General features: G+C 42.3%; 2 protein-coding genes across 7 annotated transcripts; one reads left to right on the top strand and one right to left on the bottom strand.

The window, feature by feature from the left end:
* Positions 1-19034: 19034 nt before the first annotated feature.
* Positions 19035-48076, bottom strand: LOC138968618 (armadillo repeat-containing protein 3-like). 2 transcript variants are annotated; one of them, XM_070341218.1, is made up of 23 exons: positions 47974-48076; positions 47380-47436; positions 46923-47040; positions 45716-45841; positions 45231-45302; positions 44048-44226; positions 42606-42732; positions 42023-42162; positions 40790-40928; positions 40124-40252; positions 39660-39812; positions 37693-37801; positions 36053-36229; positions 33343-33415; positions 32460-32596; positions 31837-31961; positions 31035-31173; positions 29545-29676; positions 25781-25885; positions 24208-24417; positions 23250-23412; positions 21054-21149; positions 19035-20533 (listed from the first exon to the last, which is right to left on the bottom strand). In XM_070341218.1, the coding sequence occupies exons 2-23, from the start codon at positions 47425-47427 to the stop codon at positions 20423-20425; spliced, it is 2808 nt and encodes a 935-aa protein (XP_070197319.1). In that variant the 5' UTR covers positions 47428-47436; positions 47974-48076; the 3' UTR covers positions 19035-20422. The 2 variants fall into 2 exon arrangements, with proteins under 2 accessions (XP_070197319.1, XP_070197320.1); XM_070341219.1 differs by lacking the exon at positions 29545-29676.
* Positions 48077-48894: 818 nt separating this feature from the next.
* Positions 48895-91086, top strand: LOC138968617 (mitochondria-eating protein-like). 5 transcript variants are annotated; one of them, XR_011456238.1, is made up of 13 exons: positions 48895-49045; positions 58503-58608; positions 59005-59239; positions 60372-60467; positions 61830-61859; positions 64405-64626; positions 68121-68279; positions 75117-75324; positions 83638-83796; positions 84651-84826; positions 85568-85694; positions 90162-90549; positions 90584-91086. XR_011456238.1 is itself a non-coding variant. In XM_070341214.1 (12 exons), the coding sequence occupies exons 1-12, from the start codon at positions 48959-48961 to the stop codon at positions 90339-90341; spliced, it is 1785 nt and encodes a 594-aa protein (XP_070197315.1). In that variant the 5' UTR covers positions 48895-48958; the 3' UTR covers positions 90342-91086. The 5 variants fall into 5 exon arrangements, 4 of the variants coding, with proteins under 4 accessions (XP_070197315.1, XP_070197316.1, XP_070197317.1 ...); XM_070341214.1 differs by having other exon boundaries at positions 90162-91086; XM_070341215.1 differs by lacking the exon at positions 61830-61859 and having other exon boundaries at positions 90162-91086.
* The last annotated feature ends 12548 nt before the right edge of the window (positions 91087-103634 follow it).

Raw genomic sequence — 103634 nt, 5'->3', positions numbered from 1 at the left:
TCATCTTCCTCATTGCTCTCATCTTCCTCGCTCTCTTCAGCTGGCCCTTGTGCAGGTAGGTGCATAGGTAGGTGCATCGGGAGAGCAGGTTGCGTGTGGCGGACAGGGCGACAGCGACCACCCACCAGCTCCCAGCCGTTTCCAAGTGGCGTGGGGTGGTTCTTCAGGAAGGGATGACGCACTAGATATGCCAAGTAGTTTGCACGGAGGCAGTGTTGGCGTAGGCTGTCTGCATCTGGAGGCAGACGGATGAATGCTTTGTTTTTCAGTGCCTTCCACTTTGCTGCACGGGCCTCAGCCATGGTGCTACTCTTGTTGTCGCCATAGATTGCATGTCGCGTGAATTGGAAGAGCTCCTCTAGCACCTCCTCCTCAGGGTCAAGGCTATCTCCGCACTGCAAGAGTTGCCGTCGGGCCACAGCGCTCTTTGCAACCCGGTCAAACACTGACGTCTTACCCTTGTCGTAGAAACCTGAGTTGGCATCACAGGCTGTCATACAGTGAAGCTGCACAATACGGTCTGCCATCTCGTCAGTCACCAGGCCACGGCAGAAGACCGTCTCCTGCTTCCTCTTCATGCAGAGGATTCCTGGCTGGCAGCTGCTGTGAGATGACTGCAGCCGCGACATAGGCATCCGTATCAGCGGCATCAATGACAACAGGGCCACTGTAACCTGATTCGCGCAGAACTGCATATGTGGAAAAGAGGACAGTGTCAGCCTCAGACTGCTCAAAGCTGTAGTTCTCCAATGGTTGCTGGGTTGACAAGTTGGTGCACTGGGGGCCAACAGAGTAGACAATCTCTGCATCAACACTCTGTGCAAAGTCTCTCAGGTAGTCACATATAAGCTTTTGAAGCCGCTCCTTGTTGCTGACACTACACAGCAGCGTTTTGAACGCGTGGGCAGAGGGGAAGGGGTCGCTCAATTTCATGTAGGTGTTGGGGACATGTGCTTGACCCTGTACCCGCAGGTCTCGCTCATCATCTTTGGTTGAGTATGTTGCGTTGTACGGGTCGTTCACACATATAATACGTTCAGCATGACCATGACGGGCAATGATGATGGATGACACCTTGTGGGCGTAGTCTGACCACGTGTATGGGGTACCATCTTGCGTCTGTCGATCCTCTGTTGATGGCGTTGCCATCCTCCAGATCATGCCCATGTCGATGAGAGCGATGTAGGGATCCTGCAGTTCTACAGGTTGCAGAGAGAGCCTATGGATGAGCTTGCTCTTTTGTGTCTTCCTGTATGTGCCGTTTGGGTTGAATAAGGCCACACACTCCTCGACAACACGATGTTCCAACAACTCAGAGAGGTCCACAAGTTGACTGACCTCAACCAGGTCGATTACTGCCTTGAGAGCGCTCCGTTCCATCTCAGCAGCTCTCGCCTTGAGTTCCTCCCCGGGCTTCTCCAAGTCGGGCATCTTGGCAAACGTCAAGCGTTTGCTCAGAGGGACGGGTGCATGGAGGGAGGTATTCTTACTGAACACCCTCTCTCGCAAGAAGCTGGTCAGCTTTTCCTCCCCTGCAGCATGGGCTGACTTGAAATCCGCAACCAGCTCATCAGAGGCAGGCATGGCTGACTGTAGCATGCGGAGGGTGGGTGAGGAAGGGTCAAACGGAAATGAGTCAAACTCATGCATGCATGCGACCAGGTCCTGCACACACTGCTCATCTTCTCGCATCCGTTTTGGGCCGCATTCCGTGTGCTTTCTGTTGGCTTTTTTTCGGTTGGCCATGACGTTATGAGCTGCACGAATCCTTGCCACATTGTTCACATTTCTCGAGTGCACCAGCAGCTGCTTCTCATTTTGGAGAATGGAGAGCCAGCCAGATTTCATTTTGCTGCCCTTGTTCATGGTGCATTCGATCCACATGTCCCAGGCCATGTTGGAGTAAGGGTTTCCTGTGATGGATTGAGCAAAGTCAGTACGAAGAAAGGCGACCTGATCAGCAGGGAGAGCTGTCAGCATCGCCCAGAAATCAGAAAGCCACCGCCCGTATCTGTTGTTGTTGTACGCCACCATCCATGGCAGCATGGCTCGCAGAGATGTGACGTAACCGTCCCAGTTGCATATATGGACCGCGTGTACATTCTGCATGAGCGCGTCCGTCATGGTCAGGAATTCCCTCCAGTAGTCCGCCATGTCACTGCCCTCCACATTTGTGAATAAGTTGGTGATGAGGCTCTCGAGGTCAGCATCCTCCTCCAGTGCCTCATGAGCAGCAGCGCGGGATTCTTTGGAGAGACTTGTATCTCTGAGGATCTTCAGGTTCTCCCTAGTCTCACCACCCAGGTCAGACGTGAGCCTCCCCTGCACTAGCTGACTCATAAGCGCCTCATACATAAGCGCAGCCTCAAGCAACACAGTCCCCTCTTGTAATGTTTGCCTTGCAGCGCACGATCAACGGAGCCCTCAGCAATAACTCCTCCCGCCACGAGTACGTCCTCTAGCTCACTCCCCTTGTAGCGTTTGTAGATAGCACTCATCATCACACACTGTGTATGGAAGGGACCAAGAAAGGGCACAATGTCACGGTATTTGTTTGGGTTCTCGGCCTTGAGCAGGGTGATGAGGACGAACACGGGATGGTCTCCCACTAAGAAGTGATTTGTGGTGCTCCCGTTCAAACGTTTAGTTTTCACACTACCGGATGTCGGCCATCTTGAATTTCTGGATGAAAATGATGTCGTAACGTCAAATTAATATCGGAATCGGAATCCTCATGGTCGACTTACCCGAAAAAGTGTCTTTGTACATAATTATAGGTGCTTTGGTTCAAAACTTGATTTTTCCAGATAGCGCTGGCGGCCATCTTGGATTTTGGCCTCTGGTGAAAAATGCCAGCATTTTTCGAAGGTGTAGGGGGGTCTAATTTTGTTCTAAAGGGTTCATAGAAGTCAAATCAATCGTCAAACCTTTGCAGCCAGAGAATGGTCACGGGAGTAAGGATCTGGACCTAACTAGCAGGAAGAACTTTCCTGTTCTTTCGGAAAGTCAGTGAGTGTGCAACTTGTCAGTATGTTCTGAACACATCAAAACATTTTCTTTAATTTAAGCTACATAATATCATGTGGATGCACTGATTGGGTGTAAATAATAACAGCAATTGGTACAGTCAATTCACTAAATGTGCAACAAAACCCTAATCATCAGACATTTTACAACAGCAAACTTCAACAGTCCTTTTACTTTCCTGAATGTCATTATTATTTATTAAAACATGCATCTAGAGCAACATACATATAAATCTTCTTTTATTAAAGTTCACCTGAAATTCAGGCTGCTTTCCCATGCAAAGTACAAATGCAAGTGTCCATAAACCAGGGTTTAATACATGTAGTATGTGAGTGAGTTCTGATGAAAAAGTGATTGTGTTGTAATATTGGTTATTACTGAGTGTTGATGTTACAATGATTACATTATAAAAACAACAACAACAGAACAATGTGAAGAGCAAACTTCTTCTGTGGGCATGCAAGTGAGTTAATCTTGTGTGTGTGTGAAACTATATTTGACTGAGTGTCACATTTAAATGACAACAGTTTTCTTGATAGCCTTTAAAAACAACAACAAATACATACATTTAAAAATCAAACAAATATAGGCACCTCAAAAAAAGTTGTATGTACACCTTCGTGGCTGGTGATGCATTCTTGCTCCCCTGCAAGTTTTCATTCTACAATGTACCTCAGGCTAGCTTCCTCTCTCTCTCAAATCTGCCCCTCCCACACAATACAACAGGTACAGTGGCCACTCTGACACCAGTCTCTGAAATAATCAAGAACAGTTAAAACTGCGATGAGCTGTTGTTCTTTTACTCGTGAATGCAATGCATGAACACTTAAACAATATCCCACTTATTCGCGAGTGCGTTGACAAGGCGAGAGTGAAAAAATAGCACAGACTCGAAAGCAGACGATAAGTTCAGCACAGAGAGCGGGCGTGTTTACCTTTGATCGCTGAGACAAACAGAGTCGCAATTTTCATCGTCACTGTCTTTTCACTACTGCTGGAAGTGGCCTCCGCTCCTCATCTTTCATGCTTGATTCGAGGAGAGAAACTGGTAGTTCGAACATGTACGGTTCAATTTCGTCTGCAGTCACGCTTGTTGCCATGTTGGTAAACAGCATCTTCACACTGTGTGACGTCACGGATAATTTATTCATAAGCCAGTCTCGCGAAGATCACGCGGCACAATGGCGGGTCGTTTTGGAGAAGAAATCCGTCGCTTCGGTCACAAAATTCGTCGGATTACGGCCTTACAAGATTCCGAAGTAAACCAAACATTGTTGAAGACGGTAAGAAAGTGGTTTTCTAACTAACTGCAAACATCGGGAAGTGTTCGGTCGCGCAGGAACACGATTCGAAGCGTTTTTGACGCTAAAACAGCATGGTCTGGACCTTTAAACGGGCAGTTCAAAAACTAAAAAAATAAAAACACGATTTTGCAGACTTTTACTCTTCTCCGAAATTTAGGGGACACAGCTCGCACGATTTACGACCAATAAAAAAAATAAAAAACACCATGTGCGCTTGTGTAAGTTAATACAAACTTCAATAAATAAAAAAATCATGTGTGATGGGGTGGAAGGAGGAGGAAGTAGTGATTTGAAGTAGTAGGTGGGTGAATGTAGTCACCTAGTGGTGGTAGACCCCGAAGTAAGGAGGACACCATGTGGGTGCCTCTTTAGTGTCTTGCACTGAACGAACCATTCTGATAATCATCGGTCCACGGCTATTGCCAGTTTAAGGAGACCCGAAGGGAAGTACAACTCATTTTTGACCTGAGTTCAGGATGTGAACGAACAACACTTGCATTCGTAATGGACTTTACACACGTGTAGAGAATGATAGACAGGAGTTCACTGGCACAGAACGACGAATCACTTGATGCAAAATTAAACTCTGGAAAAACCTTGACCGTGTTGGTTCACATTTCTCTTTAATTCCTGTTCCTTTCCTCGCCGACCCAGCCAATGGCTGGGTGGCCACACAACCATATCAATGCAGTCTACATTAAGTCATTATTCTGTCTCTGTGATATCAGATTGTAAAAACAAGTCCGTCTTCTCTCTAGTTCTGTTCTAGACCATTCTTACTCTGGACAGTTCTCAGTTCTCCCAAAAATAAGAAAAACGCTATGATGTACAAAGCAACGGGTGGGGTCAAAGCCCACCGATCAGAAGCTACCTAACAAAACTGACATCGCATCTCATTGGTCAAGCAAGTAAACAAATCACGATCTTACAAACACGGCTGAACGCGCAACCTGACAGAGGAAAGCGACATTCTAACACCCTCTTAAAGGCTGCCATTATACGTAGCGTTCATTAATTAATTCATATTGTTTACATGTGCCAATAATGTTATAAAACTGTACCTAAGAGGATATAATAACGATTGGCTGTAGCTTTCGAACACAGACAAAATTATTTCAGTATTGCAAAGTGGTGTTGATAGTGTCGAATGTAAACAGAACAGTCTCAAAGTGAAAGTGGATGTTTTCCGGAAATTGCGAAGTTAACAAGAATACAGAAAAGCGCGCTTTCCTGCTTAGCACAATACGCTACCGCGCTAATCTGGCGTGTCAATATCACTACGTTTTGCACGTGGAAGGTGAGCGATTTCCTTCACGCGGGGATTGACGACGCTGTACTGTCTAAAAATAGCCCAAGACCTGGAGAACTGTTGCTAAACATAGCAATAAAGAATTAATTATTTCTCGTAATTGGTAAGGACTTCAAACCTAAAACTTTGCAGGAAGCTTAATTTATACATCCCCGCAACGATGGGAAAAGCCCTGGAAGTAATTAAACTAATTAAATAGGACTATGTCAGCCTTTAACGAGGCTTTGGTCGGAGCGCCTCAGACATCACCACAAGAACATGCTACCGGAGGCTCGGTCATAAAGTTGTGTAACTGACCACCTCGCAAGGAGAGGCGGCACTTGAAAAAGCATCAAAGACAAGCCTGAAGGCGATGGACATAGACGGGTAAAAGCGCGTTTACGATCTACAGGTGGTTGGACATGCCACATGTGCATCTCTAATGTTAACTTAGAAGTTAGAACAGATAATGACATTACACAAAGCATAAAGCGATCGGCAAAACTTACACAAGAGAAAAATATTTAAAAAAAAACTGTAATGAATTAGTAGCTAGTTTTGCACTTGGCTACACATGGTAAGTTAGTGACGAGACGTGCAGTTCCTTAAACCTCAAGTGTCTCTTTGCTGATAAGATAATTATATTAAACCTTATTGAATTTGATTGATTTGGCCTACTTTTGCCATCATTAGATTGGTACGCCTCCACCAGTGAAGGTCTGAAAATTGTGTTGCACGTGTGGCTGTGCCTGTCGCGTGTTATCACAGGCTGATAATTCCGTGACGAGACACGCTTCCTCAAGTACATGCTCGACATAACTCAGAAATGATAACTGGGCCAATGACTTCTGGTCATGACACTACAAGGTCGTGTCGGTGCGCTCAGAAATGATAACTGGGCCAATGACTTCTGGTCATGACACTACAAGGTCGTGTCGGTGCACCCCTGTAGTTAAACGGAAGACCGTAACTTAATTGGTTATAGATTGGTAAATAGAGATCACACTTGACAGACAGACAACAGACAGACACTGAGAGATAGACAGACAGGCAGAGACAGACTGGCAGAAAGAGACAGACAGACAGAGACAGAAAGACAGACAGACAAAAAGAGATAGACAGACAGACAGACAGAGACAGACAGACAGGCAGACAAAAAGAGACAGACAGACAGACAGACAGACAGACAGACAGACAGACAGACAGACAGACAGACAGAGACATAAAGACCAACATGAAGATCAACAGACAAACTGACAGACAGAGAGGTAAAGAAAGAGGAAGAGACAGACACAGAAAAACTTGAGGGGGGGGGGGGTCACAGAAGGGGGGTTCCACCTAACTGTGTTATAGAAGAAAGTGTTCTCCCTTAGAGAAGCGTAAGAGATACATGGGGCGGGGATATAGCTCAGTTGGTAGCGCGCTGGATTTGTATTCAGTTGGCCGCTGTCAGCGCGAGTTCGATCCCAGGTTCGGCGGAAATTTATTTCACAGAGTCAACTTTATGTGCAGACTCTCTTCGGTGTCCGAACCACCCCCCGTGTATACTACATTGGGTGTGCACGTTAAAGATCCCACGATTGACAAAAGGGTCTTTCCTGGCAAAATTGCTTAGGCACAGTTAATAATTGTCTACCATACCCGTGTGACTTGGAATAAGGCCGTGAAAGGTAAATATGCGCCGACATGTCTGCAATCTACTGGCCGTATAAAATTTCATCTCACACGGCATCACTGCAGAGCGCCTAGAACTGTACCCACGGAATATGCGCGATATAAGCTTCATTGATTGATTGATTGATTGATTGATATACAAAAATGTAGCCGAATAAGAGCAACAAGACGTCGTGGCATATTTTCACAACCGTACCCGGAAGTTTCACATGAATTTCTTTTTCAAGACAGACTTGTGACGTGTGGGAAAAAAGGCACGTAAAACTTGCAAGACTGAACACAGATCCATACATACAGCACAGACACACAAACCCAGAAGCGCAGACACAGACACACACACACACACACACACACACACACACACACACACACACACATATATATTTTTTCACACACACACACACACAAACACACACACACACACACACAAACACACACAAACACACACACACACACAAACACACATACCCACACGGCGTACACGCACATTCACACACCGGCGTACACGCACACTAACACTACGCACACACACACAAACACACACATACCTCCCCCCTCCACACACACACACACACACACACACACACCAGGGCCGGACTACCGGGGGGTTATGGGGGTTGCGCAACCCCCCCCCCCCCCTAGCCTAAACATGTACCTTACTTATTTAATTTTTTTTTTATTATTGCTTATTTTATGCCGTTTCATGCAAGGAGCGACCATTTTCCTATCTCAGAATATGACCTACCCGTCAGCTTCAGGGGGCTTCGCCCCCTGACCCCCACAACGAGGGCGTGGGTGGGTTCTAGGGTTTCCGGACCCCCCCCCCCCCAGCCAAAAAATAAAAATATTGAATGAGGTATGCATTTCTTTATTTTACATTGAGTTTCAATTTTTGGGGTATTAATCAGTGACAAAATCTGCTGCCTGAAACTGGTAATGATCATCCTCAGAATGCACCAGATTGCACCATTTTGCATCCTTTTTTTCAAAATTTTCCGGGGGGGGCATGCCCCCGGACCCCCCTAGCAAGCTAGGCGCTTCGCGCCGTCGGCTCGGCGCTTCGCGCCTTCACACCCATATCTTCACAATATACTTTTGAAAAAAAACAGTCATAAAATGAACTGATCCGCTCCTGCCGCCAGGGGGGACATCCCCCTGGGCCACCACTGGCAACCCCCCCCCCCCCCCCCCTCCTCTTCGCCTAGTCCGGCCCTGCACACAGAGCCTTACTCACCTCGATCTAAACTATTTCCCTTGTAGTCGCAAAATTCCAAAATACCGCAAAGGAATTCGATGCCCAAGCCTCTATCACACAGAACAGAGTGACAAGAGGAAGAGGAGGAGACAAAAAAGAGGAGGAAAAGCAAGAGTGCTGGAGGATGTCGAGAACACAGGCACATAAAACTGGGTGAGTGAACAAAGAGGCGGAAGGGGGGGGGGGGGGGGAGGGGGTATGTGGAAAGGGAGCTCTCGCCCTGCCGTTTCATGGAAATAGGAAAACTCCCCTACCTCCCACCCCGACACACGTACACACACACACACACAATGACGCAGACACACACACACACACACACAAAGACGCAGACACACACACACAGACGCAGACACACACAAAGACGCACACACACACAAAGACGCACACACACACACACACACACACAGACACTGACATGCATAAACACACACACACACACGCATACACACACACATACACACACACCCTTACACACACACCCACACACATACACATATCTCTGTCTCCCCCTCCCCCCAAAAAAATCCAGACACACATCTCTTTCTCTCCACCTCCCCCCCCCCCCTTTCCACCATAGTGCCGTGTGCGTGTGGTCGAGAGAGAGAATACAGAGAGCGAAAAACAAGGACATTGTTGCCAGCGCTAGATTAGGGCAGCAAGGACACACAACGACGATTTCCCAGGCCCCAAGAGGATAACAGGATTTACGCAGAATGCGGGGGTCGCGAAGAAAGAACGGAAGGTTCGACTCGACCCTGAGATTTGCTCATGACATGGGTTTTTTGGGTGGTTTTTTAGTGTTTTTTTTAGATTGTGTGTCAAAGAAAACAAGGCTTGTCGCTTGTGGCGAGCGTGTAGTTAATTAACTGCGCAGTTACCGTCAAAGGCTTGCAAAGATGAATTGTTTTCTTTTGTGTGTCAGTTTTCATTAGCAAGCCAACGGACAGGGCTTATTGTATGTTTGTTTCAATCTGTTTTCTGTTTCTTTCATTTTCTTTCTATTTATTTTGTTGGGGTTTATTTTTACCGTGGCGGGACATTAGCTCAGTCACTAGCGGCGCTGGCTCCAAAACTAGTTGTCACTATCCAGGCATGAGACCAAAGGTAGGGCGGATGATGGCGAGAGAGGTGAAGGGACGGGGAATGTTTACAGTGCCGTACCGTGTGCCGGGCTGTCAGCAGTGCTCGCCAATGCTTAGCTCAGGCACCGTCGCGGCAGAGGCGCCTATAGTTCTATGCAGGAAAATGCAGCGCGCTATTCTGGCCATCTGGCCAACTGTCGTCCTCATCTCTAAGGCAGACTGATACCAAGAGGTGTAAGTTACACCCGCCTTCAGATTCAGGCATTTTCAAACGCTCGACTCAAGACTATATCGGCGTGGGTTCGATCCCAACGTTCAGCGACAGATTTATTTTCCCAGTCAACAAATTTGTGCAAACTCTCCTTGGTGTCCGAGCACCCCCGTGTGCACGCATGCGCATCGGATACATATCCCAAGCTCACACTCTCAGGGCCGTTTGGAAACATGAATATACACGCATGCAGGAAAAGAAAAAGAAATATTGGGTAGCGCCGAACTGTATGGCATTCGTACTGTATGGCATTTCGCTTTTTCCAGTGAGAAAGCAGCCCGACAGGACTATAAATCTTATCCTTATCCCTCCCACATCCCCCCCCCCCACACACACACACAGATACTCTGCTTGCTTGTTAAAGGCTGACATAGTCCTATCTAATTAGTTTAATTACTTCCAGGGCTTTTCCCATCGTTGCGGGGATGTATAAATTAAGCTTCCTGCAAAGTTTTAGGTTTGAAGTCCTCACCAATTACGAGAAATAATTAATTCTTTATTGCTTTGTTTAGCAACAGTTCTCCAGGACTTGGGCTATTTTTAGACCGTTTCGTTTCGTGAACCAAAGATGGCGTTTGAGACTGTTCTGTTTACATTAGACACTATCAACACCACTTTGCAATACTGAAATAATTTTTTCTGTGTTCGAAAGCTACAGCCAATCGTTATTATATCCCCTTAGGCACAGTTTTATAACATTATTGGCACATGTAAACAATATGAATTAATTAATGAACGCTACGAATTAAGTTAAGTCACTGATGCTGGTCGAAAAATTGAAACAAGCAGGCAATAAACACAAACACATACCCACCACCAGCATCAGTGACTTAACCACCACACACACTCACACACACACACACACACACACACACACCACCCTCCTACTATATATATACACAACCTCTACAATTCTTTTGCGTTTATGAGCTGAAACTCCCATGTACACTCGTGTTTTTTGCAGGAGTGGAATTTTACGTGTTTGACCGTTTTTATACTGCCATTTAGGCCGCTTTTGGGGGGGAGCATGCTGAGTATTTTCGTGTTTCTATAACACAGAAAGGGGGATAAGGCCCTAGCAGGTCTACACATAACTTGGGAGATTGGAAAAATCTTAACCCTTAACCCACCAGGCCGGGATTCGAACCCGCGACCTTCCGCATAGGAGGCTGGCGTCTTATCCATTAGGCCATTGCGCCCATCCCTCCACAAATCAATTTTAGGTACTACTTCCCCAGTAAAGGATGACCTGTGACAGTTCAAGACAGTAGTCTGGCTAATCGCTTTGTCGCTTTCTCAACCAGTGTCAAATTGAATCAAGCGGCAAAACTAATTTTCAGGCCAGACAGTCAGACTTGAAAATAGAGTTGAGCGAAAAGTACCAGTCTGCCCCTGGAGTCTATATACTGTGTCATGTTTGACCGAGTGGGCTTGGGCGGGCCGAAGGTCTATAGAACCCTAACATTGAACTGTCTGAGGATGAAAGTCGCATGTTCATTTCAATGCTTGTTATTCTCTCAGGTACCAGGATACTGATTCCGCATTACTCTCACTTACTCTATTAGCTATTTAGAACGCCTACTTCCCTTTGTTTATCAGACTATGATCTTGGACTATCTGTGTCAGTGACGTAACAAAACAAACACTGAAACAAAAATAATGAAAATCGTAATTATTGTCTTTGGCGTTTTATTCGCTGTGCGATGAGTGACGTACGTGATTTGCTTGCAGGCATATTTTACCCGTTCATGAATAGACGATCTTCGGAAATAACTCTGCTGGGTTTGTACGTGTTGTGAAAGAGTGAATACCCTTGCTTTTCCTCTGACAAATAAAATCACTCGTGCTCCTGTCCACTGACGCGTTTCCGACACACCCCTCGCTAGTGATTGGCCCCTCCAATGTGTGTCCGACACACTCCTCGCTAGTGATTGGCCCTTCCGATGTTTGTCCGAGTGAAAATCAAGGGTATTCATTCTTTTACAACCCACACAAACCCAACAGAGTTATTTTCTGAATTCGTCAAATGACAATAACAAGCCCAAAGCGTGCAAGTTAGGCAGTAAGGGAATTCAGCCTAACCTGTTTGCATCACTCTCCTTCCGTCCTTCAGTGAGGCGCAGCAAATCGCAGACGTGGTGACTGACGGGACAGGGGGAGGAGGGGTGGGGGTGGGGGTGGAGAAGGGGTTAATTGGGGCGTGATCGAAAAAATCAATAAATCGGTGGTGGCACTGTAGTGTTAGTGCGCAAGAGGTTCTCTCTCGCCGCTTTCAAAACGGAAAGGACTTGAAATCCATTAGTGCAGGAGAATAAGGTGTAATGTCCCGTCTCTTTCTGCTTTAAAAGGAAATCCTCGAGTGCCATTTGTTTTGTGTAAAGTGCAGCCATCATCGAATAAATAACGGCAACGTATTGCTATTGTCATCATCGTCGTCGTCGTCGTCGTCATCGTCATCTTCATCATCATCATCATCATCATCATCATCATCATCATCCTCATCATCATCCTCCTCAGCAGCAGTAGCAGTTGAGGGTTTCGAACATATTCCTCATCGTCAGGCTATTAAACACTTCATCACATCTACAAATCTGTAGGTGTGTTTTTGTTTGTTTGTTTGTTTGTTTGTTTGTTTATGATTTCATAAACAAAAGGAAGTAGGCGCTCTAAACGCATACGATATATGTAATAGTGTCTCCTGACACCTTAACACGCATTGAAATGAACAAGCGACTTTCATTCTCATTTCATTTGTTACTTTGTTTGTTTGTTTGGCTGTATGTTCAGATCTGTTGTTGTGTTTTGTTGTTATTTGATGTTTGCTACTTGTCATGCTTTTCTTTCGCTGCATGACTCTAAAACCAGCTGAAACAACTTTAGCTAGTACGTAGAGTTCTGAACAACAACACACTTTTTTCACATTATGCATCATCAGTCCACTCCAGACACTCTGAGAGCCACTTCAACGTCCTCTGTACGTTCCACTAGTCAACCCTTTATAGAGTGTCTGAGTCGTAGAATGTCTAACATCTCCAGCTTGAGGCTCTTCAAGACGTTTTGGGAAACACAGCACGTGTGGACATCAGATTTTGTGCTTTCCGTTTTACGTCTCCCAACAAAGTCAACTTGGCAGACCACTGTGTGAATGTATGGTAAATATTGTAAATTGTTTTCTCCGAATATCCACACACCCACATACACGCGCGCGTACACACACGCACGCACGCACGCACACACACACACACACACACACACACACATAGATATTTATTGACAAAACAACCTTGTACAGCGCTCTCAGCAGCAGGGCTAAACCCTGGATATAAGCGCTCTATGGTTAGCATGCATTATTTTTAGACAAGCTGTCCAGAGAAATCATAATTTACAAAGGAACTTATAACTTACATAACCTTATGATCTCCCGACAGGCTAAATTGAGCCAGATCAGATATTACTCCAGAGAAGTCTTAATTTACCCCCCAAAAAACGTATTACTTACATAAGCTTACGTTCTCCCGACAGGCTAAATTGAGCCAGACCAGATATTACTGCAGAGAAATCTTAATTTGGAAAGGGACGGCTAAATTTACATCAACTTAGCCTACTTACCAGTACAGATAAACGCTGCGCAATATAACACAATACCTTAGATATGGTTCAGTCCAAAAATAAATGGAAATAAATAAATTCAATAAAATGTAAAAAAAAAAATGAAAAAAAAATGGAAGAAGAGACTGCAGGTGAGAGGAAATAGAACACGATAACAATAAAAATGTACTCAGAAAACAGCAACATGAGCACATAAACACGAACTGGTTTCGACTTTCGTCTTCATCAGCAAAAACAAAAACAATAAGCAAACAAGTCGCGTAAGGCGAAATTACTACATTTAGTCAAGCTGTGGAACTCACAGAATGAAACTGAACGTAGTCCGCCGCTAGTGCAAAAGGCAGTGAAAGTGACGAGCCTGTTTGGCGCGGTAGCGGTTGCGCTGTGCTTCACAGCACGCTTTACTGTACCTCTCTTCGTTTTAACTTTCTGAGCGTGTTGTTAGTCCAAACATATCATATCTATATGTTTTTGGAATCAGGAACCGACAAGAAATAAGATGGAATAGTTTTTAAAACGATTTCGGAAATTTAATTTTGATCATAATTTTTATATTTTTAATTTTCAGAGCTTGTTTTTAATCCAAATATAACATATGTATATGTTTTTGGAATCAGAAAATGACGAAGAATAAGGTGAAATTGTTTTTGGATCGTTGTATAAAAAAAATAATTTTAATTACAAGTTTCCGATTTTTAATGACCAAACTCACTCATTAGTTTTTAAGCCACCAAGCTGAAATGCAATACCAAACCCGGCTTTTGTCGAAGATTGCTTTGCCAAAATTTCACTCAATTTAATTGAAAAATGAGGGTGTGACAGTGCCGCCTCAACTTTTACAAAAAGCCGGATATGATGTCATCAAAGGTATTTATCGAAAAAATGAAAACAACGTCCGAGGATATCATACCCAGGAACTCTCATGTCAAATGTCATTAAGATCGGCCCAGTAGTTTAGTCTGAATCGCTCTACACACACACACACACACACACACACACACACACACACACACACACACACACACACACACACATACACCACGACCCTCGTCTCGATTCCCCCCTCTATGTTAAAACATTTAGTCAAAACTTGACTAAATGTAAAAAGAAGAGTACACAGAGAAAGAAAATGAAGAGAAAGAGCACAGAAGCATACAGACAGAGTGTAACGTGACATAACCTAAAAACCTAGCTATTTTGTTCAATAAAACGTAGTTCAAGAAAGCGATACGATACTAAAGAATGTGCGCTGTCTATGTTGAGGAAGTCATTAGAAATAGAGATTTACCCGTTTACAATGCAGTACAACACAAAGGAATACAATACTATGCAATACATGTACAATACAATACAATACAATACAATACAATGCAATACAATGCAATGCAACGCACTGTAACAAGTAACATGAATAACATTATACATCTCACTTTTCTATTGTTGCAAGATTTGATGAGTTTTGTGAAAATGTACAGACAGTTATGTTCTTTGCTTGAGTCTTTAACAGCTACCGACTAAAACAGCTTTTCTTAGTGACTACGTCAAAGTGGGTCGAGGGATGGGGGTCCTTTTTACATTTAGTCAAGTTTTGACTAAATGTTTTAACGTAGAGGGGGGAATCGAGACGAGGGTCGTGGCGTACGTGTGTGTGTGTGTGTGTGTGTGTGTGTGTGTGTGTGTGTGTGTGTGAGTGTGTGTGTGTGTGTGTCTGTGCGTGTGCGTGTGTAGAGCGATTCAGACCAAACTACTGGACCAATCTTTATGAAATTTGACATGAGAGTTCCTGGGAATGATATCCCCAGACTTTTTTTTATTTTTTCGATAAATACTTTTGATGACGTCATATCCGGCTTTTTGTAAAAGTTGAGGCGGCACTGTCACACCCTCATTTTTCAATCAAATTGATTGAAATTTTTGTAAAGCAATCTTCGACAAAGGCCGGACTTTGGTATTGCATTTCAGGTTGGTGGCTTACAAATTAATTAATGACTTTGGTCATTAAAAATCTGAAAATTGTAATAATAATTTTTTTTATATAAACCGATCCAAATTTACGTTCATCTTATTCTACATCATTTCCTGATTCAAAAAACATATAAATATGTTATATTTGGATTAAAAACAAGCTCTGAAATTTAAAAATATAAAAATTATGATCAAAATTAAATTTCCGAAATCGATTTAAAAACAATTTCATCTTATTGGTTGAAATTTTGGTCAAGTAATCTTCGACGAAGCCCGGACTTTGGTACATGTATTGCATTTCAGCTTGGAGGCTTAAAAATTAATTAATGAGTTTGTTCATTAAAGTTGTCATTAAAATCGATTTTTCGCAAACAGATTTAACATTGATTGCATCGTATTCTTCATCATATTTTGAATCTAAAAATATATACATATGTCATGTTTACTCTTAAAATGTGATCACAATTAACGAAAATAGATTAATTAGTCTTACAATAAAAATTTAAGAAATCGATCCAAAAATGATTTCATCTTATTCTTTATCATTTCCTGACTCCAAAAACATATAGATATGATAGATTGTGTTCAAAACAAGCTCCGAAAGTTAACAAGAATACAGAAAAGCGCGCTTTCCTGCTTAGCACAATATACGCTACCGCGCTATTCTGGCGTGTTAATTTCACTGCGTTTTGCACGTGGAAGGTGAGCGATTTCCTTCTCGCGGGGATTGACGAAGCTGTACTGTCTTGGTGAAAAACTGCAGTGCGTTCAGTTTCATTCCGTGAGCCTTCGACAGCTTGACTAAAATGTAGTAATTTCGCCTTACGCGACTTCTTTTTGTGTCTGTGGGTCCAGTCTCGTTGGGGGTAATCATACTGTACTTTCAAGTCAAGATCTAAGGCTTCGAGCAACCAACCAAAACATAATTTGTATCGACCAAAGGGGTCGTGCCCGGGTTCGAGTCTTGCGCCGGACAACCATTTTGTGTACATGAATACGGGTGAAAGGGGTGGAAGGAGAGCGGGAGGTAGGAAGGGGGAATGGGGAGGTGTCTGGGCTGTGGGTTCGAGTTTTGCAACATTCATTTGGTGAACATGAATACGGGTGAAAAATGGGGGGGGGGGGGGGGGGGGAGGAGAAGCAGTGGGGAGGGGGAGGGGTCGTTGCTGATTCTTCTCTTCATCCATTTCAGCGTCTGACGGGAGGAAGACTGAAAGTTTATTTATTGGCGAGGCGCACGAACCAAAAGACATGTCCCCAGCTGTTCCACTTAAATCGATCACTTCAGTTTTATGTTGCACAGGCAAACCCGCTGACCCGCTCCAGAATACTGAGGCCCGCTGAAATCGCTCTACGTTTTTACATCAAGTCACATTTTGACTAAATGTTTTAACATAGAGGGGGAATCGAGACGAGGGTCGTGGTGTATGTGTGTCTGTGTGTGCGTGTGTCTGTGTGTGTGTGTGTAGAGCGATTCAGACTAAACTACAGGACCGATCTTTATGAAATTTGACATGAGAGTTCCTGGGTATGATATCCTCGGACATTTTTTTTTTCTCGATAAATACCTTTGATGACGTCATATACGGCTTTTTGTAAAAGTTGAGGCGGCACTGTCAACACCCTCATTTTTCAATCAAATTGATTGAAATTTTGGCAAAGCAATCTTCGACAAAGGCCGGACTTTGGTATTGCATTTCAGGTTGGTGGCTTAAAAAATAATTAATGAATTTGGTCATTAAAAATCGGAAACTTGTGATTAATATTTTTTGTTATTTAAACGATCCAAAAATAATTTCATCTTATTCTTCGTCATTTTCTGATTCCAAAAACATATACATATGTTATATTTGGATTACAAACAAGCTCTGAAAAGTAAAAATGTGAACATTATGATTAAAATTAATGTCCGAAATCGATTTAGAAACAATTTCATCTTATTCCTTGTCGGTCCCTGATTCCAAAAACATATAGATATGATATGTTTGGATTAAAAACAAACTCAGTACGCTAAAAAGAATAGAGATACAGAAAAGCGTGTTATCCTGCTCAGCGCGACCATTACCGCACTATTCTGGCTTGTCGATTTTACTGCCTTTGCCACGAGCGGTGGATTGACGAAACTACGAGTGTGCGGTCTTGGTGAAAAAATGCAGTGCGTTCAGTTTCATTTTGTGAGTTCGACAGCTTGACTAAATGTTGTTATTTCGCCTTACGCGACTTGTTAAACCTGTGGGAGGAAGGGGTGGGAATGACGTTGAGGGAAGGGGGGGGGGGGGGGGGGGGGTATGGATGCAAACGCGAAAATATATGTATATATAATATAACATTTCTCTTTGTGTCTGTGAACAAAAATTGTCATAGTCTTTGTTATTTCGTCTGTCTGTCTGATCAGTCGTCTCTGTCTGTCCCTTTGTCTCCTTGTTTTTGTCTCTTTCATCCTTTATCTGTACTGTTCTACGGTCTCTTTACGTGTCTTGTTCGTCTGCTTTGCCTGTATTCGTGCCCATCCCCCCCTCCCCTCTGTCTTTATCGCTGTCTCAGTCTACCTGTCTGTCTACTTTGCCTGTCTCTGTCTGTCTCTGTCTGTCTCTCTGTCTGTCTCTCGATCTGTCTCGCTCTCTCTCTCTCTTTCCACTTTTTCTCATTTCAACTAATGCCGGTCGCTTCTCATGTTACAGAAGACGGCAGACGCCGTATTGTATCAGTGAACAGAAATAAGCTAAATGTAGGAGGCGGATTTAGTGTCTGGCCGGCAATACTGAAAGCGACACCTAGGCCTACTTTTCCCAGTACCCCCAAGAATCAATCGATACTCGGTGGTACAATGCTTCAGACCCTATGATGCTCTACACAGTTTTCCACTTTTAAACAACTTCTTGTATGTATACAGTGGAACCCCCTTTTTAAGACCCCCCAATTTAAGACTTCCTCCTTTTTAAGACCTTGTTTTCTCAGACTTTCTGTTCATAACCTCTGTAAAATTATCCCTGCTTTTTAAGACTCGATTTTCTGAGATTTTTTTAGGTCTTATAAGGGGGGTTCCACTGTATTCGTATTACGTCCTACCTCTGGAGACATACACCTCCGCTAGAGTTCTTGGTACAGTATGCATGCATATATATATATGTGTACCGCATAAAAGCATTACGGAGAGATCGTACAGGCTGACTCAATCTCATAAAACACTTTGTCTTTGAAGCTTGTAACTTGTGTGATTGTTTCTGTATCGGCTATAGTGTGTGGTACGTAAATATAAAAAAAGTTGTCATTTTTGTGATTGCTTCTGTTGTGGTTATTTTGGGTTTATAAGCTTGTCTCCTGTATTGCATTATTGCACATTACATTATTTTGGGGGTTATTCTGTACTTAATGAAAAAAACAAAAAAACAGACCCAAACACAAATAACAAAACCCCGTTCTACGCAAGGGAGCTAACTTGCAAGATGAGACATTGTTGACTCAGAAGTCACAATTAAAGGAAGTAGCCTATGGTGAGGTCACAATGAGGGTATTCTCATTGTTTAATCGTTTGCAATATAAAACAAACTATGGAGAGTTTCTTTTCAGATTTATTTCCAACTTCATAAAGAAACAATACACAATCATAAACGTACATTATTTACACAAACATTCCAACAAATAGCAGAACAATATATCACAGACACCAGAAAATAGCTGCTTCTGCCTTCTCCTATTTATGGTCAGGTTCTGTTCTTGATAGTGATCGATCTGGTAAGACCAAATGGTGTTTTTTTTTCTTTTTCTCATGATGTCATAAACATATATTTTACAAACAACAATACTGTTTCTCTGAAGTATACTGAGTGGAGAAACTGAAAAAACAGCGACAACACTCTGCACTTGCTGTTGAGTCGAAAAGATTCCCTTTCAAAATTGGACCACAAGATTTGCTCATATGATAAAGTCCATAATAATGTATTTGAATAAAATAATTAACCTACAAACCGTAAACATGCAGATGACGAGAAAGCATTATGAATTGGGGGAAAAGGGCGACAGGCATCAAACATATCACACTTTAAAGGCACAGTGCAGCTCACAGCCTTCGTTTTGCGTTTTTGTTGCAGCTGAGTGCATTTACAGTTCAAAAATCCTCCTATGGTAGTAAAACAAACCCAAAACTACCCAACGACGACATCTGTGAAGCTCGACAGTTTCTTGTTCACGCGAGTGCATAAATTAACCTAGTTATTACGTGGTGTTCGGTCGGAGTTCGATTCAACTGAGTGATTCCGGCCTCCATTTTGTTTTACACAAACTCATGATGACGTCTGACATAGTTTGCTAGTGACGTGTCTTTTTGTGCATGATGTGGTGATCTACCTGATCTAAATTTAGATCCGAAAATAGGCCAAGACCAGCCGGGTCTGAGTACGAAATTAATTCGTAAAAAAATCGCAGTTCTTGACTCTTTGGGTGCAAGTCAATGAAACTTGGTAGTTCTTCTAACGGATATCCTGAGGTATGACTATAAAAGCCCCAGGGGCTCCGTGCACCTGGATTTGACAAGTTGAGTACCTTTAAAGCTTTGATGAAGACAAGCTATCAATGAGACTGATCATCTCACCAATGACAAAACAAAATCACTAATTTCAAAAACAAAACAAAAAATCTGTTCATGATAAGATGGTTTGAATAAGGGAGAAGAGAACATTGTATAACATTTTCTTCAGTGGACGTTTGTGATGCTCAAGAACAAGTTTAATGTAGTCTCCAGTGAGCTACTCAGTTAACCAACTGCATTTTTCAAAAGCAGACACATCCCCGTCAGTGAAGCTCTTCTGTCAAATTTCATGTCTCATCATTGTGATCACAATCACAGATAATCTCTTCCCAAAACATCAAGATTGAACAGGGTTTGGCAATTAATACTTCAGAGTAATTTTTCTCAATATCTTCCAGATTCTGATGAGCGCAGCAGGTTTAGATCTTCTGGTAAGCAACAGCTTCGTGTGAGTCGACAGGCAGCAGTCTGCCTGGCTCATGAATCAGGTCCACGATGAAGGGACTGGGTGGATATTTGGGAGCTCCGGCCTGAAAAGAGATGTATCACCAAAATTACATTTACGGTAATATAAATCTTTCAGCAATTTTAGTAAAAACTACAGTCATACCTGTCTGTAATGACTACTCAAGGGACCAACAACAAGTGGTTTTTATAGACAGGTGGTCGCTAAAGTGAATCATACTTCTGGGGCTGTACAAATAGATGAGAGATCATGGGAGAAATATGTGGACCAAACACACACACACACACACACACACACACACACACACACACACACACACACACACACACACACACACACACACTTATGCACACATGCACAAACATAAACACACTCAAACACCACACACACACACTGACACACAAACACACACACTGTGTCACATTCACATTGTGACACGTTCACACACACACACACACACACACACACGCACACACACACGCACGCACACACACCACACCACACCACACAACACAACACAACACCACACACACACACACACACACACACACACACACACAACACACAAAACCTGATGCACTGACCTCTTCATTCTCTTCAGCCACAAGGACCTCATTCCAGGCACGGTTGTACTGTCCCCTGGTCAGTGTGCAGCCAATGGACAGTCGGTCAGCCAGGGCCTGGACAAACACAATTACCACCAGTGTTAACCAATTTGCAAGGTTATTTTCAGTCTGGTAAGAACTCGCAGACAGCCCAGTTTTTCTGTCATGAATACTATGAGAGAAATTAGTCAGTCTCAGCTTTTAAGTTTTGAGTGCATCCAGATTATTTGGTTTGTTTTTTGTGTTTGTTTGTTGTTGTTTTTAGCTTTCTTTTATTTTGTGTGTTTGCTGTCTTTTCTTCTAGAGGATCATATGGATCTGGTTGTTGTTTATAAAATGTTAACTATTAGTATTAATGCCTGTATTGTATGATGACTTGAATTCGATGTTTTAATGTGTATTGGGTTTAAAAGTCCTAATGTAGTACATGTATAATAATACAGTATGCCAGCTGTTGTTAGTTGTTTAATTTGTTGCCCCACAGTCTATGTTACATCTTCGTTCTGTTTTACATTTTTACGCTTTTATGTGAGTTCTGTTTTATTGTCAGACTTATTATGTGTACCGTACTTTTCGGAGTATAAGGCGATACTTTTTTTTTTTTCACTTAAAATTGTGGGGTCGCCTTATACACGACGTCGCCTTATTCTCGGATAAAATAGGTTTCACGAGCACTGTGAACTTGAAATCAAATCGGAAGATGAGGACACAGCTGGAGCCTCGACTTTGACGGGTGGGGACCGCTCGGGTGCCATGTCAGCAGCGGCTTTCATGAACTTCTTTTGTTCAGACTCTGAGGGTTCAAATTTCTCTGGATTTTCTGGGAGTGAGAGTGACGACGACGACGACAACGAGTGACGATTGAGGTACCGCTGATCTTCTTCCCTGACAGTGTTTCGTGCCAATTTTGAGCGGTTGCCATGTTTGATCATTGATGTTGTTTTTGAGGTTTTTTCCTACGTACAATGTTTTTCCTCATTTATTTTTATTTTTATTTTTTTCTTTCATGCCGTCGCCTTATGCACGACACCATCGCCTTATCCATGACATCGCCTTATTCTAGGATTTTTTCAGTTTTATTTTTAAAAGTAGGGGGTGCGCCCTATATACACGGCAGCGCCTTATAGTCCGAAAAGTACGGTAACTATGTGTCTATTACTTATCTCACGTGTTTTTTTTCTCCATCTTTTTAAATAAACAATTTTTCTAGATTATCTTATATAACTATAAGTGGTCGTTGTCTTTGAATTGTTTTTAATGCTTGTATGTTATTTCTTACGAGAAAACTTTTTATCCGTAAAATGTTAAATTTTAATGTCTAATGTAAAACGCCATGAGACTGCCATTTGACGGTGAACAGCGCTATAAAAGAATGTTTTATTATTATCATTATTATTATTATGTTAAATCGAGGAGTAATATCCTCAGAACTATAAAATATATGCTTCTATATTTCCCCTAATCTGGTGAATTGTTTTTCCAATTGTTTATTCAGTTGCTCAATTGTCAACTCATAAAATCAGGATTCTGTTCTGCTTCAAAGACACTTTAACTTTCACTCTTTGCCTTACGACAACCCAATGAAAAATAACCTTTCTATTTTGTAGATTCCCTGCTGTCAAAACATAGCTTGCTGTGGAAAATCATTGCAAATAACAATATTTAACAACACGTTACTCATTCTTTTCAACAACAAAAGGCACAAATTGACAAACGATCAAGCTGCATGTCATCACAAGAGCATATGTTCCAACAGCAATAGAAGATTTGGGGAAATTACTCCGTCGAGTTGTGGGCCAATTGCTAGTAAGGGTGTCTTAACAAAAGGCACAAATTGACAACGATCAAGCTGCATGTCATCACAAGAGCATGTTCCAACAGCAATAGAAGATTTGGGGAAATTACTCCGTCGAGTTGTGGGCCAATTACTAGTAAGGGTGTCTTAAACACGTGCATGATTCCACATGCTTCCGACACAACCCTTTCTAGTGATTGGCCCAGTCTAATGTTTGCACAAGGTTTTGCAAGAAAAGGTCACTCTCCCTCAACCCATACAAACCCAACAGAGTTATTTTTGGAATTCGTCTATTAACATCAACTATACCAAATCAAATCACTCAAATCCCAATGTGGGTCTTTAAATTCAATGTTTACAATCATTTCAATCCAACTGACCTTGAAGAGCAGAGCGCGGTGAGTGTGGATGCCCATCTTGACCTTGCCAATGGGGACCACGTTTGTTTTGCCGTCAAACCTCACTTGGCTCAGCGGCAGCTCCCAACCAAAGTACGGCAGCTGACCCTTCTCGATGGCTCCGCCCATCTTTTCTGACACAAACCTGAAAGTCACAAGTGGAAAAACAGTGCTGACTAAACCATCTTTTCACACATGTGTATATTATGCAAATTTATGGTTGGGTCAGACCGGCACAGTTGGCCTAGTGGTAAGGCGTCCGCCCCGTGATCGGGAGGTTGTGGGTTCGAACCCCGGCCGGGTCATACCTAAGACTTTAAAATTGGCAATCTAGTGGCTGCTCCGCCTGGCGTCTGGCATTATGGGGTTAGTGCTAGGACTGGTTGGTCCGGTGTCAGAATAATGTGACTGGGTGAGACATGAAGCCTGTGCTGCGACTTCTGTCTTGTGTGTGGCGCAAGTTATATGTCAAAGCAGCACCGCCCTGATATGGCCCTTCGTGGTCGGCTGGGCGTTAAGCAAACAAACAACAAACAAACAAAATGGTTGGGTCAAACTACAGTCTGAACCTATAATTTTCCTTTAAACAACTGCATTACTCTGCCACATTTGTAGAGGTAGAGTATATGATATCCAACTGATTGATTGATGGGCTAGTTGACCGGTTGGTTTATTACTCTTCACTTTACAGAGATTAACATTTAAAAGTCTGTACAACTTTTCATCAGTGTCTTATACAGCGGAACCTTAGACCCTTTTCAGACACTTCAAAACTGTAAAAAAAATCAGGTCTTAAAAGGAAGGAGTATAAAAATGGCGATAAATTTACAAACTTTATGGTGACAAAATCTTTGAAAACAAGGTCTTACAATAGGGGAATTTGTGATACAGGGGGGGGGGGGGGGGGGGGGGGTTCTACTGTATATTAAAAGCAACTCACTGAGCCAGTGCCACAATCTGTTCCTTGGTGGACACCAGAGGCATGATCTTGTCCGTGACGTCTTCCAGGAATTTGACAAAGTTGGAGTCGAAGGGCGGCTCCAGGGGCTTCTGGACTTGTTCCGCAATGGCCTCCTGCTCTCTCTGCAGCTGTGCGGCCAGCTCCTCTTCCCTCTGTTTCTCCTCCTTCTCCCTCTGTGCCTTGGATTTACTGTGTGAACAAAACATTTTGGGGTTAATATTTTCAAGGATTTAAAATCTTTAAAAAAATTGGGGGGGGGGGGGGGGGGGGGGAGAATCACACATCATTGCGTGCACACTCTGCAGTTTAGCTTTATTTGAGGATGATTTGAAATCTGAAGGTGTTCGGTTTGTGTGTGTGTGTGTGTGTGTGTGTGTGTGTGTGTGTGTGTGTGTGTGTGTGTGTGTGTGTGTGTGTGTGTGTGTGTGTGTGTGTGTTTGTGTGTGTATATGGATCGAATCACACATCAGACTTTGTATTTTTTTTAATCTTTTTTTGATTTGAATTCTGAATTATTTTTTTGATTTTTTTTTGATTTGTCAATTGCACATCAGAATTATGTTAATGTAATGACAAAAAGGAAGTCTTGTGAGAAGAACCGGGAAATATAAACCTGATTGCTGTACGATATGATTTATAACAAAACAATTAGCTATCAATAACTTGACGGTTAATCGCAATTTAAAGAATTATTTATAAAATGCAAAGGGTAAACACTGTACTCATAAATTAAACAGAGAATTACCATTTAGCATATCTGAGATTTAATACAAAATCAAATTTAATGGAAAATTACAGTGGGAACACGTACATCAGTTGACTAAATCATAACCGTAAGTCACCTGCTTAACCGTACACCAAAACAAGAAAGGCTAGCGCACTGACTTTTGCACTCTAAGAATCATTAAATTACCACCCAAAGTCAAGGTAATTAACTAACATAATAACACAAACCCTAAGACAGCATTATCAATAATTATGAATATGAATATTTCAAAGGTCCATCCTTATAAATAATCCACTAGGAAACTCCAATAGCAAGAATTATATAGTTCAGGCATGGGTCAATTGAAAAAAGTAAAAACGGCTGAAAATTTGTAAGTAATATCAAAGTCGACGGCGGCGAAGCCTTACTAGGGGGGTCTAGGGGCATGCTCCCCCGGAAATTTTTTTCTCCAAAGAACCCAAATTGTGCAATTTGGTGTCATCTGAGCTCCAAATTTGCCATTAAATTCAGTTTTCAGAACCATTTTTGCTTCTCCCATTTATTTTTTCGGCGGACATTTTTGCTTTTTCGGCAGAACAAAAAAACATTTCGGCGGAAATTTGCCTTTTGGCGGACAATTCCCATGCCTGATAGTTAACAGCATCAACAACAACAACAACAACAACAAACAAAAAACAACAACAACAACAACAACAACAACAACAACAACAACAACAACAACAACAACAACAACAACAACAACAACAACCAAAAAACGCCTGTATACAAATTATGAGAATTAACAAAAGTATCAACATTTTTGCCACACCAGAAGAAATGTCCAACCTCTTTGAGTCTTGCTTGGTCGCTTTGGATGCCTTTCCTGAAACAATCTTGGATTCAGACTTGTAGTCTGATTCGTCAGTCTTTTCTATTGGCTCCCGGCTCACCCTGTAAAGATAAACAACAGAATATGAAACAAGAGGGGCCATAAGATATAATTTCAACCATCATTGGTAATTGCAGAGGCCATTAAATACGCTTGCACGCAGTAACTATATGGAATCTTCTTCTCCTTCTTCTTCTTCTTCTTCGCTCATTGGCTGAAAATCTGTACCTGTATGGCCGCTTTTACCCTGCGATTTAGGTAGCCATTGGCCATTTTTGGCAGATGTATGCTGGATGCTTGGCGTTTTCGTGTTTAAGTTATAACCCACAAAACTCTGACATGGATTACAGGAACTTTTCGGTGCCACTTGGTCTTGTGCTTGCGTGTGCACACAAAGGGGGATATTGGCATTGACAGGTCTGCACATACGTTGACCTGGGAGGTCAACCAAATCTCCACCCTTAACCCTCCAGGATTAGGATCCATGACCTTTGGCTTGGGAGGCCGGCATCTTATTGACCTGGCCATTGCGCCTGTCACTTATAATATGGAATAGTTGTTATTTGCATATATCCCATAATCAACAAGGATGTAAGCATGCAACAACAATGGTTATATTTTACAAGGGGATTTTATGAGCTACAAGATATAATGTCAGCCATCATCGGTAAGTGCAGTCCCATAATATTGAATATTATATTTGTATATTCTTCTTCTTCTTCTTCTTCAGCATTCCAGAATTTGTCTGGTTACGTGTGAGCTCGTTTGCCCATTTGGGTTCCCCACACTATTGAGAGCATAGTCAGCTCACTCCACTTTCGTTGAGTAGGCAAACATTGCTGGGTATTTTCGTGTTTCCATAACCCACCGAACTCCGACATGGGTTACAGGATCTTTTCCGTGCGCACTTGGTCTTGTGCTTGCGTGTACTCACGAAGGTCTGCACATAAGTTGACCTGGGAGATCGGAAAAATCTCCACTCTTAACCCACCAGGCAGCAGCGACCGGGATTTGAACTCACGACCTCCCGATTAGGAGGCCGATGTCTTACCACCACACCACTGCGCCCGTCATTTGTATATTCAATAAAAATCAAGGATGTAAGCCTGCAATAACAATGGTAATTAATACATGTATATTATACAAGAGATGCATACATTCATAAGATATATAGTTTCAGAATACAACATTGTATTCCCAAGCAACAGAAGCGATTAATAATGCTTGTATTTCAATTTATATAGATAACCACTTGAGTTACATTTTATTTCCCAATGGTACAGTACTATGTAATTCTTGGGGACCTTACCTATTCTTTTCTGTCCCATCTTCTAACTGTTATGCTTGATATCGATAATTACTGAGGGTGTCTTGTTTCTGTTGTTGTTAAATCCTCTAACCGTTACAACAGTTTTAAACTCCTATTTTTATTTTTTATTTTTTTTAACAGCAGAATTTGATTTTTCTGCAAACAAATTTTTATTTAAAAAGAAAAACGCACCCATTTCATGTGTATGCAACTTAATGACCACAATGTTATACCATTATTATAATTATACTTGGTTAAGATAATTCCAGTCTGCCAAGTACAACAATTAATGTCAGTTTACATTAACAAAAGAAACACATAATCATATCATCAGAAAAAAATACCCATAAAAAGCAAAGACCCCAGCCCCACCCTCACCTTGCCAAAAATTCTACATTACTTAAAAGGAAAAATAAATTAAAAACGAAGAAAAGAAAAAAAATGTCTCGATGTATGCATCGGTGCAGTATCAGTGCACACATTTATTAACTTCTAAAAATTCAAAATGATGAAAAAGTATGCTACATTAAACGAATTAAGGTCTAATTTCATTTTGATTACAAACAACAACAAAAGAAGAAAAAAAGTTAACTGACATTGCTAATCAAAAGAATGAAGGCATACTATTCAGACATGAACTTTGTGACATAACTACCACACAATGAACTACAGTAGTTAACCGGTGATCTGTGCCTCTCAAATTAGACGACACCGCTCTGTTAATACTGTGTACCCCACCTATGTTGACCAGCTGTGCTCAGAATTGTAGGACTGTGTATCAACACGCTGGAATGCAGGCATTAGATCGACGTTACAGGAAGCGATTGAAGCTAAACAGCCTGAGCAGAATGCAGATATGTGCCGAATGAGAGCAGATGCAATGTAGTGACTGTGTGTACGGATATATCTGTACCTGGTCAGTTAGAGCCATATGAGTGGGTACAGATATATCTGTACCTGGGAGACAATGAGTTAAGTGAACACGTTCTCTTGGCATCTTTTGGCTGTGACATGTGTTGAAACTGAACAGAAGCATACCTGTCATAAAAATAGATGATTGTTTTTTTAAAACTGTCTGGTTTGTATGGGTTGTGAACGAGTAAATACCCTTGCTTTTTCTCAAACAAATATTGAAATAAATTCACACGTGCTCCTGATTCAGACACACATCGCTAAGTGATTGCATGGCCCCTCCAATGTTTGTCCTATAAAAAGCAAGGGTACTATTCACTCTTTCACAATACATATAATCCCACAGAGTTATTTTCAAAATTTGTCTATTTAAGCCACACGTAACATTAGTGACGCTTAAATTGGTTAATTGGTCCAAAGCCAAAGGATGTCATTTCATAGCAGGTTCCACTGTATTAACTCATTGTCTCCCAGGTACGGATCTATATATCCGTACCCACTCATATGGCTCTATCTGACCAGGTATGGATATATCCGCTTAGACTGTCAGCTTCAGTTGCTTCCTGTAACGTCGATCTAACGTCTGCATTCCAGCGTGTTGATACACAGTTACCACACAGTTACTACAATTCTGAGTGACCAGTGCTGCAGCACAGCTGGTCTCGGCTAAAAAAAAACTTGGTCAACATAGATGGGGTAGAAAGTGTTAATACACTTAATGAGATGTGTCCGCTTCAGAAGCTTTTAGAGACATAAAATACAAACTTCAATAGACGAACGTTTGGAAATAACTATGTTTGGTTTGTTTATTTGTGAAAGAGTGATCAAGACTCTTGCTTTTATTGAGGCAAACTTTTCCATGTGACAAATTATCATAGGCCAGTTACTAGCGAGGGGTGTGTCAGAAACATGTGAACAAGGAGCACTTTAGGAGACACACCTGGCCTCGCTAGTGGCTGGCCTATAATGTGGGAAAGTTTGCCTCAATAAAAGCCAGAGTAGTCTTTGGCAACCCATACAAACCCAACAGTTTGCGTTTCATGAATTCATCCATAGGGATCAGCATCAGCAATTTAGGCAACTACAGTAACTTTCACAAAGAGAACTATAAATGTTTCTTCAAATAAGACCTACAGTAACATTTTTGAGAAAACTTAAGCATCAGAGGGGATTTAAAAAAAAACAACCATAAAGCACTACAACAACAATAACAACAAAAACATGTGGACAAGAAGTATCATGAAAACCTAATGCTTTTCCTGATTTTGTGTGGACAAAATCATATCCTTCTCCTAGAACTAAGTTGCATCTACATATTAATAGGCATAATCTGTCAATTAACATAATAAAGGCCTGCATCAGCTACTTTTCCCTGAAATAAATCTCTTTTTTTTTTATTAGAAAGCATTAGTTTCAATCTTCTCAAATTACGAAAACTTAACTCCTGTATCTACTGAAAAAGTAAAAACAAAAAGGAAAAAACATTTTTTTGCGGTTTACTCTCGCTTGAGCTTGTTCTTGAGACCCTTCCACTTAAACGATGACGTCGAAGAAGCCGGTGACGACAGAGGGGACTTGCTGGGGGTGGGGGGAGGTGAAGGTGGTTTAACTTCCTTGACCTCCACCTTAACCCTTTGCAGTGCGATGGATGAGAGTAAACACATTCCGTGCAGTCAGAAAATGTTAATGCAGACGATTCATTCACGAGAGATCAGAATAAGACTAGAATGTTCTGGAAGGAAGTTTAGGTCATGTGTCTATTTTAGTTTCAACAGGAATCCAAATTAACTTTCCAGAAAGGATAGGTTTTGTGACCACAAGCACACGCACGCACACACACATATAAGCACACACCGTACACACACGTGTGCAGACGCACACACACACACACACACACACACACACACACACACACACGGCCAGATGTACAACATTTGCAAAATAAACTGGTGGTGACGTGCTGACTTGTCAACTAGAGAGTCCGTAGCACTGTTCCAAACAGACCTAACATTACATTTTTAAATTATTTCATTTTTTGTATTTGTTACTACATGTACTCTAAAATGGAAGGTGCTTGGGCTTCTCTTTCCCCTTGACAGCTGTGGTAGGTACTACTTAGGTGTTTATGTCAACACCAAAAACTAACACTCTGACAAGGGAAACAACTGTCTGTAAACTGCCCTTTGCCTCCCCTGGAGAGCATTTTGCTGGTCGTTTTGGCTTATATGCAGGGCTCCCCACGAACGCCCGTCCTAGAGGTTCATGGGACCCCCACTTTTACTGTTTAGAGGGTACACGGACCCCCTTAGTGGAGTTTTAGAGGGTCCGATTTGCCCCATATAGTTCAGCCTCCTTTCCGATATCGTTCCCGCTCAAAATTGGCATAATTTGCGCTTGCACTTTGACTTAACTGACGACTACAGTCTTAAAAGACTACGTACGAGATGCACGACACCGGAAATGTAGTGCGTCCCAGGACCTGCTCTTTAAAGGTTTAGTGCTCCCGGGTCTCCCTCCTGAATTTCTAGTACGTGATTTCGGCTTTTAGTGCATATAGGACGCAGGGACACGCACTTTGGGGAGCCCTGATATGTTATGATTTTTTCTTATATCACATTGTATAGTATGTTATGTGCTGAGGTGGGGAAAAGTGAATCAGTGGTATGCAGTGCAATATGTGCAGTTTATAAAAAATCATGAAGTGTAAACATTAATTGCTGTGCAGTGTGCGTTCTGTTAAAAAAAAATCATTAATGATCTCTTCACAATTTCATCTTCTCTTGTTCAATGTGCTTTTGTCAAAAAATTCAGAGGTAATAAACTGTGCAATATGTGCAGTTTATAAACACCCATGAAGTGTAAACATTAATTGCTGTGCAAGTGTGCATTATTTCTGTGAGAAAAAAATCACCAATGCTGAAATTCTTCACATTTTCATCTTATCCTGTTCAATGAGCTTTTGTGAAAAATGTCAGGGGTAATACACTCACTCTTGCTTGGCAGTGATGAAGAAGACGGGTCTCTTGTCGTTGAGGGGTTCCTCGAGATAGTCTTCCAGTGTCCGGAACTTGGTTCCTGGCTTCAACTGCCCAGGGTCATAGAAACCATTCTCTATCAAGTTCATCTGAGCTGGAATAAAAATTTAAAAAAAAACAGGTCTTCAGTGTATTGTAAAGGTGTCCGTTTGTACAAAAAATTAATAAAAAAACCTCCAACCTTGAATGACACATAAAGATTATGACACAACAAAAAGGTCATCTCAATATTTAGCTGTAGAAAGAACCTCTTAGTTTTGAATGATTGAACATTTGATGAAAAAGGCATCTCAACCTCGTATTTCTACCTGCTCATTATAATGAACACCAAATGCATGCCCATTCCTTCTGTTTGAACAAACACATTCTATGCAGAAGATTGGATGGTTTTGCTTGTTTGTTTGGTTGTGGTTTTACGTATTGCTAGCAAACATTCAATGGTACATGCATGTATTAACAAACACACAAAAGCACAGATACACACATCCATTTGTACACAAAATAAATGGTGCTATATATAAAGCCTTGGGAGGGGTTTTGAAGCGCACATCCATTCAACAACAAATGAGCATACAACAGCAATCACACAATTAAACACGTCATGTCCACAAAAGTGCACACACACAAACACACACACCACAAACAAATACACACATAAAACACACACACACACACACACACACACACACACACACACACAAACACACACACACACCCACACACACAAACACACACACAGAGAACACTCGTAACATACACAGGTTTCCGGTGAGGGCATATTTGGCCGAGAGGTTGCTGTCCAACAGGCGCTCTAAGGCAGCGTCGATGAAAGGACTCTTGCGTGTGCTGGACAGCTGAATCTGCTGCAGAATCTCAAGACCACTGGAAAATCAAATGTGGAAAAATATATATAGGTACAGTGTTGATGTAATAGGAACTCTACCGGCCTGTAAGTGCAAATAACAGAAAAGAAATCCTCAACGAGTCGATCGGTTTAAAAAGTTTATTTTTGGAAAAAAGAAATAATTAATGGCCAATTGAGAGTGCCTGCAGTGCAACTTTTCAGTGTGGACAATGTTTTACGGCACAAATTCTGACCGCTGCACAGAGTGAGTATCACAAATGAATACCATACAGGACTCGCACACAAAAAAAGAGCTGTTTCATGCTTGTGATAATTTGTTTGCGTAGCAATTCTAAGCTTGGCCTAACAGCGTAGCAATCTTAATGTCTTAAAACGTAGCATGCTACACTGAAAGCGTAACTGTTGGCAGCTCTGTCATTCTACCATTTAAACAAAATCCCAGATGATTTGTGGAAAATCTACGCAATCTCTGCATGTGTTGAAAAGCATGTGCAAAAAACCCAACAAACTCTCACCCTAAGTTACAGATCTCAGTGGCTGTGGGCTCATCAACACCAGCCACTGTCACTGCCCAGGCGGCGTTCCGTCGGACCTCATCATTCCCAGAATGCAACAGCATCACCAGCGGTTCAAGACCATCATTTTCTCTCAACTGTCAACAGAGGAGGAAAATAAAATATCCAGGTGAAATTTTCACAGGAAATCGCTCAAACCTCTAAATTAAAATCACATCATTAAGCTGAGCTATTGTGTTTTTTGTGTGACAATAGGGTCCACCATTTTGACGTGACAAGTATAAATGCTGACGAGTCAAAGTCTTTATAATAAGTATTACAAACACACACTTTAATAAACATAAATGAAGATTTCTTGCACAGTTTGAACAACAGAACATTATCCTTTTCAAATTTGTCTTGACAAGGGGCGCAACTCTGTTGTTGACCCAGTCGCTGTAAGTTGTCAAGTTGTGATTTTCATGTGATGTAATAAAGGGTGTATGTTTGTTACACATCCAGATAATAAATGTGTACTGTGTGAAACTAACAATATGTACATGCAATCACTGCATGGAACCTCCAATTTCAGACCCTCCAATTTCAGACCCTCCAATTTCAGACCCTGTTTTCTCACATTTTCTGTTCATAACCTCTGTAAATTTACCCTTTAAAACCAGATTTTCTGTTCATAACCTCTGTAAATTTACCCTTTAAAACCAGATTTTCTGTTCATAACCTCTGTAAATTTACCCTTAAAAACCTGATTTTCTGTTCATAACCTCTGTAAATTTAAAACTTGATTTTCTCAGATTTTCAAAGGTCTTAAAAGGGGGGTTCCACTGTATAGACACAGTAAGCCAGAACAACTGTCAGCATGTTAAACAGAAGAAGACTGACTGACCTCTGCTCTGGAGTCTGCGTCACAGGCGAACGCTGAGACGGCCAGGGCTGCCTTGCTCTGTACGTTGGTGTTGCTGCAACACATCAGACTTCAGAAGATACGCATGCAGGTAAGAAAAACAAAAAAGGCTGTCATGCAAGCACAGACAGTAAATCACAGAAGGGGCAGGCAAACAGAAAGAGTCTCAGACAGACGTACGTGCATGCATGCACATATTCCCTAAAAAGAGAGAGACAGACAGACACGAACAATATATTCTTTATACACAAACAGGCAGACGGCTACTGCTCTGAAGAACTGCCCTCCCTGTCAACTAACAGAAACACACATGCACGTTCACGTCGATTTATGTAAAACACATAATTTGTGTTCACATCATCCCCTCCCCCCTCAACATGCAAGTCCTGTGCCCCCCTCCCCCCCCCATCCCCCCCCCCCCCCCAGACCTGTTTACCCTGAAATGAGGCAAGTGGAGCAAGGCCATATGCTGAATGTGGAGTTTTGGGGATTCAAAGTGGAGTTTACATAAATGTATAAAAACACAGAGTAAATATATTGCTGTGCAAATTGTAAGAAATAAAAAAAAAGTATTTTCTGACCTTTATTCACTGCTGTTCTTTCTTTCTTTCTTTATTTGGTGTTTTACGTCGTTTTCAACTACGAAGGTTATATCGCGACGGTTCACTGCAGTTAAGTGTTTGATGAGAAGATAACTTTTTCATCAGTTTTCTTCAGATCTAGCTTGAGTTGACAGGGACTTTTAATAGGCACTTTTCAGTAGCAAACTGTTTATGGGATGCTGACTGCACGAGGCGAGTGCAGTCGAACAGTCACCACCGAGCTGGCAGGAAAAGTCCGATTTGCACAAGGAGCACTGGACGAACAATTCTCCCTTTCTTGACGCTTGTAGACAAGGGTATTTGTCGTGATAGTTCTTTTTACATTTAGTCAAGTTTTGACTAAATGTTTTAACGTAGAGGGGGGAATCGAGACGAGGGTCGTGGTGTGTGTGTGTATGTGTGTCTGTCTGTGTGTGTGTGTAGAGCGATTCAGACTAAACTACTGGACCGATCTTTATGAAATTTGACATGAGAGTTCCTGGGTATGATATCAGTATTCGTTTTTTTCATTTTTTTGATAAATGTCTTTGATGACGTCATATCCGGCTTTTTGTGAAAGTTGAGGCGGCACTGTCACGCCCTCATTTTTCAACCAAATTGGTTGAAATTTTGGTCAAGTAATCTTCGACGAAGCCCGGACTTCGGTATTGCATTTCAGCTTGGTGGCTTAAAAATTAGTTAATGACTTTGGTCATTAAAAATCTGAAAATTGTAAAAAAAAAATTTGCTGATTCCAAAAACATATAAATATGTTATATTTGGATTAAAAACACGCTCTGAAAATTAAATATATAAAAATTAATATGAAAATTAAATTTTCGAAATCAATTTTAAAACACTTTCATCTTATTCCTTGTCGGTTCCTGATTCCAAAAACATATAGATATGACATGTTTGGATTAAAAACACGCTCAGAAAGTTAAAACAAAGAGAGGTACAGAAAAGCGTGCTATCCTTCTGAGCGCAACTGCTACCCCGCTCTTCTTGTCAATTTCACTGTCTTTGCCGTGAGCGGGTGACTGACAATGCTACGAGTATGCGGTCTTGCTGCGTTGCATTGCGTTCAGTTTCATTCTGTGAGTTCGACAGCTACTTGACTAAATGTTGTATTTTCGCCTTACGCGACTTGTTATATTTCTGTGAATGGACAGCAGAAGCACTTTTTTTTTCATTGCATGTTTTGCTGGTATTTCCTCAACGTCACTGTCGTCAGTCTCGAAAACGCGCTTTCCTGAAGACGCCATCTTTGAAAAAGAGAAAGATTTTGAAAACGAGGCTACGATAATGCGTTCAACGTACCAGCTGCCCGCTGGCAGTTGATTCGAAACTGACATGCCAGCCGCAGCGTGCGGGCAGAGATCTGATTGGAGCTATTGTTAGACCGCGCTGCAAAAAGTTGAGCCTTTGTTTGCGACCGACTCAAGTTAGGCTTATGCACTGAACGATCGGTACTTGGCTAAAAACGGAGTTGGGGAATTCGAAATGCGGAGTCTCACTTTGAGCTGCGGAGTCGCGGAGTAAAAAAAAAAAAATGCGGATAAAACTCCGCTCAATGCGGGGGGTAAACAGGTCTGCCCCCCCCCATACACACATACTATTTCTCTACCAACCTACATCTCAGACACTCTATGAGGGCGGTGACAACAGATATGCTTTGTGCCTCCGCTACACGTACTTTGTCTTGTGCTGTGTTGGGCAACACAAATGCTACAATTAATATTTGCCATATCACCTCCTCCTCCCCCCCCCCCCCACCCGTACACACACTTTATAGCTTTACTAATCTAGATCTGAGAGATTTTCAATGAGAGCAGCTGCAATATTGTCAGATTTGTTTTGTGCCGAGGGCTGCTCTGAGCAAATCGCTGTTAAACAGTCAACACACACTACATTAGCAACCACCTCATCCCCCCCACCCCCCTCCATACGCACACACTAACTGCTCTACCAACCTAGATCTCTGAGTGGTTCTATGAGGGCAAAGACGACAGATTTGTTTTGTGCCTCTGCTCTGAGCAACTCCTTGATATTTGTCACCTGCCTCTCCCCCCAATACACACACCCACACACACTCTAATTGCTCTACCAACCTAGATCCCAGTGGTTCTATGAGGCCAAAGACGACAGATTTGTTTTGTGCCTCCGCCCTGAGTGCCTCGTCTTGTGCCATGTTGGTTAACACACACGCTGCGTTGGCCACAACCTCTTCCCGCTTGTCACTCAGCGCTGAGATCAAAGGGCCAAGGCCGTTCAGGTTCACGATTTCTCTGGAGATAAGGAAAAAAGACAGTTTAGATATACATATCACACACACAAAATGGTGTTGCTGTTCCTGAAAGAGGGAGGAAAAGAACACGCAAATGTCGATAACAATTTAACTGTCCCTTTTTCCCTTTCTGTGTAAAGGTCCAAGCTAACTATAAACCTTTTGCATTCAGACGAGCTAAATGGAGCACAAAATTATACATCTCTACGCACACCATTCTATAGTATAGTATATTCCTGAAGCATTTCTCATTTGAAATGATTCCTATAATATGGACAATTAAGACCCTTTCATATCCCTCCTGCAAGGGTTGGCTCAGCTGGGTCTTCATGTACTGTTTTTGACTCAGTGTTTCAGACTAGCTGACTCTCTCATTTGAGACACTTCCGCAATTTTGGCAGACAATGTAAAACCGTTGTGGGAGTGATAGTCAAAATTTTACATTTTAAAAAGAACAAAATAACAAGAAAGATGTAAATCATTGGCGCACCAATATTGTTTTATAGTCACGGGCAGGAACCCTCCTTTTTAGACTTGAGTTTTTCATCATTTTTACATTTAATCAAGTTATGACTAAATGTTTTAACATAGAGGGGGGAATCGAGACGAGGGTCGTGGTGTATGTGTGTGTGTGTGTGTGTGTGTGTGTGTGTGTGTGTGTGTGTGTGCGTGCGTGTAGAGCGATTCAGACCAAACTACTGGACCGATCTTTATGAAATTTAACATGAGAGTTCCTGGGTATGATATCCCCATACGTTTTTTTCATTTTTTTGATAAATGTCTTTGATGATGTCATATCCGGCTTTTCGTAAAAGTTGAGGCGGCACTGTCACGCCCTCATTTTTTAACCAAATTGGTTGAAATTTTGGTCAAGTAATGTTCGACAAAGCCCGGACTTCGGTATTGCATTTCAGCTTGGTGGCTTAAAATTTAATTAATGACTTTGGTCATTAAAAATCTGAAAATTGTAAAAAAAAATTTTTTTTTATAAAACTATCCAAATTTACGTTCATCTTATTCTCCATCATTTGCTGATTCCAAAAACATATACATATGTTATATTTGGATTAAAAACAAGCTCTGAAAATTAAATATATAAAAATTATTATCAAATTTTTTTTTTCGAAATCAATTTAAAAACACTTTCATCTTATTCCTTGTCGGTTCCTGATTCCAAAAACATATAGATATGATATGTTTGGATTCAAAACACGCTCAGAAAGTTAAAACGAAGAGAGGTACAGAAAAGCGTGCTATTCTCAGCGCAACTACTACCCCGCTCTTCTCATCAATTTCACTGCCTTCGCCATGAGCGGTAGACTGACGATGCTACGGTCTTGCTGAAACATTGCATTGCGTTCAGTTTCATTCTGTGAGTTCGACAGCTACTTGACTAAATGTTGTATTTTCGCCTTACGCGACTTGTTTTTTTTTTTACAGAAGAACCTCCTTTTTAGAACTCACTGGCAGTTGGGAATGTTGGAAGACGTGAGGTTGGCGAGCGCGAGTGTGACTGCCTCCTTTACCTCAGTGTTGTCTGTAGCCAGTAGCTTCACCAGCGGTGGTAGACCCTCTGCGAATATCACAAAGTATGTTTAGAATTAGTCATAGAGGTTACTACAGTGTTCTAGATGAGCGAACGTGTAGCAAAGACCTGTACGCGTACGTGTACATGTTACGTCACCCATGACTCACCTTTTTACATTTAGTCAAGTTTTGACTAAATGTTTTAACATAGAGGGAGAATCGAGACGAGGGTCGTGGTGTGTCTGTGTGTGTGTGCGTGTGTGTGTGTAGAGCGATTCAGAGTAAACTACTGGACCGATCTTTATGAAATTTTACATGAGAGTTCCTGGGTATGATATCCCCGGACGCTTTTTTCTTTTTTTCGATAAATGTCTTTGATGACGTCATATCCGGCTTTTTGTAAAAGTTGAGGCGGCACTGTCACACCCTCATTTTTCAATCAAATTGATTGACATTTTGGCCAAGCAATCTTCGACAAAGGCCGGACTTCGGTATTGCATTTCAGCTTGGTGGCTTAAAAATTAATTAATGACTTTGGTCATTAAAAATCAGAAAATTGTAATTAATTTTTTTTTTTTATAAACGAAGAGAGGTAGAGAAAAGCGTGCTATGCAGCACAGCGAAACCACTTCCGCGCTAAACAGTCTCGTCAGTTTCACTGCGTTTTGCACGAGCGGCGGACTACGGTCATTGTGAAAAAATGCAGTGCGTTCAGTTTCATTCAGTGAGTTCCACAGCTTGACTAAATGTAGTATTTTCGCCTTACGCAACTTGTTTTCCTTTTCTTTTCAAAATGTTCCAAATCATACGTTGTTTTGCTCCCACCAAGACGTGTAGATCTTGGCAAACGTGTGACGTAAAAACTAGGTTTGATGACGTTACCCATACACATTCCCGTACACGTGCTGAAAAATTCCACATCTAGATCTGACAATTAGACGACTGATACTGTGTAGTTGCTTTTCATTTTATGCTCTTCTCTAGTGAATAAATCTATAGAATATATACTCATCTGATGTTCTACTGATGTGGCTGAGAGTGTGAACCTCTTCTAATTAGCCTCCGAATACCATTGATATCATCATGAAAATCAAACGTCATAGTTTGGTATTACATGGTGGCAGCAGTGAGATAGCAAGGAAAACAGTCATTTAGGATCGAGAGGCTGGGTGGTGGCACAGTTGATAGTACATGTACTACAGATGTATGCTTCTGTATGTGTGATGCAGGGAAGTTCAAGGATAGAAGGGCTGATATGTGTGTGTGTGTGTGTCTGTGTATGTATCCATATCAAATGGTGAATATGGGGCGGGGATGTAGCTCAGTCGGTAGCGCGCTGGATTTGTATCCAGTTGGCCGCTGTCAGCGTGAGTTCGTCCCCACGTTCGGCGAGAGATTTATTTCTCAGAGTCAACTTTGTGTGCAGACCCTCCTCGGTGTCCAAACACCCCCGTGTGTACACGCAAGCACAAGACCAAGTACGCACGAAAAAGATCCCGTAATCCATGTCAGAGTTCGGTGGGTTATAGAAACACGAAAATACCCAGCATGCTTCCTCCGAAAGCGGCGTATGGCTGCCTAAATGGCGGGATAAAAACGGTCATATACGTAAAATTCCACTTGTGCAAACCACGAGTGCACGTGGGAGTTTCAGCCCACGAACGCAGAAGAAGAAGAAGAAGAAATGGTGAATATTTACCAATGCTTCAATAATTGTCTGCTTAATGCGCACTTCTTTTGGTGCTTTTTCTGTTCAACTCTGGAGTCATAAACAAGATTGCACATTATCCACATTTGATAAATCAGCAGCAATAAGAGTATACAAACTGATCTTTCTAATCTCTCTGTCAAAATGTAAAGAACAGTCTATCTCATTCACATCTGACGGCGGCCATTATACATACCCCACTCGCGGACAGAATCCTGACAGCTGAGATTTTCACACATGACACCGATGGCTTGAGACGCGCATGCCTGTACATCAGGTGATTCATGGGTTAGCAAAATGATCAGCATCTTCTCAGCCTCCTGTTCGTGGAGCATTTTGCGATTCTCACCTGTGAGGAAAAGAGCCAAAACTCAAAAGTGGTTATTTCATGGGACATTTAATTCAGCGAACAAACCAAATCAAGTTTCAGTCAGCCCTGATTAAACAGTCCTTAAAATGTACAGATAAACAAGACCTACAATATACAAAATTAGTGGTGGTGTTCGTTGCTAGAAATAATATTTAAACTTGTCACTTGTACCTAATATTGCATGCTATGCAGAAAGCATATTAGCAGTTGGCAGCTCTGCAGATGTGAAAAATGTCAGCCCAAAAAGCCTTCCAAAAACACAAATCATGGAATAAACAATGATCACTTACTATTCCTTGCACACCTGGCGATGGCTTTGGCGGCACACATCTTGACGTCTGGCAGAGTGGGGATGATGGAGTCGCCCCCCTGTGCCGTCTCTTTATTCTCCTCGTCATCACCACCTTTCTTTCCCTTGGCTGAAATCATAATACGATTCGCGCGACGTTTATTAATATTTCTTCTTTTGCTAATGATTTTGATTAGGATCAACATAAATTAGAGACACATCTGTGATCAGAATGAAGATTATAGTGTTAAGACAACTCAATGCACTGCAGCGCTGAGCTGTATAGGAGCACAAATATTACCATCCTTATTTTGATTACGAAATTCCTCATGTCAACCAACTAACAACTGCATCCTAGTGGCAGAGCTTGCATATAAAAGCATAGAAGCAAACCCATTGTTACAGGAACATTATTTATACAATGAATGAGTAGAAAAGAATAAGGAACACTAACCACAGGAATGAATAACGATCGATGGCCAAATGACATTACACACAAACGCACATCATTGCAGACATATATGCCGGACAAACACACACACACACACACAACGCAAACACAAGCATGCGCGTGCATGCACACACACACACGCACACGCACACACTCACCCATGTGCACACACACATACAACCCCCCCCCCCAACACACATTTTACAAATGACTCACGGTCTTTTACCACAGCACTTTTCTTGCCAGCACGAGAGCCTCCTTTCTTGTCTCCCTTAGATTTGGCCTCCTCCTCGGGGGCAGGCTGATCTGTGATGAGCGCTACCAGCTTCTTCAGCCCTCCAGACTCTTTCATGTGCTGTTGGACAAAACACACAGCAACAAAAATATATCCAATTTTCGATGTTCACATTTTCATTGCTTTGTTTCAGCTCTTAAGTACTGTATCACACAAACAAGATCAACAAAAAATCAAAAACTGATGTCCAGTATGAATTATGAACACTTCTATAATGTATCAAAGGATGCACGTTTAGTGATTAAAAGCACCGCAATGATGTGCAGGGTAAACCTAAAGACAAAAAAGAAAGAACAAAATTGAGTTAAAATAAATTATCCACAAAAGAATTAATAAACAACAAACCAAACTTTGAAACTATGATCTCAATTACAACTTAACAAGGTTCCTTAATAATTTAACTTAATTATTGCAAACTGATCATGCTTTAAAAAACACACACACACACACACATGCACACACACAAAATAGATACAAGGTTGCACTAGAAGACGAACAAAGGTTGTGTTAAGCGACTGAAGTACGTCAGTACGCCAGTTGTTCACCTGTGGTTCAGCATTAAAGTGACCACAGCTAGAAGACATGTGTCTCACATTAAAAAAGAAAGAAAGAAAGGAAGAAAGAAAGAACTGAAGAAAACGAAAAAAATAAAAAAAGTTAAAAAAATATTTTGAAGCTCACAAAAAGACACGCTCCTGACAAACTTACAATCCACTCATTTTGAAACAGTTAGAAAGTGGAGTTTCTTCAGACGGGCGCAGTGCCGTGGTGGTAAGACGTCGGCCTCCTAATCGGGAGGTCTTGAATTCAAATCCCGGTCGCTGCCGCCTGGTGGGTTAAGAGTGGAGATTTTTTCGATCTCCCAGGTCAACTTATGTGCAGACCTGCTAGTGACTTAACCCCCTTCGTGTGTACACGCAAGCACAAGACTAAGTGCGCACGGAAAAGATCCTGTAATCCATGTCGGTGGGTTATAGAAACACGAAAATACCCAGCATGCCTCCCCCGAAATCGGCGTATGCTGCCTGAATGGCGGGGTAAAAACGGTCATACACGTAAAAATCCACTCGTGCTAAAAACATGAGTGAACGTGGGAGTCTTAGCCCATGAACGAAGGAGAAGAAGAAGAAGAAGGAGTTTCTTCATTTACGCACCTCAAGACTTTCAAAGTCCTCCAGCAGGCTAGCAATGACCATGATGACCATGACGTGATGGTCACTCCACTCGGGTTTGGCCAGAAAGTCCAGCAGCTTGGAAATGCCTTCCATCTCCCTCAAATGACTACGATTTTCCACTGAAACGGCAAAATACACTTTTATTTTTCTAGTTGCTTTGGCATCTTTTTTACAAGCATGTGCAGCTCTTCATTAAAATTAGAATGTTGAATTCTATCTATGTATCACTATCAAAATAAGTCCTGATCGGAAATTGTTTAGTTCTGTACATTATTGTTTTTGCTTCCGATGTTCATTTTTTTGGCTTGTTTTTGGTTTGTTTTGCTTCTTTTGTTTGTTTATTAGGTATAGTTAAAAGTACCTTTCTACTCATAAAACTGTCCCAAATAGTTTATGTTGTCATTTTTTTTTCAAAGTAAAGTTAACATCTCAGCTCATAAAGCAAACAGGAAAGCAATAAGGTATGTCCAAAAACAAATGCGTGAATGACAAGAACATACTTGTGAATTTTACCTTGAGAAGCAATCATTTCTTTTAATCTTTGTGGGTACAAGCAACTCACCATCCTGCATGAGACGATCGAGAGCGAGTAGAGCAAGCTTCTGAATGATGGCGTATTCCGATTTCAGCATCTCAAGGATTGGTGGAAAACCATCATACTCTCTCACTGAGCCTCTGGCTTGATAATCCTGCAAAAAACAATAATCAACAATTTACAAATAGTCCTGGTTTAATTCTTCTGGTTAGAAATAAACAACGCTTCACAGCAGCAAAAACTTGACATGCTACATTTTAAAAAAATTCCATCTGGATTAAGACTGATATCTTGCATCTAATATTGACAGTCATACAAACAAACACTTGTATAGACAGTGAGCAGGGTTCCTGCAGGGCAGAGCTGATACAATTCAAGGAGTTTTCAAGGACATTTCCAGGACCAAATAAATGCTTTTCAAGGACATGATTTTCCCTGGACGATGCTCTCCTTGCCTAGAATCTCACAACATTCTTCAAGTTCAGAGTACAAAATATCAGCTGTAGCATGGCCAAGAAACTTGGACGTCAGATAGCGTGTCTGAACCTGGCCATCATCCCAAAACCGGACGTGAACGTCAAGTTGGTTTTGTTGAAGCTGCTTATTCAAGCTTAAATCGAACAGAAGAACGTATCCTCCTGTGTGTACTGTATTTGACGGAAAAAAAGGGGGTTGCATTTTTTTTTTAAATAAGACAAGCTGCTGACGAAATGCATAGCCAACAATTTGGAAAAATCAAGTACTTTTCAATGACTATTAAACAAAACTCTATTTTCAAGCACTTTTCAAGGCCTGGAAAAGGTTTTCCAATTTTCAAGGAGTTTTCCAGGGTTCAAGGACTCTGTACGAACCCTGCAGTGAGTATAAAAAAAGTTTCATAACTGACCTATATAGCTATGACCTAATATATCTACACGGTGTGAATTAAGCCAAAGGGGAGAAGAAGAATATCGATTGAGATTTTCAAATTATTAGGCAACTGATTATATATTCCACAGCAAAGCCAGGATACGTCACAAAATGATTTATGAAACAAACTAGTCAAACCTGTTTGCAACAACCACACAAGGGACCAACCAAAAGTGGTCGTCATAAACAGGTGGTTGTTAAGGAAAGGTGATTTTTAAAGAAAATTTCTCATGGATGGTCCATGAGGACTGGTGGTCTTTTAACTGAGAGAGCAGGGCAGGTTCAACTGTATTTTAAGGCTTGCCTGCAAAAGAGTGATTACACACATTTGTTGTTACCCCTACCATGGCCAAACCGCACTAGAAGTACAGTGCAACCCCCTTTTTATGACCTTCAAAATCTAAGAGTCTTAAAAAGGAGGGAGTCTTAAAATGGAGGTACATTTGAGAAAGTTTGAGAAAACAGGGTCTCAAAAGGACATGGAGTTGTAAATTTTTTTTTTTTTTTTTAAAGGGGGGTTCCACTGTACTACCAGCAACATCAATGTGTTTAATACTAACCAGAGCCATCTGCGCCAGAGCCTCAATGCTGTTCTTCTGGACATCTGGGTCTACGGACGACAGGAGTTTGACCAGGGGTTCGATCCCTCCGTTGTCAAAAATGGTGACCTTGCTGGAGAACTCGGTGGCCATATAGGACACAGCCAGGGCAGCAAACTCATTCACCACCAGGTCTCCCACTGAAATTTTTCATTTTCATGTTCATTATTTTATCGTCCCATCATGCTGGGAAATTCGGGTCGCTTCCTCCCAGTGGAAATTAGCTAGCAGCAACAGAGTGGCGCTACCCATGTGTGTGCATGTTTAGATGTAATCAGCTACCTGCATTTATGGCAGAATGACCCGAGGTCTTTTACATGCCACAGTGGTGATATGGGGGTGGAACGTGAATACAGTCTCCGAGTCTGCACATAAAGTTGACCCGTGTCCGTCCCCTCCCGGATTAAAACCCGTGACCTGCAGATCACAAGTCCAGTGCTCTACCAACTGAGCTACTTGGCCCCAAATGCAAAGTATATAAGCACAGATGTACAGAATGAATGTAACAGACTGATGCCTTTACACAACAAAATCACACATGATACTGCCACAGCTATCCATACTCTGAAATTTGTTGTTCAGAAATACAGTGGAACCTCCCTTATAAGGCCTCTGAAAATCATGTCTTAGAAAGAAGGGAGTCTGTCAATGGAGGTAAACTGACACAGGTTATATGATCAATCAATCAATCAATCAATATGAGGCTTATATCGCGCGTATTCCGTGGGTACAGTTCTAAGCGCAGGGATCTTTTTTATTTTTTTATTTTTCTTTTTTTTTTTAGGCAAGAAATATGATCAAGAAATCTCAAAATTCAAGGTCTTAAAAAGGGGGTAGCTAGTCTTAAATTGGCAGGGTTTGAAAGGAGGGTCCCACTGTACAATGAAAAGTCAAGAGTAAATTTCTTTTTGGAAAAAGTCACTATTTTCCAAAAATGTGATATTCTTACTCAAAATGAATGATTTCAAATCACAATAATGGAGAAGATTTTTGTCCAGAGTAGATCGTCACAAAGAAGAACTTTATTTCTCAACTCTCCCATTAAATGGTGAGTTTAAAGGAGCATGAATCAGCATGGATAAAGATTCGAAATTAACGATATGCTTTGTCAACAGCAGGTAAAAAAGGCAAGAGAAGTTCGCACCCTCAGGCTGCAGAAGGTGGATCAGGGCAGGAATGGCTGTGTCTTTCTTCCTCAGGCACTTTCTCACCTCAGCTGAAAAAAAGCAAAAAAGCATGAGTTCGAATTGCTGAATCAATTTCCAAGCTTATTAAAAAAATAACCTAAGACGTAATTCAAAGGGAAAGTGTATGTGTGAGTGTGTGTGTGTTGTGTGTGTGAGAGTGTACACATTCACATATGTTTGCTTGTCCCACATGCCTTATACATTACAAATGCCATACAACACAAACACAGCAACTATTGCTTCACTGTTAACCTCGTCGTTCTTCTTGTTCTTCAGCGTTCGACGATTGTGTCACTGTTGACCTCATCCATATAAACACTTTAAAACTTCATTTTTTTTATAATTCAGCTTGTATTCTGTACCAAAGTTAACACAAACAGTTACTTAAAAAAATAAAAAAAAAAAACTGGTGAAAAATTACATAAAGAAGTCTGCCACTTACGATGTTGACACATAACGCCCAAAGCCATGGTGGCATGACGGCGCACTGTGTGATCTTCTCCCTGCATCAAACGCAGCAGAGGATCCATAGCGTTCAGATCCAGTAACAGCTTCTTGTTCTCCTCACCTACATTCAGGTTCAGAAAAATAGAAAATGGAATTAAATTAAATCATAATGCAACCGAATGTACGATCGAAGCACAACAATCACCTTTAAGCATTAAAGGCCTGGCAGTCAAACAGGGTTGAGAATTTTAGAGCTAATTTAATAGGCCTTGGGTGCGCAAAGGTTCTCAAGAGCTGCATACAAGGAGACAGCAGCAGCCAGACCCCATCACAAAAAGAACTTTACAATTGACAGGTGACAGTCTAGGCAGAGACGTACAAGAAAAGCTGTGTTGCTATCTTCTTCTTCTCTGTCATATGAGCGTTGATGCGTTGAGCTGTCGTTATGCGCCATACATGGCCCAGCTCATCCGGCTTCAGCGTGTTTTTATATCGGAGTGGTCCTTCTCCTAGACTGGTGGCTTTACAGGGCTGTCGAGTCCAGTCTACCCGCCTATTTGGCCATAGCTGGCTGGTTTGTTTATCTGAGGTGACCTTCCCCAGGGCTAGAACTTAAGATGCGGCTCTTGTTCGCATGATGCTCCCGTCATTGGAGACCTGGGGTATTTCTTGAGTGTAACAGTGCCATCTGTTACCCCGCCCCATCCTGTTGGAAGCACCGCCAGTTGGTCCGCGACTGCTTATTCGTCCTGGCAAGCCTGGCTTATTTCGCAGCTAACCTCCATATCTGAAGGCCATCTCACTATCCGCCACCTGTGAACGTGCCTGGTTGGGGGTGGTTGCCCCTACTGTCCCAGGGTGTTGCTATTTAATCACGTTCTTTGTCGGCAGACAACTCTGCAGAGTCTGTTGTGAAGGGTGACGCAGCTAAGTCTGCCTGTCACAAAAGCATTTTGTTGTTGTTGTAAACTGATGGAAGTTCTGTATACTTTTTGGCACTCGGTTACACACAGTAAAAGCCAACTGTCCTGAACGCTCATGGGAATATAGCTTTCATCAAAGCTCTCGTATTCAAGAATAAAACATTGGGTTTGCTCAAGAAATACTGAGTATACAAGACGAAAATTATATCAGCAGACTACAAGTTACCAAATTAAACCATGACAAACATAAAAGTAAAAGAATAGGTCAAAAGCACCTACATTTATCAACAAACTTGTAAATGGCCTCGCATGCTTTGGACTGCACATCTTCTTCTGGACTGTTGAGCATCAACACGACTGTAGCTGCCTGTCTGCTTTCCACCAGGAGAGCATCAAACTGAAACAGAAAACAGAAAATGCCACAGTAAAACTTGCTGCTGTTTGAATATATGGTAACACAGATTGAGCTAAGAAACCTGCTATCTAGATCGCGATGTTGCTGCATATGTACATCTCAACTGCAAATTGCACAATGAGGCTTACGAATAATTTTTAGCCATGAACTGTTTATTTAATTACATTTATACATTTATACATTCATTCAGCCTCTCAGCTCCCATATCCCCCTTTGCCACTCCGCCATACACACATACATAAAGAAACAAATGAGAATATGATCAAACTATAAAACAGAAAATGGGTCGCTCAAAAAAAAATATATATCTATATAACTCACCACATCATCTGGTGGAGGCTTTTCATCTTTCTTGACCTTCTTCCCCATCTTCTATACCTGCAACAAACAATTACATGATGAATCATTGAATGCCAGTATCATGAAGATTCAACGCATTAATTGACAGAAAGCGAGCAAACTCGATCTTCTGATCACCATGGTTTACAATCACGTAAAGTAAAAACCAACCAACAACAAATCAACCCATAAGTAACTCTGGGTGCAGCTGTGAAGGGAATACTGTCAGAATAACCTTACTGTAAAAAAATATTTTGAAAAATATTGTAAAACAAAATGGGTTTGCGTTTCCAGAACAAATATCATCAAAATGACCTTACACAAATTGCATGTATCAGACCAAACATCAGTGCCACGACCTGATAAATCCCGTAACTGATATCGGCTGTCTTTGGAAATTGAATGCCAGGAAACACAAACCGAACAGAAAGATCTCTTGTTGATTTAGCTGGCGTGTGCGAAAACAAAACCACAACTATGCCTACAAACTAAGGTAATGCGTTTCGAAACGATCTGTAATGCATCTATCTACTTCAAGATAATAAATTAGTACCAGTAGAATTTTAGATTAATTACCTGATAAGACACAAATGCAAATCAAAACCCAGATTCTGATATCGCAGGAAGTCGCAATGTGCTGTTTGGACGCTGTTGCTAAATGACGTCACCAGTTCTTGAGCACAAGGACCTGCGACAACTCAGAGAAAAATTAGCTACCCCATGAAAAACTGCTTATCTACCAATGAAATGATGTCCTCGTAGGTCAATAATTAATATATATGATATTATATAAGCTTAGCAATGTTTAGTTCGTCCTGTTCTGCTGTCGCTTTTGGAGTTTGATGCTTCAGGAAAGGACAGTTGCAAGATCTAAAAAGCCCATCTATATGAGAAAAAAAATCTGTCTGATGAAGGATGCTTGATTTTTGTTTATTTTGAAATATTTTTCCTTGTGATACAATGTTAAATAGTTATTCGGATATCTAAAGCGAAATCTCAATACCTATTTACATGCCTAAAACTGACAAGACATGTTTGACCTTTAAATTTGTTTGATGTGTGTGTGCACGGTGTGTGTGTGTTTGTGTGTGTGTGTGTGTTTTTAAATTTCATTTTAAAAAGTTATTTTTAAATTCGTTTGTTCGTTCTTTTATTTGTGTGTTTGTTTCATTGCCTATTGCTTGTTTCCTTGTTTATTTCTGTAACCTGAATGTGTTCGACTAAAACGGAATACTTTTTCTGAAAACTGAAACTGACATGTCACATGAAACTGAGATTAGAGCCGTCAGGATTTCTTTTCCAGTCTGCTCTTAGGAATGCAGCATTGCTGTAGTTTTTCATATTTATTTTCTGATTTATTTATTCATGTATCCATGTATTTGATTCAAACAAAAATGGTACAATAGGTAAAAACACTGTAGTAGTTTTGTCTTGGAGTTGAAAAGGAAATTGACCCGAGAAGTCACAAAACATTTGGAACCCGTGCCCTCTGGGGTTCACGCATGCGCAAGCGAGTGTCATCGATTGGACGACGACGGACGGAGCTGGAGTGGCGTCGAAAATGGCTGAATCGCTGAGAAGACTGGTTAACATCGGGACGTTTTCGGTGCTCCAAGACAAACTGGAGAAATGGATCAGCGATTATTACGTGAGTTTTAAAGTTCCTTGGTTTTGCTCAGCTTTTTTCACTCACCCACATTCACTCTGCCTTTCGATTGCAGTCTCTAAACTGAATGACCGAATTCGATTTCATCGTTTCTAAGGGTCTCTTGCCTTTTATATATATACTGTTACAAAAAGACCGCTTTTATGCAACAATGCCTACCTTTTTCAGCAGATTAGATTCGCTGCCTTTAATATTCACTGAATAGCGTGGTTTATGCATATTTTGATCTGTCAGCAAAGGGTATTTTAAATCATAACAAGAACCACATTACGATAGCCGCGTAAAAAGCGACTGGTTCAGACATGGTTTTCACTCAACTTTATTAGTATAGTGTTTCGCCTGAAGGGGTGAAAGTGTGACAATTGATTACCTACTGTAGGGCAATGACCAGTCGGTGTGAAATTCACACGAATTGTTTTTTCTTCAAGAAAGAATAGCTGGAATTAAAAGTTGACACTTGTTTTCCTTTTTTTGAAACAGCTATATAGTTCATCCCAGGACTTTGTTGACATTAAACTTGTGATGAGTTTTAAGAATGTAATTGTTTTTTAATTGAATTTAGCTTTTCTTTTTCTTATCACTTTTCCCCTTCAAGTTCAAACCTACTTTCTTGACTGAGGAGAAACGTGTCATTACGTCCAGCTGTTGCAAAGATGATTGTAGCAATTAATCTAATTTTTAAAGTATTGCTGTTCATTACTAAATTATAGTCACAATTAATTAAGATCTTCTTTCGACTTCATGTTTGCACAAAATTGTTTATGTATTCGAGTTTGTTTGATTCATGTGTGAAAAATTATAAATAATGAATAATGATAAATAACTTAATAAGTACTTGTTCATTTGACATTTATGTTTCACTGTTTGTAGAAAAGTTTGAACTCAGGCAGGCAGTCCTGTTATTCTCCAATATACTTCCTCCAGCTCATACATTTCTTTGTCAGTTTGTGGCACTGAAACTGTGAAAGTGATCGTGTTTTATTTTTTAACATAAACACATTTTTGTCAAGTAAACTCTCGTCATGTTATAGCACAATTAATGCCTGTAATTTCTCAAAGTCTTTCAGTTCGTTGTCCCTTGTGAAAGTCTTAGTGATACCTTGGTCTGTCAAAGAAGACAAAAGCCTCCACTGTAAATTGTCACCTCGTAGAATATGTTAATCAACTTAATGCCATGATCTACTTAATGCCATGATCTTACTCCAGAGAGCACATGCATGAATTATTCATGATTCTATAAAGAGTGAAATGAAACTAGTAGGCTTAGCTGTCGCATGAATTCCACAGTCAGATATTATTGTCCTGCTAACATAATCACACATTCAGCATACATCTTTTTATGTTGCTTTTTTCATGCGAAGTTGATAAACATGTCTAGCTGTTCGTTTCTGTGCCAGAGGGGAGAGGTCAGGCACATATTGTTGGTAGCAATGAATGGCCTATTCTTTGCCATTTCTGCGTAGCACGCATTTCATTGTCCGTCGAATGAAATAATCCTTTTTTCTCCTCAGAGTTGTGGGGTGTCAGGTTTATAAATCTGTGCTTGTGTATGGTAGGGTTTTGCCCCTCCATACCTACATACGTCATTGAAGGGGTACGATATCTTATCACAATGAGTCATTTCCAGGACCTTTAATTGCACAGACAAAAGAGTGGAAAAGTGAAGACACGCTCTGACTTGTTTGATTCTTCTTTTGAATGGTTTGGCATTTAGCACTCACCTGAGCTTTTATCTTGAAAGTTTCTTCAGTTTATCAGCCATGAAGATATAAAGCTTCACGTTCATAAATCAAGCTTCGGTTGGTTTTAAATTCCAAAGTGTTTACTGACCAATATCAATTATCATCCTTATAAATTATATGAATGTTCAAATTTGAAAGTCTTGTTTAAAATTCATGGAGAACACGATGAAACGATAGCATGTTACATTATTAATCAGTGTTTAAAAATTGTGCCCCCAATCGCCCCCCCCCCCCCCAAAAAAAAAAGAAAGAAAGTTATTTTTCTCAAGTTCAAAAACATCTGTGCCAGGTTAAATGTCCACTCAGCAACAAGTATTGACTAGATTTCTTAAGTTCTTAAAGTTCTTTGCACCAAGTTATGCCTGAAATGGCATCACATTGGCACCATTCCATGGACTTAAACAGCTTGGGATAGGTTTAGAGGTAAACTTCATTTGATCACACTGTCAACAGGGGGAGTGTAAATTGTATTTTGATAAGGACCATTGACTAGTGTGGAAACTGGAATAGTTTGCCTGAGGCGCTGCTTTGCGTAGTGTTGATAAGAATTTCAGTTTGCTGTACATGTATAAGCTATTCTGTAGAGTTTGGCCTGCATAACCTATCTTAATATACTGCACACTGTTGGTGCCTCTCGTAATGCTAATAAATTATGAACAAGCTGGGGTCTTGCATCATTGCACGCCTGCCTACATTAAAAGTTTAATTGAGGAAAAGCATGTCTTATAATCCTGCAGTACTTTTTTTCTCTGTCTAGCTCTGTCTTTTTTCTGTGTGTGTACTCTGCTGCTCTTTTCCTTTACACGTCGACATGAAGCGCGTCTGCAGTTTGAAACGGTGACGCACCCTTTTCCCCCTTTTCAATTTTCTTCTCCTCCTTCTCTGTATAATTTTCCCCTGCCAAGGACAACTTTTTGAGTAGAGTCAGTGGACAAAAACTTTTTTGTTCTGTTTGATTGTAAAGGTGATTGCTAATTCTGTTTAATATACACACAGCAAAAACTCTTTCCAAGAAAGGGGATCTACTTAAATCTGCTCACCAGAGCGCAATTTTCCCCTGCCCAGGAACAACTTTGTTGTTGTGTGAATACAATGTAGACTATCAATAAGGAGAAGCAGGGGGAGGGGGGTGAGGAAGGAGATCAGGGGTGGGTTTGCGTGCAGACCGAATTGTTACAAGTTGTAATTAGCTCTGTGATCACAAAAGAACAGGGCAGTCACTCCCGAGAATAACCTAATTCCAGATAATAGCTGATGTGTATAATATTTCATGTAGGTCGTGGTGTAATCCAAGCATACACTATTGGCTTGGTTGAGTAAACACCCCCTGGGGCATTTTGAACTTGGCAAGAGGTTTTGCATGCTTCATTGGCTCTTAATCTTGGTGTTAGCAGCTTGTATTAATAAATGACGTGGAACAATTGTTTTCTTCTGAAGGGTTTGCTTTTATCATAATGTTTCAAAATATTGACATGGATTAACACTGTAAAGGAAATTATGACACCCCGCTGGTCAGTGCAAGTGATAAGATACTTTATTGCAGTTTAGGTGAGCTTTCAAAGTGTATTTCTTGTGAAAATAACTTATACAGTGAAGTCCGGATGTAGTGATAGCCCTCGGGACCAATTTTTGTATCACTACATCCGGACTATCATTACACCAGGACGTCCGGTTATAGTGATATTTTTGTAGGTTTTATCACTACATCCGGACGTCCGGTTATAGTTCTATTTTTGTAGGTTTTATTACTACATCCGGCCAATCGCTTGTAGTTGTAGTGATATCTTCAAAGCTTTTATTGCTACATGCGGCGGCACATTATTTTGGTAAACTCAATAGCCTCAAGGCAGTAACAAGGTGATTTTGGAACCACTATTGATTTCGTTTTGTGACGTTTCTTCTGTCGTCTTTGTCAGGCTTGCAAATGTCCTGTGTTATTAACCTACCCCCGTCCTGGCAGTTCAACAGCCGGTGTGTGTGTGTGTGTGTGCGTGCATGTGTGCGTGCGTGTGTGTGTGTGTTTTAGAGAGAGAGAGAGAGAGAGAGAGAAGAGGGCCACTTAGAAATAAGGGTTAAATGAAAAATTGTCAGATCAATTTTCCGCTTCAGGGTAAGGACAGTGTGTGGCTGGCTTTTGCTCGCCATTTTGGTAAAGGGAGATTACTCTCGAACATTATCACTTCAGCCGGACTTTAGCTTCCCCGGGACTTGAAAATAGTATCACTACAAGCGGACTATCACTATATCCGGACTGAAAAATATCACTACAACCGGACTAAGTTAACAAAGAACATGAACAACTGGGACCGGGACCCAGAAATTCTATTACTACAGCCGGACTATCACTATATGGGTCTATCACTACAGCCGGACTTCACTGTAATAATTAATTTGTCTTTTTACATTTAGTCAAGTTTTGACTAAATGTTTTAACGTAGAGGGGGGAATCGAGACGAGGGTTGTGGTGTATGTGTGTGTGTGTGTGTGTCTGTCTGTGTGTGTGTGTAGAGCGATTCAGACCAAACTACTGGACCGATCTTTATGAAATTTGACATGAGAGTTCCTGGGAATGATATCCCCGGACGTTTTTTTCATTTTTTCGATAAATACGTCATATCCGGCTTTTTGTAAAAGTTGAGGCGGCACTGTTAGTATGCAAGCCAGATAGGCCTACCGTGCATCCCCCCCAGGGGTTGGCAAGACTGGTCTAGAAATGATCCCTAGAGTATCCTGAACACGAAACAAAAACTTTAACAGCAAAAAGTTGGGATGCTTAGGAGTTACAGCCCTTGACGTAAGGGTACCCTCTTGTGCGCTTACTGCGGCCGTTCGAAGTTTACTGTGAATCAGCTGCTGTAAATGAACAAGAAATCATGTTCTTTTGATCCCAATTTTTTTAATTTAGTTGTCAGTGAACCTGGTAGAACCTTGAGTAATCTCTGTTATTGGTCAACAGTTTGGCATCAGTAGTGCCTGTGTCACGATACGAGATTTAACCCCCGAAATGAGTTTACCCTCCGAAGTTCCACTTTGTACAAAAGTAGCAGATATTCTGTATAATTTCGACTGTTAAACAGTATAAATCGGCTCTAAACGACATTGTGGTAGCTGTAAAGACATCGCAGTACAATAGTGCGTCTCCATTGATTAAAAATTAACAAAATATTACTGCCCAGGTCGGCCATTGCTTGCAACATGTGCCGCCATTGCTCGTCTTCGCTAAAATTCCAATTTCAAGGGCTTTGTGGACTATTGTAACCTGTGTTGTATCCACAGGTACGACAATGTCGTTCATAGACAATTTATACCGTATAACAGTCGAAATTATTCAGAATATCTGCTACTTTTGTACAAAGTGGAACTTCTGAGGGCAAACTAGTTACGGGGGCCGGGCCGGTGTCTCGTGACACCTGCCTTATGCATTTTTCGCGGTTCACATAGGATTTCATTTCTTGTACACTAAAATTGGAGATCAAGTTGTCTTGTTTGATGTGTTTTTCATAAAGTAATATGTGTCGGTTAGCATCAGATCATGTATAGAGGGTTGGTCACAGTTTACTTTGCTACAGTCAATATCCTTCATCTACCCTCAAAATCCAGATTTAGACAAAATCTGCAACAAGAGGAGCCTCCACGCACGACACTGTCGCACAGCTGCTGGATGACAAAGGCACGAGTGACTTCTTCAGAGACTATAAACAGTATAGAGAAGATGTCAGGCAAGGAAAACACGGGAAAACTCCCCAGTTCTGGATGTCCTATATGGACCACATCTGGCATGTACTGTCTCTCTTGTATGCTGTGAAAGCGAATGACTTTGAGTTGTATGCCCAGTGCTTATTGGCGATGCCTGATCTTTTCTTCAGCTTTGGGGGACAAAACTATGCAAGGTACCTCACCTTCTTTGGACTCTTCATCGCCAACATTGAGCTCTCACACCCAGGTTCCACCGAGCTGCTTAAGCAAGGGGCATTCAGCGTGGCAAGGTCTTTCGTTCCTGGCAACAGATGTGCCGTTGACAAAACTATGGAGGAGACGTTTATGCGCAATGCGAAGAGCAAAGGAGGAGCAGCCGCAGCTGGTGCAGGTCTCACTGGAATTGCTTCAAACTATCCAGCCTACCAAAAGTGGGTGAGGACAACCCACCAAAGAACAAAGTACATGCAAGTGACTATGGGCATGGCTGGAATGACAAAGGATAGTGAACTGGACACTCAACACCGTGACCTTCGTACAACAGAAGTCACCAGGAGTGAAAAGAGTGTGGCACGAACACTTGCTGCAGTAGAAAGCTTCACCAACCCGTTTGAGGTTCATGACAAAGAGAAACTGATCATGCTGTCATCAGGTGCCACAGTACCTGCTGAAATCGAGAAGGATGTCCTACGTGCAGAAGCAGCAGGCAGAAGCGAGAAGGAGAAGTTCATCACTGAGAGACTAGAAACCGGAGAACATTTCTTCGAGCCAGTGAAACGTCTCAAGCTGAAAGTCATGGCAGACACGTCAAAAAGAGTCACACTCAAGTCAACTCAAAACAAATTGACTGAATATAAGCACCAAGGAAATGTGGCCTTCCAACTTCTCGTGAAGTCTCAGGAAGGCGATCTGAACATGGATCTGAAAGAGCTCATTTTTCATTTTCATTTTTCATTTTCATTACTTTATTGTCCCATCGCTGGGAAATTCAGGTCGCTTCCTCCCAGTGGAAAGCTAGCAGCAACGGAGTCGCGCTACCCAGGTGTCTGCGTGTTTAGGTGTATTCAGCCACCTGCACTTATGGCAGAATGACCAAGGTCTTTTACGTGCCATTGTGATGACACGGGGGTGGGACATGGCTTCCGTCTCTGGGTCTGCACATAAAGTTGACCCGTGTCCGTCCCGGCCCGAATTCGAACCTGCGACCTTTCGATCACAAGTCCAGTGCTCTACCAACTGACCTATCAGCTGACTCCAGTCCCTTACAGCCTTGGGACAGCAGACAGTTATTTGGCTAAGACTGACAAGAGCGCTGCTTTTCACTATCTGACGAAGACTGTGGAAGACGCTGTTCAAGGGCAAAGGCAAAGTGAAGGCTGTGAAGGTTCTGCAGCAGAAGCCAGCATTTGTGAAGACGCTCGCTCAGCTTGGCAACACGTGGGACATGCAGGATGAAATAATTGATGACTTGGAGTCCTTCACATGCTGTATCTATGGCAGGTCACGATTCAGCAAGGTTAATGAGCTGAGGCATCACTTGCTGAAAGAGAAGTGTGGCGAAGAGGTGGTAAATGCCAGTCAGAATGTCGACTTGGCTACTTTGCCACCTTCTCGACGCAGTCTGAAGCAACATATTCGCCGCTGCAACTATCAAGTGGCCATCTGGAAGCGAGGTGACCAGTCTGTGCCAGACATTCCTAACCCCACAGAAGGTCATGGCTGGGTGATGAACAATGGCATTTTAGAGCCACTCTGGACAGAAGAGGAAGAAGAGCTGACCTTACCCCAGACTGTCATTGACGATCTCCTCAATGATGTCCCTGACTCAGATGCGGAAGAAGAGGAAGACGACACAGAGTGCTTCTTGCAGAATGGCCTGGATGACTCCAGCTCAGAAGACTCTGATTAAAATTAAAAACACTGAACAATACTTCGTGTGATTGCTTGTTCATTTACAGCAGCTGTTTCACAGTAAAATTTGAACGGCCGCAGTAAGTGCACGAGGGGGCACCCTTACATCAAGGGCTGTAACTCCTATGCATCCCAACTTTTTGCTGTTTTTTTGTTTCGTGTTCAGAACACTCTAAGGAACATATTTAGGCAAGTCCCGTCAACCCCTGGAGGGGTGCATGGTAGATTTCTTGTTCATTTACAGCAGTTGATTCACAGTAAACTTCGAACGGCCGCAGTAAGCGCACAAGAGGGTACCCTTACGTCAAGGGCTGTAACTCCTAAGCATCCCAACTTTTTGCTGTTAAAGTTTTTGTTTCGTGTTCAGGATACTCTAGGGATCATTTCTAGACCAGTCTTGCCAACCCCTGGGGGGGGTGCACGGTAGGTATACTTGGCTTGTGGACTATGTCACACCCTCATTTTTGACTCACATGCGAAGCAAAAGTGAGTCTATGTACTCACCCGAGTCGTCCGTCCGTCCGTCCGTCCGGAAAACTTTAACGTTGGATATTTCTTGGACACTATTCAGTCTATCAGTACCAAATTTGGCAAGATGGTGTATGATGACAAGGCCCCAAAAAACATACATAGCATCTTGACCTTGCTTCAAGGTCAAGGTCGCAGGGGCCATAAATGTTGCCTAAAAAACAGCTATTTTTCACATTTTTCCCATTTTCTCTGAAGTTTTTGAGATTCAATACCTCACCTATATATGATATATAGGGCAAAGTAAGCCCCATCTTTTGATACCAGTTTGGTTTACCTTGCTTCAAGGTCAAGGTCACAGGAGCTCTTCAAAGTTGGATTGTATACATATTTTGAAGTGACCTTGACCCTGAACTATGGAAGATAACTGTTTCAAACTTAAAAATTATGTGGGGCACATGTTATGCTTTCATCATGAGACACATTTGGTCACATATGATCAAGGTCAAGGTCACTTTGACCCTTATGAAATGTGACCAAAATAAGGTAGTGAACCACTAAAAGTGACCATATCTCATGGTAGAAAGAGCCAATAAGCACCATTGTACTTCCTATGTCTTGAATTAACAGCTTTGTGTTGCATGACCTTGGATGACCTTGACCTTGGGTCAAGGTCACATGTATTTTGGTAGGAAAAATGTGTAAAGCAGTTCTTAGTGTATGATGTCATTGCTAGGTTTAGTTACCCTAAAGGTCGAGGTCAAGCATGTGAGTCGTATGGGCTTTGCCCTTCTTGTTCAATCAAATTGATGAACTTTTGGCCAAGCAATCTTCGACGAAGGCCGGACTTCGGTATTGCATTTCAGCTTGGTGGCTTAAAAATTAACTAATGACTTTGGTCATTAAAAATCTGAAAATTGTAAAATAAAAAAAACGATCCAAATTTACGTTTATCTTATTCTTCATCATTTTCTGATTCCAAAAACATATAAATATGTTATATTCGGATTAAAAACAAGCTCTGAAAATTAAAAATATAAAAATTATTATTAAAATAAAATTTCCGAAATCGATTTAAAAACAATTTCATCTTATTCCTTGTGGGTTCCTGATTCCAAAAACATATAGATGTGATATGTTTGGATTACAAACACGCTCAGAAAGTTAAAAAGAATAGAGATAAAGAAAAAGCGTGCTGCAATCCTCAGTCTCAGCGCAACTATACTACCCCGCTCTTCTTGTCAATTTCACTGCCTGTGCATCGAGCGGTGGACTGACGATGCTACGAGTATACGCTCTTGCTGTAAAAATGCAGTGAGTTCAGTTTCATTCTGTTAGTTCGACAGCTTGACTAAATGTTGTAATTTTGCCTTACGCGACTTGTTCTGGTTTACTGTGGTCCTTTCTAATTGCTTTCATGCAGCTCCCACTTTCGATGCAGTTGGACTGGGCGTAATTGGTAGGATCAAGAGTGTTTTAATGTGGACGCATGCTTATATTGTGATTTAAATAATCATGCATTGATATGACTTTGTCTTTTGATAAATTGTGCATATAATTGTAACTTAAGATTCAATTAGAAGACTTTGAATTAAAGTGTTTTACTTAATTGTTTGTTTCAGGTAAATTCTTGTGACCAGAACTCGGCAAGATGTTGCGAGATCATTGAACTGAACGCCAAAGTGCAGGGGCAGCTGTTCAAACTACTAAGCCTGTGTGCCCAGGAAGGTATAAAGTTCATTCACCCAGTCGGCCTTTCTGGTTAATTCTCGATAAAATGCAATCATCTATATTTTCGCTGTTCCTCCACTGTTTCGAAACCACATGTCTTTGATAATGAAACTGAAACAGCTATGAAAAGCGATTTAGTTTCATTTTCTGCATTTTTATGATGAATGACCTTGTTTCGTTATTAATCTCAATGACACTAGCTTGTTTTTTTCCCTTTTTTCTCAATTAGTTTATCGTATTTTTAAGAAGTGTATGCATGCTCGCCTGCAGCTGCCCACACCAGGATAATTACTGATGGCTTTTAATAACTTATATTGGCAAATTTAATTATTTTTATTTTTTCTTCTATGCTGAAAGGCAATCTCTTGTAAAACATGCGCTTACCATTTCCAGGTGGTCTGTATGGTGGCACAAACATCATCAAGTCCCGGCTGTTGCCATGGCTGGGTCAGAACTTCTTTACCTCAGGCGGGGCGGTCACTGCGGACACCTCGCTCTCCGTGCTGGCTGAGGCTGCGGCCAAGGACCGTGAGCTGGCCGACCTTCAGGACATGTATGAGAAGTCCATGAACGAACTGGAGGCGGACCTGAAGGACTTCCAGGTGGAGAACCAGGACCTCAAGGATGAGTATGTGGTTTAATGAAATCTTAATTGGTATTGTATTATTTTAAGTGCCTTCTTCCCTGACATTTTCCTGGAATGTAGCTCGACATCTTTCCTTGAGCAGTTTCCTGAGAGGCATTAAGGCCCAAAACAATGATATGTGTGTTTCTGATGATAAGGCCAAAAATATCAGGGTTTGTAGGTCGGTAACTTTGTTTGTTTGGTCTTGTTTATTGAGGTTTGCTTTTTATTTACACAAGCCGGCACATTTAGCTCTTTATTGACTGGAACTCGTGCGAGCTGTGTCTGTGTTTCTTGGCCTTATTGGTAGTGTATTTCATTAAGCGCCATCTTCCCCATTGTTTCCTGGAATGTGGCTCGACCGGTTTCCTTATGCAATTTCCTGAAAGACAGTCAATATATACCATACACATACTATCCACTGGCAAGAAGAGAGTGTGTGAAGCTCAGATACGATTCTTTGGTCTTTAGCTGCTTAAAACAATTACAAAATTAATCAGCCAAATTAATTGCATTCTTTGTTTTGACTGATGCTATTGAAATGCCATTGCTATTTGGTAATACAGTGTTACCTGCGATGTGAGGCCCCTCTGATGAGTGGACACCTGCCATGGAAGGACACCTTCTGTAGTTCCTTTGTCTATAATTTTGACCGAAATATACCTGTCATTGACAGGCCACCTGCTTTGTAGAAACACTTTTAACTGGTCTCAGGGACGTCCTTTTATTGCAGGTACCTGTGTATTTAAGACTTTTAAAGAAGGGCAGTGATGGAGTGTGTTCTGTTGTTGTACACTACATTGGGGTGTGCACGTTAAAGATCCCACGATTGACAAAAGGGTCTTTCCTGGCAAAATTGGTTAAGCATAGATAAAAGATGTCCACCAAAATACACGTGTGACTTGGAATAATAGGCCGTGAAAAGTAGGATATGCGCCGAAATGGCTGCGATCTGCTGGTCGATGTGAATGCGTGATGTAAATTGTGTAAAAAAAAATCCATCTCACATGGCATAAATAGATCCCTGCGCCTTGAGTCCGAGTCTGGAGATACGCGCGCGATATAAGACGTCATATAACGTAATGTGTAGAGGAAAACTAATCTGCAATGATTTGTTACCTTTCTTTCTTTCTAGACTGCAGGAGACAAAGATCGAGCTTGACCGCAGCATGCGTTCGTCCACCAGTGACAAGATGTTCACAGAACTGGAGGTTAAGGACCTCAAACGCAAGTGAGTCAGGGTTTGAACCTTTTGTTTTCGTCAAGCAATTAATTGTTATCATGCAAACACTAGAGACTATATTTTTGGCTTGTCTGAATGTGGCTCCAGGCAGCTATCTCTGGGAGAAAGAATGGAAAGCCGAGCTTTACTGTTGATGTTATTTTCAACGTCATTTGTGTTTGTTTTGTGTTTCTGGGCTGTCCTATTTATAATTTGTTCTCAGGGATAGCTTTTCTCTTACTTTTTGTACAGTGGAATCCTCCTTTTAAATCTGTGAAAATCAGTCTTAACCCCTTCACTGCCACAGTATAACAGCATTTTGGTATTGCTGTGTGCCAGGGCAAAATTTCGCTTTCTTCGGTAGGTTCACTAATCTGTTCACTGCTCGATCATTTATTGAGATATCTCTTAGATCTTTGGCATGTGTTTAGCTTATACCCTTGGCTATTATAGGATGACATGATCATTGGACTTTGTTTGTGATTGTTATAGTAAAAATTGATATAATGACCATTTTTGTCAAAAATTACAGTTTCCGGACTTACACACACACACATTGCAGCACGTAAAACCACACAAAACACTGCTAAAACTGGTGTCAAACATCAGGTACTCACATTACAGCCCATAAAAGTATTCTTCTGTGTGGTAATCCATAAATCACTTCTTGTAGAGCTTCCAGAACACTGTATCACTTGAAAACAGGTCTACGAGTTGAGGTCCGACTTTCGGCCGCCATTGTGAATGGCGGCTGAATGCTATAGTCGGTTCTACATTTGTAACACAGTTTTCAACACGTGGTAGTAACTTATCCGAACGGTCTATGGGAAAGAACTGTGTTTAGAACCCCTACAAGTACTTGGACAGTGGTTACCTCCCATTTAGTTTTCAGAAATGTCCTGAAATGTTGTTGACACAAATCCCACGTACGAGATACGGTTATGGGCGTACGACAAACCGAAAATGACCACGTATTACATACGGGGTGGGCAGTGAAGGGGTTAAAAGAAAGAGAGAGACTGAAAATTGATGTTAAATTACATGGGCATCACCATGGGAAGAAAATCCTGAGAGCGGCTCTTGAAAAGATGGAGGTCGATCTGCAGTTGTGGGGGGGGGGGGGGGGGGATTTGGGCTTAGAGGGCGATTCCACTGTATTAGCCTGTATCCTCTCATCCCTGTGTAACAGTACCTGTTTTATGTACAATATGGTAATTGTAATTCATGTCATAATTTTCTTGCTGTTCATTTTTTCAATTTTTTTTTTATCTCTTTCTTGTGTACAGTAGGTACATGCACTATCCAGTGCAGCATAATAAATCAAAATTACGGAAAATGTTTGTCATGGTAACCTCAATGTTTCTTTTTCAGACATGTGGATTTTAAGGAAAAACGTCCTGGGTAATGCAGATGGTAGAAATATAGTGCTTTTCAGTTTTAAATGCTTACGTTGTTCTCAACGACAGCATCAGATTTTTCAGTATGATTTAATGCTTTTGTTTTACACCAGAAAGTACGAATGGGAATGTGATGACGCATTTAAGAGAATGGATTCATTGGTTTTTTACCCATCAGATGTGATGTTTTTTCAAGTTTGGAGAACAGATTTATGTGAATTAAAGATTAAACTACAGTGGAGTCCGGGTACAACGAATCTCAAGGGAGATCAATTTTAGTTCGTTATATCAGTAATTCGCTGTAGAGTTTTCAACTCTAAATGGCCTCAAGACAAGTTTTCCCACTCACCTTCAAATGATCGTCCCATCGATCTTTCCTTGGAGAGTACAATCTCTGCATGTTTTCAACAGCTTCATAATATAATCCATAGAGAGGCATAGTTCAAATGTTCACTTTACTGTAATTTTAGAAGTAAAATTTAAAAAGTCGTGTAAAAGCATGTACCGTATTTTCCGGGTAATAAGGGGCGACTTTTTTCCTGGAGTGTATCAAAATAGGATAAAAATCAAAGAGACCGCCTGAGTACCAGTCAAACAACTGGCCATGTTTCCTCTCTAGACATCAAAGAAACTGACCGCCCATAGGTTAAACTCGGTCACTGACCCGGTGCAGGGAGTGCTACCCTGGCCATATTTCCTCTCAAGGCATCAAAAAGACCGCCGCCCCCCCCCCCCCCCCCCCCCCCCAAGTAAAAAACTGGGTCATTGACCCCGGGAAGAAGGTCCTGTCTGTTGACAAGGCCACCCAGCTGTCACAAAGGACCTGCCTTTGATCTCAGCACACACCAGTGTTTCTTCTCAGGCATGAAAGGAGACTGACTCTCTCCTAGATCATAGATCTTCTTCTTCTCTTCTTCTTCGTTCGTGGGCTGAAACTCCCACGTACACTCGTGTTTTTGCACGAGTGGAATTTTACGTGTATGACCGTTTTTACCCCGCCATTTAGGCAGCCATACGCCGCTTTCGGAGGAAGCATGCTGGGTATTTTCGTGTTTCTATAACCCACCGAACTCTGACATGGAATACAGGATCTTTTACGTGCGCACTTGGTCTTGTGCTTGCGTGTACACACGAAGGGGGATAAGCCACTAGCAGGTCTGCACATAAGTTGACCTGGGAGATCGGAAAAATCTCCACACTTAACCCACCAGGCGGCCGCGGCCGGGATTCGAACCCTCGACCTTCCGATTAGGAGGCCGACGTCTTACCACCACGCCACAGCGCCCGTCGGATCATAGATAAAACTCGGTCATTGACCCCGGTCCAGGAAGTGTTTCCTCTCTCAGATATGACAGGGGAACCACCTCTCATAGCTAAAACTGGGTCATTGACCCCTGGGAAGAAGGTCAGTGTCTATGATAAACAAGGCATCACAATGGACCTGCCTTTGATCTGGCCGCACACATATTTCCACTCTGTATTCTTCCTTTGATCTGCGGCTTATTTTCATTCTTCGACGGTTTGTTACCGGTATACTTTTACTTGTGTTTGTGTATTTTTGTCTTTGGAGACAATTATTGACATCAGTTCGTTGTAGCCTTGTGACTTTTAGAGACAAAATGGCTCTGGGGCGATGAAAACGTGTTTGTTAAAAGAGGGGTTCGTTATGCAAATGAGTTCAAAAGGTTCGATGTAGCCGGAAAGTAACAAGTAAGAAATAGAAGGCTGTCTGCCGGGAAATCAATGGCAGTTCGTTAAAAGCGGGATTTCTTTATAACCGGGTTCGTTATAGCTGGACTCCACTGTATCACTTCTTGCATTCTGTTTGCAGCGTTTGCAAGTCCAACATCATAGATGTTGCACAGTATCAAGTACAACGTTTCTCTATTTCAGACAGTGAACAATAGTATCTGGGATTTAAGTGAAATCTTTCACATGGCTGCAGGATTTTATGGCAGGGAATTAAGCTCACAGTAACTGACAGCCCTGTCAGAATAACTATCACCTTTAATAGTTGACTCTGAAACAGAAAGAAGTACAGTGGTACCTCAAGTGTTGTCCCATTCGATGAGATGACACCAGTCCCATTGAAAGACATTTTGTGTTTTCCTTTGTCTGATATTGTGATGATAAAGCAAGAATGTTGCAAGGATTCATTTTCTGTGAAAAAATTGCTTCAACGGCTGTGCAAAAGCACATACATTTTTCCGAGTTTTAGGCAGTCCTTCATGCCCTGCACCGTTCTCCTACTGTGAAAACGTTTTGGCATTTCTGCCTAAATGGTGACAAAAGTTGTCAGTTTGAATTAAGTTGGAATGTTCATGAAGCATTTTTATTGCTGATGCCCAGTGAAGCCCCTGGCACAGTATTCCTCTCATGAAAAGTTACCAGGAATGTAGGGCCTCTTGATTGGGTTGAGGATGTTCTAATTGGGATGACACAGGTACCACTGTACTTGCTGTGAGCTCACATCTTTCTTCTGCTTCTAAAATCTATTTCTAATTGGGTTGAGTGTTTACTTACTCCACCGTTGTCGTAATTTCTCTCAGACTAGCAGAGTTCGAGGAGGAGAACAAAGCTCTGCATTCCAAAGCAGGCTTGTTAAACGATTACCAGTCAGAGGTCAGACGCTTGAGGGACGACATAGGCCTCTTGACCACTCGGCGAGACCGTCTGGTCACTTCCCCACCGCCACTCAAGCTCTCCCCCAGGCTCTCCCCTCGGTTCTCTCATCTGTCCAGCAAACTGCTTGACTATGATAACACTGATTGGTAAGGTGGCCTCGCCGTCGCGGTAACCAACCTTTACTCAGTGGCTAAAATCTCACACTTTAGTTTCTTTGCCGTCGTACGTAAGCTTGTTTGCAGTTTTCTGATCCATGCAGTGTCCTTCTTGCTTGCTCTTGGTGATCTACTTAGGCATGACTTTTGTTCTTTGTCAACTGTATTTCTTATCTAATGTGTTGACCAGGGATGTTGCGTTGCGAAGATTAAATTTCTTTGGTAAATTTGACGATAAAGCCATGAAAGTTTCGTAATTTTTCAGAAATTGAAGACAGTCCTTGACGTCAGTTCTTTCCCACACATGCAGAAAATAGTTTGACAGATTTGTTAAAATCACTGGAAAGTTCTGGGCGATTTGAAAAAAGTTGGGGCATTTTGTCAACTGCGGACACCAACAGCATCTCTGGTCGACTGAAGATTCGTGTGTGGTTATACTTTTTTCAGCTGCTGTTCATGTCTTGGCTGAGTCTTTCAGAAGGCCGCTGCAAACTTATACTGAGTCTTAACTAAAAGACATGCTTGCAATCTTTCTCACATTTTCTTCACCCTCTGGCAGGTAGAGAAGATGAAAACTAGATAAAATTATGCAGACTTCATGTTCTTCGAAAGATAAATTTAATGTATGCGCCTGTTCTAACCAATTCTGAAGTCCTTTAAAGCAGTGTCAGAGCTATAAATGCTGTTGAAAAGGCTGTTTCTTTAAAATATAGAATTTAGTTTAGATAGGTAATATTGCAAGGTGTTAGAATACTAATTAGACATTTTTTCTGTATGTAGTCTGTAAATTCACCTGTCAGTGGAAGAAACAGATCTAATGTCTTTCTTTTTTTTAATCTTTTATTCATTTTGTTTGTTTGTTATAAAACCTAGAGATGGATTAAGTAGTACACTGTATTATAACAAATGGAATATTTAAATGCATTTTTTAGGAACAGATTTTTTATTGTAGAGACAGTAGTCTGCTAAAAGATGAAGTTGATTTTGTTCTCTTTTTACATCAGTCAAGTTTTGACTAAATGTTTTAACATAGAGGGGGGAATCGAGACGAGGGTCGTGGTGTGTGTGTGTGTGTGTGTGTGTAGAGCGATTCAGAGTAAACTACTGGACCGATCTTTATGAAATTTTTCATGAGAGTTCCTGGGTATGATATCCCCAGACTTTTTTTCATTTTTTCGATAAATGTCTTTGATGACGTCATATCCGGCATTTTGTAAAAGTTGAGGCGGCACTGTCACACCCTCATTTTTCAATCAAATTGATTGAAATTTTGGCCAAGCAATCTTTGACGAAGGCCGGACTTTGGTATTGCATTTCAGCTTGGAGGCTTAAAAATTAATTAATGACTTTGGTCATTACATATCTGAAAATTGTAATTAAAAATATTTTTTATAAAACGATCCAAAATTACGTTTATCGTATTCTTCATCATTTTCTGATTCCAAAAACATATAAATATGTTATATTCGGATTAAAAACAAGCTCTGAAAATTAAAAATATAAAAATTATGATCAAAATTAAATTTCCGAAATCGATTTAAAAACAATTTCATCTTATTCCATGTCTGTTCTTGATTCTAAAAACATGTAGATATGATATGTTTGGATTAAAAACACGTTCAGAGAGTTAAAAAGAATAGAGATTTAGAAAAGCGTGCTATCCTCCTCAGCGCAACCGCTACCGCGCTTTTCTGGATTGTTAATTTCACTGCCTTTGCCACGAGCGGTGGACAGACGATGCTACGAGTGTACGGTCTTGCAGAAAAAATGCAATGCGTTCAGTTTCATTCTGTGAGTTCGACTGAGCTTGACTAAATGTTGTATTTTCGCCTTACGCGACTTGTTTAATTCTTCCTATGTCATTTAGGAAAAAACGAACATTTTGAAACTAGTGACATATTAGGCCTGATGTTAAATGGTCTAATTGTTGCCGTAAATATGTGGTCAGTTCAGATAACCATTCCTGTACATTTTTGACTCACATGCGAAGCAAAAGTGAGTCTATGTACTCACCCGAGTCGTCCGTCCGTCCGTCCGTCCGTCCGTCCGTCCGTCCGGAAAACTTTAACGTTGGATATTTCTTGGACACTATTCAGTCTATCAGTACCAAATTTGGCAAGATGGTGTATGAAGACAAGGCCCCAAAAAACATACATAGCATCTTGACCTTGCTTCAAGGTCAAGGTCGCAGGGGCCATAAATGTTGTCTAAAAAACAGCTATTTTTCACATTTTTCCCATTTTCTCTGAAGTTTTTGAGATTCAATACCTCACCTATATATGATATATAGGGCAAAGTAAGCCCCATCTTTTGATACCAGATTGGTTTACCTTGCTTCAAGGTCAAGGTCACAGGAGCTCTTCAAAGTTGGATTGTATACATATTTTGAAGTGACCTTGACCCTGAACTATGGAAGATAACTGTTTCAAACTTACAAAATTATGTGGGGCACATGTTATGCTTTCATCATGAGACACATTTGGTCACATATGATCAAGGTCAAGGTCACTTTGACCCTTATGAAATGTGACCAAAATAAGGTAGTGAACCACTAAAAGTGACCATATCTCATGGTAGAAAGAGCCAATAAGCACCATTGTACTTCCTATGTCTTGAATTAACAGCTTTGTGTTGCATGACCTTGGATGACCTTGACCTTGGGTCAAGGTCACATGTATTTTGGTAGGAAAAATGTGTAAAGCAGTTCTTAGTGTATGATGTCATTGCTATGTAAAGGTCAAGGTCAAGCATGTGAGTCGTATGGGCTTTGCCCTTCTTGTTGTTGTTGTTGTTGGGAATTGTTCTTTCATTGATATTAAGGAGATTTAAATGATCCTGAGAAAGATTGCATCTTGTTCAATGCATTGTTGTTTTTACTGACCGTGTTATGTTTATTTGTCAGATTGTTTTATCTTACCAACAGTAATCAGTGTATTTGGAGTGTCAGTTGTCTCACCAACTTTTGTATCATTTGTGTTGATCGACATATTCAGATATTGGAGAGTCATTTGTGCACAAGTTTCACATTATTGTCCTTACATTGTCTTTTTCCAGACACACTTTTCGATCTATTTTTGCATCTGATTTTCTTTTGAGGATTTACCAATTAGAAGTTTGTGGACAAAATTTGAAATTTTAGAGAATAATGGCATAGATTTTCAAGAGATTATTATGAATTAAATGAGAAATTAATCCAGTAAAAGATCATATGTGATGCTAAAGTAACAAGAGCTAATTCATGTTCTTTTAGTGAATGTCACAAATGACTGTCATATCTTTTGACATTAATAACACAATGTCTTAATGGTTGTTAAATGTAAACCTATAATATCAACATTCTTTTCTCCAAAGCTTTATTGGACAATGCAGCAATGCTTCATTCGGCTATACCTGCCTGCAGATATTTGTAAAACCTCTCGGTGAAATGCTCATTGTCTTGCACAAGCTATGAATGTCTCTCTTGTCTTCTCCCCTGCGGACGCCAGGCTGGCAGACGCCCATGACGAGATTTCCCGCATGCGCATTAGGTGTGGTCTGGTGGACGATTACGAACGCAAGATTCAGACCCTCAAGGACGAGCTTTACTTCAGCACTGTGGGAAAACCCCGCCCTGTGTCTCTGCCCGACCCGATGCCTGACTATAGGTATGTGGCTGTTGCCCCCTTTCCCCACACCCCCTTTCCCTGAAGTCATCTTCCTTCCACCACCCACCATCCTCCTCCTCCTCCCCCCACGCATGATGAATGGTTTGGTTGCTTCTCAGTCGCCCTTCCTGCTTTGCTACTTCCACACCCTGCTATGCAATCCCAAGCAATCTGGTTTTCTTTGTAAATGTCTTTCTTGTAGTGCTTTTTCCTCAACTTATGCCGGAATATTTAGAACTGAAAGTGCATTCTAGATTAAATAGTTCAAAGTGTTGCAAAAGTCAATGAATGTAATCAGCTCCAATTTGCTTGCATGAATTTAAAAGCTGTTGCCCCAACCTACTAAGTTTTGTTTTTTGTGTTTTTAAATGCATCCGAGGTTTAATGCTTATAATATATGTGCCCATCATTTGATTTTGCATGTATCTTCTTCTTCTTCTTCTGCGTTCGATGGATTTTGCATGTATATAAATCACATTAATTCCCCACCAGTACTTTTCTTGCTTTAAGTTTATATCATGTCAAACAGCTTGCTTGTGGTGTGGGTAATTCCCATGATTTTTGGTCCCTCGTGGTCAAACCCTCTGCCATAGCAAATCCATGTCGTTGCTTTTTCACAGTGAATAATTGTAGTATCCCTTTGGTTTTTTTTGTAAGCTCTCTGTCTCTCAGTGTTACATGTTTATCCACTCCATATATATTAATGTATCAATATTTTTTTTAAGAAGAAAGAAGTATATAAATTGTACTAGATGGCAGAATAGTTTTCTTATTGAGTTAGCCTTCAGTATTAACACCGTAGAGTACAAACACGAGCCACAGTGTAATAGGATAAAGTTTAAGGTTAGAATATTGTTCAGCCTTGATGACACTTTTTTTAGACTTAATATGGTCCTAGCTAGTGGAACTTTATGGTCCTAGCTAGTGGAACAGCTGAGTGCTAGTAAAACTGAGTAGAAATTGCACATTTCTGTTTAAGCCTAATGTTCAGCTGGTAATTAAAGTACATCGGACTGTTTGATGTATGAGGAAGGAAAAGAATGTTTGCGTGATCCTTATGATTAATTTTAATGATTTGTGGCTTTGCCTGGAGTGTTTACTAATAAAACCCTGACCCTGGCTTGTCTGCAAACACACTGTGTCAATTATTCTGCTTTCTTATGTGGTGAGTGAATTGATATTAAGGCCCCCCCAAAAAAAATTGTATGTTTCTGGTCACCCGACCCTACCTAGTTTTTTTCCCGCCGACCCTAGACTTTTTTTTAATTGCATTTGTAAAAAAAAAAAAAGCGTCAAAACGAAAGTAACAGACGGCAGATGACACAAGGGGGATAACCCCGCATCCCTTTTGTCTCATTTGTTTTGTAATGTGTTGTCTTTCTCTTTGTATAGTAAGTCCAGTCTCTTTGCGTCACTGTATTATAGTTATTTTCTACCCTGACCAACAACAACAACAACAACAAAATAAAAAATCCCTACCTACCTACCCTATTTTTTGTAGCCATGTTACCAGAAACATACAACTTTTTTTTTTTTGGCCTAAGCTTACTGTGAAATTTATTGTCTTGTCTTGTGTTGTTATAATGACACTTATGTATATATAGTGCTGAGCTGGATTGAATTTCTACTAGTAATTGCATAAGTATTTGAAGGTCTTCTCTATAATACAAGAATTAAATTGTCATATCTTATCCCAATTCACATATAGCAATTTACTTCAGTTTAGTGCTAGAACGCTGAAACTACGCTCCACCCTGGTAGTAACCCTAAAAATAGAACGGCCTTGACGGTCACATGTCCATTTCTGGCCAATGGTTACCTCCTAACATGCATTGCGCATGCGTGCTCTCGCCGCCATGTTATTCATTCACTCGAAGCGCCCTTTTATTTTTAGGGGATCTAAAGCGGGGTAGGTGGGAGGGACTTTACTATGTTTGTTTGTTTGTTCGTTCATGGGCTGAAACTCCCATGGCTTTTACGTGTATGACCGTTTTTACCCGGCCATTTAGGCAGCCATACGCCGCTTTTTCGTACGCTTAGGGAAGACGGCTGCGCTACAGTAGAACAGAGCTGTACCTTACACTGAGTCCTCTTCTTGTCTCTGAGGGAATAAGCACATGATATTTTCAAGTTATCCTCTCTTTCGGAAACTTTGCAAAGATCTAGCTCTCTCGGGCTCCATCTCCTCTGCTCTTGTCAACTTCGAGTTTCGTCGTGACGCGGGGGAGACGGATGTCATGACGCTGCTAGCCACTTTGGCTAAAGTCTGCTGAGCAGCTGAGCCTCCCAGCGCTTCTCTTTGCACAGTCCGTGCACGCGCGCAGGTTCTTCTTTCTCTCTTGGTCTAGGATTGAAGATAAAGTCACCTTTGAGTCACTTTAGTCTTCTCCTTTCACAGAGGGTTGCTTGCTTGGTCAGCCATCGCTTGGCTCAAGGTACAAGTAAGAGGCGGATCTACTCCGGCACTCTTTGCTTTTTGTGTTCACCAGGGGAGTGTTCGCACGTCTACGCTACGTTGCATTCCTCCCCATCTTCTGGCAAAAAAACGGGAACTGCTTCAGCGCCACATTCTGCCTCAGATTAGGCAAGATAATGAAGCCAAGCAAGCACACATATAGGGTCAGACCCTCTGGCTTAGGCAGCTTTGCGGTATGTACGCCCATCTATGGTGAAGCTGCATACCTCTTCTTTTCCTCCTTCTCGGATGAAGCTGCTAAGGCCACTAATTTTTCGCCTAAGCGGCGAAAAACAAGTCAAGCTATTAAAGCAAACTCAGCTTTTACGGTTTACGGAATCGCTCGCTTTCTCATAAGAGTCATAAGCTTTGGTTTTCCGACAGCTCGCCAGAACATGTCCAACTTACTAGTGCATATTCTGGCTCAAAAATCTTTAGGGTCACTGAGTCACTGTCCGTAACCTCTCAGACGGAACATTACGGTAGTGGCTTCTGTCAGCGACTTTCGCTGGGCAACACAAAGGACTCGCAGAAATTCCTTAGTTTCAGCGTTTCATTTTAAGAGGTTACGGAAAGAACTAAGGACACCATCATGTGGTGAAACTTAGGTTTGGCACAGAAGCTTTTAGCATTGGGTTTGTTTTTTTCTCATACGCAAAAGACAGTGAACTTATAGTAACACATTCCTTGTGGTTCAGTGATTCAACTTCGGCATTACGCCTCTCAGGGCCTTCTCCCGTGAGTTAACAAGCTACACTCTTTTTGTAGCCTTCACTGCGGCGGCCCCTGGATTTTTCTTAACTTTGCAATGTGCTAGGAGTTTTCTCCTACATCGCAGAATAGTACGCATTTGTTCGCCCTGTTAAATTCTCAAGCCTTCTCGGCTAAGCCATCAAAGTGATGTCACACTTGTCACAGTATGGTATGGGCTTCCGGCTTTACCGCGCCTACCCCTCTTTTCCTCTGAAGGCTGAATCACGGCACTCCAGTTCAGGGATTGATCAGCTTTGGATACTTTCTCAGGTCTCTCTGCACGCTTTCTAGCGGCAATATAGGCGGTGCCGATTTTCGCACAAAGGGCAGAGGGAGGGTACAACTTACCTTTTCCCTCAGCGCTTACCCAACTTCAGGTTTCTAGCACTTGAATTACTTATAGTTAACGAAACCTTGGTATAATAGAGACCTTCTCTATCCCTAGGCCAGTTCTCTTACCTTGAGGATATTTTATCAAGGCTTCAGAACTAACTCCATGTAATGCCTCTAGCGTTACGGTCATCGGGAAACTGAAAACTCAAAAGACGCTCACGCACCCCTCCCTCGGGATGGGGAGCGATAGGAGCATGGTTTGAGAGCGGATCAGCAATATGGTTACTGATACCCTCACGTGTCTTTCTCAATGGCGGGCTGGGTTAACATAGAACTAGCACGCAATCAGGCTTCAATACAGTGGAACCCCTCTCTAGTGACCTTGAAAATGTTGACAAAAATCGGTCCTTATGGAGGGGGGTCCTTACAGAGGGAGGGGGCGGGGTCAGGGGGCCACAAAGAAAGTCACCTCAGATTTTCTTAAAAAAAGAAAACAGAGAAGTTTGAGTTGCTGACGACCGTTTCCTCAAGCAAACTGCTTCGATTTCATGTTTGACATTGTCGATGGTGTCCACCAGTTTTGGTGCATGTACTACCCTCACATCCCAGTACCCTGGCCAAGTTTCCTCTCAAGACATCAAAGAGATCGGGCCATAGGTTAAACTCCCCATAGGTTAAACTCGGTCACTGACCCGGGTGCAGGAAGTGTTTCCTCTCTCAGATATGAAAGGGGAACCACCTCTCGTAGCTAAAACTGGGTCAATGACCCCTGGGAAGAAGGTCAGTGTCTTTTAACAAGGCCACCCAGCTATCACAATGGACCTGCCTTTGATCTCGATGATTGGTTTGTGATGTTTACTCAGCCCACCCAACCATCACACCTCTCAGCGGTTTAGTGCCTTTGCTTACGCGAGACGGTTATAACTGGTTATAACCGGTTTGTCAGTGATGCGTTACGCTGACTGAGAGTCTTGGCTTTGTCTGACAAAGTCGTTGCACAAGCTGTTAGGTCGGTCCTTAGACGTTAGAGCGGGGTGGTCGCTACACTGGTGACAACTATATAAGGAAACACATCGGTTAAAAAAAAAGGGGTCGTTGTGGCGGGGTAGTCCTTAGAGAGGGGGATCTTAGAGAGGGGTTCCACTGTACTCCCGACGTTTCACTCCTGATTTTGCAACAGGGAAAGTATACCCTCATCTTTGCAGCCTCGGCATAGTCTTTCTCGTTTTTCAGCAAAAGGCCGCAACACGGTCTTGTTCCGACCACCGAGGTTAAGCGGCATCGGTCTTGGTTACTACCGGGATGGGTGACCGTTTTGAATACGGGCCTGTCAGGCATTCTTTCTAACTTTCAAGCTGCGGCCTTACGGCTGCAGCTATCGTACTGTCGTTTACTCACACTCAAATTCAGCAGTACTTCGCTCCCGCGAGGGTTACATGTCCCGGTTAACAGAAGTTCGCCCTCTTTATTTCAAGCCAGCGTGTAGGGACATGGGTATTTCGTTCTCACTGATACCACTCCCTTGGCCATTGAGGACAACAGTTGTCTTCTCTGGTGCTTGATTTCCTCTCAGAACTTCAGCCTTTTCTTTGAAAAGACCAGTGACATTCCGTCACACTCTCGCAAACGGGTCCTTCCTCCTCACTCATTAGCCTTTTGAGATAAAGCCGAAAGGGAAAGTTTAGGGGGGGGGGGGGGGAGTGTTTTTGTATCTTGGACAGTTCTCCTTTGGGCTCTGTCCAGACTGTGCGAGATAGAACATGGGCCTACTTCTAGGCCTTACGTGAATTAGGCTATGCTTCTCCCTAATCTTGTCAGTGTGACTTGCTTAGCTCGCATTATAAGATGACAGGTCTCTTTTCACAGAGAGACCATATGCTAGATAGGGTTCAATACCAAAGATCACAGCGAGACAAGTCCGAGTCTTTTGGTATCGGAGTTTCTACGCTCCACAGATTTTGAACCGCTACATTCTGCTAGCCTTCATAAACATTACGTGCGAAACGTTCTCCCTTTTACTCCTAGCTACAGCGCGCAGAGGTAGCAAGATTCACACACTCTTTGGCTTGCAGGGAGATGTATAGGTTTCAATAGAGGCTCTTTATCTCACTCTGTTTCCGGCCAGACTTCTTAGTCAGGCATCAGAAGCTAGGACAACCATCTCCGATGGTCTTATAGTTTTTCCTCTTTATAGGATTCTTGCCATAGGCAACCCATTATTATGAATCTGACCAGTTATATCACTATGCTCCTTCCTGTCTCATACAAGGGGTTTAAGATCATAAGCAAAACTACTCTTATCGTCTTTGAACACAAGGGTAGATAGGGACATATCTACGTTGGTGCTAAATCGGTAGGATATTCTGAAGTCCTTGACTCCGCCTACTGGAGATCGTAGAAGCTCTCTATCAACCTTTACCTGTGCGACTTTTCCAGCGCGCGACAGGACGGTTCCAATGCGCTACCAGCAATGGTAGCAGCAGGGCAAATTATTGCCTTTCTCATAGATTGAGCATCCCACCTCCTTCATTAGCAATCTGCTGAGTTGGGATAAGATATGTAATTTAATCGAAAATTTTAGTAATAAATTTTCATTTGATTAATATACTTACCCAACTCACATAGTTAATTCCCTCCCGCCTTCCCGGCTAGTGGGGTTGTTCTAAAAAAAGAGGGAAGTTTTTTCTACGCCTTCGTGCGAATGAGTTCAATATGGCGGCAAGGTCAGGAAGTCACGTGACTTTGTCCTGTTTATGGGTCAAGGTGGCTTTTTTTTAGAGTTGCCTCCCTTGTTACCAAGGTGATGCGATGCAGCGTTCTAGCACTAGACTGAAGTAAAATGCTATATGTAAGTTGGGTAAGTATATTAATCAAATGAAAATTCATTACTAAAATTTTCGATTCCTTTAGCTTCAGTGATAGAAATTCGATAGGAATTGCCAAGGCTAATGCTGCTTTGATTGATTTACATTATATAATTACACATGCTTGGAGCAGATCATTTTTATAATTGACAAACATTATTAAGCCAAGAACCTATTTTCTTCTCTCTTTGGTTTATGCCTTTTTTCTCTTGCAAATATAATTGATACAATAAAGGAAATTGTTTTAAAATAAACCTGTAAGGGTTTTTAATGGCCTGTAAAAGACTTGTATTCTTTGATGGTGAACTAAATCGCTCAGTGGGAAAAGACGATGTTTGACTGACTTTTTCTCCAAAGGTGATTGTTGTGCTTCGTGCACTGGGTTAAATTCACACACCAGTGTTTAACAAGTTAATTGTTTTCCCTACACAGCGAAACCTACGTCAGCTCCTACCGCTACAAGCCTGGCATGACATCCCCTCTGTCCATCGACGATACAGTTCAGCGCATTCGCCAGCAGAACCTCATTGCACGCTTCAATGACATGTTCGCTCAGGACCGCCTGGATGCTATGGACACCCTGCGACGCTACTCAGACGATCATGAGAACAACCAGCGCATCATCTTTGCTGCTATTTCTGTAAGCACAATTGTTCCTGGTTTGCCTTTAAGTTGTGGAAGGGGCCAGTTAAAAATGGCCATGGCGGAGGGAAACATTTGGACACTAGCAGCTGCAACCAGCACACTGTTAAGTTCACTTCACTTGTAAATGTTATGCCCAAATGCTTCCACGGTATACTTGGAGATGTAATGAAACAGCGGCTGGGAAGGATTGATGCTAGACATAGGTCAGCCTGCATGCAACTTAAGAGGCAGAAATCAAGCCCTGGGAATAGCTGCACAGATGACGAAAAGGAAGGGGATGAAGAATAACCCCTGCATGTGATCATGTGCTTTTGTAATAGCCCACTTTTTATTATTTTATTTTAATTACATTTGTGTTTGTGTGTCTGTCTGTGTGTGTGGTGTTTGTGTGTCTGTCTGTGTGTGTCTGTGTGTGTGTGTAGAGCGATTCATAGTAAACTACTGGACCGATCTTTATGAAATTTTACATGAGAGTTCCTGGGTATGATATCCTCAGACGTTTATTTTAAATTTTTTCGATAAATGTCTTTGATGACGTCATATCCGGCTTTTTGTAAAAGTTGAGGCGGCACTGTCACACCCTCATTTTTCAATCAAATTGATTGAAATTTTTGTAAAGCAATCTTCGACGAAGGCCGGACTTTGGTATTGCATTTCAGCTTGGTGGCTTAAAAATTAATTAATGATTTTGGTCATTCAAAATCTAAAAATTGTAATACATTTTTTTTATATAAAACGATCCAAATTTACGTTCATCTTATTCTACATCATTTCCTGATTCCAAAAACATATAAATATGTTATATTTGGATTAAAAACAAGCTCTGAAAATTAAAAATATAAAATTTAATCACATATTCTTACTCCAATTCTTATGAATGCATTGACTTTAGTCCCACATGCTAGATGTCGAAAAACCTCTCAAATTACCTGCCCTTAGTAGGGTGGTAACCAAGCTAAAAGCGACGCCATAGCCGTTGCTATGGCCTGACCTTGCTCGGTTACCCATAACACCCTGCGCACCACGTGAGCGCCAGCATCCGTAATAATCATTCTCGACTTTCGACAACACACGGTGGACGTGTCCGAATTTCGCTCTCACTTTTGGCCTTCACATGCCTGCTCGTCCGTGAGACTAGCCGGTTCTTGGGGGTCTACCTGTCCGTCTACCTTTTGGGTGAGATCTTTCCTTTTTACGTTTGGAATGTAAATGTTGATAGCTTTGTTTTGAACACGCACGCAGATAATTTTGTTCTGGGTGACTGTTTTTCGCCGGTCTTAAAATGGCCGACAACAAAGCTAAACTGAGTGCGAGACTGGAAGGCGACAAGGCTCTTAGCCCAGTTAAGAAAGCTAAAGCTAAGGGTAAAGCCAAGAACGTTGATTTGCCTATTATGCGGGTAGAAGATCCGTCAAATAGCACTTCGTTTGATGTTCCTATCCCTCCGAGGACGGGTTCCGTTCGTTCACAGCTCGCGTCCCCTGATGGGGGTGAGGAGCCGGGGCCTTCAGCCCTGGGCTCGTTAAAATCCGAATTGTTTGATTTTATTTCTCAACAGTTTGCGTCTCGCTCTGGGGTCCCTCCTCTACCTCCGGCGGTAGGGGATCCTTCCTCCCTGGCTCGGCTGGGGTCGTCGTCGTCATCGACTCCGGCGACTCCTGCGGATGGGGGGGGTGGCCGGGCGGCCATTTCTTCTGCGCACTTGCTTGGTGCACCTGACCAGTTCGGGCCTTCCCTCTCTGCCTCTGGTAGTGCTGCGGTTGCGCTCGAACACTCTCTCCGTAAGGAGAGGGGGTCTGCTTCCTCTCTTTCTCTTCCCGCTCAGCTTGCTTTTAGCAACACTGCAGTGGGAAGTCAGCTCTCTCCCCTTGTGGGAGAGGGAGAGAGGGGGCATGGTAAGTCACAGCCTGGGCTTGGTCCCACCTTGTCCCACTGGGGGCAGGGGGCTGTGTCAGCTTCTCACTCTTTCCCACCCACTGGGCGGGACTGGGTGGGGGCTGGTGTAGCGGCTCACCCTTTCTCGCCCGCCGGGCATGATCGGGTGTCCGCTGTTGGACTGGCGTCTCAGTCAGTGCCGCTATTGTCCACTGCTAGCAGCCGCCCCTCTCCCCAGCAGGGGTGGTGGGGTGGTGGGGCAACGGGACTACAGCAGGTTGACGGGTGGGGGCGGCCTTTCACGGTCTCGCCTCTCACTCAGTCTTACCCCTCGCAGGGTTCGCTTGCTGCAGCTACGAGCCAACTCCCACCGCATGCAGCGGGCGGGGTAGCTCAAACTGGCCAGACTGGTTTTGACTGTTGGGGCCAAGCGCCCGGTCAGCGGTCTACCGACAATGGGCCTGGCGCGGCTTTGTTGGGTGGCCCCCTCCCCCCGCCTTCTTGGCGGGCCTCTGTGCCTACTGTCTACCCTTCTACCCCAGTGGGGCAGGGGGGGATGGTGGGTGGCAAGCGGGATCGGGTCACGCTTTTGTTGCTCCTGTCTCCCCTCCTGTGTACAGTGATACTGTAGAGGCTGGGGATTCGGATTCTTCTGTGGAAGATGAGGAGTGTGTAGTCTTGCCTTTTGGGTTTAGGCAAGCCATGAGAAGAGCGGCTTGTGTGGCAGCTCGTTACTTTCCGGAGGGGGTGGTGGATTCAGGACAGGATGTCTCTTTTCCACCATCCGCTGCGAATGATTTTCGGCCTTCGCAGGAGAGTTCACAATCGTTTCGTTTTGTGGAATCGCCTGCCGTGGCTTATCACATGTCGCAACTTTTGGCTCGACCGGCCCCTCAGGGCAGCGGTCTGTCGCCAACTCCTTTCCCTTTGTTGCATGCTCATGATACAGCGCCTGCTTCAGCCGATCCATGGCTAGCGTCAAACGCGCAGGCCACTGCTTTTTCGCCGTTAGTGCAGAAAAAGCTGGACTGGAATGTGAAGTCAAGGAACTTTGTTCAGACTTTTGCTTTGCCGAGGGCAACTTTGCCAATTCCGTCGGAGTTGCTTGCCTTGTTGCCAAAGCAACCTTCTGCTAAGGAAGGGGTCTCGTTCTCGGACGCTTCTCTCTCTTCTCTGGAGGAGATAGGGCGTCTTGATCTTGAATTGGCTTCTATGGCAGAGTCTTTGCTCCGAGCTCTTACTCGAGCTGTTGCTGGCTCTTTGGAGCCTTTTAGACTCAGGGAAGACGCCTCAGCCAGTGACATCTCCATACTGCTTGCTGCTTTGGGGATGGTGAATTCTGAGAGGATGAGCATTTCAGCGAGGCTGTATGCTCATGCTGTCTTTTCACGGCGTGATTTGCTGCTTTCTCAAGCAGGCTTTTCCCAGCAGTCCACTGTTGACTCGCTGCGTTCCTCGCCTTTTGTTGAGGGCTCTCTCCTGGGTAGAGTAGCCCTGGATGCAAGGCAGCGGGAAGTTCAGGAGGCTAAAGACAGACATCTCGTTGGGATTTCGTTTAAAATCCCAAAGAAATCTCAGTCTTCTTCTAAGCCTTTCTGGAACAAGAAGCAGCACAGCTCCTCTCGTCCTAAGGAACAGGGAGATAAGGCCGCACCAGCTAAGGGTGCTCCTTATCCTAAGAAACCCTCGTTCGGGAAGGGGAGGGGTGGGGCTCGAAAGCCCTCCCCCCAATGAGGCTCTCCCGATCACATCACCCCTGTTCCCCCCACTCTTGTGGTGGCGGGGGGCCCCACCAGGGCTATTTCCATGTGGCAGGTGTTAGTGCACAGCCAATGGATTTTACGGGTGGTGCGATCGGGATTCCGGCTGTTGTGGGAGGGGGAAAAGGCTCCCTTGACCAGGGTTCCTCCTCCCTTTCGTTTTCCGGCCAGCCAAGAGGCCAGAGTGGCCATAGAAACAGAGATCAGGTCTCTTTTGGCCAAGAAGGCTATAGAAGAGATTGTGGATCACTCCTCGCCGGGGTTTTACGGACGCCTGTTTGTAGTGCCCAAGGCGTCGGGCCGCTGGAGGCCTGTTCTCGATCTTTCGTTCTTGAACAAGTTTCTTCGGAAGATCAAGTTTCGTATGGAAACACCAGCTTCGGTCAGGGAGGCCCTACGCCGGGGAGATTGGGTGACTTCGGTGGATTTGACGGACGCCTACTTTCATATCCTTATGCATCAAGTGGACAGAAAGTGGCTTCGTTTCCGCTGGGGTCATCGGATCTTTCAATTCAGGGCTCTGCCCTTCGGGCTGTCCCTGGCCCCGTGGGTTTTCACTATGGTGATCAGGCAGTTGGCCGCGCTGATCAGGCAAAGAGGTATTCGTCTACGGACGTACCTCGACGACTGGTTGATTCTGAATCAGAGTCAATCAGTGTGCCACTTGAACACTCAGGTGGTGTTGAACCGGGCTCTGAGCCTGGGGTTCTCTGTGAACCAAGCGAAGTCGGAATTGACTCCCTCGCAGAGGTTTGTTTACCTCGGTATGGCGTTCGACACTGTCACTTGGACGGTCCGGCCTACGCAGGAGAGAATTCAGAAGCTTCATGCTCTCATTTTGGCCGTGGCTGGCAGCCAGCAGGCTTCGGTGAGGGTCCTTACCTCGATTCTGGGCCAAATGGAATCTATGGCAACTCTGGTTCCCTTAGGGAGGGTGTACAAGAGGCCTTTCCAGGCTGCGCTCAGCTCTCTCTGGGAGCCGGCTTCGCAGGATTGGGACAAAATCGTCCCCACGCAGGGATGGTTCAGTCACGCGACTGCTCGGTGGTTGGACCTAGACTGGATCTCTCAGGGGGTTCCCATCTCTCTGCCCCCTCCGGACATAGACCTATTTACGGATGCGTCAATGGCCGGGTGGGGGGCTCACATCGGGGGCCAGGCGGCCTCCGGTCTTTGGACTCAGTCCCAGCGTCTTTGGCATATCAATCGCCTGGAGTTGGAGGCGGTTGCCCTCGGTTTGCTTGCATTTCTCCCTCTGGTGGGCGGCAGACATATCCGGTTGCACACGGACAATACCACTGTCGCTGCTTACATCAACAAGCAGGGAGGAGCTCGGTCGTTTTCCCTGTCAGACAGGGCGTGCGAGGTTCTGGTGTGGTGCCACTCGCATCGGGTCATGATCTCAGCAGAGTTTCTTCCGGGCAAGCTCAACGCACTGGCGGATGCGCTCAGCAGGTCCTCTCAGGTGTTGCACACCGAATGGACGATCACTCATGGGGCGCTCCAACGCCTGTGGGCACAGGTGGAGAAGCCCATGATCGATCTATTTGCAACGAGGTTTTCAAAGAGACTTCCCATTTTCGTGTCTCCCTTTCCGGACACGGAAGCTTGGGCAAGCAATGCGTTGGAGATCTCGTGGAGCGGCCTTCAGGCCTACGCATGTCCTCCCTTTCCTCTGCTCAGCAGAGTGGTGAGGAAAGCCGAGCTGGATCGTCCGGAGCTCCTGCTGCTGGTAGCCCCCTGGTGGCCTTCCCAGCAGTGGTTTCCAGATCTGCTGTTGTTGGCAAAAGGAGTTCCGATCCCTCTAAATCTAGTGCGGGGAGAGCTCGTTCAGCCAAGAACAGGCATCCCGCACAGAGACCCGCAGGCCCTGCGCCTACACGTTTGGAGACTGTGAGGTCGGAACTGCGGAAATCTGGCGCTTCAGACTTGACGCTGGATTTGGTTTTTAAGGCGCATAGGTCCTCGACTGCGTCTGTGTATGCTTGCCATTGGGCTGCCTGGGCCAAGTGGTGTAGGGAGGCGGGGGTCAATGCTGTGGCCCCGCGCTCTTTACAGGTGGCAAATCATCTCTCTTTTTTGTCTGCGCAGGGCAGTTCGGCCTCTGCTTTGAGAGTCCGACGTTCTAGCTGCTATATCTGCTACTCTGAGACAGATAGGCAGATTGATTAACGTTAACGGAGTGATTGCTAGTGTGATCAAAGGGGCCGCTCTCCAGGAAGCGCAGAGACGGACCTCTGTCCCGGCATGGGACTTATTTTTGGTTTTAGAATATTTGCGGTCTGCGGCGTTTGAGCCTTTGCAGGCTGCTAGCCTGACTGATTTAACACGCAAGACGGTTTTTCTGCTTCTTCTGGCTACCGCTCGGCGAGGCAGTGAGATACATGCCTTGTCGGGTTTGTCGGAAGACATCGCGTTTGAGCGCGATGGTTCAATGTCACTTCATTTCCGGCCTGGTTTTCTCGCGAAAAATCAAAAGCCAGGCCAATCCCCGCCCGTGGTCCGAGTCCCCCCGCTTGGGACTATTCTGGCTTCGCACGATCCTGACTTAGCTAACTGTCCAGTTAGGGCCTTGAAGTCTTACTTGGCTCGCACTCAGTTGGTTAGGGCCAAAAGCCAAAAACTTTTGTTCATTTCATTGAACACAAAATATGACAGGGACATATCGAAATTGACCCTTACAAGATGGGTGGCGACCCTCATTAGACGAGCATATGAGTGGTGGCTCTCTCAGGAGAGGGGGGGGCGTTCAGTCCTTCCTCTGACATCAGCTCGAGTACATGAGGCCAGAGCCTGGGCGTCCTCTGTGGCCGTCTTACGTTCAGGGCGATTAAGCGATGTCTTGCAGACAGCTTACTGGAAGTCAGACGATGTTTTCATCAGCTTCTACCTTCGTGACATCTCTTGCACGCGACTGGATGGCTCCAGTGCATTGCCGGCTTTGGTCGCTGCAGGGCAGGTGCTTGCAAGGACATAAGTAAGTTCCCTCCGCCTTTAGGAGGAATCTGCATTCATAAGAATTGGAGTAAGAATATGTGATTAAATCGAAAATTTTTGAGTCACTTGAGAAAAAGTGACTCTATGTAATCGGTCAGTGTTAGTCTGTCCGGCCGGCCGTCCGTAGACACCACCTTAACGTTGGACTTTTCTCGGAAACTATCAAAGCGATCGGGCTCATATTTTGTTTAGTCGTGACCTCCAATGACCTCTACACTTTAACGATGGTTTCGTTGACCTTTGACCTTTTTCAAGGTCACAGGTCAGCGTCAAAGGAAAAATTAGACATTTTATATCTTTGACAAAGTTCATCGGATGTGATTGAAACTTTGTAGGATTATTCTTTACATCAAAGTATTTACATCTGTAGCCTTTTACGAACGTTATCAGAAAAACAAGGGAGATAACTAGCCTTTTCTGTTCGGCAACACACAACTTAACCCTTACACTGGTGCAATTCTTTAACACATGTTACATAGCCACTGGTGAATTAACAATAACAGAGAGAAAAATAACAAAAAACGGTCATATAGGTTTTCGCAGCCATGGGAGGTAATCGGAACCGACCAAACAGACTGAGCCAGTAGCGCGACATATGTTGTGACAACCAGGTGACATGACAACCAGGTGACAGTATACGTAAAGTAGCGCGACATATGTCGCGACAACCAGCCTAAGGGTTAACGTTGGGCTTTTCTCGGAAACTATAAAAGTGACCGGGCTCAAATTTTATGTGAACGTGACTCATTGTGTTGTGAATAGCAATTTCTTCCTGTCCATCTGATGCCTCATATAATATTCAGAACTGCGAAAGTGACTCGATCGAGCGTTTGCTCTTCTTGTTAATTAAATTTTGATTTAATATAATATACTTACCCAATTCTTATAGTTAATACCCTCCCATCCGTCCCCGCTGGATTATGTCCTTGGGGGTTTGTTTGACTAATAGTCTCGAATGATTATTACGGATGCTGGCGCTCACGTGGTGCGCAGGGTGTTATGGGTAACCGAGCAAGGTCAGGCCATAGCAACGGCTATGGCGTCGCTTTTAGCTTGGTTACCACCCTACTAAGGGCAGGTAATTTGAGAGGTTTTTCGACATCTAGCATGTGGGACTAAAGTCAATGCATTCATAAGAATTGGGTAAGTATATTATATTAAATCAAAATTTAATTAAAAATTTTCGAATTATGATCAAAATTAAATTTCCGAAATCGATTTAAAAACAATTTCATCTTATCCTTGTCAGTTCCTGATTCCAAAAACATATAGATATGATATGTTTGGATTAAAAACACGCTCAGAAAGTTAAAACGAAGAGAGGCACAGAAAAGCGTGCTATGCAGCACAGCGAAATCACTACCGCGCTAAACAGGCTTGTCAGTTTCACTCCGTTTTGCACAAGCGGCGGACTACGGTCATTGTGAAAAAATGCAGTGCGTTCAGTTTCATTCTGTGAGTTCCACAGCTTGACTAAATGTAGTAATTTCGCCTTACGCGACTTTTTGGTTTTTTTGGTACAATAGGAATATTTTTTATTTAGATGCTTTCTGTGTTTTCTGTTTGTTTGTTTGTTATTTTTTTGAGGTAAGATTGATCATGCTTTTTGTCCTGGTCTTGTTCACATGTTAAACTGGGTGACCGTAATATGGTGGTCTGCCTCTTAATCCTTGCAGGAGGCATTCAGTGCAGCCAGGACATCCTTCCGACAGTTCAAGATGAAGACCAGAGCCAACTTGGCCAAGACGCACTACGGACCAGAGACGCTGGAGGAGGCTGTGCAAGACTACATCAACCGCAACACTGATTTGGTTGACACCCCAGGCCTTACTGCTGTGAGTGAAAACAGGTTTAGTGTGTCTTGTTGGGGGTGGGGGCTGAGGGTGGCAGTATGGATGTGGGCATACGTGCCTGTCTGTGGGTGTTCTTACTTTGTTTGATATTATGTTTAGGGTTGTTGTCATATGTTGTTTGATTGTTTTAAGAGCAAATGCCAGCACACTTTTCCATCCATTGTTTAATAGTGTGGACAGTAAATTGTCTTAAAGTCTTTATGGCTTAATGCATGTAATTGAAGTACATGGATTAAAGAGTGTTTTGTTACTGTAACTTTCACTGGAGGACGCTTTGGACTGCACAGTCCGGATGATGTGGGTTGTGTGCAACTGTTACTTTCTAATGAAGGATTCTACTAAAAAGTTTGGGTTGCCATCTGAATAAGAATGAACTTTTTACCTCTCCTTTGCAAAGTATGGGTTGTACATGAACCACGCTGTCCACATTGGAATACATTCTGTAAAATTTCATATGGGTAAGGTCATCATCGAGACTGTGTAGTTCAAATGACATCATCGTTAAATAGTTTGTGTGCGTGTGTGTGGGTTTTTTTACAAAGATAATCCTTTGAACAGAGGTCTATGGGAAGGTACCACAGCATTAGAGGATTACATGAAATCTCAATCAAAAACTCACAATAATTTCAAAGATACAGGCACTTTTGTGAGGCTCCACGACCCAGGATTATCATGGTGAAGGTTGTAATTATGTGGTTCAAACTTGGTGCATTTGTAGATTTCAGTTTTGGCCAGGGTTATTGTCCAATATCTGCAGTTCACATCTCATATTCTACTTTTCTACTTTATTATTCTACTAATTATTCCACTTTATGTTTTCTGCTTTTTGTTGACAGGATGTGATCAGAGCTCTCAACCGTAACCCCAAGATCTTCCTGCCATCGGACGCAACCTTTGCCATCATCCAGCCGTTCATCCGTGAAGCCGTCAAGCTGGCGTGGCAGATGAGCGCCCTCGCCCACCCCCTGGACACCGCTGTGGCCACAGATGCTGAGCTCTTTGATGAAAACAAGTGAGACTTTGTTGGAAAAAAAGTCTTAATTAAGGATAAGGATTTCATGTAGTCCTGTGGAATTCGGGCTGCTTTCTCAATGGGGAATGTGAGCTGCCATACAGTACGACGCTACCCAATTTGTTTTTTTCCTGTATGCATGTATATTCAAGTTTCTGGGTGTAAACAATCCACCACTATCTATACCTTAACTGAATGTATGTGAACACTGTTTTAGCATCCATCCTTCACCATTCAAATTAAATGCCTACTGAGCTATATTAGTCTTATTCTTTTATGTGTTTCGTAATTGTTTGTAATTCTTTTCACTTTATAAACAATTATTTTGAGGTATTCATTTTGACACAAATGAATCTTTCCAATAACTCTCCTTTCTTGTTTTTTGATTCGCCTCCGGCTGTAGCATGTTTTGAGTACAGTGGAACAATTTTTAAAGACCTTCACAAATCTGAGAAAATCAGGTCTTAAAATGGAGGGTCAGTCTTAAAACGGGGGTTGATATACAGATGTTAAGAACAGAAATTCTGAGAAAACAGGGTCTTAAAAAGGAGGAAGTCTTAATTGGGGGGGGGGGGGGGGGGACTTAAAAGAGGGGTTCCACTGTATAAAACTTAAAAGATTAGTTCGAGGTAGTCCCTTTGAGACAAATTAATCTTTCCAGTAACTCTCCTTTCTTGCTTTTCAATCCATCTCTAGCTGTAGCATGACTTGAGTACACATGAAGGCTCGTTTGATCAACAGGTACCGCCGCAGCTACGATTCCGAGTACACAGCTCCCCTGGTGAACCACCACATCTGGCCAGCACTCATGCAGGGAACGCGAGTCGTCGTCAAGGGGGAGTCAGTCACCCGTCGCGGAGCTTCTCTGGTCAGTGGCAGTATTTTGTCAGGGTATTTTTTGTCCACGATGGATGGTTGAATGAGAATTGGAACCTATAATGTGCTGTGTGATCACGTGGCTTTCAGTGTGTTTCTGTGTGTTGCAAAGTCAGAAAATTCTTAACATTGAAAGAGATTCTAAAATCTAGAACCGGGAGCTCAGTTGGCAGAGCACTGGACTTGTGATACGAGGGTCACGGGTCAACTCTGTGTGCAGACTCAGAGACGGTATCCATGTTCCACCCCGTGGCGCGTAAAAGACCTGTCATTCTGCCATAAGTGCAGGTGGCTGATTACACCTTAACCCCTTCACTGCCCACCCCGTATGTAATACGTGGTCATTTTCTGTTTATCGTACGCCCATAACCGTATCTCATACGTGGGATTTGTGTCAACAACATTTCAGGACATTTCTGAAAACTAAATGGGAGGTAACCACTGTCCAAGTACTTGTAGGGGTTCTAAACACAGTTCTTTCCCATAGACCGTTCGGATAAGTTACTACCACTGTGGCAGTGAAGGGGTTAAACACATACACACCTGGGTAGCACGACTCTGTAGTTGTTAGCTTTCCACTGAGAGGAAGCGACCCGAATTTCCTAGCAATAGGACAATGAAGTAATGAAAATGAAATTCTAAAAGTAACTGCATGATCTTTTTTTTGAATGACAGTTGAATGGCTAATGATTATTGTTTGTTTAAGATCATGAGTTACAGAAGATTTGGTCATTAAAATAGAAGCAAGCATGGAGATGACAGTATCCACCAAGGGTGAACATTTTTTTTATGCAGAATATCTCTTTGCTGAGAAAGCAAATTACTTAGTTCATATTCATGATTGAAACAAAATCTGGTATGAGCAATCCTAAAAATCTTCAGAAAATGGTTTCCAGGGTATAAACAAAATTGCCAGATTGAGGTGAGGTAAGGTCGTCTTGATGATAAGTGTGCTCACTACATTCTTTTGGTTTGAGTGGTCCTTTGAAAAAAAACAACTAATGTATCTAAATCTTAACACCACTGTGTGATTTTTGAATGGCATTCTTCACAGTGTGATTCCATCCTTAAAGGCCCTGTCACATTCGTGTTATGCAGGGTGTCACACTTGCCTTACGCTTATGCAGACCTGTGCACATCTACGGTTTCTCCGTAATTTCTCCGATTTTTATATGCAGAATACGGTGCTACGGATGTTTAATTAAAATTCCGAAATTCCGATGTTTTACTAAAAAAAAAATGTGTTTGTACTTTTTTCTGTTTTAAGATGTTTTGACCAATTAGTTGGCCGTTGCGCTGAAAAGACGTTTTCCGATTTACCGGAAGCGCACGTGTTCTCAGCATTGAGTCTTTGTTCTTAGACTTAGTTCAAGTTTGTCCAGCGTCTGCGTGGCAACTTGTGATTGAAGTGAAACATGGAAAAGAAAAAAAGAGTGCGAGATTCAGATAGTGACCAGCTCTGTCACCAAAGAAGAAGAAAACGGCACAACAGTGCTGGAAGTCCAGTTATTCTCAAGACAACCTGGAGATCGTTGCACTGTAACTTACAGCTTACTACTGAAACATTTTAAAAACTACTGAAATTTGGTTTGTTTACTACTGATGAGCGTTTTGAGTGTGCACAGGTCTGCTTATGCAATCACCTCTGCGCATGAGCTTATGTCAAAATCATAAGCTTTGGACCAGTTTTATTTCTATATGTAGATTTCATAACACGGAGCAAGTTGACCAATCAGGAGAGGCCAGGGGCAAGTTTCACAACACAGAAACACAGACGGTCGACTGCCGCGGTTGAACCAGTGAAATACAGAAATCCAACACAATCGGGTTTCATGAAGGAGATGCCAGTCAATTGATTGTTCGTCTTTGCACGGAGAGTTGCCCGATTGCAGTGTTGCTCTCCTCTAGCACCATTGTCCGACAACCGCGTTAATCCGACAGAAAATGTGATTATCCGTAGAAGAATACTCTCATTATGTTTGGATTCTGAAGCATATGTGGTGATCGTTTTTGGCTCACGTAAGTGTAGCCTATGCGATGCTAACTTTTGTCTGTCTGTGCGTGCGTGCATGTGTGCGTGCGTGCATGCGTATGTATGTATGTATGTCTGTGGTAGAAACTTTTGAACATTTGAAGACGTCACATTATGACGTAAGAGGGTTAGACGTCACGCGAAGGAATTACTGAAAGTCTCGGTCATTGTTATTTTGAGCGGGCCGAGACTAGTTTTTTCTTCGAAATCGGCCATTCAGATCTAGATCTAGTGTCTCGCTTTCTTGCACAGTGTCACCTATGCCGCTTACTGTGTGTGTGTGTGTGTGTATGTGTGACGAAGTGATTGAGTTTGTGTTACTGTTTGTCGATTTCTTACGTGAGCCTTGAAGGCTTCGCCTCTTGTTTTAAATGTATCCATGGGACGCAGTAATCCAGGAATAAAGTCAGGGTTATGTCTTGAAGACGTCACATTATGGCGTAAGAGGGTTCGACGTCACGCGAAGGAATTACAAGAAGTCTCGGTCATTGTTATTTAGAGCGGGCCGAGACTAGCTTCTTCTTCGAAATCGGCAATTTTCACGTGCGAGTGAGTAAGCGGTAGTGGTAATGTTGAACCGCGTTATGAAACGTAACGCAAGTGTGACCGCGATTTCATAAGCACATCTCATAAGGTGATGCATGAGCCATGAAACGTAACGTAAGTGTAACACTCACTTATTGAGTTTCTTTGGGTTTATCAGTTTCTTTTGGGTTTATATTCTGGTTCTGTTGAAGGATCTATCACAGTTTTAGGCAGCTAGGCTGTTTTCATCGATCTTTTTGTAAGTAAACCAAAGCAATGGAATATAATACAAAAACTATTTTGTTAGTTTTATGTGTGAGTGGTTTTTTTCTTCTTCCCCAGTTGTCACAGTGTAAAAAAATCCGACACATTTTCAACATATGTATGGAGTTTTGGAGCCTGGTTGTCACGTACCTCACAATATGTTTTGCATGCATCAGTTAATGCTCTGTTGTTAATGTATAAACATTAACATCATAATCATATGTACTAAAGGAGCAGTTGACCATAGCTGTAAGCATTAGTTTCTGTGGGTTGTGATTTGATGTTGTGTTTTGTGTTTGATGTTGTGTGTTGTGTTGTGGGTTGTGTTTGTATATTATGTTGTATGTCATGTTGTTGAATTATTGGATTGGATTGGATTGGATTGGATAAGATTTACAGTCCAGTGAGGTTACCCTCATGGAAATTCGGGCTGCTTTCTCCCCGGGGAAAGCGAGCTGCCATACATACGGCGCTACCCATATTTTTTTTTTTCCTGCATGCGTGTATTCATGTTTCCTGAGACTTAATGCCGTGTGAGATGGAATTTTTTTTACTTTATTCCAAGTCCCACGGGTATTTGATGGACATTTTTATCTATGCCTATACAATATAGGCACAACTTAGTTATTCAAGATCTGTACTTTATGTTCTGTTTATGACTCTTGTGTGGATTTTTCCTGTACTACCAAATTACAGCATATTATCTTGCATGTTCCATTAAGATTTTGTGTTTTCCTTTATTTTGGGCATGAACATTATACTTCAGTTTTCCTGCTCGTTTGATTCAATCCCGTCGATGTATAAACTGCATGTGTAGGGCAGAGTTTCAGGTTAATTGGATCGTAGGCTATTTCTTTAGTCTTCTTCTTTTACCCCGTTTAGCTTAGTCTGTGTGACTATTCTGTTAGTTATTAACCCCTCTGTTCATTCTTGGAATCTGTCATATGCAGTAGAACCCCCCTTTTAAGAACTCAAACAATCGGAGAAACATAGGTCTTAAAAAGGAGGGAGTCTTAAAATGGAGGTTGATATACAGGTTTAGAACAGAAAATTTCAAAAAGCAAGGTCTTAATAAGAAGTAAGACTAAAATCGGGGGGTCTTGAAAGGGAGATTCCACTGTACTGCCTTTCTATACAAGATTGCGGGTTGCGATTCCATTGAATGAATTCTAATTAATTCTTTTTTCATGTGATTACACTTGCATTTCAATACCAAGATTTTTAGCAAAATTGAAAAGTAACTTGACATAAGCAGCTGGTTTTAGTCTTACCCACTAGCTCAGTCCAGAGTGTGCATGCATCTAGCAAAAATGACAACTGTATTTGAACTGAAAGCAGAACAAGGGTAACTGCGCGTGAGAGTGAAAAATAAAAATAGCTTCCCTTGCTTATCTCGTCTGTTTGTTTTGGTTTGTGAGTCGTAATAATTATGTGAATCGTTTATCTGCAGATCTTCTTTCTGTTCTGTCGTCTGTCTTCTTCATTTTTCTGTGTTTTGTACCTCAGGAAGACCCTTGTGGTCGAAACGTCGGGCTTTGTTCTTCATATATTGTCTTCGTCAAACATGAGAGTACAGTATTGTTTAGTCTTTTTATATTTTAATCCATTTAATTATTTGTTTTGTTTTATAATCTACAGTCGACACCAAGGAGAGGCCGCAGCCCTACCCGTTCCTTGAGCCCAGGTCTGCGTTCCTTGAGCCCAGGTCTGCGTACCTTCAGCCCCGTCCGCTCTCGTTCCATCAGTCCATCCCGTTACGCCCGCGCCCGTTCTGCCAGCCCCTTCCGCCGCTCTCTGAGTCCTCTGAGAGCCATCTAATTACCACAAGATGCACCAAGGCAGCACCCACGCAGTCATCGGGCAAAGCTCTCTGGACCTCAGACTTTGTGAAACATTAGAGTGTGCGCTTGAAAGTTAGGTTGATCAGCCAGTTTAAGAACGGCTGTCGGATGGATGGAAAATTATTCTTTATATACAGGCCTTGAAACCATTGAGGGGCAATGTGTGATGATGCGCTAAAACTAAGGCTGTTTATACAGGTTTGAATTTTGGTTCGTCAGTGAGTTGTTTTGTTTATGAGCTGGCAGATAGGGTTTGAAGAGTGTGGTAGACAGTTTTGCTCCATATGTTGCATGCTGTGAGTTTCTTACATCAGCTCATTTTAAAGTCAGTGATACTACCACTATTCATGAACACTTCTGTTTGTGTGAGAACTCGAGATCAGAGTCACCTGAACATAACAATTACATCATTGGAGAACAACGAGAACAGTAATACTCCATAACAACATCAATTTCTTCACATCTTTTCGTTAATTCGAAGTATGTTTCCGTTACAAAGGACTTGCCATGTGATACACTCTTCCCTTTTTGACCTGTAGTAGGCTGTATTTTGTGTGTGTTTCAAGTAACATGTATCCTCTTTTCTCTCTCTCCTTTTTTAGCAAATTGTCAAGCAGATATTTTTTCCCAGATATTTATTTGTTTCTGTCTTCATGTAGAAAATAATCATTGTATTGAAGTCAGTTTGGACAACATTTTAAAAAGAGATGCATGTACTTTTTTTTTTTTAATTATTATTATGGGGTTGAAGTTGAAATACGAATACGAATACGAATACTTTATTATCTCATACAGAGAAATTTCATTTCATGTGACAGGTATGAGTGTACTGGCATTTTTCATAACTTTTTGTTTACCATAACAAGATAAACTATAAAAGTAGCTGCATAATATTACGGGAAAACTGTCTCATGGAAAGCTTACTCCTGCATAATGAGTTTAGAGGGAAAGGCTCTTTGATAATTCGAATGACTTGAGTTTTGGTAGTAAGAAATATTAAGAGAGTTGCCGAACCATCAGTGCCTTTAGCATTCAGAATTCTGAAAGATGCCATCATAACATATAATTAATACTGTAAAAAAAAAGTGCATATTGTATGTTGAAATATTGGTCACTCCTTGTTGCAAATTGACGCTTGAGTTTTATTTGTATTTTTAATCTTATATCTGTGATATTGTTTTCCGTTGTTTTTTTTCTGACTTTGTTATTGCGTGGCAGGCTTGGTTTTTAATCCTGATCTCCCCACCTTCACCTTATCTTTTTTAGACTTGAATTTCAAGAAGAAGAAAACACAATTTCAATGTCAGTATCCGTCCAAAGGAATTTTACAGTTTTTGTCAGCCAGCCAATATGATTGTCAGTGATTATTGTCTTTGAGCGTCTTGTTCTAGACATCAATGCACCAGCCAGTAGTTTAATCTATTTTTCTCTTCTAAGCGCTTTGAGCCCAATTGAAATAACACTTTAAGAACTGGGTGTGTTTTTTCTGGGGAAAATCTTTGAAATTAGAAATAAAGTGAAAAAGTGAAAAACTGTTCACAAGAAAATGAAGTTCTCTGTTGAATTATTCAGGTAATCATGCACAAATTAGTACTTGCATCTTTTTTGTGTGTGTTGTGTTTACTTTAAGATGTTTACCAGACTAAAATCAAAAGAAATTCTGGGGCTGTTTATGTGAGGCCTTTGGAAAGAGCCGCTTTTGGCAAGATATTTCATTCCTGCTGTCTGTGATACATTTTAAGCCAGTTCACAAAGTTATAACAGTTCCTTTCTAGACATTTTAATGATCATGAAACTCAAATCAAGGTATTGTTTGCAAAATAGTCACTTTTTACTTGCAGATTATTTGGTGTGAGTATTTTACTGCCATAAGCATTTGGCTAGAATGTGATACATTCCTATTTATTGTTTTGTAGATAGATCATTCTGTGATTTCATTTATTTTCAGTCAGATAATCCATTCCAATAACACATATCAAATAAATGAAGATAATGTTTACAATGTGTGGAATTGTTTGTGTAAGTGCGAGCATGTGTGTGTGTGTGTGTGTAAGTGCGAACATGTGTGCGCATGTGTTTTACCAGTCTGTGGCTGTGCTCTACAGAGGTACCTGCTAAGAAGGGACACCCTTGAGACAAACATGCACTCTATTTCTCTCTCTTTCTTTCATTTTTTCTTCCCCCCCTCTCTTTCTCCTTTCACTATCCCCAAAACACAGACAAAACTAATACAATTTGCCAAAATACGGTACTTGTAATGTATAAAGTATCATTAAAAAAAACACAGCAGCATGTTGTACAATATTTCAAATGCTTCAGACAATTCAATACAGTTCTAATTTACTAAATATCACAGCAGCAAAGTCCGATGAATTCATCTGATTCTTTTCTTGCAGGAAAACGAGAGTGGCAAAAAGGGAGGTTATACGCTTATCAAGATAGCATGCAGCGTTCTAGTGTTAACAGGCCAGCTGCTTTAAAAAATATTGTTCTTATCTGCAGACATTTTGCAGATCGCCACAGATAATGTTCAGACCTTTACAAGAAAGAAAATATTTTGACTGCATGTTAGTTTTGATGGGGAATCAAGTGTAAAAAGTTGAAATACTGTTGTTTTAAATTACTAAAGTTTTGACCTTAAAATTCTCCTTTCGTTTCCGAGCTTCGAATACAGTGCAACTCACTTTTCATTCTTTATACTGGAAAACAATATAATACTTTATTCTGGAAAAGAGTGAATACTGGTCAGATTCTCACAAGAATCGGAACTGATTCTGCAATGGCTTTTCTTTAATTTGATGTGATCGATACTCCTAGCTGGTCAGCTGTTATACACGGCCGAAATATTTGTTCACGTGCCCACGCTTGATATTGCATGATTGATTAAGAAACAAGTTCACTAATCGGGTGGGATCCACGTTCTTCGTACTGCTGCAAAGAAGCAGCCTTTCTTTATTACTCTCTCTTCAATTTGGTCGATCTCCGTCGATAACTGATGATATCCTTCTTCGCTTCATCGAAATCGAAGATGGAAACCACAGGTCCCTTCGTGGATCTAGCCGGTGGACACACTGGACGGGATTGGGACAGGGGTGGCAAAGGTTGCCTGGCTAGGGCCAAGACTTTGGACGGTGTCCAGACATTCCTCATGGTGCCCAGCGGTCGTATCTTCCTTCCTGGTGACCTGGTCCTCCACGGCAGGGGGATCTTCGACCCCGTGGGAGGGTCTGGAGATGGGCATTTCGGGAGGTAGAAAGGTATGTTCGCCAGTGAAGATGAGTTGTTTCTGCTTACCTGTGTTTTAAAGCCGCGGTACCATTCCTCTGCGCTCTCCTGCTCCTCATTCTCCTGAGGCCTCATGTCGAAACAAATACTCTTGGGCAGCGTGAGACCTCTACTGAACGTCTCAGAACCGCCGGATGGAAGTACAGAAGAGGGAGAGGAGGAGGAATGTTGGGCCCGTTTGCCACAGCCAGAAACGGAGTTGGTGTTTTCGTTCTTGCCGGTTTCTTCTTCAACGATTTCATCAGGGGAGATAGTGGGCAGTATTCGGAGCTTGAGGGTAGGCATTCCCGGGGTTGTGACAGCAGACAGATCTTGGGTTGTTCCAGCAGGTAGATCTGGGGTTTTGACAGGCCGCTCTGTGGTATTGGCGTGCGCGTCTTTGGCCTCTGTCGGCACCGAGTGAGGATAGATATAGTTTCTGTCTGGCAAGAGTGAAGAAGGCTTGATGGAGTCCCCCTCCGTGACCTCGCCGTTTGCCCCTGTCTTCACGGTGGATTTGACAGTGGCAGTGGTGTCAGACTGGGCGCTCGGGTAGCAAACGGGTACGTCCACCCGGCGGCCTGGAACCCGGAGATCAGGGTGACTCCTGGCAGAGTTTTTGGCAGGAAGCAGTCTCCTATTCTCGCCTTCACCTATAGGTTGGATGCCGCCCGGTCTGAAGGGTTGACGGGGTGTGGTTGAGCCTCCCCTTGGGGAAGAGCGTTTGTGGCTCCTGTTCTGCGTGTTCGGGCTGTTGTTGTGTTCGGTGAGACTGTTGCTTATGAACGCGGTTAATCTCTCCATCGACGTCTCAGTCTGCTCTGAGGCTAAGCTGTGCGCACTGGACTCACTAGAAGCGGAGTCGATGAGAGACTGGAGACTGCAGTTACGCTTGGACTGCAAGCGAGGTGACTTCACGATGGTTTTCTTTGGCTTTTCAACGTATGTGCTGCAGTTCCAAGCTGGAAGACTCGGCGGAGGCGTTCCGGTTTTCTTGCGGAGTAGTGGTGACGGGGGCGGAATGGTCGTTACCACTTTGGCGTCTCGTTGTGAATAGAAGGTGATCATCTGGTTAACGTACCTTTTGGTAGAGTTGTTTTCATTGCCTTCCTCACTGACTTCTTGCTGCCCTTTGTTTTCTTCACACGGCGTGGGTGGCTTGGTAATGTTTTCACCGGCTCCAGGCGAAAAGTTGCCGTCTTCAAACGGCGAATGCTTGAGGTCTGTGTCCGTGCCAGGTACATTCTCGTTATTGTTGGTGCTTTGAGAGAGATCGCCGTTGCCCGTGTCATGATGGTGTTCGGTTGGCTTTTCCATAGTTTTTGCAGCAACAGGCTTTGGTATTCTGGAGCCGTGAGGTTTACATGGAGTGGCTTTCAGACTTGGAAAGGATGCTGGAAGTTTCACAGTATCGATAACATTTACTCCGTGAGTGATCGGACTGGTCTTTGAGTTCTGGGCAGCGTCTGCATCAGAGTGACTTTTCCTAGGCGGAGAACGTTTGGGCGGAGCGTGTTCTTCTGCGCTTTCAGGCGTAGTATCAGATTCACTGAGCTCGTTGTCTTCCAGCAGAGGAGCTGTCTGTTCAGGATCATCTCCGAGTACAGGGAGGTGAACCGTTTCTCTGACTTTGGTCGCTCGATAGAACTGCGGCGACGTGGCTGACAGACGTATTTTGTGTGCACTTTGCATCGTACACGTGTTGGCGTTACCATCCACCAGCTCCTCGTTATCTACCGTTGACGACCTGGAAAGAAAAGCATCCACGTCAGAGAAGTCCTCTGCGACCTCGACGTGAGTGGGAGACTGCATGGCTACCTCTGTTAAAATATCAGGGGCGACCTCGTCCACAATGTTTGGACATTCTGTATCATTATCTGCATCGACTGCTGTAGACAGATCATCCTCGTTGTCAACAGAAAAAGACTCACATTCAACAGCCGTATGTAAGCGCGGCATTTTTCTGGAGATGTCGCTGTCGGCTGCTTGGGATTTCATGGCAATGTCGGGATTGCTTTTTGAAGGCTTCACGGGGACTTCTTTGTCAACCTGAGAAGACTTGGTAGAGGCGTCGTCGTCAACAGATGACGAAAGCGTGTTGAACTCGACATTAATACGTGGACATCTTCGGGAAAGACCTTCAGCAGCTCTGGAAAAGTGTGTCACACCACTTTCATCAACAGCTGAAGACGTGTTCGGACTTGCATCATCAACGTCTGAAGACGTGATGCTTTTTCCGGAGTACACTGCTCGGAATTTCAGGATCATGTCTGCATCTCCTGTTAAAGAGTTTGTAGGAACTTCAGGTCTACCGTCCAAAACTGAGGAATCAAATGAACTGTCTACACATGAAGAGTCCAAAAATATCTCATCAGATGCACTATCAACAGCTGATGCAAAATCAGCAGCAGGTTTCTCATCATCTTCTGAGGGTCCTCTGACACGACTAGAGTCGACTGTCCGAGATCTGGAGGCAACACAACCATCGACAGTTGAGGATACGGTGGCCCGAGGTGGCCCTTGAGAACGAGTGGCATACTCTGAGTGTACGCTTTGGCGCTCTTCGAGTTTGTTGCTAGCCAGACCTGGTCCGTCGACCCGCGAACCAGGTAGTCGGAGTCTGTTGGTGGTGAACTCCGAACCATCCACCAGTGAATCTGTTACGAAGTTGCCTTCTCTTGCAGAGCTTGAGGGATCCACGCCAGTGTCTGCACGATTGGGCGAAAACCTGCGTTTGCAGATAATTCTGTCTGACAGTTTGGTGTTTTTTCGTCTCTCGAATGTGGTGGCAACGATCTGATCAACTGCAGAGTGTATGTTGGACTGATGGAAGTGTAGGTCTGTACTGCCTCCCTCCGGGCGCCTCTTGTGGTGGCCTATCCTTCCACCAGACCACAATTGCGTGTCATCAAGTGAATTCTCTTCTTCGTTGAACTCACTGGGGGAAAGGTCTTTTCTCTGTGCGGCTTCTTTCTCCTTCTCTCTCTGTTCTCTGCGCACCATTTTCTCCTCGGGCGAGACGTTTTCTGACAGGCAGCAAATACAGCCATCTTCGTTCATGCAGATACAGTCATCGCCCAGGTCGTAGATTTCGGACAGGATGGCCTCCGCTTCTCGAGGCTCCCAATCTTTGGACCTTGGGTCAGTCGAAGAAGAGGGGGCATCAGCGGAATCGGAGAAGATTTCACTGTTGACTCGCACAATAGTCACCATGCTGCCATCGGTGGCGTCAACGCTGTGGCTCCCTGATGTCTCATTGCTGCACGACGCGTGAACACCATCCACACTGTGAGAACCTTCATAGTCGAAGATCAGGGCACCGTCCACATCATTGCCCGTGTCATACTCGCAGTCGATTGTTCTGGTTGTTAGAAACACCCCATCCTTCTCGCCGCCTGGTAGGTCTTTATCCTTTTCTTCTTTGTCGGCCTTAGGTTCTTTTTCCTCTTTTTTCTTGGCTGCCGGCGAGGGAAGACGGTCGACTTTAGACGCGACGGGGGTGTCCGTTTTTTTCCCTTTGGGATGCCAGCCTGCAGAGTCCACTGCATCTTCTCCTGCTTCTTTGTCCGCCTGCTTTTCAACTTTCAAGTCCACATCTCCGGCCTCTTTGCTGGACAACGATATGCCGCGAATCGGGGGAAGTTTGGGAGCGATTTGTTTTCGCAAGAAGTAAAACTTGGGCAACCAGTCGTACTTTTGGGCATGTTTATGCGACGGGGTTACGGTGTGATGAATAAGAGGAGGGGCGACAATGCTTGCATTGACTTGCCTCTTCGACGTCCAGTTTGCCTTGTTCTTCAGCGGCGCTGGGTCGACTCCCGAGTCGCCAGTGACTGCTGCTGTTGTGCAGCCCATGTCATTCTTGTCTCTGATCTCCAGTTGGAGATCGTGGGACAAGCCGCTTTGTGTCGGGTTTTCTTTGGCATCTCGATTCATTCCGCCCCGTGCATTTTACGTTGGATCCCAATGGCCGCAGAACGTGACGTAGGTCGTGGCAATTTCGTAGGAAGACTTCTCACTGACGTCAAAGACAGCAGTCATTACGTCATGAGAGCGACGTTCTAAAAATGTTTCAGAACAAAACTCTGTCTCGGGCATCAAGACGTTTGTGGCGAGATCTTATGGGAGTTGGGTTTGTACCTGAATGCGTGTGCCTGCATGAACGAGTGTAGTGTGTGTGCATGTGTGTTTTCGTGTACGTGTGTGTGCGCCGCTGATTCTTTTTTCTCTCTCATCAGGTTCATAACAGTATTTTGAATTCACTTGAATGAAGTTGTCTGTTTTTTGTTGTTGCTTGTTTGTTTTCATGCGATGTGCACACATTAAATGCTGAACTAAAGTACACATGAGCAGCGACACATATTATATAACATTAACAACAACGAGATGAAAGAGTACTTACCCCTCTTTATTGGCGTATTTGTGGAACATTCCAATGCACGCCTCCTTCCTTTAAAAAAAATCCCTCGCACTGACAGCAATTCAAAGTCAAAACAATGTTTGCATTCAGTAGGAGAGGTGCAGAATATCTGGAATGCGATCAGCATAATTATGAGCCTACGCATCCTGCTTAAGGGATCTGCCTAGTTATGGTCAGACTAATTAGAAGTTGTTAATACTTTTGTGGGAGAAAGAACATTCTTTCTACATTACATATCTGCAGAGAACTTTTCTAGTCCCATGCACTTTTAATTTTTTGTGATTTTTTGAAATAACCTTGTCTTCTGATTTTGTGAAAATGGGTACATAAAGATAACGGTTAATATTGGACAGTACGCATGTAGTAGCCACTTGCTAGATACTTGTGGGGGGGGGGGGGGGGAGTGAATGCTATACCTCTTAGAACATAGCAAGAAATTACATTTCAATGCACTTTGGTATGTTTTATACCGTCTTTTTTAATTAATTTTACTTCGCGCAATTACATTTTTCTTCATATTGAGAAGAAAAAAAAAGCCTCTGAATAATTCCGATTTCCTTACAAATTGATATGTTGTAGCTCACTCATTTCTCGAGCTAAAGTGAAAATTTGAATATCAAGTCCCATGCCAAAAAATGAAACTGCAGGCAGTTTCCCAACCCTACCCCCTAACTTTCGCGGTCGCCATTTTACATTCCCCACTTTCCTAGACATCAACACATTTCAGAGATGAAAAGAAGCAAAGCTATCATATTGCACATACTGATAGCCAACAGTATCAAAAATATGTTTACCAACATTCCATGACCTTGACCTTCACACAAGGTCATGGCGAGTTCCGAAACGTTATAACGAATTCAGTATTTTGTAAAAGCACAAACAGAAAAAGATTTAAAATCTGTACTAAAAGGGTTGTAAATTCTGTTTAAGATCCGGAAAATTGAAGATATGCGTTGTTTGAATGGAATTTAGCAAGATTGTCACAGTACAAAGACGTTTGTGATGTTGTATAAAGTCTTTTTATAGGCATTTGTTGTTGCGCTATTGCAGTTTTTCATTTAAAGAAGTAAAAACAATGCCTCGGAGATATTGAAAATGCCTTATAATGTGATATGTTGTAGCCCACTTGAAGAGCTGTGGTGAAAATGTGAACATCAAGTCCCATGCCAAAAAATAAAACTGTAGGCAGTTTCCCAACCCTACCCCCTAACTTTCGCGGTCACCATTTTACATTCCACACATTCATAGACATCAATATATTTCAGAGATGAAAGCAAGCAGAGCTTTCATATTTCGCATACTTATACCCTACGATGTCAACAAAATGTTTACCAGCATTCCATGACCTTAACCTTTACACAAGGTCAAAGGTGAGTTCCGAGACTTTGTAACCACTTCAGTATTTTGCAAAAACACAAACAGAAAAGGATACAAATCATATACTAAAAGGGTTGTACATTCTGTTTAAAATTCGGAAAATCGAAGATATGCATCCTTTGAATGGAATGCATCAAAAAATGTACAGTACAAAGAAGTGTGCAATGTTTTATAGAGGTTTTTTTTATATGAATTTTATTCCTTGTCCGTTCCTGATTCCAAAAACATATAGATATGATATGTTTGGGTTAAAAACACGTTCAGAGAGTTAAAAAGAATAGAGATATAGAAAAGCGTGCTATTCTCCTCAGCGCAACCGCTACCGCGCTTTTCTGGATTGTTAATTTCACTGCCTTTGCGACGAGCGGTGGACAGACAATGCTACGAGTGTACGGTTTTGCGGAAAAAATGCAATGCGTTTAGTTTCATTCTGTGAGTTCGACTGACCTTGACTAAATGTTGTATTTTCGCCTTACGCGACTTGATGAGATTGATATGTATTATGCACTTGAAATAATGAATGACTTTTCTAGCTTTTCAGGCTTAATTAACAGGATACATAAGAGAAAGTCTGAGGCGATGTGGTTGGGTAGTAGGAAACATTGTGATGAAACATTTTATAATTTTGTTTGGAAGAAAAAGTTGAAGATTTTGGGTGTATATTTTTGTAATGATAAGAGTGCTTCTTTGGTAGAAGATAACTGGACTGGAAGAATAAGGAATATTAAGCGATTGATTTGTGCATGGGAGGAGCAAAATTTGAGCATTGTAGGGAAAATATGTATTGTGAACACGTTTTTAATTTCACAATTTGTGTATATTATGCAAGCGTTTATATTACCTGACTGTGTTTTGAATGAAGTCAATACCTTATTGTTTAGATTTTTGTGGCGAAAAAGAGATTGTAATCGGAAGGCCTTTGAAAAGGTGAAAAGAAGCATTTTATGTTTTGAAATTGAAAAAGGTGGTTTAAAAATGATCGATATTAGGCAAATGCAAATTTCTTTTGTATTACAATGGGTTTCACAACTGACTACATCAAATGAAAATGATAATTGGAGTTTCACTCCAAAGATGATGTATTTGCGTTTTGGAAAGCATTTTGAATGTTTCTTATTGAATGTAAACAGTGCAAGATTTAAAGGGTTAGACCTAGTGAAATCACACTTTTGGAAAGCAGTATTAAAATATTGGCTGGATAATATTAACCACTACGATCGTGGGACAGTCGGGCCGACTTTATTATGGAATAATGCATGCATAACGTATAGTGGCAAAGTTTTATTTTTTGAAAGTTGGATACAACGAGGTGTATTGGTATTAACTGACATTGTACGTTCGGGAGACATATTATCATATCAAGATATATGTGATTTGATTGGATATTCGCCAAACCGAATTCTTGAATATAATGTTGTAAAAGCTGCTATGTCATTATTTATGAGGAAAAATGTTGTAAATATGACTGATGACGTTTGTATTACCTTACCACTGTTTAACGGCAAAAATGTGTTAAGTGCCAGAGAATATAGGAAAGAGATTATCCCCGAGTACGCAGTAGGAGGGTCCAGCAGACTTTAATTGTGTGTCTGTGTATCTGTCTGTCTGTCTGTCTCGACTTAACAGCTTATTGCTGGGAAACTACTGGGCGCAGTTCGTTCAAAAGTTGATACACTAACTTGATAATAGGTCCGATTGATCGTATTAAAACTTCATAATGTTACCTGGGACCTAAATGCGAATTAATCAACAAAAACGACTCTTAACGGTGGGCGCGATTCGCGGTGGGATAGAACAGCCGTTCGGCTAATCCGCCAGCCAGCCAGCGACAGCGACACCAGGCTTTGTAGTTATTGCGTGCGTGCGTGCTTTGCGTGCGTGTACCACTGTGCGCGAGGAGTATAGGCATTTGAGTTCACTGGCGAATGATAGAGTTGGTGGCTTGGTGGAAAGCGTTTCCGACTATGGCTAAAGTGATCCGGGTTCGATTCCCGGCATGGGCTGTCTATTTTTTTTATTTTTTTATTTTTATTTTTTTTTATAATAAATTCTTGTTTACTATTGTTTATTATGAACGTTTTAATGTTTTATTTTACTGTAATAACTTTTTTAATTGTGTAAAATAAATAAATAATTTTTTTTTTTTTTTTTTTTAAATCCAAGGGTCTTAATGCAATTTATATCGCGCACATATTCAAGGCGCAGGGATTTATTGATGCCGTGTGAGATGGAAATTTTTTTACACAATACATCACGCATTCACATCGGCCAGCAGATCGCAGCCATTTCGGCGCATATCCTACTTTTCACGGCCTATTATTCCAAGTCACACGGGTATTTTGGCGGACATTTTTATCTATGCCTATACAATTTTTCCAGGAAAGACCCTTTTGTCAATCGTGGGATCTTTAACGTGCACACCCCAATGTAGTGTACACGAAGGGACCTCGGTTTTTCGTCTCATCCGAAAGACTAGCAGTTGAACCCACCCCCTAGGTTAGGAAAGGGGGGAGAAAATTGCTAACGCCCTGACCCAGGGTCGAACTCGCAACCTCTCGCTTCCGAGCACAAGTGCGTTACCACTCGGCCACCCAGGTAGACGTTGCCTGCCGTGTCCACCGCCGTACCCGTAGCGTTGTCAGTTGATGCTCTTGGTGGATCCTAGAGGTAACAGTCGAGAGTGTAAGTACAATGGGTAAACTCCATTTTAAAGATCTAAAACAATCTGAGAAAATTAGGTCTTAAAAAGAAAGGAGTCTCAATTAAAATGGAGGTATTTTTACAGAGGTTATAATTATGTAGAAAATCTCAAACTTCAAGGTCTTGACAAGGGGGAAGTCTTAAATTGGGAGTCTTAAAAGGTGGCGCAGGGGAACATTTCAAAAGCGGCCAGCGTTACATGGATAACCGGATTTTAGGCTGATTACAATTAAGTGTATGGTGCAAATTTTTCTCGCAAAAGTTGATACATTTGTGTGGTGTGTGAATTGATTAACAAATTATTGTTCAAGAGTTACTGCCCTGTTTCTTACTTTGTAACGGTTTTGTTTGAATCATGATATAATAAACGCAATGCCGATTGCTGACGAGAGAGAGAGAGAGAGAGAGAGAGAGAGAGAGAGAGAGAGAGAGAGAGAGAGAGAGAGAGACAGAGAAAGAGAGGGAGGGAGGGAGGGAGGGAGGGAGGGAGGGAGGGAGGGAGAGATGGAGAGAGAGAAAGACAGACAGACACACAGACAAGAGAGTGTAAGAGAAACAGAAACAGCGTTAAACATGGATGTACACAGACAGAGACAGAGAGAGAGGGAGGGAGGGAGGGAGGGAGGGAGGGAGGGAGGGAGGGAGGGATGGAGAGAGAGAAAGACAGACACACACACACAGACAAGAGAGTGTAAGAGAAACAGAAACAGCGTTAAACATGGATGTACACAGACAGAGACAGAGAGAGCTGTCTACCCTCTGTTCTGTCTTGTATGTACTCACCATCACCGAGGTAGGTTAACATCTTGACGTTAATGTTTGGCGGAGCACTGCCTGGGTTGCCCCCAACACGCCATCGTGGTCATCAAGGCGACCAGCAAGATTATGTTCAGTGTCACCATCATTGAGACAGTGCTGTTTTCTGCAAAAAGAATATGTATATGCATGTGTGTGTGTGGTTTGTTTTTAATAGTTATTTCAGAAGAGTGTGTAATTGCAGGTACTTGGGTATGAGAGGGAGGGGCTTCCCAAATGAGCCAGGGGTACAGGGGTACAGGGGTATGACCAGGCAATTTTCCAAGCACTGATTTTCCCATTGCTACATTGATGCTGCTTATGTTGTCATCATGACAATTTTGCGTTCCGATACGTTCATTTCAGGCTATTCAATCGTCGGACCCGCAGATGAGTCGTGTGATTCTTGGAATAATTCCAAGACTCCAAGGTAAGCTAATGTATTCCGGGGCCGATTGAAATTAACGTCTTGAAAAAGTTATAACGTCTAAGCAAATTAGCAACAGCTCAAAATAATTCGCACAGAAAAACTTTGACTTGCTGCTAAAGACAGAAACACTTTTGAATTGTGTTTATGTTAAAATGACAGAAAAAATAAACAAGTAACCAAACTTCTTTTAGAATACTCGAATACAAATTTCTGTCGAAAGTCAATGTTTTCCCAAATGAATGGACGTTTACATTTGAAGAGAATGGAATTCCTTTTCTTATCTT

This window comes from Littorina saxatilis, linkage group LG6 (genome assembly GCF_037325665.1).
Source record: "Littorina saxatilis isolate snail1 linkage group LG6, US_GU_Lsax_2.0, whole genome shotgun sequence".
Taxonomy (NCBI): Eukaryota; Metazoa; Mollusca; class Gastropoda; order Littorinimorpha; family Littorinidae; genus Littorina; species Littorina saxatilis.
This window is presented reverse-complemented; position numbering and strand designations above follow the sequence as displayed.

Excerpts from the sequence above, each read along its gene's own strand:
- LOC138968618 (XM_070341218.1), bottom strand. The coding sequence starts at position 47,427 with ATGGGGAAGAAGGTCAAGAAAGATGAAAAGCCTCCACCAGATGATGTG. Across the intron at positions 39,813-40,123 it reads CGCCAGGTGTGCAAGGAATA|GTGAGAATCGCAAAATGCTC; the intron begins GTAAGTGATCAT and ends TTTTCCTCACAG. Across the intron at positions 24,418-25,780 it reads ACCAAGCAAGACTCAAAGAG|TAAATCCAAGGCACAGAGGG; the intron begins GTTGGACATTTC and ends TTGTTCACACAG.
- LOC138968617 (XM_070341214.1), top strand. The coding sequence starts at position 48,959 with ATGGCTGAATCGCTGAGAAGACTGGTTAACATCGGGACGTTTTCGGTG. Across the intron at positions 58,609-59,004 it reads AAGCCTGTGTGCCCAGGAAG|GTGGTCTGTATGGTGGCACA; the intron begins GTATAAAGTTCA and ends TACCATTTCCAG. Across the intron at positions 61,860-64,404 it reads TTTAAGGAAAAACGTCCTGG|ACTAGCAGAGTTCGAGGAGG; the intron begins GTAATGCAGATG and ends AATTTCTCTCAG.